Source organism: Carassius auratus, chromosome 7 (assembly GCF_003368295.1).
Source record: "Carassius auratus strain Wakin chromosome 7, ASM336829v1, whole genome shotgun sequence".
Lineage (NCBI taxonomy): Eukaryota > Metazoa > Chordata > Actinopteri > Cypriniformes > Cyprinidae > Carassius > Carassius auratus.
The window spans coordinates 19,489,179-19,633,357 of NC_039249.1; positions in this window are offsets into that span (position 1 = coordinate 19,489,179).

Sequence of the window (144,179 nt, forward strand, 5' to 3'; positions counted from 1 at the left end):
CAGAACATGTTAATTTAGGATTCTAACCTGAATATACACAGTCAGAAAAAAAAAAAAAAAAAAATTATATATATATATATATATATATATATATATATATATATATATATATATATATATATATATATATATATATATATATATATATATATTATTTTTTTATTATTATTATTTTTTTTTTTTTTTTTTTTAAGTACAAATGTTGTCACTGTTTTCCCTGCACTGCACTGTTTTTTTTTTTTTATTTTATTTTTTTTTTATGAATAATAATTTGTTTTTCCTTGATATGTTTTCCTCTTAAATGAACTTTCAAAATGTTGACTCACTATGGTATTTTTGTTTTTGACTTTGGCAGCTATATAATACATATTACAAAGTCAATGACTGTAAATTAAATATCTAGTTTTTTAAATCTAGTCTAAATTCATTCATTAACGGTGAACAGAAATATTAAAACATTTGTGTGAGATATTCTAGTCATGTCAGCAAAGATCATTTCAAAATAATCTGCAAAATTACCAACAAAAGAGCAATGTCTCACAAATGTGTCTTAAAGTTATAATAAACTGAATTAATTAATTAATTAATTAATTAATTTAGTCAGTTAGTTAGTATATGGGTGAATTCAGATAATGTTGGTTATTTGCCATTAAGATGACTGGGTAATGTCCCAGTTAACTTGAATTCACCCTACATGACAAGTGAACAAAATAACATTACTAAAACATTATTGTTATTATTATTAGTAGTATTATTATTAATATTATTTATTTATTTAATGACTCAGAACTCTCTTTATTCGTCCATGTAAGTGTTCAAGGGTCAACTGTTCTAAGATTAAGACAATAAATTTTTATTTGTGTCAAACTGAATACGGCGCTAATCTCATCTAAATCCTTATAAAGCAAATATGCCACAAGCAAGTCTCTGGAATATCTACACACTCTTCAAACAGACATTACACGCAAATATACATCGGAATGAAAAATGGCTGTTGTAATTGATTTAACGGCGCACATGCATGTTTCATTAAAGGTCAGAAAGGGAGGAATAATATGCTGTAGGTGCAGTATCATGTCTCTGATTGCTTCGGAGTGCAGAACGATGAGGAAAAGATGGGGATGGGGTTGAAAGGAGGGAGCGAGTGAGTGCTGCTAGAAACATGAATGGATTTGACCTCATAAAACCCTTGGAGCAGTCTCAGGTTTCTCATTAAGACTGAGTGAAGGGAATCATCAACGCAATGGGACAGCAAAATCATCTTATTATTGAATGATCTATGCCAGTACACAGTTTAAGCATCTATATTAGAAGTAAATTTGGTGATTTATATGTCATGATTACACAATGAGCTTATAATTGACCTTGGAGGAAACAAATTATTATTGAAGCAGCGCTGTATCAAAATCACTGAGAAGCCAATGATGGGTATTCACAAGGTTAGCATAAAGCCAGAGCAGGGATCTCTTGGCATTAATTATTTGCACTCAGGTTTACTGTGCCACTCTAAACACACAGAGCGGTTTGGTGACTCTGGCACATTGTGTTGTGATGGCTGGGGGGGTGATACTACCCAACAACAGACTCATTATTCCCAATTATGCCTCCCCTAACATCCATCATAAAGTCCTGTTGTAAAGCATGTGGAAGGCCCATTAAAGGGTGCTATTAAAGTAGTCCACACAGGGTTGATGGAGACGGAGTGTAGGCTGGGTAGTGGGTCTAAGGAACGCTAGCTAACGGTACCCTCTGGGCTCCTCTGGAAATTTTACTGCTCCTGTGTGGAGGATTGAGCTAGTAAAGGCTGACTTGAAGATCCACGGCACACCAGAGGCACAGTGGGCTGGATTTATGTCTCGATCGAGTTTAGTTTCATAATTAGGAACTCAGTCCTGGGAGAACTGAGATACTGTGCACATTCTAATATGTTCTGAATTATTCAGTGAGTCATCAGTTATTTTAGCTTTAAGGTGACGCTGTTCCATACCTTTGTGAAGAGGGCATGAAGTTTGTCTTCTGGCATAAGAAACGTTATGTTTATGCAAGGTGCGGCGGATCCAGAATATTACATATTGTGTCTGTTACCGTATCAGTGTTTACATATTAGTAGATTTAAGTTACTTTCTTTTGTAAGTTTGCCATCTGAATAGATTTTTAAATGTTCATTCTTATTTATTTGATAGTCTAAAATGGTATTATTGTAAAATGTAATTACACTATTATAATTTTTAATAGCTTAAAAATATGGAATACATGTAATTCATTTCTATACTGACAAAACTTTAGTCTTCAGTCTCACATGATTTTTCAGAAATGTTGTTGTTGTATTACTGTATATGTGTTATCAAACAGCTGTGCTGCTTAATATTTTTGTGGAAACTGTGATACTGTAACTATCTTCCTTACAAACTTTTGAACAGTAGTGTGTGTGTAATGACATATTATTTATCTAATTATTCTCTTCTGCCTGCCCCTCCTCTTCTTCTTATAAAAAATATTTAACAAAAATATAATATATACACACTATTAAAATATTCCAACAATATATTTTATATTTGTGGCATTGGCAAAATATAGCTGCAGTAATAGTATTTCCAGACATATGCAGCCACTCCAGCCTCTCTGTCTTTGTGTTTGTTATTTTGGCTCTGTATTTTTGCTTCCAAAACCGCTTAGTCGGCTACCTGCTGTCCTCTTGCTGGGAATGTTTTGCTGTAACAGCCAAAGGTAGCACTCACCTGGCCTTATCTTCCTGTGCACTGTCGCTTATGGTCTGATTAGACGTGAGACCTGTGATCTCACGCTAAGGTGCCCTTAATGCAAAATGCTCTTTGAACAGGCAGGAATGAAATCAGATTACTCCCCTAAAACTGGGGGGCATTGAAGTCGCTAGTGACAGACAGTCCAGCAGAGCATCCCCTATAAAGGTCAGTCTCAGCTGGCCCATGCATCACTATATTCATGTTACTGTTGCCTTCTAGCACAATCCCAATTACTAGTGTCTGCTTTGGCAGCCAGCTCCTGATACGCATAGCATGGTTACATGCATTTTAATCATTTTAGGCAACAGATGATCATGATTAACAAAACTGGGAGAGAAAATAGTTAAAGTAAAAACATAATTAAATAATGCGTAGCATCCCCGCGAAACTGTTGGGACACTTCTGCCATGCTCAATTTAGTAATGGTTGTGCATTATAGAAATGTATCAAGCCAAGTGACATTTATTAAACTTAACCTATTTGTTAGGTTTAAAAATATATAAAAATAACCATACTGTATTCAAAATCAGGACAGAATGTATTGAACAAATAATGAACAAATACGACATCTGTGTAAACTTGAGACTGACTTCATGCAGTACATCCACTATAAACCACCTTGTCAGTGATAAAATACGTTAAAGTATATATATATATATATATATATATATATATATATATATATATATATATATATATATATGTATATATATAATTTTTTTTTTTTTTTTTTTTTTTTTTTTTACCTAATTTAATGACATTCAAACATTTAAGTGCAACTTTGACAGAAAAAAAAAAAAAAAAAAAAAAAGAGAGACTGCAAAGTCAAATTTACACTTAGGTCTCAGAGAAATAACAGACTCCAAGTCTGCTATCATTAATAAAGAAATGGGGCTATACTCATTTAATTCCGATTTATTTTTCTTTAAAATTGATGGGTGCAGAACTACATTGGGTTTGTGTCTGCCAGATATTTGGAGAGAGAGAGGGGGGTGGGGAACAGTGTGTTCCTTTCATGAGGAGGCACACAATGCAGCATCCCTGGCACTTGAGGGAACAAACAAGGCTTGAGGGAGTGAACCATCTGAAAGTAAATATTATCAGTGAATCATGCTCTGTATGCTGTTGAATGGGTTCTGGAAGAGCCTACATTCAAAGCTATGCAAAGACTATATGCTATATAGCTGAGAGGGTTTTGAAAGTCTTATTAATATGTATGAGTTTATGTGGAAAATTATGTTAGAGTATGATTGGAGTGAGTAACATTGCTTTTTCTAGTATAAGCATTATAGCATTAGAGATTATCGAAATCAATCTTCCCCAAACATTTTGAACAAATTACATAATTAATAGAAGATGGAAGCTACTGATGATGGACAGAATACATATATTACCTTTATGTGAGAATGTGGCCATACACATTTGATATGCAACTCTACCCAGATACATTCTGAGATTATCTGTTGTTAGAACCACAGCTATTCTGCTCTTCATCAAACTTATGAGAAGTTACCAAACGCATTTAAAGCCTTTTTTTTTTTTTTTTTTTTTTTGCCGTATAGGCTCATTCTTCCATCCTTATGTGCCCTCTACAGACAGACAGAGGAACTATCAGCACTGCTGTGGCTGCATTCTCTCTGTCCCCAGATGAAATAAGACAAGGACATGTACATTTAATGCAGGCTCATAAAACATTTTAGAAGAGGGAGGGGTTGACCTAGAAACATGGGTTTGTCGACAGTGGGAAAAGAGCCCTAAAGCGCTTTACTGGGGCTGTGCAGAAATCCTAAATCTAAACAGTGGAGGGCAGTGAGCTCTGAGGCTTTTATACACCAAGCAAAGAACGGGTGAATTTCTTTCTTCTTGCACCCTCTCTGTCTCTCTCTCTCTCGCGCTCTCTCTCCATTTTTTCCCTCTCAACCGTGACAGAAAGTTTCTGACTGGGTTTTTGTGAAATCTGGTGAAGCTCTGTCTTCCCACTCAGTATCCTTTCTCACACTTGCCCTCTTTTGACATATAGAAATAGAATGTTATATATAACAAATATATAAATAAATTAACAGTAAGACAGTAATTGACTCAATCAGCCCACATCATTTCACAGTGCGATTGAGAGTGCTGCCTAACACATTCGTTTCAGGCGAGAGAGGATGCTTGAAGAGCCTTCTTAGATTTATAATTCTCCACAGAGAATAGATCTTAGATTTATATAGAAAAGCTTAATTGAAGGGAAATGAATGCACAGAACATCATGCTGCCTCAAATATACCACACCAGACTGTCGGCTGAGGATAAAAACACTTCATTTCACTTTACTGTGTCGATCACAGCCAATTATATTATACTATAGTACATAGTATATTATTGACATTATTATTATATTATAGGCTAAACATAACATTTCAGTATGTTAAATAAAAAAAAAAAAAACTGTAATTATTAGTTCTGGAAGCTTTAAATATCTTTTTCAATAAAGTGGATCATGAAACTATTGCTTTATCCTGTTGTGTGACACTCCGTCGAGTTTTAATTTTGTGCTTACAATTTCAATACACAGAAGAAGTTGTGGTGGGAATTGAGGTAAAATATGGACATGATTGTATGTAGAGTCCATTGCAAAAAAAAAATAAAAATACAACAACAACATTTACTTATCCCTCGGTCTGCATTCACGTTCTGTGGTGAGGACATTTCATACCATCAGAGCAATTTAAGCATTCCAAGCTCCTGTGTTTTTTTTTTTTTTTTTTTTTTTGCACCTTGTCTAACTTACTAAAAGCAGGCAGCACAGAATGAGAAAGGTCATATCTATATAAGACATGGTCTTGTGTTTAAAAGCAGCTGAACAGAACACAGTGGAATGGGATGGAACAACACACAGAAATATGTAGTAAAAATAAAAGAAAAAAGGAAACCGCACAGATGGCAAAGGAACGCAGGTTTCGAGACTTGCTAAACCACTTTAAAGAGATGGAATCTGAATGAATGAATGAATGAATGAATAATACATCCATTATACATACAGACATACATACAAATAAATAATTAGCCAAGCAGATCAAATAATTATCTTGGTAATAACAAAGTTGCTGACAAATGATCTGTATGCTTGTGATGTTTGCCCCGTTTTGCTTTTTTCTGACTGGTCTGCTGTTTTTAACATCGATACGCTGTGCTACAATTGCAGCAGGCATGTGTGAGACACTTGAAAAACAGTGAGGTCAAAAATGTCTGTCTAGTTCTATGTTTACATAGAAAAACATTTAGAAAACACAGCAGTGGCGTGCTAAGACATGCTGTGTCACCTTGACATGGCTTCTTAAAAGATAGCATTCATAGAACTATCCCAGAAAATATACATCTATGTACAGATGCAGATGGATACTTAACTGACTAATAATTACTAAACTTGACTGAATACATAATTTTGTATTATTTCAAATGCTATTGGTTACCCAACATGTCTTGTGATAAATAGATAAGTGACCAAAATGTATTTATTTATTTAGCTTTGTTTTTTGTTTTTATTTTTTTACCACTGCCCATAAAAGGTTTGGTTTCTGACATATATACATTAGTTTGGAGTCTTTGCTCATTTAATATCTATATATTATCCTCTTAGCAACATATCATCTTAATAATTCAGACAAAATGTGTAACTGATTGACACCCCCCGATTCAACATACTTGACTAGCCTACATTCAGTATAAACCGATGAGATATTTTAATATAAATGTCCTGCTGCTTTCAGCTATACATAAATCATGAGACATGAAACGGCATATGCATATCCACTGCCACCCTTCACTTGGTTACTCTTAGCTTCAAAAGATTCACAGGATGCAGCACAACAGATGAATGAGAATATTGCAAGCAGATGACCGCCATCTGGGAAAAGTCTGACCACTTGGCACAGACCTGTTGTGCATCCAATGAGATATAGTGGAAAAGATGGTTTCAAAGACACGGGACACAAAACAACAATTAATGCATTACGTGTGATTGAAGAAGGCAGATTATACCAGTGCTGCCTTTGAGGAAATAAATCTAAACTTTAGTTTATACAAAGGTTTTTATTTTTAATTTTTGTTAAAAACCCTGTGATCATTTGCTCAACATTCCCTGGTAAAAAAAAATAAAAATAATAATAATAATAATAATATAAAAATAAATAAATAAATAAAATAAAATAATAATAATACTAAATAAGTACTTTTAAATTCATTTCCTACTGAGCATAGTTGAAATCTATTAATATATTTACTGATTATAATTGGACTTCAGCACTACTTCTGCACAATTAAAGTGCTTTAAGTAAAAAAAAAAATTGTTTAGCAGACATTAAGAATACCAGTTTAGTATACCATCATTGCAGGGTACTGTAGATACAATTGCAGGGCATTGCATTGTATTGCATACTTAACATAGAATACATTTACATATACAATACATTTTAGTATTTATTTTTCACTAGGGTTGTCTGCCATGATTTGCTATTGTACTGTAAGTTTTTTTTTTCTTCTTTTCTTCTTCTATCTTTTCTGCCTGTGGAATGTATTTTGAGATCCAAACAACACTGAACCCAATTGACTGTCATTGTATGAAAAAAATTATAAATTATACAGATTTAGAATGACATGAGCATGAATAGATAATGACATAATTTTTATTTGTGGGTGAACTGCCCCTTTAACTACCTAAATGCTAGCGGCATAAAAACATTTCAAGAAACTGTAACAGAATGTATGAAAATGAGTCAAGCTCTGGTTGCTTGAGGGAAAAACAATGGAGATTAGGTGTGCAACTAAAAAGCTGTTCCAGCTGGTACACCGGCAATCCATGAAACAGCCCATACATGTGGCAGCCAGAGCATTGAGGGCAAAACACTCCAAATGGAAGCAGCATCAGCTTTCCTGGCAGCAGGACTGCAGGATGGATAACGAGTCAGGAAATGCAATGCGTATCTGCAGCAGCTACACAATAGCCTTTGTCCTTCAACGCTCGTGAAGCGACAAGGAGACTTTGATAAAATAATGAGTATTTACGAAGTGGCTTCTGAGTTCAGCTGGTCAGATAGAGGAAGGCTGCTGATTCCTCTCCCAGCGGGTTCTCTGTGCTCCCGAAGCATTGTGCGAAAGGAAATGATGGTGAGCACAGGGCCATCTGTTGTGCCACTTGGCACGGCTGCCCTTGCCAGGGTCTTTTCAGGTGGGAACTGGAGAGACTCCCTCTAGTGTGGTGTAAACAAGGTGCACACAAGATAAAAATCTGCTCAGTATTCACACATTTCACACCACTTACATCTCCAGATGTGCAGAAGGATTTGTTTATCAACCTGTACATTCTTTCACCTTCCATAATTAGGAAGGAGTTGTCATCGGTTGGCGAAGAATACAGAAGATCAGTCGGAAATGAAAGTTACATAAACTTTTCTCAAATTCATCCAAAACTTCCCTTTTAGTTCCAGAGCAAAGCACAGCATGCGGCAGCCATTTCACAATCCATCGTCAAACAACACACACACAAACGCACCCACACAAAAACACATTGCATGCCTTATAATGCAGAGGCACCACATGTGTTCCATTAGCCCAATGTTAATTATACAAATATTCTTAAAAATGCCATCTCAAAGACTCCTGACTGATGAGGATGTTGGGCAGAGAGAGGGAGACTTAATCAGTGATTTGAGAGCTTCACTGTTTTATCTCTGTCTGACTGCAGTCAAGTGAGCCCTCCTGTCCTTGACGGAGGGATATGGCAGCAGTGTCACAGCGGATGAGAGAGCTCCAGCCTTGGTCAGGGGAAAGTCATTTATTTCCGTTGACCTGCTCGGTCAAGTGGATTGAAGCTGAGCCTCTCGTTTCACTCTCTTTCTTCACAACCCCTGCCCCCGTCCCTCCCCTCGCAGTCTCCCTCCCTTTTCTTTTCCCTTGCTGAGTGCTGACACCATTCCTGCAATTACAGCACACAGCGAGGATGATGGGACTAAGATTTTGCTCTGTTACAAGAGTCGAGACCTCTTCCCTCACGCTGACACCATTAAGCCGTCCTTTTGGGGGGAGGAGTTTAAAGTGTTGGGGTGGAAAAGTTGCTACCCTACAGCTCTTCTACAGCTGTATGAAAGCGCTTCGGATGAGCCCAGATTACAACCCAATTTTGAAGGGTTAAGGCATTACAAAGGACACCAGGAGATGTGACCCAGCTCAAATTTAACAAGTTTCCTGCTTCTGGAATCTGCTGCATGGAGGCCATTATTAAAATTCCATTTCATCTCGAGAGGAAGGTCCTGTTAGCGGCCTGTTAGAGATCTTTTTTCAGCTTCAGCAGCACCTGGTGTCAGAAGATTTGTCGGTACCGCCAGCACAAAGTGGGGAAATGCTACGCAAAGAGCTCTGACAAAAGAAGGCCTCAACCGATGAGTAGAATTTAGCTCAGTGAGAGTAGTTATCTTCTTCCGAGGCCTGAAAGCAGAAGGCGCACAAAAGGTGGAAAACACAGAATTTGAATTAGCGCTGAAGTCGCACAAGAGGTTGTTTAACGCAGATTTAATCCAGCCTTTCGTCTCTGCCTAGAGCTCTTAATCTCTTTACAGCCAAACTTATCACGCGATAACCGACTCTTCACTGATTCATTTCCAACAGCATAAATGAAAGAGCTGCTGAATTACTGCTGGTTGTGTAGCCTGCTTTCCTCTATTGAAAGTAATACCTTACATTATTTGATTTACTGCATACATTTATTAGCTTTTAGAAAATGTGCTATAAAATCTCTCAAAGAGAGCTCTCAAACGTTATTCTTACATATATTGCCTGTTCCCTTACTGTAAGGAATCAATCTTCCAAGAACGTATATTTACAGTGTTAAATAATGTTTTATGAATAGGTTTAAAGTGTTGTTTAAAAAAAAAAAAATGCTGAAATGTAAGTGCTTTTACTTTCTGTTGATAGGCCATTTTACAGATGCGCTAATCAGATCTGTGGCTTAATGGACCCTAGGCAGATCTCATCTGAAGAATCAATCATAACCTCATTTTTATGCTACTGAACACACATGCTGATGTCATTTACATCACTCCATTGCGATCAATCAACGTATTTTCCCAGCATCTCGGTATCAGCACGCTCTCCAAATTGTGACTCCAACTGCATGTAAAATAATCTCAAATAGATATAGTACGGGATAATTTACACCACACACAGCAATAAAACTTGTTGAGCACAAACACCACCGAATGGAAGTCATGTAGTACTGTAGATCCAAAACAGTGAAAGAATAACTTGCGCACAAGAAGTGAGGGAAACTGGGTAAGAGAGAACAGTTAGCATGGACCGTCGGCCGTGATAATGGCAGCTGAGTCAATGTCATAGAGGACGAATCCTCTTCATCCCTCTCTAATAGAGAATGACTCCACTGAATTGAACCAAGCAACAGCATCTGAGTGTAAGCACATTGCTATTCACCCAGCATCACACATCAGGTTTAACAAGTTGAGACCTAGAGTATGTGTGGTTAGACTACAGACGAGAGGGGAGGGAGGTGAGCCGTTTCCTTCTTTCTCCTGCTTTTTCATTTGCCGCCTTTAATGTGACAGTGCCATCCAGTCGTTTACAGTGACACCAGAGCCTTTATTGTTTAAAACACATTGCCCTTGAACAATGTGAAAATGCATACTCCATGAGGTTTGTTCAAGATCACTTTGGATAAAACCGTTGTTATTGTCGATTTGTTTCCAAGGGAATTCCTGGGAGATTGCACATTTTGCTTTTAAATTGCAAGGATAAAGCTACTCAAAAGGGAGCTGTTTTGTGCCCAAATACGGTTCCGCTTTTGCAAGATGGTTGCAACATTAATTCAATGCAATACTCACCTAGTGTTACGTATGTCACGCGCTGGATTTAACATTTGCGTAATTGCAGTGGACACATTATTTTCAGCTTTATTGTGTTTTTATTGAGTTTTAATTGTGCGACTATTTAACCTGGAGGGACTAGCTGTGATTTGCCAATGATTTTTGATCACCATTATTTTATTGCTAATTAATTCCATCACCATTTGCATAGACTATTTTCTCCAGTCCATACACATTTTGTGATTCCTCTGACAAAAGGACATTGCTCTAGATGCCTGGCCGAGAAAAAATGTTCCTATAAAGTTTTATGAGAATACTTCATTTATTATCACCTACAAGGATGTGAAAGTAGCTGTCTCTAAAGGCCAGCACTTGTTGGCTGGTCAAAAGACAGGGAATAAGCACTTGGTCTCAAGAGGTTTTTCTCTCTTTTATCATTTACTTTATACAAAGTAAATACTTTGTAACCATGAAGAACTTTGCACTTCAGTATTCAGTAAAACGTACAAATGTATGACATCTAAACACAAGGTAACATGCACAAGGCTCATCTAAATTATTATAACTATAATGCACTCGACTTTTTCTTCAATACAGTGTATTGCATTTTTGGCCAGAGAGGATTTGCAAGTCCTCAGGAAGTATTACATCATTTTCAATATCCCACTCCTATTGCAAAATTGTATGTGTGCTCAACTGCACAGTCATATCCTTGTTATGAATGAATAAACGGTCTGGCATTAGACTGTAAAACATTGAAAAACATGCATGAAAACACAACCGATAGTAGCAGTGCTAGGTAAAGATGCTTGTTTTTTTTTTTTTTTTTTTTTTTTTTTTTGTTTTTTTTTTTTTATGGGGGAAAAACATTAGTTTCAGGGTTGAGTCCTCTGTTCACCCTGCTTTGCTAGCAAGGTTAAATCATGAATAGTCTGCTGTCTAAAGCATTGAAGTGATCAAATTTGACTGTACTAACATTTATATAGTATTTATTTACTCAGTTTTTTTTTTTTTTTTTTTTTTTTTTCTAACAGTTGTATGGCCAGAAACCCGTTTTTCCTATTCACAAGGGTAGAATTAGCTTCTTTTTTTTTTTTTTTTTGCCTAAAAATACCTTAAATGCTTTATAATACCCTTAAACTGTCTTGACTTTTTGTCTCTAAACATAGTTTATGCAGACCTCTTCCCTTGGCAGTTAAAAGGTAACAAAAATAATAAAGCCACATATTCTCCCTGGATGTCTCTCATAATTGGCCATATGGACTTGTTCAGATGAAAGATTTCTCTCTTGGAGGCAGATGCGCGGGGTTATGGACTTAGCTTAGTGACTGTCATGCCATAGTATCCACTAGTCCCTGGCAATGACACCCTACATTATGTCTCTGAAGCTACTTTAGAACTTGAGCCATATGTTCCTCAGTGTTTGAGAGGGGTGGGGGGGGGGTGCTTAATTATTTTATTTGGCTTTCATAGTAGCTTTCCGGAGCTGTGAAATGTGTGTTGTTTTTCTGGATATGTGTGGGTATGTATCAAACATTAAATTGTGTATCATAAGGTTGTTGTTATTTTTATTTATTTTTCCCCCTCTTGTTATTGTCCGTTTTTTTAACACATACATACGAAGGAGTCAGCTAAGGAGTATATTGCACTATCAGTTGCAAATAGTGCAATTACTGACATTCAGGATGTCTAAGAGATGCTTTATTCTCTGTTATTTTAAGCATAAAGCTTTAATGTTTACTCAGTATTATGAATTAAAGTGAATTCCCAGCATCCCTGCTGTGCCACAGTAATTCAGCTTGGAGAGTTTGTATTCATTTGGCAGATGCCAGACATGGGGTCCCTTTAAGGTCTGCCCAGGTTGTGGGCTTCCAACCCTTGGTGCTATTTGCATAATGGAATTATGGGAACTATGCTGTGTCTTTAGTGGACCATTAGGCAGAACTTTGCTGGATTGTAATTAGTGGCTTCTGCCCTTAACCTTCATTAACATGCAAATGCAAATCCTACTCTGGAAGAAATGCACGGCACATTGGAGCAAAAATGCCAAAACGATTAACAGGCAATCCATGGCTAAACTGCCTATTTTTATTTATCACTTTTGAAATCACTTGATGGAAGGCTGACGAGGGGGATGATTACAGTGTGTAGTTTATGTGGCTGCTGTGTTGCTGCGTGCTGTGGCATTGATCATCTAGTCAGCATTGTTATAACGTTACATTAAAACATTGTTTAATCACACATTGGTTGTGTGATAGAGGGAAAGGGAGTAAAATGCTCCTCTTATAAATGCGCAGATATATTTATTGATAAATTGTAACATGCTCAGATATGTGCTACATGATGATGATCCATCACTTGATATACTGGGGGGATTAATAGGAAAACTTTCTAATGTAGCGGTTACTACATATACGTGGCTATTTTTTGGCAAAACATTTTCCGGATGACATTATTATGTTAGTAGGTGGCATCAACACATTTTATATATATATATCAATTCATTTAGGAACAAAATAAATTACTGTTTTTAAATGTGAATAATTATTTTAAAGACCCATTCACAAACAATGATTGATTTAGTAATTAAATGAGTAAATGTTATTTTGAGCTCGCTTTGATTCATTTAGTCAATTGTTAATGAATTAAACAAAACATACATACATTTACAATGTTACCATCTGTCTTTTTGAGTAACTATGTGAAGAGTTGATCTTCACCGGTGGGAACGGCAGTACTGGCACACACATTTAAATACATATACATACACACATACCTCATTCCTACCCCAGCTGTTTCGCCATCGGAGAGCGGGTGCACACGTAATCGGAATGGCACATGGACATTTCACACTCTCTTCATCTCCTTTACAGTATACATACCCCGAATCAATGACACAGACGCTCTGTTGTTAGTTTAAAGTTTTAGTTTTAGTTCATCTTGTCTTGTGTATGTGTTGGGAGTAGTCGGACTTCCGCGTTACACCGGCCAAACCAAATGATCAAGCGGTGTCCGCTTTTGACATCACTGCCTGCGCCGCGCCAGCGCAATGCGATTGCAGCCCGATGAGACCATTGTTTTTTCTGTGTGGGGAACTGTGTTGTCCTTTCTGCAGAAAAAGGGAAATTATATTGAATGTTAATTGTGTTATTAGTATACATTTTAATAATGGGTTAATGGTTTTTGTGTTATCATACGATTGATGTTTTATGTGAAGTTTATAGTTTAAAATGGGAGTGTAAGATAAAATACTTACCTGCTAATGGTACCCTCCAGGTAGGGGGGTGGAACCTGGCTTATCAGAAGGGAAGCCAGGCTCAGAACAGTGTTGCCAGACGTACGATAATTATCGTATTTGTACGATAATGTTTACCTCTGTACGATGTACGATCAATAATTAAAAAAAATCCCGTAATGTACGATAATTTCAAATATTAATGAATATTTAAATGATGGTAGTTGCAGTCACAGGACTTATTTAATCATACACGAAATCACCTCATTACAGACACTCTCTAAATGCATTCGTGTGAACCTCAGATTGTGTTAGGAATGCAGAAGGGTGCTCTGCTTTAAAGCCAACGAGCACTATGTCGCGGTCCATGACAGCAATAACCCCATCAACATCTGGAAGCACGCAGTCTTCCGATGACAGCGGCTCAGATGTGGATTTAACTGCACCACGCCGCAGCAGCTAAATTCCTTTTTCACTGGACGCGACAAAGCAAGTGTTAAAAATCATTTTAATATGTTTTAACATGTGCTGCGATGCAGACAGACACTGAAATAATGGATATTTTGTCTCACTGCTTCCGTCCATCAATACACCTTATCTATTGTGGTAATTTGCAGGTCGTGTCAAAATGTTGTTGTTTAGAATAGATAAATAACTTTTGACTCGTGTTCGATAATTTTCTTCCAAATGCGGTAATTTTGAACTTCCGGTACAACACTTGGACATTTCCAATCTAGGAACACTGGCTCAGAACAGACAGGGTATTTAAACAAAAGGAAAGTAATCGGGACTGGAGAACAGGTGGGGATCAAGCAATTAACAGAATGGGACATTACCAAAATAGGGAAACACAAAAGGAACAGAAAGTCCATGATGACGACGGTTCGCCCCCTCTCGGAACAGTGCATCCTCATACCGAAAGAGATATTCCAGCGGAGGGAGGGTGGGGGTTCTGGAGGTGGGCATGGGGTAGGCAATGGAGAAGAAGTGTGGAACCAGGGTGGAGTGGATGGAGGGAGGAGCCCAAAGCAAGAGAAGACAGATGGTCATCTAGAGACCAGCCAGGATGCTGACCCATGGTGGAGACGACGGCGGGAGGAGCCATGGTGGAAGAGGAGCAGTCAACACCAGGGGGTCGACTGATGGAGACTGCGCCGGTGGATGAGGAGCCCAGGTAAATCATCACGCCTAGATGGCGCTGACTGAGGGTGAGCTGCAAGACTCACCGGCACCAGCAGAGATGAGGTTGATGAACCGGCTGGTCTATGAGGAGGCGAGAGAGGGAGGCAGGGAGGGAACACAGGCGGATCAGGGCTGGACAGAACCAGCAGAAATGGAGCAGAGGAGCTGACTGTGCTAGGAGGTGGTGGGAGAGGGAGGCTAGGAGGAAACACAGGACTTGGGCTGGACAGAACCACTGGAGACATGGGAGATTCAGGGCTGTGCGGTACCAGCCGAGACACTGGGGACTTGGGTAATACCTCAATGAGCCAGTCTATAAGGTCCATTCGAAAAAATGTCCATTAATTCCTCTACATAATTTTCAGAAACCAGTTTCAGCTCACCTTCTGTTGCAGAAGTGTGGGCAGGACTCTCCTCCATGCCCTTGATGCTCACCAGCAATACCCCGACGCACGGTGTTGACCGCTCACACACCTGATCAGACACTACTAGAGGCTCAGGCTCCATGTTGATGATTGGCTCCATTGTGGTGGGCTCAGGTTCTCTATCGGTGGTGAGCTCAGGCAGCTTCTCCGTGCAGTGGGATTACAGCTGGCTGGTCTCTGGTTCGGGAGTGGGGCTGGAGATATCCTCCTCAGCGGATCCGATGGTGAACGGGGATCCGTTATTCACCAGCACCCACTCCACGAAGGCGGCAAAATCCTCTCTGGGACATTTCGCTGGCAGGCGTGCCTTACACTACTCACTCAAGCCGGTGTAATAAAAAGTACAGAGCGAATGGTCTGGGAAGTTGGTAAGGCACGCCAGGTGTGGTCCCTGGTGTGGTCCTCCAGCGAATGCTCTAGTTGCTCCAGGCACAGGAGTGGGACTTTCGGGATAGCCAATCCGGGAGAGGGAGAAAACAGAACAAAAAAGAAAGAAAATCACCACTAAACTCACGGTTTGGTCCTCAATTCTGTCACACGTTTATGCTGGAGTGTACATACAATGCACAAGGAGGATATAAATCAAAAGAGTATTTTAATTATCACAGGAGAAAAGGGTTCATTAACACAAATCTTCAACCATCAGAACTTCAGGACATAACATCAGGATACATAACATATTCAATTGCAGACCAGGAGGAACTAAACAGACAGGATATTTAAACACAACGAAAGTAATCAGGGGAATGGAGAATAGGTGGGGATCAATCAATTAACAGAACAAGGAACGGGACATGACCAAAATAGGGAAACACAAAAGGAACAGAAAGTTCATGATCGTGACTCAGTGTTGTGTTTGCTTGACGATGTTACCATTTTCCTCTGTATTGCGACTAGTTTACATGCTTGTTTTGATCTGGAAGATTTATTTTTAGAGCATTTGCTGATCCGCAATAAGTTAAGCATTTCCTGTCAAATGTTTTTTTTTTTAATATGTTTGTGATTTTTCTTAAGTTGCATATCAAACATTTGTTGCTTTCCAGATGAAGTGCTATTTAACAGATCTCTTGACGATATGCAAGTGTTATATTGATTCTGCTGTGACTTTGCATTCTGTTGCATCTTCCTCTGTCACGTAGAAATCAAAACATGCATCTGTAATTGCATGTGTAGAGCATTTCACTGAATAAAGACTACATCATTTCTATCATTAGTATGTTGTTGTGCTTGCACTGTTCATTTTGTTCACTCTGCCACAGTCAGCCTATAAATGTTTGTCCATCCAAACAATCACAAAATATCATTGCTCAATCCATCCGAATTCTTCACTATTAATTGATTTTTATTAGCATACCAGTGAGCTGCCAGCTCTCATTTTGGAATCATTATCTGCTTCAGGCATCATATAATGGTGTTTTAATGGCAGTCTGAGATGGCATTGACACTTTAGGGGATCAGTAAATATTAGATTTTATTGGCAAGGTGCAATTTCAAATGCACTCCAGTACAATTTCAGCTGTACAGTGGAGGACTGACAGAAGAGGGCCGAGGAGTGCAATACACATCATAAGATAACGATGCGGTGCAATTTACATTTTGATTAGAACAGAACTTATCACAGTGTCTCTCTAAAAGGAGCAGGTAAAATAATAACACACACACACACACACACACACACACACACACAAAAAAAAAAAAAACATGTCAGAGGGCAACACTGCAATATATGTCAAGTATGCTGCAAAGTAATGCTTAGAAAATGTCCTGAGACTTCATTCATAGCTACAAAGTGAAGTATAGCTCTCTCTGCATTTCATCTTGCAACATACGCATGACACACAGAGTGATGCTTGTACATACACACCCCAATCACACAAAGCGTGTGCACAAACTACACGTACACTCTGACACACATGCTCACAGACCTTAGCCCTTTTAAACTTGCTTTATTTGCAATTCAGATCAGCTCATTTGAATTAAGTGCTTCTTTGCTATGAATACAGCTGGACTTTCCAGACATGTCAGACAAGAACCTTGCCAGAATTACCCCATGGACATGGACACATTAATCAAATGAGGAATTGGCCATTCGACAGCCCACTGAATTCACCCTTTAGTTGGGGTCACAGTAGAGATAGGTGCAGTCTATGGGTCGTTCTCCTTTTGTTAACCCTGTCTAATTAAAGTCTAAAACCAATCCTCTATGACAGGGCTTTATGGTGTTATTTTAATACATGCCGTTTTTACACGTAATTGATTTACTAAAGCTATGTGCGGTGAAGTGTTTTGTAAAGGATTGTAAAATACAACAATATGTGCTGCATGCTTTAAAATTGCTGAACCATAATTTGAGTCATAATCAGTCATAATTCTTGGCATATTTACCACCATCTTTATCTCTTTTTTTAGCGTATACTTGACAACTTTGTGAATATCATAGATACCAGAAAAACACTACTTTTACACTACACTGCTTCTGCTGGGGTAGTGAAGAAATGTGAGAATAAGACTTGATGAAAGAGCATATGACAGTAGTTAAAAAAAAAAAAGTATGTTAGTCATATTAAGGCCCTTTTACATGTTTCTCACCTTTACTCAGAGAACTCTTAGAACATCTTACTGTACCTCCAAACTACAGTATTTATGGCTAAAATACCTGTTCAATGACATCGTAAGTTCAGACTTATTTTGCATGTTTTATGAGGTCTTAATGTAAAAAATATATAAATAAATAAAACAAAAAAAGAAGAAAAAATAAGTTATAAACATTTTGTCATAATATTTGCACTTAAATAATTACAGGGCTAAAATGTTGTTAAATATTGTTGAATAGTTTTCTTAAGTGAAACGGTATACAAGGTGAATTGTAATCTGATACATGCCACTGTAATACAAGGCATTTGTACAAAGTAAGTGACTTACAGTGCATTAGGGCAATATTTATATATATATATATATATATATATATATATATATATATATATATATATATATATATATATATATATATATATATATATATATATATATACCGCAGGGGCGGACTGGGACCAAAAAGTTGCCATGGGCTTTCTGGCCCACAGCAGTCCACCACATCATAACGGATCCAGCCCTGTTTTAATGAAATTTATTAATTTAATGTTTAAGTAAACAGTTTGGGAATTTTAACAGTTTGCATTCAGTTGACAGATCCATACGGATCATGCATGAAATATAAGTTTATAAAGTCAAACTATAGCTTTATGTGCTTTACAGATGGACTCAAAGTCTTTATTCATTCGAGATGTTCAGTAATAAATCATCTTTGGCTCGGTAATACAAGTTCATGTTCCGATTCGTGAACAGATGATTCTTTTGAGTCAATCTTTTAAAAAAATCATTTATTTTGTTGAAAGAAACCAGTGTGGAAACCAATGGTTCAGAAACTGGATAGATTAAAGGTGCAGGGCTCGTAAAATAGCGAGCTAGATGTCCCGGGGTTATTGTGTTTTCCACTCTGGCTCCAAAATGTATCACCGCCCTGGCCGATGGGCTATCTTGAATAGTGATGTAAAATTCCTAACTTGATTCACATTGTTCACTCGCTTGAACTGGTAAAACGGATCTCAGTTGATCGTTTGGACTTGTTTCTAAATCATGCTGATTCAAGCGTTTTAAACAATCTGCGTGTATTCGGAGCATGCACATACTCATTCAAAGCACGCGCCGAGAGCAGCATTTCAGACAATGTGCGTACACAGAATTAATTCATCTTTTGTATATCGGAACTTCTGAATGAACACATACACACAAAATTATCTCAAAATAATTGTCTCTGCAAGTATTCTCGTAAACACAGTCGGTTATGTTTTAAGTGAACGCATACAGTGGCCTGCTTCTCCGAGAAATTCGCTGTACCGGATAAATCTGTCTGTCTCTCTCTGTAAATTAGATGACATGAAAGGGGGCGTGTTTCAAGATAAGCAATGGAGTAAACCAAACTAAACAGGGAGGGAGGGCAAAACACTCATGCAAACAAAACACACTCCTTAACAGCCGCGCGATCGACTCACTCATCAATTCGCGTAGAAAAGATATATAATATTATGATTTCCGTGATACATATATCGGGGTATCAGCCAGATAACGAACGTACACGACCACTGCCGGAACGTTTCTCGTTCTCGAGTCAAGAACCGGTTGCACCGGTTTTCGGATCACCAGTACACTGAACCAAGAACCGTTTAAAAGAAATGGTCACAGTGACCCCATTAGATTCAACGGAGACAAGTGAGGTCAATTAGAAGCACACACTTCCTGGGGGTCGAGCGTACTGCGCAGACTCAAATTGAGCTTGATGACATAAATGTCATGTGAGCAACCTGTCTGACAATTGTACATTTTCTAATAGATGTGCCAAGAGAAATCTGAATCACCCACCGAATCTTGCAGAGAAGGCGTGCGTGAACAGGAGCAAATTTTGGTAAGTATTCTGATTAATTATCTCCCTTGACTTTATGCCTCCATGTCCCCTCGATTGCCTCATGGACAATAAAAGATTGTCTACGAGTTTCTCCTCCTGTCCATATGGTAATTTCTCTAATGTGTGACAGAAGCCCCTTTCAAACTGCACGTCGGACCCGCAATATTCCCGTAACATTGCCTGGTCGCCTTCTGTGTGAAAGCAACCACGTCCCGGAATTGATTACCGAATCGAACCCGGGTCGGGGACCTAGTAACATTGCGGTAATCGATCCGGAACGAGCGCTGTGTGAACAAAAGCCAGATCTAATTCCGTATCGAAGTGATGACGCGCGTTATCGCGCGACTCTTTTACCGGCTGTTTTGAAGGAAGATCAACATTCGCCAGGAAAACATATGTGCAAATTGTAATGAAGCAGAGATCAGTTAGTTCCTCACTTTCCGCGCTGACGCCGAGATCGTTTGCTTGCTTCAGTTAAAGTATAACGTGCCAAGCGTTGTCGACTCGTACAATACACGTCACGCGCTGATGTCACGTGTCGTTACGGGATCTTCAAGGGTTGTGTGTGAAAGCACGCACATATACCGGGTCATCACTGGCAGTGTGAAAGTGCCAAATCTAGCGACCAGGGAACAATTACAGGAACACTTTACCCCTGTATTTGCCGTAATGGCAGTGTGAAAGGGGCTAGAGAGTCGCAGGTTATGATGCAATCAATAGCCTATTTTTTGACAAAAACTGCTTTGACGGGACCATAATGTAAGATACAAGGTAATGGTGCCTTTTATACATTTTCGTGCTTCTTTAGAAATAATGAATGGACGAATGGAGTCTTTAAACACCTCAAATGTAAAGTTATTCACCGTCAAAGTGACGGCAAAATGAATGGGAGACAATGGAATGCTAACAGCAGGTGGGGGTCCGCTAGCCAATATTTGTGTACCGGGTGGGCCGGCCCACATTGGCCAGCAGCTCACCGGGAAAAGCCCTGGTGCTCCAGATGGCCAGTCCACCCCTGGGCTCCTGACAGGAGTGGGTGTGTGAGAGAAGAGGGGCGCTGGATAAGCACACCTGATGTGAATGGAGCCTCATCACGGCCACTGTCGAAAAGCCCAAACGCGCCTCTCCTCGAGACACCGGTCTCTTACCCGTGCATGCACACTGGTGTCCTCGTGGGTCCAGGAAGGGTGCGTTGAGGGATTCCAACGCCAAAAGAGATGTGAGCAGCCAGACCTGCGGCCCAGATGAGAACAGCACTTCCACACTGAAACTGTGCTCATTTCATTGGCAGCCAATAGACAGTCAGAGTCCCTTAAACCACAGGAGGGCTCTGAAACATATGCAAGAGTTGGTAAATCACTGACACTAGTGACTTATTAGGTTAAGCTCTGGGCGCCCAACCATTTTTAGCTGCTAGCAAGCTGTAATGCCATGCTGCTTCCTGTAGAGATGGTAGAACACAGATGGTATTTAGCATGGCTAACATTTCACCTGATTGATTAAGTGATTCAAAATTGTCATAAATATCTATGACCTGGGTATAAATGTGCTGCATTTAAGAAACAGTGGTAGGTAAACAATTAGCATAGCAGCCAGTTCGGTGATGAAAAACACATTCCTGCTCATTAAGAAGCTGTGTCTTTTAACAGTTTATCCCTGCTGTTTTATGAATTCTGAATTACACCTCATTAATGTGTCATTTACATAATTACAAGGAATAGGGACAGCGCGCACAGCGGGATGAGTGCCGATCGGAGGAGGACGTAAAGAAATAAAGATGAACTCACATGAAATTCACTCATAGTCACATAAAACATGCCAGTCTTCCCCGACCTGTTACGTTAAGTCTGCAGATTCTCATCCCAGTGTGACGCCGCCTGCTTGATGGCAGCCAGACCTCTGATTTAGCCACTTCCTTGATCACTGTGAAGATCGTCTTGATGAAGACTGCAGAAAGAGAGGTGCAGCTGCTGATGGACCCTCAGCACAGGATGTTAGATTGTTTTGTATCTGTAATTAATCTACCTCCAATAAGGAGTCTCACGCTGCTTCTGAAACTACCGCATACATTAAAAATGCATAATTGTCAAGTCTAGCACAGAAATCCGGGGAGACTTTGTGAAGGCATCCATCCGTTCTTTACTTTAAAAATACGTTTGAAACATGAGGCACATTTTAACAAGAACACTTTGTCACTAATGTAATACATAGGGAATAAGTAAAAGAAAATTGGGGCAAACACTCTCCAAATTTACGGAATACAAAAAGTCTCTCATTTAGCATAGAGAGGTGGTGCAGCACACCTTCTGTAGGTTATTTGTAAGATAAATGGGACCACAGAAACAGATGACAGGTCTTTAGCTCAAGTATAGAATGCAATTAACCGGCAAATGAGGCCAGGCAAACCCAAATGACCAATGAGAATGGCAAATACTTCAGAGGGAATGAACATTTGGACTCATATCCAATCTTCAGACAGCTCAGTCAGCCCCACTGAAGTGTTAAATGGCATGTGACATTTTAACCGGTAACCACTGATTTGTTTATTCAAATTTATTTATCATTGTTTAAGAGAAAGGCTTGTTCTTGTTTCCTAGACAAGAGGTCATGAGGCATAAAACAGCCTGGAAAAATTCCTCCCTGGATGAATATTTTAAGCTAAAAACTAAAAACAAAAAAACAAAAACAAATGCATTGCCATAGCTCAAAGAGTAGAGTACATAGTATTAGTAATGCCAAGGTCATGGCTTTGATCACCAGGAATTGATCAAATTGAGTTGATCACATGTACACTTTGAATGCAGTGTAAGTTACTTTGGATAAAAGTGTCTGCCGAATGCAAAATGTTCACGCAGCTCTACCTGATCCAAACATAAAAAAAAAACACAGCCTTTGGAGGTCCTGCAGAGGCCCTAAAGCTCACCGCTCTGAAATATCCTCCGCCGTTATTGTGTGGGTGAAACAAGCTTAGCATAATGGAGACTGGAGTGGGTGCTTTTATCTGCTGTTCGTTGCTCAATCCCAAACATTGCTTGTTTTCTTTGTACATCAGCCAAATAATATCCATGTAAGCTTGTCACCGATATTAGTATGGGATTCGCTAAAGTTACATGACAGTAATTTCTAGGTGTTTGAAATAACAGATGGGGCTTGTTCTGCCGAGAGGAGCTACTCTCATACAGCACAGAACCAAAAATGCTGAACTTCATTATCATATGCACAGATTTGATTGACAAGAGGCAATGAGAGCCTGCAGTGAGAGATTGCTCCTGCCCACCTCTCCCATGGGCCGCAACTGTGTGACACATTGCCAAGGCGCGTTACTCCAGCTCCTAATGCATCTTTATTACACCGATCCCATTGCTCCCGAGCATAGAACAAACTTCATTTGTCTTTATCCAAATCATGTTGGCGCCTACTTTAAATGGAAAACTCCAATGCAGAACGAATGAACAGCATCAGCAGCCCAATTAAAGCCTTGCCTGAAGAACAGCTTGGTCAGGAGACAAGAGCTCTCATGTGAAGATGAGCTCCTAAATGTTCTACAAAACACCCCAAAGAGACAACACATCCATATATTTCCCCTTAAATGAGCCAATTTTATCATCCACCGTTACGGAAAGAGAGTAGCAGCAGGAGGAAGTTCCTCTGTGCCACCTCATCTCTCTCTTTATCTCACCATCTTTCTCTCTCTCCTTCACACATTTCTCGTCTCGGCCCCAACTGAGAGTTTTTGAGATTTATGGTGGGGTCTGATGAATCGCTGGCGCAGCAATTCTTAAGGGGTTTTCGCATCCCCCCATTTATTTTTCACATTACTGATGTTTCACTTAATGTTCTCCGAGCATCCTCATGAGATGGCAAGGTAGGATTGTTCTCAAGTCGAGCCTTCATTTGGCTTGCTCGTCTCCTCTGGAGATAAATTCTGATGTACAGGCCCTCTCCTGAGGAGCTATTAATGCAGGGAGAAGCTTTGGGTGTTCGCAGGGAGAGCGTGCATTACTTGGGAATTCTACCTGTTTGTTTGAGGAACCGATGGAAATAAAAGTGGATCGTCTAAGAACTTCTGAAACTGGAAATTACAGCAGTCATGACAGTAATCAGTGCTAATTGCATCTTTGTGCAAGAACTCTAGAGATAGAAACCACAAACAAATCATGAATTAAAAAAAAAGGAATAAAGGAAATCTTACATTAAGGAGTTAAGGAATCTGAGCACTCCATGAAATGGCTCTTTTCAACTCTAATAAAAGTATATGTGATTGTGAGTGTGAAAAAGAGAGAGCATAGCACTCCTACCCACTTACTAATTTGATGTTTATCCTCATCTAGATGTGAAACACAATTTAGTTCAAGTGTCTTGCATTGCACTCATATTGTGTTTTGTTGTCTAGTGTACATAGGCTATATTATATACATATAAGAATGTTTTCTGAAGGATCACGCGACCCTGGAGGCTGGAATAATGCCTGCCGAAAAGTCAGATTAATTTACATTTTATACTATTTTAAATCAAAATAATATTTCATAATGTTGTTTTTGCTCTATTTTTTAATATTAATGAATATAATGATATATATAGATCTTTGTTCCTACAGTGATGCTCAGTGGGGTTTAAGTAAATGCAATTAATTTCAACAGACATACATCAGTGAGATACATCCTTGGAGGTTTGTGAAATCCATTGCAGGTCAAATATAGTGCATTATGTAGGCAGCACAATAAACTTTCAATTATCACTAATATGCTAATTTCTCATGTGAATCCCAGCCTTTCCAGCAAACAAGCTCAATGTTCAATGCGGTGTATAAGCTTGATAGCTGGAAAATGCATGCCATTATAAGTCACATGCTAGTGCTGTCATTGCCATAGTTTGACGTGCAGATCAGCTCATCCCATTTAAACACCCAGAGAGTCCAGCTCTAATTAAATTCTTCCACAATAAGAGCTGAATGACAGGTCGGACATTGTGCTTGTGATGAGGATTTATGACCCTTTGCCAGTTCCTCTAAATGGCAGTTTTGGAGCAAAAGCTTGTGCTGGTTTCCCCTACCACCACCACCTCCAAGCCCATTGTGGGCATTTTAATAAATTACACTGCTGATCCTTTCATACGAACCTGACATAGTTCCATCAGCCGGTGAAATCTCTCCAGACTCAAGACACACACGCAGAGCTCGGATCTAGTGGCTCCCTAGGCCAGGTTATATAACCTTCATTGTAGCTGCATGCTGGATGAGTCCCAGGCCACATGCCTGAGGAGAAAGACATGGCTTTCCCATCAGGCTAAAACAAGGCTTTGCATATCATATTCCAACACCTCAACAACCCCCTAACACATGCAGGGCTAAAATGAAAGATGTTTGATATATCTTTGCCGTGGGGACCTTGTCTGAAATAATGAAACAGTTATTCCCATCAAGTCCTTTTCATGTTCCTACATCTGTGTCAACACTCTGAGGGCTTCAAAATAGAGCTTTTTGACAGCTTCCCGTTATAGCTTTCTGGCCACCTTAAGATGTGTGTGTTTGTGACCTGGAGTGAGAAAGTTTGTTTCCTTGTTCCCAGTAATATTTTTAGTCAGAACATCTCTTTTGGAGTGGATTATTTTTGTTTAAAAGCTGTTTGTATGTTTTTTTATTTTTTTTATTTTGTTTTATTTATTTTTTTTATTATTTGTTTGATTGTTCATTCATTCATTAATTAATTTATTCATTCATCCATTATTGTACTTGTGCAATGAGTAGTATGTGGTAACATCCTTGTTTTGTGTAATGTATTATTCACACTGTTAAGAAGAATCCTCCATCCAAAAATGAAATCATGTGATCGGTATTCAAACCAGCAAATATTAATGAAAACAAATGCTCAATTGTGCTTGTGTGACAGAACCTTGGTTCCCTATCTGTCGGTCACTACGAGTTATGTCGACCGACAAATGGGGTCTCACTTGGGAGGCCAATCATCTCTGATTTTAAGAGAAAACGCCAATGAAATTGGCAAGTGGATTAACACACCTGAGCCACTCCCCGTGCCAGCGGGTATAAATAGGGCGACAGGTGCATCCACTCATTAGATTTTTTGCTTCGGAGCCGAGTAGTGGATGAAGAAACCTCTACAAAGCCATCATCTTTGTTTTGTTCTACTGTTCCTGGTCGGTGTGACGGCGCATTACAGCGGTGTCCCTGCGAGTCGGCGATTCCCCTGGGCGCTTCGGCTAAAAGAGACAGTTCTAAAAGAGCAAATCACGGACGATTCGCGTCTTTTTCAAGATGCCGTTTCGTCCGTGTCCTTCTGGATGCGGTCGTTTCCTGTCTTCGGTTGACGGTCACGAGCGTTGTCTGCAGTGTCTGGGCGTCCAACACGCTGAGGCTGCGCTCGTGGATGATTCATGCGTCTACTGTGGGCGTATGAACATGGCAGCGCTGCGATCGCGTCTCTCACTCCTCAAGGGGAGTGCAGCAGACCCCTCTGTCGCCACCCGTCCCGGTCTCTCTGGCTCGAGCAGAGGGCCGCCGGCTGGCGCTCTGGGAGATCTGAGGATCACAGTGAGAGCTTCTCCGCCGGGCCACGCCCCACGGACCTCTCACTCCTCACGCAGCGACTGTCTCGTGCAGCTGCCGATTGATTCTGCTGGGCCGTCTCACAGCGGTCCCGGCGTGTCTTTCGGTGCGCCGCCCGAGGACCAGATGTCGATTGCTGCATCGGGGGATGGGTTATCGACCTCTGAGGATGAAGGTTCGGCGGGGCTGCCCCCCTCGGGTGTTGTCGCTACTGCCGAATCGGACTTGGAGTTGTCGGCCATGCTTGCCCGGGCAGCCGTGAGTATCGGACTGGAGGTGACTACACCGCCCAGTCCCGAGCCCTCACGGCTGGATGATTGGTTTCTCGGCGCGGGACGCGGCTCACAACCTCGTTCTGCTCCGGTGCCTTTCTTCCCGGAGGTGCATGAAGAGGTGACGAAGTCGTGGACGGCCCCTTTCACGGCCAGAAGCCGCTCTTCTCCCTCTTCCATCCTCACCACCCTCGATGGCGGGGCAGCCAGGGGGTACGTAGAGGTTCCCCAGGTGGAGAGGGCGGTTGCGGTGCACTTGTGCCCACAAAACGCCGCCACTTGGAGGAATCATCCGCGCCTCCCGTCCAAGGCCTGTAAGCTGACGGCCGCACTCGCTGCCAAGGCTTACAGTGCTGCGGGCCAAGCTGCCTCTGCCCTGCATGCCATGGCTATCCTGCAGGTACACCAAGCCAAGGCACTCAAAACCATGCACGAGGGTGGTACCGACCCGGGGTTGATGCAGGAGCTGCGCACGGCGACCGACTTCGCCTTACGGGCAACGAAGGTCACGGCGCGGTCCCTCGGGAAGGCGATGTCCACGCTGGTGGTCCAGGAGCGGCATCTCTGGCTGAACCTGGCTGAGATGAGGGACATGGACAAAGCGCGCTTTCTCGACGCCCCCATCTCCCAGGCAGGCCTGTTCGGCGACACTGTCGAGGACTTTGCCCAGCAGTTCTCGGCGGTACAGAAGCAGACTGAGGCCATCCAGCACATCCTGCCCCGACGTGTCTCTCCGGCTGCCACCGTTCCGTCGCGGGTAGCGCCTCAGCCTGCTCGTCGCCGTGGGCGCCCCCCTGCATCCTCTACGCCAGCTCCGCCCCGTGCTGAGAGTTCTTCGAGGCCGGCGCGTCGAGCCCCGCGCAGGAGAGCGGCGCCCCCCGTGTCACTCCCAGCTGCGAAGTCCTCCAAGAAGTCGACCAAGCGGCCCTGACACGGGCAACTCGGAGATGCGGAGAACTGCTCTTCAGGAGATGGCGAAGACAGCGCCACTCCTTCCCCCGGAGGAGGGCCGGGCGGAGAATCTTCAGTTTCTGTTTTGTTTTGTTCCGCCACTGGCCGGACGGCCAGTGGTACCCACATTTTCAATAAAAGAGCAAATTCTCCTTCCTCCGAGTTGCAAGGCTCGTGGCTTGACAATGAGCGACGCACAGCTTCCTCACTCTCACCCACGATGCCTCCTTTCGCCAGCGGCCAAGAGGCCTCTCCACGCGTCTCTGGCCAGTTCCTCCAGGAACACGAGGAGTGTGGTTGCGATGACCCAGGACGCTGTGCCTTCTGGGCCTTCCGGCACGACTCCCCATCGCTACACCACTGCGGGTATGTCGACTGTCCCTTTGGTGCCACTTGTACGGTATCTGGGAGCGTGGCTTGCGCTGCCCAACCCGTCACGCTGGCTCATCCGGACGGTTCGACTCGGCTATGCGATTCAATTCGCCCGGCGACCCCCCAAGTTCAATGGCGTGCTCGAGACTTCGGTGGCAGTCCAGGACGCCCCTGTCTTGCGCGAGGAGATTGCTGTCCTCCTGGCGAAGGATGCAATCGAGCCGGTCCCTCCAGCCGAGATGAGGACGGGGTTTTACAGCCCTTACTTCATCGTGCCCAAGAAGAGCGGTGGCCTTCGACCTATCCTGGATCTGCGAGTCTTGAATCGGGCCCTACACAAGCTCCCGTTCAGGATGTTGACGCAGAAACGCATTATCAAATGCGTTCAGCCCCAGGACTGGTTTGCAGCGATCGACCTGAAAGACGCGTACTTTCATGTCTCTATCCTCCCTCGTCACAGACCGTTCCTGCGCTTTGCTTTCGAGGGTCAGGCATGGCAGTACAAGGTCCTCCCCTTCGGGCTCTCCCTGTCCCCCCGTGTCTTCACGAAGGTCGCGGAGGGCGCCCTTGCCCCACTTTGGGAAGTGGGCATCAGGATCCTCAACTATCTCGACGACTGGCTCATTATGGCCCGGTCCCGAGAAGAGTTGTGCGATCACAGGGACTTCGTGCTTCGGCACCTCAGTCAGTTGGGGCTTCAGGTCAACCGAGAGAAGAGCAAGCTCTCCCCTGTGCAGAGAATCTCTTATCTCGGTATGGAGTTAGACTCGGTGAGTATGACGGCACGTCTCACCAGCGAGCGTGCCCACTCAGTGCTGAACTGCCTGAGTTCCTTCAGAGGCAGGACAGTGGTACCGCTGAAACACTTTCAGAGGCTCCTGGGGCATATGGCATCCGCAGCCGCAGTCACGCCGCTCGGGTTGCTTCATATGAGACCACTTCAGCACTGGTTACACTCCCGAGTCCCGAGATGGGCATGGCGCCGCGGTACACATCGTGTCACCATCACACTGATGTGTCGCCGCCTATTCAGTCCTTGGTCGGACCTTGCCTTTCTACGGGCCGGCGTGCCCTTAGAACAAGTGTCCCGGCACGTTGTTGTCACAACAGATGTCTCCAACTCGGGCTGGGGCGCGACATGCAACGGGCAGGCAGTCTCAGGGTCCTGGACAGGACCTCGACTGCTTTGGCACATCAACTGCCTGGAGTTGCTGGCAGTGCATCTAGCTTTGCGACGGTTTCGTCCGCTAGTGCTGGACAAGCACGTGTTGGTCCGCACGGACAACACTGCGGCTGTTTCGTACATCAACCGACAAGGCGGGTTACGATCACGTCGCATGTCTCAACTCGCCCGTCATCTCCTCCTCTGGAGTCAGACGTGGCTCAAGTCGCTGCGCGCTGTCCACATCCCGGGGGAGCTCAATCGTGCAGCCGACGCGCTCTCACGACAGCTCACTTTCCCCGGGGAATGGCGACTCCATCCCCAGACGGTCCAGCTGATTTGGAGTCGATTCGGGGAAGCCCAGGTAGACCTGTTTGCTTCCCACGAGTCCTCCCACTGCCAGCTGTACTATTCCCTGTCCCAGGCCCCCCTGGGCACAGATGCACTGGCACACAGCTGGCCTCGGGCTTTACGCAAGTATGCGTTTCCCCCAGTGAGCCTGCTCGCACAGACACTGTGCAAGGTCAGGGAGGACGAGGAACAGGTCCTGTTGGTTGCGCCTTACTGGCCCACCCGGACCTGGTTTTCGGAACTCATGCTCCTCGTGACAGCCCCTCCCTGGCGCATCCCCCTGAGGAGAGACCTTCTCTCTCAGGGGCTTGGCACCATTTGGCACCCGCGTCCAGATCTCTGGAACCTCCACGTGTGGCTTCTAGACGGGACGCGGCAGACCTAAGTGATCTGCCCCCAGCAGTGGTAGACACTATCACTCAGGCTAGAGCCCCTTCTACGAGGCAGGCCTATGCTCTGAAGTGGAGTCTGTTCACGAATTGGTGTTCTTCTCACCGAGAAGACCCCCGGAGATGCCCGGTCAGAGTCGTGCTTTCTTTCCTGCAAGGTAGGCTGGAGCGTGGGCTGTCACCCTCCACCCTGAAGGTGTATGTGGCTGCCATTGCAGCACATCACGATGCAGTGGACGGCCGGTCCCTGGGGAGGCATGACCTGATCGTTAGGTTCCTGAGGGGTGCCAGAAGGTTACATCCTCCTAGGACACCCCTGATTCCCTCCTGGGACCTCTCTATTGTCCTGGCGGGACTTCAGAGGGGTCCCTTTGAGCCGCTGGATTCGGTTGAGCTGAAGTTCCTGTCTCTCAAGACAGCGCTCCTGATCGCGCTCACTTCCATCAAGAGGGTCGGGGACCTCCAAGCATTTTCGGTAAGTGAAGAGTGCCTTGTGTTCGGGCCGGCCTACTCTCACGTTGTCCTGAGACCCCGGCCTGGATACGTGCCCAAGGTTCCCACCACTCCCTTCCGAGACCAGGTGGTGAACCTGCAAGCGCTGCCCCTGGAGGAGGCAGATCCAGCCTTGTCGTTGCTGTGTCCCGTAAGAGCGCTTCGCATATACGTGGACCGCACCCAGAGCTTCAGAAGCTCTGAGCAGCTCCTGGTCTGCTTTGGAGGTCAGCAGAAGGGGAAGGCTGTCTCTAAGCAGAGGTTGGCCCACTGGATAGTGGACGCCATCGCCTTGGCTTACCATTCCCAAGGCGAGCCGTGCCCCCTGGGGGTGAGGGCCCACTCCACACGGAGTGTGGCCTCCTCCTATGCGTTGGCGCACGGCGCCTCTCTGGCAGACGTTTGTCGAGCTGCGGGCTGGGCGACACCTAACACCTTTGCGAGGTTTTACAACCTCCGTGTAGAGCCAGTTTCCTCCCGTGTGTTGGGTAACAGGTAATTGGCGGGAAGGGCTGGCTGGGTGTCTCGCTTGCTGCGCCATTCCCCCTAACACGGGGATGTGAGCGCCTTCTTCTCCCAGTAGAGTTCCCCGGTTGGCGTACCCTGGTCGAGCATCCTCCAGCACCCTCGGCGTCAGACTTGGCGGAGCAGTCTGTCGCCAGGCCCAGTACTGGCGTTAGCATGCCCGGAGCCGGTCAGCCCCTGTACTGGGCTAGGTGTCCATATGGCTGGGTTCCCTGCGGGTAATCCCATATGTGTATTCTTCCACGGTAAGGTTTCCCTCTTGGCAAACCCGTGTCTTCCCTTGACAGATCGCTCTGTCGGTCTCTTCTGGCAGCCGTTCCATCCCTACTCCAAGGTAGGACCTGCCTCAGAGACCCTTTCCATATGTAGTACTGCCCCCTGGGTCAGTCCATATCGGTATATCCACATGTCACCTCCCTACGGGTAGGATGTGGTCTCCGTAGCGACCTTTCCTAAAGGCTCGCTTCCCCATTGTCTTGCCAGCTGAAAGAACAAATAGGGAAGATTTAAAGCAATCTTTCACTGAAGGTTGAAATCCCTTCCATTTACTTTATGTGGGCGGAACAGCAGCATGGCCTTCTCCAGCAGCGATGTACTCACCCTTTGGCCCCTTCGGTACCAAGGTCAGTGAATTTGCGCTGGGGCTTTGGGAAGGTTACGACCTTAAGCGTAGCTTTTGTGGCACGCCAAGGCTTGTCAACAATTGCAGCGCCTCAGGGTTGTGACGAGGTTCAGGTTATGGCGTTTTCCATAGGACCCCATTTGTCGGTCGACATAACTCGTAGTGACCGACAGATAGGGAACGTCTCGGTTACGTACGTAACCCTCATTCCCTGATGGAGGGAACGGAGACGTTATGTCCCCATGCCACAACCTTGAACCATTCGCTGTTGCCGGGACACGTTCTCGGCTCCTCAGCGTAAAACCTAATGAGTGGATGCACCTGTCGCCCTATTTATACCCGCTGGCACGGGGAGTGGCTCAGGTGTGTTAATCCACTTGCCAATTTCATTGGCGTTTCCTCTTAAAATCAGAGATGATTGGCCTCCCAAGTGAGACCCCATTTGTCGGTCGACATAACGTCTCCGTTCCCTCCATCAGGGAACGAGGGTTACGTACGTAACCGAGACGTTCTTGCATGTGATGCCATATTTAACCATATTTTATGTGCTCTCTATGCATTTGGACTGATCTGTATTTTGAACTGACTAAACTAAATATATCCATCATATAAAGGGATCATCAAAGTTTTGGTTGTGTGGACATAGTGGATTTTTTTTATTTTTTTGTTATCCATGAAAATGGAGGGACAAAACGATGAAGTATATATATATATATACTCGTTTTGTATAAGTAAATTAGTTAAACATGTGTTTTTAAAAATAGCTAGTTCTTTTAAAAAATAAAAATAATACAAAACATTTTATAATAATACTAATACTACTACTACTACTACTACTACTACTAATAATAATAATAATAATATATTGTCCTTGTTACATAAGAAATGTGTGTAATCATGTGAAACCAAAAGAGCTGTGTCTGGGAAATAAAGTGTCTTGTCGCCTTAACAAGTGCTCTTCTGTCAGTTTAAGACTGGTGAGTAGGAGACAAATTGATAAACATAATGCAATATGTGCATCATAATCTATGGCCAAGAAAATTTTTAAATACAGCTATACTGGTAATGACTCGTGTCCACTTGGAAGGTTCTGCTTTTATTTATTTTTTTCTGACAGTCTTTATTTTAATTTAATTTATATTTATGGAAATTTATGAAAATGAAATTTTTCATGGAAATTTATGAAAGTAGAAAATGTTAAACTAGAAAATAGTCCTTGGGTGTATGGGATGAGGGGACCTTCTGCAAAAGCCAACAGCTTTTAACCTGTAGCTTTAAATTGCAAACCTAGTGAAGCTTAGCAGGGTTAAACCTTGTCAGTACCTGGATGGAGATCTCTTGGGAAAGCAATGGTTCCTTCTGGAAGAGATGTTATTAGGGCCAGCAGGGGGGTGCATAGTAAAGTAAAGCATAGTTGCACAGAAATTCCATTCAACTTCAGTTGCATGGATCTGGTTAATATTAAAATAATTTCTCTTCAAATTGGGAGATGCTCTGAACCTTAATGACATTTCTAACTGATTGGTAACAATTAAAAGTCTCATACTTAACCCATACAATCTGTGATTGAATACTAACTAAACTAAAGCCAACATACTGGACAAGCAGTGTCCTTATTGGCAGAGATAAGCTTCATAATTCTAACGGCAACTTCTATGAAAATGAATTTTAATGGATCTGAAAAGATCTATAATATCACATTGTCATTTAATATATACTCATGGTTTAACCCCGTGCTCACCTGCTTATGGCATTTCGTTCTGCCTCTCAAAGAGACAAGATTTAATTAAATTTTCAGAACAAAATCTAAGCACTCATCATTCAGCGCAGGAATAAATCGACTATCAAAGGGAAGGCAATTCGCTTTCCTCTTCCCTCAGTGGACAAGGTCAATTAGAGGAGGACATGGATTGGCAATCAAAACTGACACCAAAGATTGACTATGGTGATTACAGGCATGCAGATGGGACGCTTTAAAGGTTATTAATAATGATTTATAGAATTAATTAAAAGTAAGATAGGAGAGTGTACTTGAAATACGTTAAATAAGTTGAGCATGTGAACGGGCCGAAGGTGCTTGAGAACCTCAAATTACTGTGGTGTTACAGATTGATTGTAGGGTTTTACTGCTTTTTTACATGGCATAACAAACAATACAGGATTACAGTTTGGTGCAAATGCCGTTCATTTTTCATCTTATTTTCTCTTCTTGTTATGCTTTATTCTCTTGCATGCACACTGAAGCACTGTGGACTGACAAACTCTCTTTGACATGTTTACGATTTTCAACATATGCTGGATCCTGGCTTTCACCCCAGGCAGAGCGTTTCAACTTTTTAACCCAAATTGCATTGACTGATTTTGACTAAGAAGCATATGAATGAACGCAATGATGGATAATTGAAGGAATTTCAATGCATGTCAAAAAAAAAAAGGCGTTTTATATACAAAACAGGATAAATGGTCTGACTGAGAATATGTATTATTCATTTAGGCAACATTTTTTTTTTTTCTATTTCAACTTAATTCAGAAATCACACTGTTAACCAGTGACATGAAAATATATATGCATAAAATAATCCACTTTTTTTTCAGACTCTATTGGAATCTGCTTTTAAGATCTTTAAATCCAAACAATCAATAAAGCAGGTAGAAATAGTCAACGCTTAACCACAGCGTCTGGTACAGAAAGCAGGAGGCTAATTATACACCTCTGATACCACTGGGATTGCTGAGGGTTTGCAGATTAAAAGTGTCCACGGGCTACAGAGAGACTTTGTTCCACTGTATCATGGACAGACCTGTGTTTTCATGCATGCAGTATTACCCAACAGACGAGCAGTAGAACCGGATCAGTCACCTGCACCTGCGAGGTCCGTCTCTCACTGGGTTCAGATCTGGAAATGATACATTTTGCCTAGAGCTAATCTGTTCGAGGGGTTCAAACAAAATGTGTGCTTCAGCAGCATGGGAGAGCCTTTCTGACCTCCATCAAACAATCCTCTGGTTGCTGTCTTATGCTAAGACCTCATAATGCCTCTCTTCAATTTTGCAGGTCTGTCTCTAATGGGATCAGGGTTATATATTGAGCATGACGACCAGTTCTTTCCATCCACCCGCAAGCCTCACTAGTCCAGTGAGGAATTTGAATTTAGAGAGCATTATGATACCTCTGGACTGTCCAGCCGGTGCGCTGCTGTCTCTAGTCGGGGTTAGTGGAGCCTTCACTGATGACAGGAAATGACAGGGAAGGTGATTTGTATTGTGCATGTGGGGTGCAATTCAGATGCCTTTCACAAGCTGAGAACTTTGAAGCAAGATCACCTTTTGTCTCTGTTGCACTGACGTGTTCAAAGGCTAGCGCAGACTGTTTCATTCTGACGTTCAATTGGCAATAAGTTTTGCTGGAAAAGGGCATGCTGTGCTGCCATTAATGATGAGGTCAAATAGGTGGTTCATACATTGTGTGTTTGCTCAGGGGGGGACACAGCTGATTGACAAACTGTAAACCGTAATCGCTAATGTAAGTGACAGATGAATTCCCAATAGCCAGAGACTATAATTAAGCTACGTTTTTGACCGGCAACCTTTCATCAGTTCTGAAAGCACAGTAGGTGCCCTTCTATATTGGAGATTTGATATGTGGTTACTTTACCCTAGAGTTCAAAGCAATTGGGAGTTGTAATGTTGCAGTTGTTATGTCAAACAATGGAGTATCTTTGCTAAGGCTCTAAAATGTGTAGTTAAATGGTAATTAGCGTTGTTCCTTGAGGTGATTCAGTAATTCAGATGTACTTGATCACAATGTGATGTAATAATATTGCTTCTGTTGCATTGAACTGTACATGCTTATAGAGATATTGTTTACTTAATAAGTTTTAATGCATTCTTCAAGGAAAAAAAAAATATTTGTTATATTTTCGTATAAGTATTATAGATGGAAATGACACAAACAGACACACATTTTTTTATTTTTTTATTTTTGCTTCATTTCAATAATAATAAACTGTACGAATTTAATGTGTGATATATTTTTTTTTGTGGGGGGGGGAGTGGGGCGTTTCGGTCCACCACTGACAGTGTATTGCAGAGAAACCCTGAGGTGTTTTAATCAGATTATGTCTTGAAGCTTTGCTACTCTGCCCATTTGAATGTGAATCAAGCAATATTGTCAGTATACACAAAAAATAATAATAATAAATACATAAATAACAAATCTTGCTGTGTCATCTGCTATAATGACTGTAGAACTGTAATTTGCACAATTCTGCTTTGTTTTGTCTCTAGAATGTATTTATATCAGCTCATGTATCCCAAGTGAAAGGTATGAGATTTAGCTTGTGCCAGCGATAAAATGCCTTTCCATGGGTAAGTGGCATCTATTTATCAGAATGTAGTGTTTGTCATACATTTAATCTTGATCCAGATGACATGTTCAGTGTCACAGCTAATTAGGAGAGTAATACATACCCTCATTAATAACTGCCATGACAGGGTAGGAGTGATTTGGCACATAATCATGCTGGACAGCTGAGAGCGTGTGAGGGCACATGGAGAAAGAGTGTGTGGGTATGGGGGAAATAGCCAAGAGCAGTTTCCAAATCAAGTAACTCCTTGCCCTAGATCTTTCCAGAAACACACAAACCTGAAATGTTCTTTATTTCCATGGACATTTATGTATTTGTCTCTAATCTGTTGTGACTTTGAGGGTTGCACTAGAAATCTGCACAAGTAATTCCACTGCTATGGGTGTTCCCCCATAACCTGCCATGCCTGGTTAAGGCTAAGCGATGAAATTAAAGATTTTTAACATAGTTCAGTAAGCAGCTACATGACTCAGAGAGATGTTATGGGCCTTTGTATTAACAAAATGCCACCACAGATATACACATAAATCTAATAATATCACACTTACAATCTTGCATGTATTTATGTGAGTGTGATATTGCTTTTATACATAAGTTTGATTAACAAAAGTTCTATACTGAGTTGCATTATAGACACAATATTGAAAGTTACATTTTCTGTATTTGCTCCACCAATGGAAAAAGTTCCAAATGAAATCACAGAGAGAATGTTGCAATTTGCATTCTCCCAGCAAAATACAGATCCAACATGAATCAAAATTTTTGATTAAATCACTGAGCGAATGATTCATTGACTCATAAAGACTGTCCTTGTCACCCCTCAAAAATTTGCACCACTAATGCGCTTGCAGACTGACAGTCTGTCTGTTATCTGCAATTACAGACAAGCTGTGAAAAATTAAGCCCCAGTGGTGTTTGGAACTCTTGGAACTCTGCTCAACCAATCAGATTCAAGAAACGCACACACAAAAATGTTAATAGATAAAGCTATTTATTTATAGATATTTGGTGCGCACATGTACATTAATAATTGTCCTCTCGTCCACTTGGAATTATAAGGTTCTATCTGACATTTTTGTCAAAATTGAGTTATTCACATATTCTTATTCAGTGACAACATATTTATATTATGTGATAGATTTTGTAATGTTCAGTACATTTTGGGACTTTTTATTTAAATAAACAACAAAGTTGTATCCATAAAGTCGAATGGAATGAAAAAACTTTGAAGCTCAAAATCTCAAAACTACTCGGAATGCAGATAGGAGAACCTTATAATTCCAAGGGGACGCTCTTTCATTTAATGCAATAGTTATGGGAAAAACCTGTTTGAGCTTGTAAATAATGACGAATGTGAGGAAAGGCAATTTAAACAATGAAAACATGTTCATAAATCATGTTTGTTTAACCTTCAAAGCTTGATGCTCTGTGCTTTGTTATTTCAGGCAGCCATTCTTGGTGCTTAACTTCCACAAATTCTCAATCTTGGTTGAAGCTCCAGGGAGAATGGGCAGGGCTTGTACACCTTGTGAAATGGGTCTAGCCATTTCGTGGATTAACACTTGCTAAAGAGGTCAGAAAACAAGGATACTCAATGGCATCCCCATAGCCCAGACGCATGCATATTTATGAGGAAAGAGAAACACAGGAAAAAGAGAGTCCTTCAGTTTCCCCTTGACCTCAAAGAAATGAGAAGTGCGTTTATGTTACCGTTTTTCTGACTGTGTGCTGTTTGTGACAGATCACATTCTGGTTGATTTGGTGGTTCTTCAATATGTCCTATTAAAGTCCGTTTATTGGTGTTCTTTAGTTGCCTTTATGGTTTAGGAGAAGACAACATATTTGGAGTTACAGGTTCTTTAAGCAGAATATTCATTCTACAGAGTGAAGAAAAAAAATCTTAAGCAGTTCTTGGTTCTTTGAATCACAAGTAGGCTCTAGTTTTCTAAAGACCCATGAAACTTAAAACAGATCCCTTATGAAATCACAGGAATGTAGAATGTTATCCTATGGGATCATGCTGTAAAGCCTTATTTTTAATTTTATGCTGGTTTGTAAATCCCTTGGTGCCACATTAACTTAAAAAATATAAAATAAAAAAATACATAAAAAATTGTGGTTATCTTTGTTCTGAGTTAATTATACAGAATACAGACTGCAAAATAATCACATTTGTCCATGTCTTTATTTAAGACATCAATTCAACACGTCTAGTTCTTATAGGAAAAGAATGTGAACTATAGGTTACTCCGCTCTATGAAGACAGTAATTTGCATCAGATGCTCCAATCAATGTGAGATGGCAGTCTTTTGTAAGTAAAAGAGCCCTTATAAAATTAGCATAGGCTTGAGTATGCTATAGATGACACAAGCTCATGAAATAAATCGTGCCCTATTCAAAAGCGATTACTTCATGAATATTAACAGTTCAGAAGATGGAACCGTTAATACTGATGAAGCACTATAAGTCATCGCTACATAGTTAAACAAATGAAGTAAATTGACTGTACAGTATAACAAAAGGACACATCTAACCCCTTTCACAACGGATCTGCAGATGTCTGTTTCTTTGGCCGATGTCAGCATTAACAAATCATCTGTTTCACTAGGGCACCTTTGCTAGAAGGACAGCTATAAAGTTGGCACCACGTATAACTTTTACAACAAAAAATAAATTCTGGGAACACAGTGGGTATGTCATAGCTTCAGTTTCAGGAGTTTTATATGGCTTGCATTTAGAAAGTAAACAATAAATTATGAATTATACAAATAATGTTTACTTGAAAAAATGATGGTGGAAACCATTGCATTGTATTTACATAAAATATGTAAACAGGTATTGGCTGTCTTGGGTGTGGCCCCTTTTAAAATTCAGGTGACATAATCATATATAAAACATACTAATGTTTCATATTCAGATACTGAGAGTTGTAGTTCTCAGATCTGAAAGAGAATGTGGTTGAACTTGCAGACATACACTAGTGTTCAAAAGTTTAGGTAACTGATCAAACAGTACAAACAGTAATATTGTTAAATATTATTACAAATTGAAATAATATTCCTGAATTTTCATGAGTCATTATTCTAATTTTCAGTGTCACATGATCCTTTAGAATTCCTTCTGATGAACTGATATGGTGCTCACCAAATGATTTTGTGGAAATGATTTAGTGAAAAGTGAACAGTTTTTATTTGAAATATAAATTGCCATTCCATTTTGTAAATTAAATATCTTTATTTTCACTTCTGATCAATTCAATGCATCGTTGCTTATTTAAATGAACAAAATCTTAATGACCTCAACCTCTATATATTGCAAATATTATAATATGATATTGCATATCATATATAATTTGGTCACACTTTATTTTAAGGTCCAAGTCTCTATTAGCAAAAAATGCAACTATGACTTTCGCCTCAATAATCTACTAATTTGCTGTGTATTAACACATAGTAAGGTAGTTGTTAAATTTATTTATTAGGATTAGAGATGAATAATATGGCCATCAAGCAGAATATGTGCTTTATATGTACTAATAAACAGCCAATATTTTAATAAAAGGCATGCTTAATAAGCAACTGTATTGGTCCCACTTATATTTTTTTCTGTGTAAATTTGTTAATGATCACATTCCACATTCAAATGTTTATGCATTCAGTAAAAGTTGACTCAATAATAATAATAAATAAATAAAACCTGCGGGAAACACGTTAGTATATAGATTCTCACTAGTTGCCTATCATCATGCCTATTAACATATTGGTTGTTTATTAGTACTTGTAAAGCACACATTCTGCATGACCATATTCTGCATCCCTAATCCTGCACAATACCTAAACTTAACAACTACATAGCTAACCAATAATAAGCAGCAAATTAGGAGTTTGAGGCAAAAGTCACAGTTAATAGTTTGTCAATGGCTAGAATTTGACCTTAAAATAAAGTGTGAACAAAATCACATACAGGATGTTATTAATGCTTGTGTCTTATATTTCTGTTTTTGCAGGTCAAACCCCTCTTATATAAGCTACAATTAGTGTATCTGGGTCCTGTAAAGTCACACACACATTCCCAGCAATGAAACGTCTAGAGTGCCAGGACAGGGCAGCCTGAGTAGACCTGACAAATGAAACCTGTCAACTTTCCCCCCACAAAGATCAGCAGCCCTTCCTCTTCCTCTCGATGCCTGGCTGGGCAGCTGGACGGCCCATTGTGTTTTTGATCTTACCTTTCATGACGACCCCACCCCTGAGACCATCCATCTTTTGAACTGCATTGGGGGATGGCCTTTGATAGCGGGAAGAGGCCACTGCCCAGGATCATCAGAGGTGTTTCTGGGTAGAGTAGAATAAATAAATACAAGTGTGGCTCACTAAGACATGCTGGCAGGCTATTTCTGCCAAAATGCCACAAAGCGCACAATTTGCGTGCTCAATTCACTGTTTAATAACACCGGGTAACTGATTCCATTTAGATAAAGGACCAGCCTGTCTGGCTGAAGTTTATCCCTGCTTCCTTTTTTCTTTGTGTTTTTTTTTTTTTTTAAGACTTCAAGCCAAGGAAAAAAAGGAGGTTTTTACAATCAGAATGAAAATGAATGATTAACGTGCCACCGAAATTCAGATTTAAGACATGTTGATACAATCCATTTGGACCCAAATTTAAAAGCTGCCATCATTCAACAGTTGGCATTCCTGGTGGATATAAGGTGTTGTTCTGCAGTTCCAGATTTAACATCACAGCAAGCATGTTGTGGGGTTTGATGGAGCAGGATGAGAAGCTTTTTGAAGTGCCAGGGCCTAATGGCGATGGTAAATTAATTGTAACGGGCCTGGTGTGGGTTCCGGCGACAGCACTGGGTTAGAAAGCTCCACCTGACGTCTGGTCTCCTTTACTCTGCGCTCTCACCCAGAGTCAAAGCGTGAGAAGCAGCGGCGTGCTGCAGACACCAGCAAACTCCAGGGACTCTCCGTCGGCACTTACCTAGATCCGCATCTGTTCTGATTAACGCCAGTCTTGACCTCCCTTCGTACATTTTAAATAGGTGAAAAACAACTGGAGATTGGTTTTCCGACAGCCCTACATATTCCATTAACAAAGAGTGAATCATAGAAGGTACAAGGTCATTGAGGAAGGAATACAAGATGAAAATGTAGAATCTGAGTTCATCTGTTGATTTGAATAAGATGGAGCGAAACATACTCTTTACCAATTACATCTACATGCGTGAGATTCTTTTTTCATGCACGGATGATTTTCTTTTTTCAATAACGTGGTGAAAATGGGTCAGTTGCCCAGAGTGCGTCACAAAAAGGGGACTTTGTTTACTCCAGGCGTTATACCAGAAACCTGGCTCAGTGCCTTAAGAAGTAGGACAAAAAGAGGAGTGTTAGAAAGGAATGGGCTGTGGGGTGAAAAATAGAAATAATAATATGAAATAATAACAGTTTAAATTAATAATAAATACAAAAAAAAAAAGGAAATGCATGGGTAGGTCTACACTGTTAGCCTGTATATTACAGCAACAGCAATACTTTAAAACCCCTTTCTGAGATGAGCTCAGAATTGATCAAATTATTTTATATTAGATTACGCTTTAGTATGGCTGCTACCAGGGCAGATTTTTCAACAAATGTACCTTTTATCTGTTGATGGCGTGTCTGAACACTCTAAAGGAAAAGCGAGCTGAGATGTTATGGCTTGAAGGCAAAGGATTTAAGGCTGTTAGTCAAAATAGATCAAGACTGCCATCTGCTGGTGGCTAAAGGACCTTACAATTGTTTTTCTGACCGCTAGATCGGTGCTCTAGGGACACCTGATTGCTATGATCAGGCACCAGCTCTGTGTCACACAGAAATTAATGCCTGCAAACATGAGGTGAAGTGGTCAAGGAGACTGAGGTCTCAGTGGAAATGCTGGTACAGCCAGAATAGGACTTTCAACTGTAAGGGTTGGGTGGGGGGTGGGGGCAACCACTGGTACAATCTGCCTCAGATGATGCATGAAGAAGGAGAAGAGTTTTGTTGTTGTTACTGTGGTTAGGGGAATGCATATATAATACCATAAAACTATGCCGATATAGGACACAACAATCATAGAAGAGATTTTTATTTATTTTATGCCCCTCCCTCCCAGACTGCAGTGTGTTTCCTTTAGTTCTTAACAATGGAATCTTGGCATATCTGAATGTTGCATGCTGAAGAAAGAAAGGTCTTTATTCTGTGTTCCACTGTGATATTCTGACAAATATGATCATTTAAGAGAGTAGGCAGGCGTATGTAATTGATTAGATCTGGTTGCTATATCCAGTAGCCTATAGATATTAATTATTGTAATTTGAGGATGACACCTATAATTAGACATATGAGAATAGCAATTCATTTACCAACTTTTAACTGTAAGGCACGCTGGCAATGGATCATAAATCAAACTCCCATGATTCCAATTTGTGCCTTTTAATTTACAAAATGCAAATACTGAGTATGACTTTGTTAAAACCTTTGTAAATGTTGCGAGAGTCATTACTCGCTGTTTGTTTTCTCAAGCTTGCCGGCATATTTAGCATTTGTGTAAAATGTGTGTGAGATTTGATTAACCTGGAGCGTAGGCCTAATGGAAAGTGTCACAGAGCAATGAATTATTACAATTTAGGATGGAATTTTATATCATTTATTTCAGGTTAGCTAATTTATTTCAGTTTTTAATGAGCCGAAGAGGTTTTTGTGATATCCCATAATTGGGACCTGCTAAATGTTGTCTTCCAATTTTCAAAAGAGATGAATTATCACAAAGGCCCAGTGTTGTAAAATGTCTCTCTTTTTAATTTATTTATTGAAAAATGTTTGCTGTTACTTATTTGATTTGTCTAATAAACATGCTCTACGGTTGTGTCGGCTGACTTATAGTTTCTAGAACTCGCAGGTGACAAAACTCATGACAAACTACTGTGCAGCAGTTCTTAGCCTGCAATAATGGCACATTTCTTCAGTTTCATCCAACCCCTCTGGCTGATTGTGTTCAAGATACATGCGTTTTAATACTGTCAAGCACAATTTGGGAGCTACTGCAATGGATTCTTTCATTCCTCATCCTAAAAGTCTGGTCCCGAGTTCAGCATTTGAGCTCAATAAGCTCTTATCTTTTTCATTCAGTGCAGACACTGAACATAAGTATCAATGAGAAAAAAAGTTGGAAAAATTGACAGAGTAAACAAGAAATATAGGGGATGAAAGGTTAAACCCAATATTAACAAATGACTGCAGAAATCTTCGGGATAAAATACCTCTTTGAAGTGCTAAAATCCACTTTACTTTTTCATGCGATTGTAGATTAGGCAGTCGCCGTATGAAGCTCAAAATGAGATCTATCCATTGCTGCCTCAGGCCTTGGAGCACTATGGGGGAACAGTTCCCAGGACTGAGAGATTTCAAGAGTGACGAAGAAAATATAGCATAATGCTCTCTTCTTTAGTCAATACATATTCTCTCAAAAAAAAAAAAAAAAAAAAAAATAATGCATTTATAAGCCACTTTCCTAATTTCATATAGACAATTGTCTTTTTTTATATATAATTATTGTGAGAAAAAAATAATAATAAAAGTAATTAGCAATTACCCAGTAACCATTAAATGTCGGTTGATTTTGAAACATAGTATACTTACAAAATGCTACATCTGTACTTATACATAAATACTATATATGAAATGGAGCCATATAGACTCTGTAATATTGCGTTTATACAACAGTTAGAAGGCACAAGTGTCTAAATAATAATAATAATAATAATAATTATATATATATATATATATATATATATATATATATATATATATATATATATATATATATATATACAGTGTGTCTTAAATGGCTTAAATGGGACGCCTACATTTATTTCACTATATTACACTTAAATCTAATCTAATCTTGACAAACTATATATCGTTGGAAAGGTATATATATACATATACTTTACCAATGTTTTTTGTTACAGATAATGTAGGAAAAGTAATAGATTAATTTATGACAAGAGTGCACCCTCAAACATCTACATTATAACAGGAGTTCTGACCTTTGTCAAAAAAAAAAAGAAAAAAAAAAATGTCCTTCTTCATTGCCTTTTCCTCAATCACATGAGTATACTGTCATCTGTTAAGAAGTTTCCCTTGTCCAAAGCGTTTGCCCGTTGCATCTTCCAAGGTGTTGCTGAAAGTAGAAATAATTACAAATCATTGTTATAACCTTGTTTTAGTATTGTTCAATATAAAATATTTTGCTACTGGCTTGCCCATAAAGACAGTCTCTTGTGACCATCTAATGGTGTAGAAGTAGTTGTATGTTTCTATCCAGGTTTATGAAAATTTGGGATACTACATTTAAACAACAACAACAACAACAACAACAATATATATATATATATATATATATATATATATATATATATATATATATATATATATATATGTATATATGTATGCATGCATGTATGTATGCATGTATATAATACAGAGGCAAATATGAAGATACACACACTTATGAAACAGTGCCTTATTTGCAGATGTTTGATGCACATACGTTAAATTTACTATTTTGGATGAACACAGCTAAAATAAAGTATACGGTCTCACTTTATATTGTCTCTAATACATCTGTACTTACATATTAACTAGATGTGTACATATTATGTAACCACAGTGTAAGTAAACACTGATCAAATCTACAGCTGTAATATTCTGTAACTACACACGTGTAACAACTCTCAGGATGGTTTGTTTAAGTATAAATGTCACTTTGTTCCCCTCACTAAGTACTTGTGTAACAGGAGTTATGTAACTACATTTCATAAGAATATTTATAAGAGTAATTAGTAATTGATCCAGGGGGTGGTGATGGGTAGGTTTAGGGATATGTAAAGTGGGAGGAGTTGGTGCACCACTGTAATACCAGTGTTCTTACGTGGTAACTCCTCAGGGACTCTCCATTTAAAATAAAGTGCACTACTCTGGACACCAACCACACTTATATGCAAAGATAACTTACCGAGTAAAACCATGATAAATCTACTATAAAGTGTAATGCTTTCTTTACCAAAAAGTGCTGTTAGTCATTTTTCAAATTTGTATTTTCATTACCAAAAAGTGTTGTTATCAATGTCCGTTTACACATTTGTACTTACACATACTATTCAGTGACTTGTTACATATGTGTATAGTTACACAAACAATAGAGCTGTAGATACTATGTACTGATGTGTACTTAAACTGTGGTTACATACACATCTAGTTACTATGTAAGTACACAGGTATAAGGGACACAACATAAAGTGGGACCAAATGTTCTTTATTGAATAAAACTATTTAAATTATACAGTTTTACTATTATAAAAGTTACTAAGCAGTTCAGTTAAATGAGGCAGCACTCTCATACAGCTTTAAAGTAAAAATGTCAAATTATGAAACCTTGACCTCAGCCCGAACTATTTGCTCTTGAACAAATAATAAATTAATGAGACCAAATATTGAACGTTAGATATACTACAAGTTTAAGTATATATCATTTTCCAGGATTCAGGTATATCAATACCACGACTTAGGTGCCCTTGAGCAAGGCATCGAACCCCCAACTGCTCCCCGGGCGCCGCAGCATAAATGGCTGCCCACTGCTCCGGGTGTGTGTTCACAGTGTGTGTGTGTGTACACTGCTCTGTGTGTGTGCACTTCGGATGGGTTAAATGCAGAGCACAAATTCTGAGTATGGGTCACCATACTTGGCTAAATGTCACGTCACTTTCACTTTCACTTTCACTATCATGTTCCATGATCAAAATGAACTGTTGTATAAATATATATGATATATAAAGATCATTTTGGAGTTCAGAGCAAGAAGAGCATATTTAAACATATATTTGAATAAAAGTTTGCGTCATATAGGCACAGTGGACGTATTGAGATTGCCCTACAATAAAGCTAGAACATAAGTACTGTTTATCTAGAGACAGCGAGCACTGGGAATAGGAGGGTGCTTCAGTGGTAAAATATATTCACATCAGAGATAGAATACATACCAGCTGGATCCAACCCATCAGCCAGTAAAGCCTTCAGGTAACATGTCTGAAGTGTGCATATACTGAGGGCAAGAGCTTGTATCAGGACTGACATGCAACAGCATGAGTTCATGTGTAATCGCTTCCCATGAGATTCACCATGAGGTGCACAAGACACACTGCAGTTGAGACAGTAACAGTATGAGGATATAAAAAATAGATCTAGATTCCTGCTTATTACTCTGCTTTCAATGATACTTGATTCTAATTGGTCAATTGTAGCATGCAGTGGTCCGAGTTTTCCTGTGGTAGTATTCACAGTCATCTACAGGAATGCTCAGACTGCTCATATAACAGTAACTTAAACCAAAGTTAATTGGTGGACTGAAAGCTATAGGCTATAGGGCAAATCTCCTAAACCCTTACTCTGCTCATTTATCTTGATAATGGAAAACGGAAAGCATGATTGAACACCCCAGTGCCAAACACTTTTGACCGATATGCTTTAGACACGTCATACAAAGAGTTTATGATTAGTTATAGTGTTGCTGGCTCATTTGTAATCATTAAATGTTGGTGTGTGTAATATTTCAATAGAAAACAGCCTAATAGTTTTACTCTAAAAGCAGGGTCTTAATATATATGTATAGTTGTAAAAATTATTTATGAATATTTTATTTATTTTTTTCAAGTGAATTATAGTATATTTACTGGAATAAATAGTTCTAATAGTATAGTTATTTCAGTTGTGTAGTAGTAGAGGTTGTGTTTGGAGTAATCTTGTTTATTTATGTTATATTAATTCATTAACACAAGCACAGAAGCCTTGTATGTGATTAGCAGCTGATCAACTTCTTGTCTAAGTGTTTCTATGGTTACAGTCTCAGAAGATGCCCGTTCTATTGGCTAACACTAGATGTCAGTATGAGAATTAGGATTTCATTAGGTTTGGCATGAAACATTTACTAATATCATAAGAGGAGGCCCTGGATTTCTGGAATCTCACTGAATAAGACAAACTGCCTCAGGCAGAAATCTATTAAAATGTTTTTTTCTTAAAGAAGATGGGCCAGTACAACAAAGAATCAGTGGACTGAACAGTGAATAGTTCATATTTCGTTTCAAAACAGCTTCCACACATTTAATCATGCTCTTTCAGCTTGGAGGACCTCTTAAATGAAATATTTGAAGGCAGAAATCTGTTCAGGTACTCAAGAGGGTTGATATCTGACACCGAAACTCAAGGACTCCAGGAAAATAAAAATGTTCAAATATAGACTCTCTCCCGTCGCACACATTTATCTGGGGGTAAGGTTTTCAACATTAAAGAGAAAGATGCATTAAGCTCTTCTGTGCATGGGACATTTCTGGTTTCAGTTTTATTTGCCCTAATGGATTTCATACTCTGTTTCACTGACAACTTGCTACAAATTTTAAAAAGTGATATAACAGAATCATCACAGTTTTGACAGCACTGGCACGGAAGCTCCGTGATTGCTATGATGAGACTTTATGACATTTCGTTCTGATTGACATGTAGAATACATGCAAAAGCATTTTCATTCATGTATAACTTGGACTTGGATTGGATAATGAAACCGGAATTGTGCCTCCACAAAACTCATCGAGTTCATGACAGACACGACACATTTTCCACGTTAGACTGAGACCAATGCAATTAGTTTTAGAGACATTTGACAAGGTCACACTGCTGTCATTACACAGTCAAACTGGTTTTTCTCTTCCTGTTTCTGTGCTTTCGCTTTTTTTCTTTCTTTTTTTTAATATCCTGAGATTCACATATAGCATGCTTTTACTACTTTTTAAGATTTAACAAAACATAGCATCCACAAAGTATATGGGAACAAAGTTCTAATTCATATTTAATTAGATATCTGATGAACTGTTGCTCTTTTTTATTTAAAAAATAATAATAATTACTGCGTTTTATGAACTGTATCTGAATAAAAAAACACATTAAGTCCAAATTATGCACTCAGATAGAACTGCGTATATTAAAGTGCCTAGGATAAATAAACACTTATATGAAGAAAAGAGTTCTAAAAGCAGTTTGCAGATTTGCAGCCGTAAACCTTTTTAGCCTATTATATATAATATTAGCTATTTACAAGCAGGCAATCACTTTGAATAAATAAGCACCAACTTCCCCTATCTGTGTAATAATGGACTTTCCTGCTGATTCTGGGATGATAGTAATATTCTACAAATTCTGAGAACTGTAATCACATGGATGATTGCAGGACTTGATTTGATTACATTTTGTTGCATCTCCTCCTCTTCTGCTTGTGTTGGCATGCAGTTTCAATACAACTGCTTTCATTCCAAAACCAGAGGCTTTTAGTAAAGCTATGCAGATACAGAAACAAATCGACAGAAACATTAGATACATCACTCATTTAGAATTACTAATGCAAATCTAATTAATTCACTAATGCAAATCATTTGACCATCTTAGGGAAGTTCAAGTACAGTACCTTACAAAGCAAAGAAGGGAGAGGGTCAATCAAATACATCCACATTTGTATTTTGAACTTTTACTTGAGGTGTCGGTATGAAAATCCTGCCGATTAGCTGCCAATTAGTTGCCAATAGCTACACGTTTTAAACTCTGCAGGGAGTTGTAAATGTACAAAATAACAAAGAGTAACCATTGATTTAAAAAGAAACATTTATTTGCATGCAACAGATGCCCAATTTGTGCTCACTTAAAATCAGTTTTCTTCAGACTGTGCGCTGGCATGTTTGCCATTAACATCTCTCAATGTGACAAATGGCCTAAGATCCATCTAGTCCTACCAGCTATTTCTCCACAAAATAGCGGTAAAAAATGTGTTGCACGTCATGTTGGGTCATTCCACCAGACTGTAAACATCACCATACTCTTTCACCAGCACGGAGTTCTGTGCTATTTCTCACATGCAGATGCTTTGCTTCGGTCTCCATCAGCGAGATACAAATGACACAAAGATGTTTTCATATACACATGCATACATTTCACCCTTACACATCCACTCTGCATTAATTGTTAAAAATGCCTTTTATTTTATAGAATTATCATTGTGAAGTTGCTTATAAGCATGCCTTTTATTTAAAATAAAGTGTGACCAAATATTTTTCCTTGCACTGTATAGCGTTAGTTTTAAGTTCTCCATATAGCATAGGTAAGAAAAAAAATCTGTCAGTTTATTATGTTTAGGTCTTGAAATAGTTATATTTGTTCATCAAAATCAAAAGAATAGGCCTAGTTCACAAAGAACCATTTACTCATCCTCTTGTCATTCCAAACTTGTTTGACAGTCTCATACAATGTCAAGTCAATGATATCCGATGTTTAGGCCCCTCTGACTTTCAAAACATGCTCTTTTTGTGTCCCACAGAAGAAAGAAAGTCATACAGATTTGGAGCGACATGACGTTGAGTGAATGATGACAGAATATTCAGCTGGTCATGTGATGTCAACGTATAGTATCCCCTTGAGTGAGTGACCCAGTCCAATTACTTTTTTTTTTCTAGGCCGCAGATCTCATGTGAATGTTTATAATTTTAAACCAATTACATTGTGCACCTTTAATTGTGTCCTGTTCCACTAAATTACATCTGGCAAATGAGATACATCCCACTTTACCCTCAACATTAATTCAAATGCACAGTGCAAAACAAGTCTTTTTATCAGATGACAAGGAGGAAAATGAGGTCTGAACCACAGCGATAGGAGAACGCAAAATGCACTTCAGACGAGTAAAGATTATGCGTGACTGACAGCTGCCATCAACTCGCCCCTGAACTTGGCACCAGCCTATTGCTTCAAAGGGCTTTATCAAACCACTAAAATGGCCATCCATTATTTAAACTCCATTATTGTGTGACGGGAATTTACCTTATTGTTGTTGTGCTGTCAAAAGTGTGATTCATTAGAAACACCTTAAGACTTGGCCAGTACAAGAGCAGTGATGTATTTATATGTGCAGTTTTATGCCACATTTGAAGGACATCCAAAACATAAACATTTGCGTGCTGACTGAGGAAATGGACAATTTGGCAAACTAGTCAATCAATCGTTGATTGTTCTGCGACAATAAGTGGCTTGATAGACTGTGTATTTCATATATAACCTGCACTTTTTCTTTTTTTTTTTTTTTTTTTTTTTTTTTTATCAGTTATCGATCCTTTAAAACCTTGAGCAAAGCAAATCAAACTTTTCTCACCGCTCATCTGTGATGGTGATAATTTACATGCACATGTTGCTCAGGAAATCCAGCATGTGCACCTCACCATGAGGTTTGGTAGACAGAGGTGAAACATCTGCTCAGGCTCCAGTGACGGTTTGCCAAAAGCAATCAGGCACCTTTTTAGGGCAGTGTGAGAGAGGTCTGTCGATTTGCATAATCGCCCGCTTACTTTACTCTGTGGGGTCGGCTTCATGTTGTGCTTGCCGGGCAGCTGCCATTCTAAGCCTTGCAGGATTACTGCAAAATAGGACTATCTCAGGCTGGCTGCTGCTTCCATCCCTTCACCTACAGACCTGCCCATATATATATATATATATATATATATATATATATATATATATATATATATATATATATATATATATATATATATATATATATATATATATATATATATATATATATATATATATATATATATATATATATATATATATATATATCTGAGCTCATTAGCTGAGTAATGGTGCCTCCACATCTACCTGTCTGGATTTCAGCAGCCGGAATATCAACAGTCTGTCTTATCCCCTTTGATGTTTAACAAAAGATACTGATTAGCTGCTTTTGCCATCCACATGCATCATAATTATTTCTGAGGGATAAACAACTTATAGACTTTCAGCTGTAAGCATTCATCTGAATTACTTCATGACCGCACAGTCTATAGATATAGGGAAGAATAGTAGAATGAACTGCCGCAGCACTGCTGGTACGATGACATCAATGGCCACATGAGAGTGGAGAAATGGCTACAGAAATATAAATTATTATGAGTCAAATAAAGGAAAAATATTATTTTATATTACATTTACATTTATTAATTTAGCTGACACTTTTATCCAAAGCGACTTACAATTGCTGTATATGTCAGAGGTCGCACGCCTCTGGAGCAACTAAGGGTTAAGTGTCTTGCTCAGGAACACATTGGTATCTCACATTGGATTCGAACCCGGGTCTCTCACACCAAAGACATGTGTCTTATCCACTTATTTTGTTACGTAAATGACTTTTATAAAACTCGATGTGAATGTAGTGAATGCAGAGCATTCTATTTAATAATTTATATTAAAGTAAATTGTTAAGGTCTCTCTCTCTCTCTCTCTCTCTCTCTCTCTCTCTCTCTCTCTCTCTCTCTCTCTCTCTCTCTCACTCTCACTCTCACTCTGGTACTATTTTGTGTGTGTGTGTGTGTGTGTGTGTGAGAGAGAGAGAGAGAGAGAGTATTTGGTTTAATCACTAAAACACAATATTGTGATCTTTTTTTCAATATAGTACTTTTAACAATCAGTTCATTCAAGAGCATACATATCAAATCACCATTGTGAAACAATTAGAGTAATAGCAGTCATTGTCATGTTAGAAAATACACTAACATTACCTAACTTGAATAACATAAAATCGATAATGTTTGTAAAAGTATTTAAAGTGTGTTACTGTATCAAAAGGTGCGATGAAGATATGTCATGGCCAAAAGGTGTCGTGCTAGAACAGAGATTACTGTCCATGCAGTATGACATATGACTGAATGTATGCTGTAATTGAACTTATCAGAAGAAAGGTGAGTTACTGTAACGTGCATTCTCTACCATGGTAAAGACTATAAAGTATCAAATGGCATGATGTAATGTAAAATGCTGTATTTGATGCCATCTGTTCCATCTGACACATTTCTGATTAATTTCTATCCCCTGTATCGTGCTGTATGTTCATAAATTGCAAAACACACAGTTTTACAAATGAGGATGTAACATTTTTGGTGATCTTGTCAGGTTTTGCTGACTTCTGGGTACCAATTTGTCATGCCAAAATATGGTTAGGTCAACACATGCAAGCACACGCGTGCGCAGACACGCACACCCCCCCCCCCCCACACACACACACACACACACATCATTATGGCGACATTCCATAAGAGTAATAGTTTCTATATTGTACAAATACTATTTCCCTAACCTTAACCTACACTACACTCAAAGAAACTAAAATATAATATATAAATAAAAAATAAAATAAATTATGGGTTAAAAACAACCCAACTTTTTTGGCAACCCAGCACTGGGTAAATATTGGACAGAACACATACTGGGTTATTTTGACCCAGTTGGATGGGTTAAATGTTTTTTACCCACCATGCTGTTTTTTTTTTTCATCTATTGTTTAAAAATAATTATATTGCAGGCTTAAAATGGGTCGGAAATTAAAAATCACAGAAAATTACTATAGGGAACAGAAATAATCAAAAGAACGAGCAAGAAATACAAGACAAAATGAACATATTTGGATGAATACAGCATAATTTAGATAGGACTTGGCACTGTTTGAGCTGCCTGGAGGCTCTGGGCCTGCAATGTAACTCAGCAGCTGGGTTCTTCTTCTTCTTACATTTTATGGCTGTTGGCATCCAGCTTAGTGGTGCATTACTGCCACCTTCTGTTCCAGAGTGTGGACCAGTGAATAGGTTTATAGTCTGAGGCCCACTACCATTTTTACCCTTAGCCCTTAACCTTTCTTCTTGATTCTCTTTTGGTTGGAGGGGTGGGGGTAAGGGCAGGGCCACTGCTGGCCAAATGGGTGACCTAAGCAGACCAGTATTGTTGTGCCCCCTCCAAAAAATAAAATAAAATAAATAAAACTACTTTATGGAGTCAAATTGAACTTTAATAAATTATAAAAGTAAATAAATAAATTGCAAATGTAAATATATTATTTATAAATTACAACTCTAGCTGTAGACAGTTACCTATTGCTATGCTTTTAATAATATCATTGCATGATTGATTTTATTGTCTCAAGCATTCAGAAATCACACACAATAAAAGATTTTGCAGATTTACTACTATACAACCATGGTTAATTTTGTAAAAAAAAAAGTGACGTGACATACAGCCACATATGACCCACACTCAGAATTCATGCTCTGCAGTTAACCCATAGACGTAGACGCACACATACACACACGCACAGACACGCACACACACACACACACACGTTTGTTTTTGTGAAAAGTGGGGACATCCCATAGGAGTAATGGTTTTTATACTGTACAAACTGTATATTCTATCGCCATTCACCAACCCTACCCCTAAACCTAACCCTCACAGGAAACTTTGTGCACTTTTACTTTCTCAAAAAAAAAAAAAAAACTCAGTCTGTATGATTTATAAGCGTTTTGAAAAATGGGGACATCATAAGTCACCCTCTCCTTGTAATACCTGTGTCATACCCATGTCATTATACAGAGTTGGGTCCTGATATGTCACAAAAACATGCCCCCCCCCCCCCCCACACACACACAGGCAAAACTCTCTAACCACTAGACCACGACTTCTCATGACTTTAGTAAGGGTTGTGATGTCCACATGTTTTTGTTGAAGAAATTAAAGAGCTTGTAACATTTCTATCGTAAAAAGGTGGAAAAATGTTAAAATTAAGTGGATGTTTGAATTAAATGTTTGGCCAATATTAAAAAAGGATTTGATTATCCTGTAAGTGTAACACTCGCTGTTACCAGGACTTTGGTGCCCTTTGCCGGGATTTGTAATAATGCAAATTGTTTATTTTGTATTATATTATGTATTTTAACAGTGTTATTTAATGAAACCATATTATTATTATTAATTAACCAATGATTATTAACTCACTGTTTTTATATAATACATGTTTTAGTCATGAAAACTAAAATATAAAGTCAGATGGTGGTGTGGAAATTACCAACATTTAAACTTCAACAGTCAAAAAGGTTTCACAGGATTATGAAGCCAAACAATACCAAGTCCTATCTGAATGAATAGAATACAACTTTCATTTTTTGAGCTACTGGAATAGTGATATTACATTTAGTTATCCATGTTGCAAACAAATTCTTTAGAAACTACAGTCCAGACCAAGAGTTTGGACACACCTTCTCATTCAAAGAGTTTTCTTTATTTTTAAGACTATGGAAATTGTACAGTCACACTGAAGGCATCAAAACTATGAAAGAACACATGTGGAATTATATATGGAATTATATACATAACAAAAACGTGTGAAACAACTGAAAATATGTCATATTGTAGGTTCTCCAAAGTAGCCACCTTTTGCTTTGATTACTGCTTTGCACACTCTTTGCATTCTCTTGATGAGCTTCAAGAGGTAGTCACCTGAAATGGTCTTCCAACAGTCTTGAAGGAGTTCCCCAAGAGATGCTTAGCACTTGTTGGCCCTTTTGCCTTCTGTTTGCGGTCCAGCTCACCCCTAAACCATCTCGGTTGGGTTCAGGTCCGGTGACTGTGGAGGCCAGGTCATCTGTCGCAGCACCCCATCACTCTCCTTCTTGGTCAAATAGCCCTTGATGCCTTCAGTGTGACTCTACAATTTTCGTAGTCATGAAAATAAAGAAAACTCTTTGAATGAGAAGGTGTGTTAAAACCTTTGGTCTGTACTGTATACCTATTGAATCTGTGTCTATAGATATCTATAGATGCACCACATGAATTACTGATTAACCATTAAGATGAGTTAGTTAAATAATAGATACATGTATTAAGCTGAATGAGAAGACATACAGAAGAAAAGTTTAATACCACGCAACCCAACCCAATGGAAGATATGGCTTTTCATGCTGCTAAGTTTCCCCTTCTGCTTCTGATAGGAGGCAGTTATGATCTAACTGCAGGTTAAATCCAGTGGGGCAAAGACACATTTGTCTTTAAATGAATTAGAATGTGGACTTCAGTTTAGTCTTTGTCTCCCACATTATGGCACAATACAACAGCTGTAGTGTCGTCCTCTCTTACTCGACGTATATACACTATATCGAAGCAGCAGCCTGACTGCTGTCTGTTAGAAGAAAAGGGAAAGCTCAAATTAATGAGTTTTGGACTATTCCATTTAGCATCAACTGATCCTGTTCACATTTAATGCATTTTTAATGAACAGATCTTTCATGGTAAATCTAAAGTTAATTTCATAAGTTATAAATCCTGCATAGTGGTTAGCCAGTTCACAATTTCCCTTGATTACTCTCCACAGATGGTCATGTTCTGCTGGTTGAGCTAAAAGGATCGCACAAACCCTTGTCTCTGAATGAAACCAAATGATTGTTTACCATTTCACAGGCCAAAACAATCTGCGCTCATTCCATGTCCAGCAGATTATGATTAATGGTGATGTTATAAGATTTGATTTGCCACTGCAGGATATTACTCCATAATAGGAATCGCTTTTTTGACAATGTTGGACATTCGCTGAGATAACAGGCTAAGTAATCAGCAATTTGAAAAATGTTTCTGTCACATTACAAAAACACAAACATTCACCTTTGACATTCAATCGGAGTAAAACAACATAAAAATATCAGCATAGGTCATGTACACAATTCTGCATTACCTTTGCCCCCTAAGGCTTGTTTTGTCTGATATCTTTGCAATTGATTTATACTATTTAAAAACAGTAAGGCGTGGGACCATTTGCACATAGTCACACGTCACTCCAAGTGTCGCTAAAAAGCCACATCCAGAACATGTCTTAGAACAACTACATACAGCCAGTTGATCTACAGTATGCTAAATATCATTGTGTAAGCCAGGTAAATGCATGTGGAAAGTTCACAGTAATATACGTTCAACCATATCTGGACATATTCACAATTTTTTTTTTTTTTTTTTTTTTTGCAAACTTTTGTTTGTCACACAGTGTCCAGGAACATGGACTGTCTTACTGACAGGCGGTGTTTATGAAGTCTCCATGGTGGAGATGATGCTAAATAGCACTAGGGTACCCCAGGGATCTGTCCTGGCTTACTTCATTTTTACCGTCCACATGATAGATTTCCAGTACAACCCCACTGAAGTTCTCAGATGACTTAGAGAGTCTCACAGAAAGAATGTGGACCACCGGCGATGTGCCAGACTCACACTTGCTCACCGGACTAAGTGCAATATACCACAAGCATCCAAAGAGGTTAAAGCACAGCATACAGAGGCAACAACAAGCTGATAGATAGATACGATTAAACAAACCATACACTAAGAAAAACAAATTAATACATCTACAAGGCAAGTCAAATGATTAAAGTAATTGAACTAAAGCAACATTTGTGGTTTAGAAATTGTCTTTTTAGTGTTCATGATGCTCATTAGATTAGTGTTATTATTTTCTAATTTCTAAATCTTCACTTTTTGACTATCCTTGTGTAAAGCTACATTTGTACAATTTCCTTTCGTTATGTGCACATCATGGAGACACCTAGACAAAACAAGAACTAGACCTTGGACACATTGGAACACCTGTACGAAAGCTAAAATAAATAAATAAATAAATAAACACACACACTCACACACAAATACTCTCATAAACATCTTCCTTTTTAAAGTAATGTAGAATCCTCAGAACAAATGGTTCTTAGTTTCCTAGATACAATACTATTATACTATTATCATGGTACATTTTGGATACCTTTAGGGAACTAATATGTACTCTTTAAGGGGTAAATAAGTATGGTGCCCTGGGAGATGACATGGTTGGTTCACTTAGTTTTGTTGTGTCCACGACATAATAACTCTTGGGAACGTGATATGTCCTGGCCACTAGATATTAATTAGATTATTAGATTATTCATGAGATTATTTTGTCGAGGTAGTAGCATCCTTATATCATGGCCTCAAGATGCTATGATGAGGGAACAACATCCATTTCTCGTGGCCATGACTTTTTATGTTGAGGTAACAACCTTTAGTTATTTATTTATTTATTTATTATTATTATTATTATTTTTTATTTTTATTTTTTATTTTTTTTTGTGGCCATACGTTTAATGCTTAAACAAACCTGCATGAATATAGCAACCCGGGATTATCAGAGATTATTCATTAATATTTTATTTTGAATTTGTATTATTATATATTTTTTTTTATTATAGAAAATATTCCATTGTTAAATTATTATTTTAACCACATGCCTTGGCTACTAGACTTTATTATGTGTCATAGCATTACAGCCTTCAAATTAAGTTCATCATGAATAAATGTCACATAAAGTTCATAATGTAAAATAGGCCTACAAGAAAAAATATATATATATCCATCCTACATTCTACAGTAAGTCCATTATCTGATCATCTATTCCCCGTAATATTTGTATATTATTATAATGATCTCATGGCCACGACATAATGATGTTCCCATGAGTTAATACAAATTTCCCACAAATTAATATCTCGTGGCCACAATTTATTATCTCAATCCCACGAGTTATGATGTCGTGGCCATGACAAAACTAAGTGAACCGACTATGTCATCTCCCGTAATTAAGTAAATACTAAAAATACTAAAGTGTATAATATAATATAATATAATATAATATAATATAATATAATATAATATAATATAATATAATATAATATAATATAATATAATATAATATATTTTGAAATGTTACTATTTCAGCGACAGCATTTGTAATTATTATTATTATTATTATTATTATTTATTTATTTTTCAGAAAATGTTGTCATATAAATTAAAAAGCACCTTTTTTACCTTACAAAAACCCTGCAATTAATACATTAGAGCTTGATAAAAAAATACAAATAATAATAATAATAATAATAATAATAATAATAATAATAATAATAATAATACATAAAAAAAATTATGTAACTGAAATTAATGAATTTGAAATAATTATCTATGGCTGAACAAGTCTATGAAGGAGCACATAACATTCTGAGGCTATGGCTGCCACAAGGGCTCCCTCCATAGTATCATAGATTGTTTTGATTTTGTTTGGGGTGGGGGTGTGGAGGTTTCCATTTAATTTATAGCACAGCTGAGAGAGACACAGAGATGTATAAAGTACTAGAGAACCATACTTGAGTAAAAGTACAAGTGCTCTATCAAAAAAGTGACTTGAGTAGAAGTAGAAGTGCTCTTTAAGCACCACACTTAAGTAGAAGTACTAAAGTATTCAATATTTTTTGTACTTAAGTATTGCAAGTAGTCTATTTTAAAATTTACTACTCAAGTACTGAAAGTAAAAGTAGAAGTATTGTGTTATGTAGCTATTTTTGTAGCTATGTAGCTATTATAGCCCAATTTGCAAAATGATGTCATTAATAACTTACCCTCATGTTGTTTCAAACCCGTAAGACATCAGAGGGTCATTTAGAATTTTTTGAAGCATCGAAAATACATTTTGGTCCAAAAATAGCAAAAACTAGACTTTATTCAGCATTTTCTTCTCTTCCGTGTCTGTTGTAAGACAGTTTAAAACAAAGCAGTTTGTGATATCTGGTTCGCGAACGAATCATTCGATGTAACCGGATCTTTTTTAAACAGTCCACCAGATCGAACTGAATCGTTTTAAACAGTTCGCGTCTCCAATACGCATTAATCCACAGATGAATTAAGCTGTTAACTTGTTTAATGTGTCTGACACTCCCTCTGAGTTAAAACAAACCAATATCCCGGAGTAATTCATTGACTCAAACAGTACACTGACTGAACTGATGTGAAGAGAGAACTGAAGATGAACACCGAGCCGAGCCAGATAATGACTCGTTCACGAGTCAAGAACCGTTTCTGTCCGATTCGTGAACCGAGGAGCTGATGATACTGCGCATGTGTGATTTAGCGTGAAGCAAACCGACACACAGAGCGTCTGGAACCGAACTGATTCTTTTGGTGATTGATTCTGAACTGATTCTGTGTTAATGTTATGAGCCCATGTGCAGTCAACGCCAATGACGCCATTGCATCGAGCGCAAAAGAATCGGTGAACTGTTTTCTTCAACTGGTTTATTGAATCGAACTGTCAGAAAGAACTAACGTTACTGGTCATCCGAAAACCGATGCAACCGGTTCTTGACTCGTGAACGAGTCATTATCTGGCTCGGCTCGGTGTTCATCTCTCTCTTCACAGCAGTTCAGTCAGCACGCGCAGTCTCGCTTGATTCGCTCAATGATGTGCCAGCTTCATCAAACCTGCCATCTACAGTTCTGGCAGTGGTTTGTAATGGAATGATTCGTAACATTATTATAATTGTAACGAGTAACGATGCAGTACATAAAAAAAATATCGGAGTAAAAGTATTAAACTCAGCGAAAATATGTACCGGAGTAAAAGTGGAAGTAGGAAAAAAAAATAATACTCTAGTAAAGTACAGATACCGCCTTTTAGTACTTAAGTACAGTAGTGAAGTAGTTCTACTTCGTTACTATACATCTCTGGAGAGACAGGAAAGAGTACCAGGATGTGCTGCAAGCTGAAGTGCATATATGCAACCACTGTGGCTCTTTATGTGTCATGAACACATGCACTACCCACTGTTCAGCAGAATTTTTTATTTTTTTGGTTCACAAATGAGCTTTTTGCCAGAAGTCTCATGCTTATTCGAACTGAAGAGGGATGTGTGAGACCCATCAATCACAGAAGACCCTGCTTCTCTCCATCTCTACATATAATGTATGTGTGTGTGAACATGCATGTATCTGTCTGTCTTTGTGCTCCCTCACAAAAAATAAATTTGTGACAAGCCTGATTTTTGGCACAACAGCAATATATGTACACTGTATAAAAAAAAAAAAAAAAAAAAAAAGATAGTCTTTAGAGGTTGGAAATATAACGTACTCTGTTACCTCAGTTCACTGGGATAGGAAGGGGCCCTGCGTCTGCTAAGACACTATGGGAAAAGAAACTGAAGCCTTTTCTTCAATCACACAGTGAATCTGCACGACAATTGGTTTGTGCAGTGTATTAAAAATACGAACCAATAGCTTGGCAGCTGAGCTGAAAGAGCCTATGGCGACAAAGCCCGCCAGAATGGGCGGGGCATCTATATAAGCGGACGTTCGCCACAGAAATCTTATAAAATACATAAAAATACATATCATGTCTAGCAACACAGTACTCATTCCCTTTCAATACTACACTCGTACTGCATCTACTAAGATGCTATGGGAACGCATTACAATCACGCCATGCTAATGTAGTGGAATGACTAAAAGTATTAATTTTACATTTACATTTAATCATTTATCAGATTCTTTTATCCAAAGCGACTTACCAATGAGAACAATAGAAGCAGTCAGGTCAACAAGAGAACAACAACAGTATACAAGTGCCATGACAAGTCTCAGTTAGTCTAGTATAGAACGCATAGCCAGGTTTTTTTTTTTTTTTTTTTTATAAATGAAAAGACAATAATATATGTGTAACTTCGACAACAAGGGGTCAAGAGCTAACAGGTGAACTAATGGCAGTGAGTTTGAATGTGATACAGCCAAGGGCTCTCTGCCAGATCTGTTTATGCAGGGCACTTCACTTCAATCAGAAAGAATCCTGGCCTGTAAGGCCGGGACTTCCAGGTTCTAAAGCCTTGCAAATGTGGATGACAGCTGAACCATTGCCGCCTCACACACCAATGGACCATACCAAAGATGAGGCGATGCCTCTAGTTGAATGGGCCCATATTCCAATGGCGCATTGAAGGCCCAAATAAGTGTATGCTACCGAGCATACCATCCATCTAGAGAGTCTTTGCTTCGTGACTGGAAGCCCTTTGGCGGAAAGCGTAATGACCTGTGCTCTGAGCAGAGTGGAGTGCACCTCAGGTTCGCAAACGTGCCATGGTTTCAGGATGACTTTAGAGTCGTTAGGCCCAAATTCCATGCAGGTAGGGCTAATGGAGAGTGCCTGCAGGTCCCCTATTCACGTTTCTGATGCCAATGCCAGAAGCAGAGCAGTCTTCATTGATAGTGACCGAATGTTGGCAGACTGTAGTGGATCGAAAGCAGGCCCATTGCTCGTTAGAAGAGGAGTTTTGATGATCTTCATGTGTAAACACTCTGACAGGTCAAAAATGCTGCACACATTCTCTTAAATTCACTGGTTGTGGACAACGGGAGGGGCGGGGCAATTTTCATTGAAGAAGGCAAGCCACTAGCAAAGCAGAGCAAGACATGGACTCTCTTAGTGAGAGCGGTCTGTCTCAGCAGTGCAGCCTCAGTGTTTGGCGTGGGCCCAGGCAAGAGGCACGTTCAAATACAAAGCTGTCAGCGATATTGAATCATTGGTGACAAAGTTCTGCTCCAAACCGCCCAGGAGGATAAATTACTCAAGCCTTTTCGTTCATACCCGCAAGTTCGCCATTTGTACCTCTGAGTAACTGAGAGGAGAGAAACACAAGAGTGGAGGAGACGGAGCTCAGCATTGCACACACACAAGAGAAGGTGCCATCATTGCTTTGATCTGCCTAGGAGGATCAAGCTGCTCATGTAACGAGGGACACTGATCCTCACGTGTAACACACACTGGCAGATTGAGCATGCATGATGTGTGTCGGCATGAAATTGATCAAGCCTGATAACTCAACCTACAAGCTCACCGTGAGACTCATGCTCTCAAGTGAGTCTCAGTAAGCGCACTGCTCACTGCCCTTCTGCGGCAGATCTGAGTGCAATGGGGAGAGAGAGCATGTAGGCACAGTGCCGGCATGAGATCGGTCATACCCAGTTCCTTATTCCCTGACGACACTGTTTTCCTGTCCAAGAGAAAGGAGAAATGGGAGAGTAGACCTGCCTTCAGTGATGCGATGTGTGAGTGTAGAAAAGCAAAACTCATGCTTTCAAAGAGAGCATTCCATCTCAGTGAGCGAGCAGTCTCTGTGTGTGGGCTTCCCAGACAGATTCCCTGCACAAGCTACACTCGCAGCACAACATTTGCAACAATGTCGCTAGAATTTGGTCTTTTTTAGGGCTTACCTGCTAGAAATAAGTTCTTTCAGAATCGCGAAATGGCGGTGGAGAAAAGGACCAGAACTGTTATGAGCCTAGAGTTGGCTCTATCTGAGAATCCTGTGGCAAACACCCGCTTATATAGCCAGATTCACCGCCCATTCTGGCGTGCTTTTGTTGGATTTGTCACCATAGGTGCATGCAGCTCCGCTGCTGAGCCATTAGTTAATTTTTAATACACTGCACAAACCAATGACTGTGCAGTTTCAATGTGTGATTGAAAAATGGCTTGAGTTCAAGAGAAAGAAAGTCTTTTTCCAATAGCATCTTAGCAGACACAGTAGGAGTGTGGTATCGAAAGGGAACAAAAAATGTTGTAGGATGTTTTACAAGAAAATAAAATTCTGGGTTACACTTAAGACTACTGTTCCTTCATTCATTAATAACTACACAGAAACATATGAGTAGTGCAATATTAACATTCTAGTAACAACCAATAAGTAACAAGAAACTCTGAATAAGGAATTATAAAGTAGCATTTAGTTGAATGCAGTACTTCACTATTAGCTGATCAGTTTCATGCCTCCCAGAAACCCCCCAGAAAGAAACTTCATACAGTTACATAATTAATGTGAAACTAATCAGTGACTATTGTATGATAAATAATAATATTTATTTATTCATTTGTTTATTTATTTAAATTTAGATTCTATCCACTACTTTAACATTTACCTCTTATATAATTAATATATAATAATATATTAATTATTAACACATACTAGGGCCATTACTCTTCATGCTTTACATGTTACCCTTTGGAGATATCATCAGGAACCACAGTGTTAGCTTTCAATGTTATGCTGATGACACTCAGCTATAATTCTTTGCGTCCCGGCGAAACATACCAATTTGAAAAACAAAAAACAGAGGTGTTGATTATAGGACCTAAAAACTCTGTATGTAATAACCTAGAATGCTGTCTAAGACTTGATGGCTGCTCTGTCAAGTCTTCATCATCAGTTAGGAAACTAGGTGTGCTATTTCAAAGCAATCTCTCCTTAGAAAGCCACATTTCTAGCATTTGTAAAACTGCATTTTTCCATCTCAAAAATACATCTAAACTACGGCCTATGCTCTCAATGTCAAATGCAGAAATGTTAATCGTTGACTTGATTGCAAATGATTGCACAGATATTATTTAAACTGAACTGAGATGAGGACATCAGTGAATTCATTGATGAACTGCCTTTAACTGTCATTTTGCATTATTGACACTCTTTTCCTAATTAATGTTCTTCAGTTGCTTTGCAACAATCCTTTTTTGTTTAAAGCGCTATATATATATATATATATATATATATATATATATATATATATATATATATATATATATATATATATATATATATATATAAAGGTGACTTGACTTGACTTACAAGTATGCAAAAATAGTAATGATTGTACTGATTGGCTAAAATGTAACTTTTTGTTAGTATAGCTATATAATGTTAGTTAGTTAATCATAGTGAGGGTGTATTACTCATTTGTTTATGTGGTGTCAGACTTTTTGCCCAGTGTTCATATTTGAAGTTCAAGTCTTTAAAGTCTGTGAAGTCCACAGCTATAACAATGTAGGTATCATTTGTGTAGGGTGGCTCAATTACCGATTGCTATAGAGGACTGATTTTTAATCAAAGACAGTCTAGAAAAGTATAACACCCACTGAGGCACTGATAGCAGACAATCAAAATTACATTTATTTATTTTTATTATTATTATTATTATTATTATTTTATTTTTTTAAATAAATACCTCAAAACTGGAGGAATGTCAGAAACTTTTATTAACCAAACTTTTTTCTTTGGACCTTCAGTTAAGAATCAGTCGATTTCTCCAATCATCTATTTGTAACATGTTAAAGAGAGAATAACAATGTATAAACTAATCAACTCATCACTTGTCAGTGATGGTCCTAAATGAATTCAGCTCAAGACAATGTAGCCAGCTGTGGGCACCCCCGCATGTTTGGACCCCGGGGCTTCAGCCCCTCCTAGCCCATATATTAATCTTATAATTATATTATATTTATATTAAGCCCTGCAGAGGAAATATCCTGTCTTTAGACTAGGTTATTTCCCTTGTGATTCTCAGATAATTATTACAGGTTGTAGACAGAAGATGAGACACTTCAGTGTATTACCTGCCTGTGAGCGCTGTCCCCCTCTCCTGCATACAGCAATGAAAGCTCATTACTGAAATATGCAGTCTGAATCTGAAACCTGATGACCAGGTGAAAATGAAGGGGACTGAAAATTGAAGATCTATATTATTGCAAATTCACAAAGCATTCTATACAGCTACAGGAGGGTTATTTTCAATGTGCAGAGCAAGGTTTGTTGACTACAATATTGCAGTATTATGATTGTAAACCATTCAATTGGTATTAATAACCTAGCTTATATTCCTAGGTTTCACAGCTAATTGTGAATAAAACCTCTTTGTTTTAAGTAAACGTGTTGATACCAGACACCCTTTTCTTTAAAGAAATTGTGAACTTTCTTAATTTAAATTGACATTTTTAATTTGCCTTTGCAGTCAGTTTCATTTAAATGATGGATTGCTTTGTATGTGTATAATTGAACTTTTGAGAAGGAAATAGCCGACAAGGAATCAAAATAATAAGAATAAGAATATGATGATGAAAAAAAAAAAAAAAAAAAAAAAAAAAAAAAAGCTTGTGTTGCTACTTCATTAATCAGAGTGGAAAGGTTTTGCACCCAGATGGGAAAAGAGGACTGGCAATCAGACGAAAGGCCCAAAAGAAAGGGCCTACTATACCACTCTAATGAACACTGAGGGAACATTTCTGTACTTTTTGCTTGTGTCCAGCCAACCTGTTGTCTGTCAACCAAAATAAATAAGCTAAAAAAACACACACACACACACACACACACAAAAAAAACTATTAAATAGCTAAATTTTTAACCCAGAAATTAAAATACTAATCCAGTACCAGTTAAATATTTGAGCACATTTACTCTTTTTATTATTATTATTATTATTATTATTATTATTATTATTATTATTATTATTATTATTATTATTTAGTATTACAAATTTCCACACTCAACTAACATAGCACAAATTGAATTATCAGAATTATTAAATCCTGTTAAACAAATTACAACGTTTTGCCTTAATAGCAGCTTTCACAACAAACAAATTATTACCTGGAGCTTTTATAGGTTTTGAAGGAGTCCTTCACATGGCACAAAACATAAATAAATAGTTGTTGTTTAAGACATTAATATAGCCACAACTTGACATCAGAAAGTTATTATGATAATGTGAAACATAGCTCAGTGAGGTATGTCCAATCTGGTTATTGGGTATTAATACATTTGTTATACATTTATCTCAGCTAGTTCTACAATATAAGAAAGATTACTAAAATACAGCCCAGTGTATCTTATTAATATAAAGCAATTTTTGTTCATTCTTCCATGTAAACCATTACATAATTTGAATTATATATTCTGTTTTGCATTAGAGTTGAATGAAATGTAGATAAGTAGGTGCTGGTCATTTTCTGTTAGGACGTCATCTGATTCTCTCTCTCTCTCTCTCTCTCTCTTTCTTACATTATATCCTTCTTCCTTTCAGATGACGATGAAAGATTATTAAAACACAATGAGGCACAAAATCACTTTCACTAACTTTTAGATTAAATGTTGTTGATTTTGATTGCTTCCTAATCTGTAAGTCACTTTGGATAAAAGTATCTGCTAAATGACTAAATGAAAATATAAATGTAAAACTATAGTAGCTACTTGATGTACTGTAGGCTGTCTCTTTTCTTATTTAAAACATGTATTAATTAGTTTTAAAGCATTTGCAGTACTAAATTCCTTAATGAGTATATACCATTAATATTGATTATTGTTTTCAGCAGGGCATCAATATAGCAGTTTATTTGTTTATTTTTATTCAGAGACAATTAGGAAATGGGATCAATCATCCCTTAATTCTCGACAACTGACAGAAGAAAAAGAAAGAAATCTGCACATTCAGTGCAGCTCCTTACAGCTTGAGAAAGCAATTAAATAAGCTGTGGACTCATTCATTGACATGTGCTCTATTGTCTGTCACTCGATTAAAGGGTTTTGTTATAGCAGTAGCAGAAGACTCTTTTCCGCAAAATAATGGTTAACTCTCTTGCAAAGTACACTGGCATTGCTCTCTCGACAATACTCAGCCTTTATGTTTTCAAGGATCTTAACAAGTTGAGCACCGCATCGAGCAAGATTTCTCAGTGTCGAACCCAAATTAACATTTCTCTGACAAGTAGTGCATTTTCTTGTCTTCATGCTTTATGACTAGTAAATCAGAGCATGATTAGATCTGACATAAAAACCCAACCATAACCCAAAGGGTTTACTATGTTTATAATGAAATAATCCTTGTTGTTGTGTCTTCACGGAAGATAAAAAAATAATGACATAACCAAATCTACTTAATGCGACTTGAGGTAAAACAAATGACAGCCTCCCACTCATGTCAGGTTATCATCACATGTCTGCTCTAGGTCTTCTGGGTTCATTTGAGCCCACTTGAAGTTGATTGTGTCTCAGCACTAGAGCTTAGGGAAGCACTCAAACACTGTGTGAACTAAAAGATCCTGAGGAAAATTACTTGAATTTGGAACAATTTTAGGGTACTCAGAAGAGAACTGTTGCTAACAAATCACAACCTATCCTAAAGGTTATTATTATTATTATTTTTTTTACCCATTTAACCATGAAAAAAGGGGGGATTTATGTAAACCTTTAAGATATTTTTATATGCCACCAATCACATCCAGTTGTTTTTTGTTTTTTGTTTTCCTTTGGTGTGTGTGTGACCCACTTCTTGTGTGTATTTGTATATAGATGGGCACAAGTATCCACATGTTCATGTAAAATGTTTATCAGATGCATATAAGAGCTGTATAGAAAATGCACTTAAAATTCTGCCGTGTGTGTTGAACTTTTTAATATGCTTTTCTCACATGGATAACATATATATGGGCATGTTTTGGTGCAGCATTCAAAATTGAGATTTGCTGCATCCCAGGGTTTGGCTAGAGGGAGATAAACATATGTGCAAAAATAAATAAATTAATAACACCTCTTGAGTATCTTAGATGTTTAAGTGCCTTTGAGCTAAATTACCATTCCCCAATAAAACTGTTTTGAGCAGAACATGCTGCACATTTTGACATTTATATAATAAAGCACAGAAAAGAAAGAAAATGTGCATACAGTGGTCATTTTATATCATTCCATCTGTGTGCACTAGCTAAAGGGATAGTTGACCCAATAATTTAAAGTATTTCTTAATTTACTCACCTCAAGGTGTGTATGACCTGTATAAGTTCATTTCTTCCATTGATCACAAAATAAGATATTCTGAAGAATGCTGCTTACCAAACAGTAACCTGACAGCAGCCATTAAAAAAATAAAATAAATACAAACCCAATTCCAAAAAAGTTGGGACACTGTACAAATTGTGAGTAAAAAAAATAATGGAATAATTTACAAATCTCATAAACGTATATATTTTATTCACAATGGAAAATAGATAACATATCAAACGTTGAAAGTGATACATTTTTAATTGGCATGCCAAATATTGGCTCATTTTGGAATTCATGAGAGCTACACATTCCAAAAAAGTTGGGGCAGGTTGCTACCAAAAGAGGCTGGAAAAGTTAAATATGCATATAAGGAATAGCTGGAGGACCAATTTACCACTTATTAGGTCAACTGGCAACATGACTGGGTATAAAAAGAGCCTCTCAGAGTGGCAGTGTCTCTCAGAAGTCAAGATGGGTAGAGGATCACCAATTCCCCCAATGCTGCGGCGAAAAATAGTGGAGCAATATCAGAAAGGAGTTTCTCAGAGAAACATTGCAAATAGTTTGAAGTTATCATCATCTACAGTGCATAATATCATCCAAAGATTCAGAGAATCTGGAACAATCTCTGTGTGTAAGGGTCAAGGCTGGAAAACCATACTGGATGTCCATGATCTTCGGGCCCTTAGACGGCACTGCATCACATACAGGAATGATACTGTAATGGAAATCACAACATGGGCTCAGGAATACTTGCAGAAAACATGGTCTGTGAACACAATCCACCGTGCCATTTGTCGATGCCGGCTAAAACTCTATAGGTCAAAAAAGAAGCCATATCTAAACATGATCCAGAAGCACAGGTGTTTTTTTTTCTGGGGCAAGGTTCATTTATAATGGACTGTTGCAAAGTGGAAATCTGTTCTGTGGTCAGACAAATCAAATTTTGGAGTTCTTTTGGAAAACTGGGATGCCATGTCATCCGGACTAAAGAGGACAAGGACAACCCAAGTTGTTATCAGCGCTCAGTTCAGAAGCCTGCATCTCTGATGGTATGGGGTTGCATGAGTGCGTGTGGCATGGGCAGCTTACACATCTGGAAAGGCACCACCAATACTGAAAGGTATATCCAAGTTCTAGAACAACATATGCTCCCATTCAGACATCGTCTCTTTCAGGGAAGACCTTGCATTTCCCAACATGACAATGCCAGATCACATACTGCATCAATTACAACATCATGGCCTGCGTAGAAGAAAGATCCGGGTACTGAAATGGCCAACCTGCAGTCGAGATCTTTCACCCATAGAAAACACTTGGCGCATCATAAAGAGAAAGATGTGACAAAGAAGACCTAAGACAGTTGAGCAACTAGAAGCCTGTATTAGACAAGAATGGGACAACATTCCTATTCTTAGACTCAAGCAACTTGTCTCCTCATTCCCCAGACATTTGCAGACTGTTATAAAAAGAAGAGCGGATGCCACGTGATAAACATGGCCTTGTCCCAACTCTTTTCAAATGTGTTGATGACATGCAATTTAAAATCAACTTATTTTTTCCCTTAAAATGATACATTTTCTCAGTTTAAACATTTGATATGTCATATATGTTGTATTCTGAATAACATATTGCAATTTGAAACTTCCACATAATTGCATTCTGTTTTTTTTTGTTTTTTTTCAAAATGTGTACAGTGTCCCAACTTTTTTTGGAATCGGGTTTTTAAATAAATAAATACAATAGAAGTCAGTGGCTACCATTAATGTTTTGGTTAGCAATATTCTTCAAAAACATCTTCTTTTGTCTTCAACAGAAGGAATATATTCCTTGGAACAACTGTAGGGTGAGGTTTTTTTTTTTTGTTGTTTTTTTTTTCCAACTCGACAAATAAGTCATGTTAATAGAATAGAACAAGAAGGCCGGAAATGATCACCAGAGACTGTTCAGGGATGTGACCCCAAATGTCAAATGTGAACGCTTAGTACACACAATGCAATGTCAGTGTACCAATAATTGGGTGCAAACAACAGCAAATGGTGAAGAAGCCACAACAAACTGTAACCAGCATCCTTGGGGCAGACTCAAGGCATTTCCTAGAAATATAAATATTAAAAAATCAACCACAGTGACAAAAACCACAAAACAACATTACATTTATAAATATTTCAGCATCACAATAGCGAGGCACTGCTCCATGGGGATCATAGGACGTCCAGTCAGAGCTGGTGTACAATCTTAAACATATGCAGTCTGAAATGTGACAACAACGACAAAACCACAACAATTAAAATAGTTTTTTCCTTTCTTTATTTTTCTTTCTTCCTTTATTTATTTCTTGTTTTTCAAGTCTTGTATTTTATTTATTTAATTCCCATGCCCTCAAGATTTCTTTCTTACTTTTCACCAGCCTTTTATGTACTGAATTGATTTTGTTTTGTTTTATATTCATTCAAATATAAAGAGCAACAACAAAAATATGGATTATTACTATTTAAGAACTAAATTCTACATAAAAAGTAAATGAATCATGCCACATTTTTAAATTAACCAATTTTTTTTTTTTTTTTTTTTTTTTTTTTTGCAAACTATGAAATCAAAATACATCAAGACATTTTATTTTTACTGGTAGTTTCCATTTATGGCATCATTTGCATAACTGACTTGTGCCATGGCATGTGGAATACAAATGTAGCAAAAATTGAGTCGAGACAGTAAATAAATGAAAACTGACTAGTTAGAACATGAAGAGACTCCATATTTAGTAAGGTGTGTTATAAAGGGATAAAGAGCCCAACATTTAGAAAGTCATTATCCTCAAATCGTTGAGACAGTAATGGTGCTGTCAGAAAGAGAAGGTATGATATACATGCTGAGAGCAGACACCGGCGTTCCTCTTCGCTCTTATGAATTCTACTACTGTGAGTTCTATCAAGGTTTTTCCCATAGACCACACTCATAGAAAATGACCCTCAACAACTACTATTCAACATCCTTTTACCTGGAGAGTTTTTAGTTCAATGATTTATTTAGTTGTAGTGATTATTTTTCTTGGTTATAATATATATATACTGTACATCTTAAACACCCTTCAGTTTACAATACTCCTATTCAGTCCACAATAGTTACTTGTGTGTGTGTGTGTGTGTGTGTGTGTGTGTGTGTGTGTGTGTGTGCGTATGTGTGTGTGTGTGTTAGAATACCATATTAGAATCCTTTATGACATGAACAAGCCAGATTAAGTAAGGACGGGTGAGTTTCCATTCACGGCAAATAAAAAAAAAACGTGTAAATCAAAAAGTGTAAAGAAGTACTCTCTGCGCTTTATATATAGTTTCAAATCTTTTCCCAGACTGTTAGATCATTTCCATAGCCAAGTGTCCCTGAGGTGCCACAGAAATTGAAGCAAATATGAGAAAACACTGCCTTGCCATTTACACTAAAGGCTTTATCAAAGACCCAAAGTGCAAGTGCAAGTGCAAAGTCCAACCAAACTCTTCATTTGAAAAGCCGCAGCACAACTGATAGAGTACAATAATGATCTGTGTGTAGCCGAACCCATTAAACAGGACATTTGAAAGATACATATTTAAGTTATCAGATTAATAGTGAAAATGCTTTTTTTTTAATTGTGCATTATCAAAGTTTTAACAAATACTCTTCAAAACTTCATGATAAGAAGAGTCCCATATAAAACCATTCAAATTGTGGAAGGTCGTGCATGATGGATGGTAGATAGATAATCTTCAGAGTATGCACAAATAAAATACATGTGTGTGAACCACACTTTACAAACACAAACCTATGATTACTAATGAGATCACACTGGTTATTGAGCACGTCTGAGGACAGAAGTAAAACTGTGTTAACCTCCTATGGTGCGACTGTTTTGTTCTGTGACCTCAATCTGTCAGTGCGTGATCATGTACGTTGGACTAATCTAGTGCTACGCCACTCTACAAATAAAGAGACATTACATTCCACACACATAAACTAGAAAGTTTTAAACTCAATAAATTCGCTCAATACCCTGAGTCCTAAACCTGACTCGTGCACTGCTGAGACTTGATAACACAAACTGCTTTTAGTTTTTAGCTATGGGCAAATCAAGGTTACTGAAGGCTAATGCGGGAGGTAAAAATACAAATAAATAAAAAAAAATACATTTATTTGTCTCAGAAAATAATCTCAGTTTCCTGAAAAGCAAAACCTTTTCTGAGACAGATAACATCTTTGAATCGTCTACAGAGATTTCACTGCCACCATTGCGTATTCAAGCATGCTTTCAATCATAATCTATTTCCAAGTTCTGTCATTCTTTACCACATCATCAGAGTAGAGCACAGTCCTCTTTTGTTACAAGGTAATTTCCCTTCTGAAATTGCTGTCATCACAAACTGAAGCTTCATATACATCAGGATGTAAATGGGGTTTTGGTGACAATCCGTCTCAATAGGAAGGTAAGAGGCCATAACTAATACTTATGGTATGTTGTCTGATGGTGGAGAGATCACTCTTGGAAAGCCATAAGGTGGAAAGTCTCCTTAGACAGAAATACTACGTCTAAAGTATTAAACTCAATCATGTTCTCATATCTCTGTACCAAACAAAAACACATTCAGTCGAAATCAGAGTAAAAATAAGATATGCCTTTTGTTTGACTGTGATATTATGTAAATTACAAGAATTCACCAAGGCAAACAGGATTCTTACCACTGTCATCAAGAAGTCATCTTTCTAACCAGCCTGTGTCTGCTTTCATTTCCACTCTCCCCCTTCCCATCGATTTCCCTCATCTACCTCCCGGTCTGACTCACACCTTAATTAGATTAAGACATATAGTACTTTTCCGACAATTCTCCCAAGACCTAAATGGAACATAAATGATTGAATCCCTATTATCTAAAGCAATTATGAATTGATACCTGAGGGAAGAGACTTCTGACATATAACATTCAATATTCTCCTCTCCCCTGTGATCTCCTTTTAAAATGTTTGAATTCCATCATGCTGATCTTGTTTGTTTTATTTTTTTTATTTATTTATTTTTTTCATCATTAAATTTGTAGCATTCTCGTCAAGGGCAAGTTTTTACAAAGAGGGATTCATTGAGTAAAATGACATGGTAACACAGATAATACAAAGAAGAACGGGATTAACTGGAACTTATTCCACTCTTTGTTGAATATCTCTGGTGAAACAAACATTACATGAAAGTTGAAAAAAACAGATGCATTGCATTTCAAAAAATTGGTTATTGTGCATTTCTACTATGTTTGGTTGTCAGTGGTTGGCGCAGTATTAGAGAGAGAGAGACAGAGAGAGAGAGAGAGAGAGAGATAGAACAGAAATTGCAGGTTTTAATTTGACATCAAACTCACACCACTTAACAATTTTATGATTCATTTTAATGAATCATTCATATGTGATGTATTACTAATTTTAACCAATTTCACAATACTTTATAATGGTTTCAGGCCTAAAAAAAGAAAAAGAAAAATTTAATCACTTTACATCGGTCTATCTCCCTCATAATATTATAACATTTCAGTTATGATTAATTTGCAGTTTATTTTCAGCATATCAAAACCAAAAAATGTTTTTCCAAAAAATTTCAAAATATAACTGATTCCTTTCTATTAAAGGCATAGGTCATTCCCCCAAAATTAACATTTATATGACGTTCTTTCCTTGGTGGTATACAATATTAGGGAAAATGTTGGAAACCAAACAATTTTGGTGAACGTTGGGGGGGAAATAAATAAATAAAACAAAATAAAATCTCAAAATATCTTCATGTTCCACAGAATAAAGTCAGTCATTTGTTTAAATTTACATGAGGATATATAAAAGTAAAAATAATATAACAGTTTTGGTCATTTTAATGAGCAATACTTTATCTTGCACATTTAATTATATATCTCTAATTGCTTTGTTTTAAGCCTAAAAAAGAAATACATTTAACATACATTTATTTCATATTACGTATAGTTTATTTACTGACATGTCACTCTAGACTTATTAAACTTAATTTGGACTACTACCTTTGTGCAATGCACATTTCTTAATATTAAATCTAAAATGTGTTTTATAGTCACTATATTGATGAATTCTCATGTATGATCTTTGTAAAATAGCAGTCTTTAAATGCACAGTATTTACCGTGTACCTAAAATATACTTTGCAAAAGTAAAATTTTAGCTCAATAAAATATACCTCAGTATACCTTTAGTTGCGCTACTTCTGCACAATTAAAGTGCATTAAGCACAAAATAAGTTGTTCCAATTTAGCAGATTTTAAGTATACCAATTCGGTCTACCAAATGTACAATTATAGTGCATTTTTATTGAGTAACTACATATGTACATTTATTAGTAGTATACTATTAAATGTATTTCAAATGCGTTTTAGTATATTTATAGTTCACTATGAAAAAAAATAAAGAAATGTGTAATATGAATATTAACTATGAAGCTGCAGACATAATTTACGTATCCTTAACAAACTATTTCAATGTCTCTATGAAACAGCAAATGTCAACATACAACTCAGAAGTCGATTGAAAATCCAACAAAACAATAACACAAATGGCCAATAATGATTGTGTATTAACCATCTGTGTCCTCAAACAATATGGAAGGAACCTTTAAGGAAAAGCACATCAGGAGAACCTGGCAGATGGAAAGTCAAGGCCTTCAGTAATGGGGTCATCTAGCAGAACTCTAGAGTGGACCTGTCATGTCGCATACATTTAATAACAAATGGCAGGCGGGGTTGTGGTCAAGGCTGAGTGACCCAGAACAGCCCTCCCTTTGAACAACACCTTTGAACTCTGGACAATATTGCCAGGCATAGCAGGATGTTGTTTTTCTTGGGAATGCGGTTACTGGTCACAAACAGAAGCAGATGAGCGGTCCATGGCGTACCTCTCTGGGGTTGGAGGTTGGACAGGTTGGAGGAAGGAAACAGATTTTTGATCCAGATGTCTCTGTGACCTTTTTAGCCCCCTCACCACCCGATATCACTGCGGGTGAGAGAACCACAGGCCTTATGTACTCCCACTGCTGATCAATCTCCAGAATTGTATGCTGCCTATTATGCTGCTTTTGGACATAATGCTGGCCGTTGTCCATAGTTCTCATTTCATGCACATGCACTTGCTGGCCCAGTTTTATTGTTTTCCACATCAGTCTGTCTTCCATGTATTCACTGTGGATATGAATGTGACTCTGGCTCACCCCACTGAGAGCATATTCTTAATATTTCCAAGGCCAGTTGAAATCCCTGGATTAGTTTGACACATCTCCTAATCCACCAAACATCCCGTTCTCATATCAGACTCCTCTTTTGAATAAAGCATGTTGACTTATAGATATAAGATCCTTTGTCATCCTCAGACAAAATGAAGGGATGTGCTGCCCACGACACATGTTGCAGATGACATTCATATCATGTAATGAAAGACCAAGCTTTGTGTTTAGGATGCCATGAAATAAGGGCTTTTGAGGATAAGAATAGTCTTAATGCAAAATTAAAATGTCACTGCAGTTGGCCATCTGTTTGACATATCTTATTTTGACATAACAACAATAATCCTCTTCTAACACCATCGACCGCTGAGGCTAAACACTACTTCATTGAGCACAATGGATTAAATCATTCTACTGTTCTTGTTTGGATCAGAAACAAAGCTTGTGCTCGGGCACTGGAGGCATTTTGAGGGCATGCCACATTTGCTAAGCTAATGTTACTTCAACAAAAGCTCCATTCTTGTAGCTCTGTTCCTTGAAATATAGCAGCTATGTGTCAAAAGCAGTTTTACGTAAATATACTGAACAAAATTATAAATGCAACACTAAGGCACACCAGTACAATAATCATGCTGTTTAATCAGCATCTTAATAAGGCACACCTGTGAGCTGGATGAATTATCTCATCAAAAGAGAAGTGCTCACTAACACAGATTTAGACAGATTGGTTGAACCATATTTGAAAGAAAAAGGCCTTTTATGAACATTAAGTTCAGCTCATGAAAAATGGGGGGAAAAACAAAAGTGCATGCATTTATGATTTTGTTCAATGTAGATTCTACTCCATGTTATTCTTGAAGAACAAAGAATTAAGGACATATTTTCATATGAACAAATATGTCAACAAACAAAAAAATATATATATATTGGCAAAAAAAAAAAAAAAAAACGTAATAAAAATAATAATAATAACACAAATAATAATAAAATTAATAGCTTAACACTTTAGTATAGGAAACAAATCTATTCATTGCTTATTAGCATGTTTATTATTAAAATAATGTCTGTTTATTAGTACTTATGAAGCAAATTTTCTGCATGACCATAATATACAGTACATACCCAATACCTAAACTTCTCAACTTCTTACTAACTATTAGTAAACAATCTTACTAACTATTAATAAGCAGCAAATGAGTGATTTATTTAGCCAAAAGTCCCAGTTAATGGTTTATTAATAGTGAGAATTGGACCTTTAAACTAAAGCATGGCCAATAATACTTTTCCTAATTTACATGTTTGAATGGCCATAAAAAAAAAGAAGAAGGAAAAATAATAATGCCAGAAGATGATACAGTCACAGCATCTTCCAGCAGGGACAAATTCGACCATGCTAACTAGTCGAACATTGACCTCTTGGTGCACGTGTGTCTCTTTTCTCCAGTACTTTATAAAAGATGGTCCTGGTAGTTTTAATTATTTCTTTACAAGCATTGTGCTAAATGTCTGCAAATCTATTGTTAAAATGCTTTGGTTGGGTGATTGTCTCTCTAAAGTCAGCCATTGTCACCACCTCAAAGGCTCTGTTATGCACAATGCAAGTCCATTGACCTTGAAGAGGCCTTTATGGCAGGCCTGAAAGAAGCACTTTAGGATGCTGTGGGTGCTGAGAGGGATGCAAGACTGAGCGCTTCTCATGTTTGATCCTGAACAGCGCTGACATTTCCGACAGCAGATGGTAGCTTTACAAATTTCTTTAATCCTGCAAGCGAAACATTCACTGTCAAAAGGGGCAACACCTTGGTGATTCTCTAAATATTGACTTTCAAACTATAAGGTCAAATTCAAGAGGAGAACATTCTAAAGGCCCCATTAGCAGATGCAATGTATATGGGCTTGTTTACTTGCTTTATTTATTCATTTTTAGCAAAAATAAATGGACTTGGGTTGTTTATTATAAAGTCATTATTGGCATTCTCAGCGCCCTTAATGACTTTGTAACAAATCTGTATTAAAAATGTTAATTATTCAATAAATAATATTACAGTGTCTTATGATGTTTTGAATGAGGTGACCTTCTGGATGAGTTTAGCAGCAACATAGTTGGCTAGCTTTATAAATGTTGTAGCTGCAGTATAAATGCATGTGACATTTCTCTTTCATTTCTGTTAAGTGAGGGTAATTTGCTATGGAACAATGGAGTTTTACTTATTTATATAACATAACATTTTTGTATTATTATTATTATTTTTTTTAGTTATACAGTCTTCCTGAAACCTGCAGAATCAAACATACCATTTTCATGCAAACTTACTATTAAAGTCATTTGGCAGTACATTCTCAATCTCAACACGGGAGGCACTTTTATTTTCCTCATTACAAAGCTAAATGAAATTAACAGCATGTCTTTAAATAAATAAATGCTGTAAATAAAGGGAGTAATTGAAATATAATTATGTGTTTTATTCCTAGTCAGGTGCTGTCAATGAGAAATGTTAAATAATTGTAAATTGTACAAATGATCAAACAATTAAATAATGTAATACTGGGGTATTATATTGTAACAATAATTTGAAATTGAAAACTACTTTTTCAATTTATTACAACTTATAGTTCAATTTGCCAAATCTAACCCACTGGTTACAGATTTTAAACGTACAATACATAATAAATAATTTACTTATATACAGTATACATGTACTGTGATCGTGTGCATATATTGTGACCCTAATTTATGGAGTAATATTGGTAGATTCTTCAGATATTGTAGTTGTATCTGTATCATCATGCCTTTTTCCCGACACAACCAGTAACACTATGCTGGGAGAATAATAATCAAAAGTGCGATACAAGATGCAACCAAATGGTGACCACAAACAAAACATTTATGTACATACAATGCATAACTGCAATCAATTCTTTTAAACAACAATTAATTACAAAATGAAATGACAGTCTAAAGTTATTCATAGTAAAATACTGAGCACAGTGTTTTATGGTTACTCTTTAGTAAATATTTTCTTATACTCTAACTGAATGGCTAGACATATCAGTCCTACAGCAGACATTTTAGGGTCCTTGCATTTTTCCAAAATAGAGATTTAAATAATTTCCTCCACTTGCGTCACACAGTGTAACACTTGAATTAAATTAGCAGCATTTCCAGGTATAAATTCTATCTGCAGACCTCTAACTAATTATTGTTTCTTTGTGGACATATTTACATGGCTAGGTAAAGTGATGTTTGTCCTTGGCCAGATATTGTATCCCAGCAGGGAACATGTCAGACTTACACCCAAGGAAGTAGTACATTATGGAACAATGAACTTGGTTTTATTGGTCATGGCTGGAATGACATCTGAAGGCTGCTCCAGTAATGCTACCTATCATTATATGAAATGTGTTCAAGAGACAGTATCACACAATATTCTAGGTTTGAAGGCTAGTGAAAACGTCAGGGTGACAGTTAGTGCCCCCCCCCCCTCCCCCTCCCAACACACACACACACACACACACACACACACACACACACTGGTCATTTTAACAGTAAACTCATAAAAAAAACCCTGAAGTGCTTCTCACACAGCACTTAACCTTGGGTTAACGTTTTTGTTAACCCCCTGGTAAAGGCCTGTTTTAATGCTGGGTTATGTTACAGTTGTAAAAATCAGAACTTATGTCCTCTAATTAAGCCAGCATGAGAAAAAAAAAGGTAAATTCAGACTTCATTAACAGATACCAAAAAACAGCAACAGACACCTTTGTTGAGTTTTGTCAGATCATTGCGTTGTCGTCTGTCGCCATTGGTCTGGATTGGTTTTCACAGATTAAATGTTGAATCTGTGTTTATCAGGTCTTGAAATGTCTGAGAAACAATGGACTGTACTTTGCTGTCATCGCTGATCTGCATCTGTTGGTGGCCTTTTGTAAACAAGTTGTTTAGCAACATACAACCAATGAAACTTCCTCAATGCCTACCTCATTAAAAATTAATGGGCTTTTTCAGTCAGTGAAACTTTCATGCTGTTTTTAGCACCAGTGTCTGAGGAAAACAAATGAGTTAACTGAAGTGATGAAGAGAAAGAATTATTGTTGCTGTATTTTCTTAAGATGTCTAAGATTTAAGAATCTATGTGTGGCAACATTTCTATATATACTCAAGCAATTATTAAGCTAAATAGCATACTGTACCAATAAGCTAAATTTAATAGATTTTTTTTTTTTTTTTTAATCCATTGTAGGCGTCAAAACCTATTTCTATTTTACAAATGTGTTAATGTGTTAGCAAAACACTTCCAACCCAAAATTGTTGAGAATAACAGGGGGTTTTGGTAACAGGAATGTATGCACCATGTGAGTGTGACACCATATGCTAGAATGTTGTGCTGAGTGGGAGAGAAATACATGAGTGAAAAATCTATTTTATTCAGAACAGGAGATTTTATAATCACTGCATGAATATAAAGTACATGTCAACAGCCTATGCCATTTAATGTTGGAGAAAAGTGAGGCCAATGATTTCAATCTTGAACCATTTGACTCCCACATGTACAGGAGCAGCAAGAGGATCTGTTTATCGAAGCCCCAGGTGCCAGTGTTTTTCAAAAGTAGAGATCTTGAGCTCCTAGAAACACACAAAAAGGGTCATTAGCTCACTCTACAATTGAAGTAACTCGCCTTTGCAGATGGGCAGTCACTTTTAAAAAGAGAAACCAAGATTAAAGTGGAAAGAACCCCACTGGTAACCAATCTGCATGCCGATAGCGAACTCTCTCTGTATTTTGTTCACGGTGGCACTTAATCCTCTGGTTTTGTGTTTCTTCCTTTTTTTTTTTTTTTTGTTCTGACGTGATGAAATACTCCCTTTTATAACCCCACTCTCTTCTCTCTCATTCTCACTTGTTTTGAAGATTAGATATTACATCAGGTGGTGTGGTCAAAGTTACAGCATTGGCCCTTTTACTAGACAAATCGTCGACAAATGCACATACATGCATAATCCCAAACCATACAACCAACCAAAGCACATTAATGATTAAACTCTAACTCTAAAGGCTATTCAGTTATGCTGCTTTGTGAATCAATTTGTTCTTTATGCTTCAGTCTAGCAATTTCTCACTTTCTGACCTCACTTTATGTGCCTTAATGGTTATATAGTATTATTTCCTTGCAAATAACCCCCCGCGAAAAAAATGTAATATGCAATAAATGTGTTTTTTAAAAGCCTCTTATGGTGAGAGATTATCCTGTAAATGTTTATCTTGCTCCCTTGTGTTCTCTTGATTATGACAGATTTTTGAATATGCAGTTACGGTCAGTGGGAGGATTTAAAACTTTGAATAATGGCACTCATGCTCGTTGCCTTGGCTGCTTTCCTGCAATTCTCCATTTTCAGTAATGGCTGGCAAAGTGAGATCTCCCATGATACCGTCACACTGTTGCTGAGCAGACAGTGCAAGATGACGTGATGAAATACTCCCTTTTTGCGCAGACAGTGATGACCGGTGTACTTAGTAACACTAAACAAAATCACACTTAAGTTCGAGTTTTTATGTTTATGATAAAATGCTATATTGTTATAGGCCTCACAAAATTACAGATTTTATCAAACATTTGGATTTATTTGTTTATTTATTTACTTTTTATAACTATTTTTAAAAGAAGTTTCCTATGATAACCAAAAATCCATTCAGAAAATACAGTAATAATAATAATAATAATAATAATAATAATAATAATAATAATAATAATAATAATAATAATAATAATAATAATAATAGTATTGTGAAACAGTATTTCAATTTAAAATAATTGTTTTCTATTTAATGCTCTGGTGTCTAAGGGTGTTTCAGGGTCCTGGAGAAGTTTTGAAATGACCTTTCAGTCTCTTAAAAAACATATTAATGGCTAAAGCCTGACAATACTGTAATCAGCACAAACTGGGCTACAATAATGCAAATAAATATAGAGATTCAACTCATGTATAACTCCGATGTGTACGATAAAAAATGACAGAGCATTTTGAGTTATTTTTGCTCTCATCCGAGAGGCATCGGCGTCTCTACCGTCGACCCCAGGAGGTTAATATAGTAATAATGTCATTTATTCTTGTGATGTCACAGCTGAATTTTCAACAGCCATAATTCTAGTGTTCCGTGTCACATGATCCTTCAGAAATCATCCTAAAATGCTGATTTGCTGCTTCATTTTATTTTTTAATTATTGTTATGAATGTTGAAAACTGCTTTTATGGCTTAATTTGTATGGGGAAACAGATATTTGGGATTCTTTGATTTATATATATATATATATATATATATATATATATAAAAAATTATTTGATGTATAATTCTTTGTAATTACAGATGTCTTTATTTTCCCTTTAGAATAATTTCATGCACTTTTGCTGAAATAAAATATGTATTATTATTATGATTATTATTATGATTATTATTATTATTAAGAAGCATTCAACAATGAGAATTTAATAAGCATATTAGAATGATTTCTAAAATTCATGTGACACTGACGACTGAATTCATATCTGCTGGAAATCTTTTATATATATATATATATATATATATATATATATATATATATATATATATATATATAATTTCACAATAAGTTGTACTGAAATTTGCATCAAATAAATGCAACCTTGGTACTCATAAGGCACTTCATAAAAAACACAATAAAATAACAATAACAATACATTTTGGGTGGTAGTTTATATACATATATACACATGAAAAATATGTCTGACTGTCTAAAATGTTTTATGTGTCTACAACAGAATTGGTCTTAGTTTGTTATATTGTATTTTTGTTGACAATATCTCACTACTGCCATCGGCAGTCCCATGGGTTCTCCTCTAAATGACAGCAGGCTGAAGTTGAAAGCTGTGTGCAGCTGACAGAAAACACAGACTTAGAACATGTTTACCATTGCAATTCACAAATGGCAGCATAGCACAGAGACAACTGCTATAAATAATAGTTATGTGCAGATGTTAATAAGAAATCCTAAGCATATTGTGTGGTGAAATGTTTCGTGAAAATAACTATAACAGTATTATATTGTAGCATTTACTATATTCATTACATTTTCATTATAAACATGTCAAGTCATGCACTAGCCATATCACAAATATCCTGTCAATTTCCCTCACACACACACACACACACACTACACAATCGCAATAATACTGATGACCTTAACAAACTGCATCTTCTCCTACTCATGTGTCAAGAAAAAAAGAAAGAAAGAAAAAAAAAAGAAAAGAAAAGATGAAGTAATTCCAGGGAGACATGATCTCAATGGCCAGCAGTTATTTAAATTAGCACCCCAAAGCTCAAGCCTTTATAATATTTGTCCTCATTGCACATTTAATTGGCTGGTCTATAATTTTGCGACGAGAATTAAAATTCATTGACTGAGATAACATAGGCATCCACTTAACCTTCACCCTTTTTTTGAACATTTTAATGACTGCCTTGCTTCAGTGACACCATCAGTGTTTATAGCGCTAACGGCAAGAGCAGTATCTGGAGACTAAAGAGAGAGATCTCATTTATACACACAGCCTGTTCTTGCATTTATTTTCACTCTAAATTACCAGCCCTTCTGTTTGTTAAAGCACCTCGACTGCTTTGAGAAAAGTGAGCGAGGCTTTTGTGGACACAGCCATGTGTGCGTGTGTGTGTGTGAGAGAGAGTTCCTCTCTGTTTCACAGCCAGACTGGAGCCCTGGAGTCACACAGGAGGAGGAAATCAGCCCTAACACACAACTGTAATCCATCTTAAAAGCACACTAGATAAGCTGTTTAAAGCGTTCAGAAAACAGGGCCCTCTTGAAACACTCACTCACACACACACACACACACACACACACGATGACATTCTGATGTGCTCCAAGTACAGAATAATTACTGCTCATAAATGCTATGAGAATTATATTTATGTGCTTTTATTGTTTTTGTAAGAGTCTATTCTATTTTTTATGTTTCTATTTTGTTTCATATGTGCCTGTGGGATTAGCAAACTTAACACAGTATTCTTACTATCTATTTTTACATAATAATTGCACTTTGAAAACGTTTAAGCAGAAAATAATAATAATACACACACACACACACGTGTGTGTACGTGTGTGTGTGCTATTTATTTTTTTCTGCCTAGACGTTTTCAAACTGCAACAATTATTATGTAAAAATGGATAGTAAGAATATATATATATATATATATATATATATATATATATTTTTTTTTTTTTTTTTTTTTTTTTTTACAAATATGTATATATAACAAATTGGACCAGCAGCCACTTTTCCAAGTAATACATTCATTTGGTTATTACGCTCCTAATTACTTTTCCAGATTTCCCCTGGTAACACACGGGTATATCTGAACTTCTGAACTTCACTGGCTACTGCCAATTTAGCTGTCATTCAGTTGAAACATCAGGGCCGAGAGTGTCATTCGTTTCCTGTGAAGAATAATCATTACAGGTAGGGTCCCGCTAGCAATTATCTGCTAGGAATTACAAGGTGTCATTGCTACTAAGAAGGAGAGCGAGAGAGAAATGAAGTGGCTTAGAAGTTTCAGTGAAAATGTTGAGCTTGGATCTCTATCTCAGTCTATTCCCTCTGTTATCATTCAGTAGCACCAAAGGAAAGTGTATGTTTGTGAGTAAGAGACTTGGTTATTTCATTTTTTGTTGACTGGTAGTAATTTATTCCACCTACTGAGCACTGACAAGGAATGGAAGCAGAGATAAGACAAATTGATGAGCAGTTGGCTAGGATCTCAGTGACTGTAAAGCTGTAGATGAAGAAGCCTCAGGTCATTAGAATACCGAGGAAATGAAATTGTTCGCAACTTTGAGAAGTCACACTGTGGGTGCCTCCCCACCGAAAAAGCTGTTAAAGTTGAGCGGGAATCACAATATGTTTAGATTGTGACATATACAAATCTATATCCAATCTATTCACACAGCAGAACATGTATGTAATATGTAATGCATTTAAATTAAAAAGAATACAAAAACTTTTCATATCAGCAGATTTTTTGGTGGAGTAAACAATTTATTCTGAACCAATATTTTCTTCAGTGTTCTATCAGCTTTTACCTTATTAAATCTGCATATATATATATATATATATATATATATATATATATATATATATATATATATACGACTTTATTCAGCATTGTCTTCTCTTCCGTGTCTGTTGTGAGAGAGTTCAAAACAAAGCAGTTTGTGATTATCCGGTTCGCAAACGAATCATTCGATGTAACCGGATCTTCTTGAACCAGTTCACCAAATCGAACTGAATAGTTTTAAATGGTTCGCGTCTCCAATACGCATTAATCCACAAATGACTTAAGCTGTTAACTTTTTTAATGTGGCTGACACTCCCTCTGAGTTCAAACAAACCAATATCCTGGAGTAATGCATGCACTCAAACAGTACACAGACTGAACTGCTGTGAAGATAAACACCGAGTCGAGCCAGATAATGAACAAAAGACTGACTTGTTCATATATATATATATATATATATATATATATATATATATATATATATATATATATATATTATTATTATTATTATCATTTTTTTTTTTTTTTGCTATTTTTTTTGCTATTTTTGGACAAAAATGTGTTTTCGATGCTTCAAAAAATTCTAAGTGGCACTCTGATGTCACATGGACTACTTTGATGATGTTTTTCTTACCTTTCTGGACATGGGCAGTATACTGTACACACAGCTTCAATGGAGGGTCAGAAAGCTCTCAGACTAAATCTAAAATATCTTAAACTGTGTTTCAAAGATAAACGGAGGTCTCATGGGTTTGGAACGACTTGAGGGTGAGTTATTAATTACATAATTTAGATTATTGGGTGAACTAACCCTTTAAACCAATTGAGATTGAGAAGCTGTCCTCAGCAAAATGTGCTGCACATAGCTTTACATGTGGATTATAATTTTCAGGAACTGAGTTAAACATAAATTGTAACTATTGATTTCCAAGTACAGTGTGCCAGGGAAGGCCAAACAAAGGTGATTGGAGTCCGAGATGAAAATAACAGTGTTTCGACGACATGGCGACAAACACAAATGCAACTCTTCTTCTTCTCTGTCGGAGCGCAACAAGGCCACGCCCCCTTTGTTGTGTATTCCTGTGGGCGGAGGTTAAAAAAACTTAAAAAGTCAAAAAACTGTTCTAGTGATGTCATTACTGCAGGAAGTAGAAGGATGTAGTCCAAAGGGGTTGTTCGTTGTAGGCAAATTATCTTAATTAAAATATCCCACTTGGCATTGAACTTTGAGCTTTAGAATTTTACAGATATCATTTATACTCTAACAACAACATTACACACTAACTAAAGTTTGAAACATCACAAAGAACAGGACCTTTAAATGTATTTTCTAATAAAAGTACAATGTTTTCTGACTTCAGATGCATTTAAACCTGTTGTAGTGGACTCCAACACAATATTAGGACACTCTAAAATACCATATGACCTTTTTTACTTTTTCCTAAAAGTGTGAATTATCTTTTGAGTCAAATTCGTACATTTAATCATTGAATTGGAATAATGAGACATTTGGGCTGTTAACAAGCAAATTAAATAATTATCAATAAAACGAATCTTTGGCCATACAGACATAAGCTGCTCATGAAATGGCATTTAAACGTATTTACACACTGTTTAATGCAGAACATGAATGCAGTTAACCTGCTGTTACAAATGCATAAATAATGTTTTGATGTATTAAACATAAAACATTGAATACTGATCATTTGAAATGATAAAAAAAAAAAGTTACTTTAAATATGAAATTAAAACTGCCTGTAGGTGGCAGCAAGTCACTGTTAATAAGTAAGTCATTGCGATTCAACCAAATAATTATAAACAGTTGATTCATTCAGGAACAAAACCCTGTCATGTTGATCAAAGACGCAAAACAGTGCCGTGGCTGTTTTTGAAATTATTTTTGTTGGGGAATTCAGTGCTGGTGTCCTGACATTTTATCCTATCCTGTCAGATTTTCCTACCAGGATTTACTGCATGCACACATAAATATTGTGTCCTTTTTCTCATGCTAAACAACAATATTTAATGTATCTGCATTACTGTAAGGGTAGGTTTAGGGTTGGGGCAGGTGTAGACTTTAATAAAAATGTAATCTAATTGGTAGAAAATAATATTTATTGTTGGTTTCCTATAGCTGTATCCCTTCTAGCTACAACCGCGACACATAAGACATAATTATTGTATTTGCAGTGCTGTAAGGGTAGGTTTAGGGTTGTGGTAGGTGTAGATGTAAAAAAACCTTAACTTTACAGTAAAAATTTTCGTTGTCGAATTGTACTACCAACTGTTTTAGTGGGAAGTTGGAAAATATGACAGGGTAGGACAAATCGACAGAACACCGGAAGTGGAAAAAAAAAACAGAAGTGCCGTTACTCCACCTGCCCCAACCTCCCATTTATTTATTTATTTATTTATTTGTTTATTTATCTGTTTGCGTGTATGTTTAAAATAAATACTTTATAAAATGGGCGGAGTTTGGCGGGGGGTTGGGGGTTGGGGGTTGGCTAAGGGGGGCACTGCCCCCCCAGTGCTTTGAAAAATAAAAATAAATACAGAATTCATATTTTCTAATTTTATTTTTCCTATCTTATCATTTTTGTGGATTTAATGAGTAAGTTTAGAATTAATTATTTTTGATTACTATATTGAAAAAGAAGCTTATTTCGGTGGACTTCAAAGAATCGCCGGTAAGTTACGTGAGTGGACTCTCTTCTCGTTCTGTTCCCACTTTAGTCTACATGCTAAATAAACAAAATGGACATTCGTCGTTTTTTTTTAATAAACCCACTAGTAAAAGTGTGGAGTTTTCTAACTCTGGCACTTCAACCATCAATTCCACTGCTGCTACTGACACAGCAACCGAGGCCAGTGTAGCAGTCGATTCTGTTCCCATCTGAATGTCTGTTTCCCCTCGGGTTGCCAGGTCCGTGTAATAAACCCAACAAAATAGTTAATCAAACATTTTCCCAAAGTAGCCTAAATTCCACGGATTTGGCAACATACCCGCATGCAAATGCACCAAACACACCTGGATGTAAGGAAACAAAAAGGGACAAATTTCTTGCTACACTGCAGCATAGTAAAATGATTCTCACACTCCCGTTTATGTTTTAAATATTCATCTTGCAGTTGTTCCGTTATTTTTGTCTTATGTTTTTACATTTCAAGTTGAAAAACCTCTCGTCTTAAATTTATTTTCAAGTTTAAGATTTAGGACGGTATTTTGAACTATTTGACTTGCCGTACATCCAGTCACGCTTCTTGTGCACGCTAGTTCTGATTGTACGTATGGTAACTCGGCAACTACGCAAGAATTGTAGTATGTTTGCGTAAAGGGAAACAGACATTCCGAGGGGAACAGAATCGACTGCTACACCGCATCTGCTGGTAGGTGCACCCCCCCCCCCCCCCCCCCCATGCACAAAAGTTAAACTCCGCCTATGCTTTATAATAATTTGCAATGTGTAGCACCATAATCAATCAATCGATAAACAAAAACTGTCAATACAAAGTCAAGCTTTATAACTATACAGATCCATTAAGAATCGCAAAATCTCTGACCACTGCATAAGCATTAATTCATTATAAAACAATTTTGCTTTTAAGCCAAAAACACACGGAAAAAATCGCTGATGAAATGGTCACATTTTTCTGCATTTGCACTGTTTTAAACTTAGTGTTTGAATTTGTTTACTGAATCCTTAGACTTTCCAGGGTTTAAAATGATGTGATCACAAAAGCCTGCTTCTTTTCATATTAATATATTATTTTCATAATAAAGTGCTGATTCAAATTAGTAATCAATTATTAATTATTATTATTCTACTCTGCGTGTCTTCCCTGACATGCTCTCGTGCATCACACTCTAAGCTTGGATTCATTCACATGATCGGTCGAGATGAGAGGTGATCCTGCTTGGGTAGTGTGATTTATATATTGTCCTTTCTGATCATATTTGAGATCATATGATCACCCAGACCCAGACACTTTTACTCTGAGTACTGACAACATGTCAGGAGCTCTAAAGGCTAAAATACAGAAGTGCTGTGTACTGGCCCACTTCAAGCGCTGGGTGAAATATTGCAAAAACAGCCAATAAATTTTCTAAAACTTAATTATCTTAATAAAACTGGTAGTTTATTAAACTGTTATTAAAGAAATAATAATAATAATATCACATTTATATGTGGTCATTTTTGGAGAAAATAAGGCAGTGTTCTTGAATTGGTATAAATATACACATTTTCTGCCCCCCATGTATTTTGTGATAATTGTGAACGTATTTTAAAAGACTGAATCATGTAGTGAAAGTGCACACTCTAAATGTGCACACGTACTAGAACTGACATAATGCGCACTCTGGGTGTTTTTAATGTTGTTGCTATTTTTGTTTAGTTTTTGCGTTGAGAGAATAGTGAGCAAAATAGCTCACATTTCATGGTATGTTACTTAACTATAGCAACATTTCGGTGAAAGACCTTTGTCAGGCAAACACACATACAAGCAAAAGCAATAGCTCAATAAGTAGTCAGATTCAAACAGAGTTCCAGATGATGACACTTGTAGCAATCAAAGTCAATCATGTGAACAGCTATAGTACATTACATTTAAAACAAGACAACCACATTTAAATACAACCACAATATCAAAAAAAAAAATACCCATTTTCTATTACTTGATGTACCTTTTGATCTTGCACCTGACCAATACTTTTTTTGGATGTGCGTACTTTGACCCTTTCTTTATATGTTACTTAACTATATCATTTAGAATTTTACCTCAGTGTGTTGTTACGCTCATTTGCGTCAAGTCCCTTACAACGAGATAAGTGAGCATCAAAAGCATGACCTCGATACCAGAAATACATCATCCATTATCAATCGCTGTCTACGTTGAATGTAGGCTAATAAAATAAGAAGAATCATGCTCACATTTTGATACTTCACTGATTTAATTTTTAATTTTTATTTATTTATTTTACTTTTTTATTTTTATTTTTTTATTTCACTTCAGTTTTAATCAGGCTATTTGTTTGTTCAGATAAGAAAAAAAAAAAAAAAAAACTTTTTAAACTAGCTAGAAGGCTGATCCGCTGTATTGTTGTCATTATTATTATTGACAGCATTAAGAAGGTAATTCAACCTGTATTCTGCTACTACATCATGATGAAGTAACTACCACGGGGATAAAAAATTAATAAATCTACGGTCAGTCCGATGATTGTAAACAGTCCGTCAGACTGAAGACATTTTAGCAGTAATGTGACCAAAACTATTTAAGACCCATCAAATCCGAATTTAAGACAACTTTAAAACTTCTTAAGGCCTTATTAGGAAAATGTTATTTTAAACATTTTAAGACTTTTTAAGGCCCCGCGGACAACCTGATATACAGCATGTCATATGTTTAACTGCTCAGTGCCCAGAAAGCTTTGTTTCTAGGAGTCAGTAAACCTGAACCTTAAAAAAAAAAAAAAAAAAAAAGAACAAACTCAAGAACGGGTGTAAACTATGGTGATTTAAAAATATTGGTAAATGACATCATTAGTTTAAACTGCATGTCAGTGTTGATTATAATAGTCAGTGCAGCAGCATTCCATCAACAATAATATTTAAACAGTTTGAAAATATATATTTAACCAGAATCTAACATACGGCACATATTCATGTGTGATCCATCAATGAAAAGTCAATGAAAAAAAAAAAAAGTCAACATAAACATAAACATTTTGAGAAAAAAAAAAAGACAATAAAAAGTACACATAGTTTAAAAATGCTATTTAGAAAGACAGTTTACTTTTTTTCTTTTATTAACAGGAGGCCGTCAATAAAGCTTTTTGTGAAGCAGGTTAAAGAGATACCAGAAAGAGAAAGTCTCCCTCTAGTCCTGAAGCTAATGAAGTCCACACTGCATTATCTTTCTGATGTAAACTTATCAGTTACAGAAGCCCAGTGCTAATGAGTTTCCTCGTCACTTTTAGGGCTTTCGTTTTAACACTAGAGGACTGGTGCGTCTGTGTCTCATCTGATTAGGAACTACCAATGTGGCAAAAGACATGGAACACAAATACATTTTCACCTCCTAAAAATATGGCTTAAAGCTATAAAAAAAAAAAAAAAAAAAAATATAAAAAATAAAGCAGCAGATCAACTCAAAACTGTGATATGAAAATATTAACAGTTTGGTTTTGCTGATTTGTGGCCTTTAGAGATTTCAAACTAGACACTACAAGATATCGCCTGAAGAGACACAAACAATATAACATGTAACCTGGACATGAAAGACAAGAATAATGATCTTAGTAGCTCAATAGCTCTGATGCTACAGCCAGAGCATTAAAACGAATTGATCATTAAATGATTAGCGTCATATGCTTAAAAAGCTAAGAAAATATTTTTGTGCTCGTGATATCTATCTATCTATCTATCTATCTATCTATCTATCTATCTATCTATCTATCTATCTATCTATCTATCTATCTATCTATCTATCTATCTATCTATCTATCTATCTATCTATCTATCACCTAACCAGGGCAGGTTAAGTGCATACTAGCCCACCTCCTTTTTTTTATGGACAGAAGACTGCTAAATATTCTGCTTTGCCATCACATAAATAAATTATGATTTAAAATGTATTAAAATCTAAAACTGTAATTGTAATAAATATTTAACAATATTACTATTTTATTGTATTTTCAATTCACGAGTTCACACTTACATACAATTGGGAGGGTAAAGTTTAATGCATATTTGGCGTGCTGTCCGGAGGGAGGGCTCTGAGCTCGGAGTTCGGCCCGGACCCAGAGTACTCCCCCCTACCTTATGTAAGTGGTTTAGGACTAGAAGTGTGGATAGGGGTGGTGGCGGGATGCTGCGAGACTGTCAAATTAATTGAGTTGAGACTGCTGTATATATACCTCTTACCATTGATTGCTGAGTGCTCTCCACCTGTGTTAATTATCTGATCGTGCTTCTCCCGATCTTTGTTAATAAAACATCATTTAATGAGGCTTTATTAAGAGGCATAGGAGGCAATATCTAAAAAAAAGATATAAAATAAATAAATGAATGAAAATAATTAAATAATAATAAAAATTGTGTGGAACCTAAACTTTTTAATGGTGGTGAAAATGCTCAAAAGTGTTCAACAATTCTGTTTAAAATTGAGTCAGTACTACAGGTATTAATAGGGCGCACCGTAGAAAAATGCTGCTCATGATTCAAAAACAATCTGGCATTGCATACAGGTTTGATTCCGTTTCGGGAGCACAGGGATTTCTATTCCCAGCAGTTGCCTTTCAGCACCATTTATAATGCTCTTCTCCTTCATACGCTCCAAATTCAACCAAAGTAAATGAGCAGACAGAGATGCTTTGATCTGGTTCTGATTTCTGTCGAAATTTTCATCCCACAACAAAGGAGAGAGGGGGAGAAACAGGTAAACCCTGGCCTTTTGATCTCCACCCTATAGCGGGCCGTGCGGCCTCTGAAGTGGCATGGGTCATTAAAACTCTTCTGCCATGGAGGCTCGCTTGAGTGCAGATGAGAGAACAAGGTTACAGGAGAGGACTGTGCTGTCAAGAACATCCAGCTAAGAGGCTTCCAGGTCTCTGGGGCCACTATCCATCTTTACATGAATCCACATTTGCTCAAAGACATTGAATCCATAGACTGACCTCTAACCAGCAACTCAGACTTTACCTGCAAGCTGATGTGGTATATTTCTCTGGCTCAGAATAATACTTCCATCCTGGAATAAATAGATTTTCAATGTTTTAAATGAGTAAACATTAATATTAATCCATATGCTGAAGTGTTTCATGTCTTGTTTGAAATCCTTTGTGCTGGCTGCCATTATTCAAGACAGACGATCCAAGATTCTTTGTGGATTGATTTGGCATTTTGATGTTGCCCAGAATCGGCCATTGTGTGTCCCACAATGAGGCTGATTCATCCAACAACTCAATTTCACTTTTCAGCCCAAATGAGATTGGGTGTGAGCAAAGGCAATGAGGTCAGTGTGAAAAATAATCTCGTAAGCCATAATGTTCCTCATACATATTTGAAATATGTGAATGTAATTTGAGAGGGAAGTATGCTTAATCTATTCTTTGATGTTAGATGGCAAATCCATCCCCACCTGTCAAGATACTAATCAATTTCATTCTTTTTTTCTTTCTTTTTTTCAATGCGGGAGAAACCAAGTAAAGCAAGATTGAATCGTTTTTTTTTTATTTATTTTTTTCTACATTGTCTTCGGGGCCCTTAAAAGCATATTAAACACTGAATATAACACACATTTCAAATGATTTTGGCTATGCAAAGTCATTGGTGAATGTGGGATTACAGATGTATTTGCACAGACACGATAGAAAAAAAAAACAAAAAAAAAACACTGGCAATCAGAGAACACAGAGCAGCAGGAAAGCATAGATGTGCAGTTGGCAACATGCTGAACAGGGCTCTAAATAAATCGCGTAAAGAGCCATTGGATCCCATGAGAAAAAAATGTGCCAAATATTGTATAGGTGCCACAGAATAAACGTGTTTTAATTATTATTATTATTATTATTATTATTATTATTATTATTATTATTATTACTACATTTAAATCTGTCATGCGTTTATTTCTCATATTTTCTTGTAGATGACCTGGGAACTAAGGTTCACTTAAAATGGGAAATAAATGTCTTTTCCAACTTGAAATATACAGTCACAAAGAAATGTTCATGATCTGTACCAGTATCATGGACCTTAAGCATCACTTGGCCACTGAGTGTAGTTCCTCAGTTAACCCAAATACACTCTAAAAATATTATTGCTTTATAGAATAACCTTTTTTTTTTTTTTTTTGTCAAAATGGTTTCATAAAGAACATTTAACATCTGAATAACCTTTACATTTAACAAAAGGTTTTTTGTTGGCGAAATAAGGTTCTTCAGATTATAAAAGGTTGAGAAAGAGATAGTTTTTCAAAGAACCTTTGACTGAATGGTTCTTTGTGGAACCAAAAATGGTTTTGGTGAAGAACCTTGTAAGCGCCTTTATTTTTAAGAGGTTATGTCTTTCACACTTTTAGTGTTAATTAATAAAAATACTTGAAACACTAAATGCTTTTAAACGAGACATTTACTGAAGTTGTACTGTAGGCTCTCTTATAAAATAGCCTACCTTTTGATATGTATTCATGTTCATTATGTACTATAGTAGTAAAGAGAAAGATTAAATGGGTTATTTGTTGCTTGAACTGAGGCGCTAAAGCGGTTGCGCCTGCCGCATTAAATAGAAACAAAAAACTGTCTCTATTGTTTCTATTTCATTATGAATTTTGAATAATTTTAAAGCTGATACTTTGTTTATTAAAACGTAACAAAACACAAAGCTTTTTCGAGATTACTGGATGGCAAGTGCGCTTCAAATAATGAAGTTCACGCATTAAAAGAACACAGCATAGACCTAAAATCTTGTTAAGAAGAAGCCGTTTTATTAATGATTATAAACGAGAATTGTTAACAATATTGCCAATATCCACACAGCTGACAGCTTTACCTGTTGTAGTGTGTTCAAGTTGTGCACAAAATAGATGCTGCTTTTTCTCACTTTCACGGCTTACGTCTCCTCTATCTCAAACTGCTCAACTGAGCTGTGTTTCTCAGGTGTGTGTGAGATGAGGACAGTTTGAAACTCTTTTTTCAACTATAACGTTGATGCGCATCATCTCAGTTTAATACGCGAACATAACAAAAGACGTGATCGCAAAAATCGAAAAAATACATTACATGCAAAAATTTGTTATAACCTAGTTATAACTTGTAAACTTGTAAATACGTAGGCCTAGTTGCCTAGTTGCCAGTGTCAACCTCAGCAAAAACTTAACTCAAAATCTAAATGATTTTGGTTGCAAATGCAACCGTTTTAATCGCAGTTTGGAGCTCTGCTGAATGTGTTTCAGTGATCATCTGGACATCCATTGGTGATCATCTGGACATCCATCTGGTATTTCCAGATTTGCAAGCCATTATCAAACTAACTTTGATTTCCAGATGATTATATCAACTAGATCCACAGCTTCCCAGAAACATATTAGTCCTTTTATTCTGTAATATGAGAGATTGTATGTCATAAAAAAAAAAAACCTTACCAGACTTGTGCAAAACCAATTGGTAGACATTACGGTGGCAGATGAGAAATGGGTTCTTCAAAACCTTGCACCACTCAGATCCAACTCCATTTTCTGGATTGCATATTGTCTAGATACTAAACAGTCTATGAGGGTTTTACTTTGAGTGGCATTTAGAGACTGTTCTTAGCACCAAAACAATGAAGTGCTTGTAATATTTATTCATTTGTCAAAATTATGCATTTTAGAGTTATCTTTGAGCATCACAGATGCTCACGCCACTGCCAGTATCACACAAATGTGTTTCTAAAGAAAAACACCAAAACACAGTCTGGTTGTTCATGATCAGAACGATGGTACAAAACACCAGATATCCGTGATGGTTTAGCAGCAGGTGCGAAAACAGACCTGAAACAGACTGCTAGTAATCTGGTAATCTGGTCTAGTGTTTCAAGCTTTTCCAAGAGGAATATACGGTCTCATTCATCAAGGCTGACAGACTATATCTAAGCACCTGAGAGCTGCCATCCAATATCATATACTCAAATCCATTCTCATCCAGACACGCCGAGGGTCACATCATAGCCCCTTTCGCAGGAAGACTCCCTCACACACAATCTTAACGGCCACTATATCACTAGTCTTTTCACATTTTTCTCACTCATATCTCTATTCTGGCCATATGACATAAAAAAAAAAATACATCAAGATAATGAAGATGATATTAGCACTGAAGACAGATGACAGAAATGATGTCCATAATAATGATATGTCACTTAATAATAAACCAAGAGTTTTGCGTTCTTACCTCATCAGTGTATTCTAGATTAATTGCTTATTTATTGTTGTTTCAAAAACAAAGACTGGAAAATAACAAAACTAATAACTTCACTGCTATTCAAGACTATCAATTTTCAGTTTTTAATCGATCATGACTTGGTTTTTTACAATCAATGCTCTTTTATCTAATAAATGCAAATGCATTTAAATAAAGAGTAAGCAAAATAAAATGCACGACTGGTTTTTGTTGCACCAACTATGCAGAAACAAAAGCAGAATATGCACAGCATGGAAATCATTATTATTTTTTTTAGGATGGTGCAAGTCTAGCTGGACTGGAGATTTGCCAAGTTGATGGGGAGACCTCCACGAGGATGTAACTGCTTTACTTACCAGCTCCATCTTTTAGTATCGGGAACTTGGACCAGTTTCTCTTAAATCCAACAAGCACGCTTCATCTACTTTAAAACATCTCTTGCTAAATAAATAAGTAATAAAAAAGAAGCATTTGTTGCATTCTTTTCCAGGGCTAATGCTCAGCCACTATAAGCAACAAAGAAAGTCTCTTGCATGTCTCACTCAAGTTAGAGGAGAGTGCATGGGGGACTAATTATGCTGGCACAACCTCAACACTCAGTGGGAGAAATTTCTCTCTTGTGGAGAGTTCTGGGTACAGTTAGGCGCCCACTGGTCTGAAACACTGGAATGGGGCATAAAGAGAAATCATTTGTGGCTCTACCGATCATTTGACTAATGGCTTCCATAGTATTGTAATCAAAGCATATAAAAAGTTTTGAATCAAAAAGTTCAAAAGAAAGAAAACAATTGAGATGAGATACCATATAACACACTGAAATGCTTCTGAAATGTCGTAACGTGTGTTGAAAATGCATCCTACTAAATATTACCTCATATAGTGCAAAAGAACAAACAATTAAAATGCAAAACAGGCCCTAGCATGAGGTTTCACATCACGACAGCAACCATCTCCTCATTTTTTACACTCTGTTTTGTTTGTTTCACCTCTTGGGCAGCTTTCAGATGAGAAATTTTTTTGCATCATGACCCTGATCAAAATGCAGCTGACATTGTGGAGAACAATGCCAGTGCATTTAAATGGACGACGCGTGCGGTGGCTGAAGAATGGCACTAAATGAAACAGGCTTCAAAGCAGGGTGGCTCAGCCTGCCTTTGTTACCCAGACTTTGTATGAGGATGGATAAAAACCTTGAGTTGATTCTGTGAATATGCAATGGCTTACAACAAATCCCTGGGCTGTGTCAAGAGCTCTCGTTTGAGCCGCTGTGCTCTACAACAACGCCGCTCCACTGGGAGCAACAGTTTCAGCATATACGCCAAAGGGTTACATGAATTATCAATAACAGCGTATTCTGCTCACTATATGCTCTGTTCAGTCATTCTAAATGGACAGTGTGCTCTTATCACTCTCTGTTGCTGGGTAACAGCTGAAGAGAACCGTTATGTGCTTCTAGTGCCTTTAGAGGGGCCATTTTGACTCATAATTCCTGAAAAGGGTCTCTGAAAGCAGCTGTGTCTTTGTGAGGTAAAAATGGCACCTCTGTACACACAATACAATGTGACCCAATAAGCCCAAATCATTTAGAATTATTCCTCCTTGAAAAGAAAGACTAATGACGTAAACTACTGTGATACACTATAGCTCAGGAACAGCATGTATGCTATGAGCTTTTAAATGAATGTCCTTGTTTTTGGTTTAATTATCCCTGAAAAATAAACACGCAATGTTTGCAATGGCTAAAGTGATAATTCAACCAAAATTTTTTAAATAAAAATAACCTGTTTTCATTTACGCATCATCCTAAACCCGCATGACTGTTCTGCAGAACACAAAGGAAGATAATCGAAAGAATGTTTTTGTCCATAAAAGGAAAGGAAATGGGTTTTTTTTTTGTTTTACGGCTTTAGAACAACATGAGGGTAAGTAATTGGGATGTGCCCAAAGCCGAATACCTTATTTGAAAAGGCATGGATAATGGCTTAAAAATGCAAAAAAAAAAAAAAATGCAAAAATAAATAAAATAAATAATATATATATATATATATATATATATATATATATATATATATATATATATATATATATATATATATATATATATATATTAATGTTATATTTTATTTGGTACTGTCCTGAGTAAGATATTGTACATAAAAGATATTAACATTTAGTTCACAAGACAAAAAAAATTGCTGAAATTATTAAAATAACCCCACTCAAAAGTTTGGGAACCCTTGGTTCTTAATACTGTGTGCTGTTACCTGATGATTCTCGACTGTCTTTCTGTTTTGTGATGGTTGTGCATGAGTCCCTTGTTTGTTCTGAACAGTTAAACTGAGCAGCGTTCTTCAGAAAAACCTTTAAGGTCCTGCAGATTCTTCAGTTTTCCAGCACCTTTGCATATTTGAACCCTTTCCAGCAGTGACTTTATGATTTTGAGATGCATCTTTTCAGACTGAGGACATTTGAGGGACTCAAACACAACTATTTAAAAAGATTCAAACATTCACTGATGCTCCAGAAGGAAACAAGATGCATTAAGAGCTGGGGGTGAAAACTTTTGAACACAATGAAGATGGCCAAATTTGTCTTATTTTGTTGAAATATATATTTTTTTCTATTTAGTTCTGCCCTTCGTAAGCAACAGAAGATACTTGTATGTTTCCCGGTACACAAATTAAGTACAATTTACCTTGATCTTCAAATTCCAAAAGTTTTCACCCCCCAGCTCTTAATGAAAGACATCATCACAAAACAGAAAGACAGTCGAGGATCATCAGGTAACAGAACACAGTATTAAGAACCAAGGGTTCCCAAACTTTTGAGTGGGGTTATTTTAATAATTTTAGCATTTGTTTTGTCTTGTGGACTAAATGTTAATATCTTTTATGTACAATATCTTACTCAGGACAGTACTAAATAAAAAAATAACATGCATTTAGTATGATCTCTCTTATTTTTTGAAAATTACTCGCATTTTCACAGATTCTGCAAAGGGTGCCCAAACTTTCGCCCCACTGTATATATATTAAATTTATGCATTTAGCTGACGCTTTTATCCAAGGGCTTCCCATATAATCTGGTGTTTTTATGGTATAACCCCGTCGGATTCCAGATTTAATGCAAACAGATACAGCTTTGATACTGAGATTGCCACAGATATTGGCTTTGCCTATTGGTGAATAACTTACAGAATGCTAATTTTTTGTGCAAACTATGCATTTAAGAGTGTTAATTGTATCTCAGCAAATTACAAATGTTGATCCCACTTTAGGTGGCCTAACTACTATATACGTACATCAAAAAGTACTTGCAATGTACTTGCTGTATTGTGTTCATACTATATTGTAAAACATTTTCACTGCTATTGAGGTGGGATGCGGGTACGGTTAGGTACATTTTGTAGTATGGGTAGGTTTAAGGGTGGGTTAAGGAGAAAGGGATGGGTCAACAGTGTAATTATAAATGTAATTGTAAGTATATAGTAATTAAGGCCACCGAATATAAAGTGTCACAATAGTATTATGTCCTTTTAGTTACAAGATGTGCATAGGTAATTTCTAACAAAGTTGAGCACAAACCCTGTTTTTTTTTTTTTAATAGCTTGTCTTTGACATTCACAGTGAGACACCATTTTTTTTTTACAACAGGTCCCTGCTAAACTCACTCTCACTACTGACAGGCTGCCTGTGAAAGTCTGCCTGTGAAAAGCAAACTAAGTCTATGCACCTAGCTTTGTGTCTGCCATCGATTGTTCTCTCTCCTCTCATCTGCCATCCATAGGCCTGTTGCTATGATGCCGTTGGTTTTCTGAAGCAAGCTGAATAGGCTCTACAAAGAAACGCATTTACTGAAGAGAGATGGTGTGTTCTGAAGACACAGTGGCATTCATCTAGCCTTGTTATTCCGTCCCTGAAATGAACGTGTCCTTCCTCTCATGCCCTTTACTCTGTTATGCTCAAAGGGCATGGTGAGGAAAATCCACTCTGGCATCCATTCGCTCCACAGACGTAAACAAAACAGCACTCTGTCAGATGTACAGCTTCAGCTAGGTTCAACACTATAATTTGAAGATAAGAACAAACTACATATCATGAAAGATTTTGCCCTCTCCTTCCCACCCACTCACTCATGAAAGCTGTTTTACATATCACCATTTTATACCCTAAAAGACAGACATGCACATGAAGTATGTAGACTACAGATAAGAACAAAAGAAAAGAAGGCGATATGACTCGAACACTCCAATGGGATCATATGCATCACCATGACGATGTGGGAGAAGCTAACATTTCATAAGCTCTGCATTCCTGGGTCATTTGCATATGCATCAGTGCTTGTTATTCTATCATGCTCCTCTGTCCAAGTCTTTGGAGTATGTTGAAGATGTTTACACATTGGAGGACGACCGAGATCACAATAAATAAGTCAACTAACTATCTCACAATCTCTGTTTAACTAATTAAACCAGGAAATCAGGATTTATATATATAAATCCTGATTTCCTGGTTTAATTAGTTAAACAGAACAGAATAAATTGTGTAAAAGGAATTACCGGTACATCACTTTCTCAACCAATTGATTCTCTGCGGTTATTTAGTCAGAGTCCAAACAGCTGATAATAGCATCCAGTAAGCAACAAGCATAAACAAGCGTAAATTTTTAATTAAAAAAAATTCATAAAAATGGAGTCATAAAACCTTTCAAATGCGTCCTCTATCCATAATATTGCTGTCTCCAATAAAGCTGATTGTCTAAATCAGATGAAAGAATATACACAGATCAAACACCAAGTGAAAACAGTTTTAAACAAATACTGTATATGTCAGTGGATTTTGATGTGAGAGCACAACAAGGGATGGACCTTTTTACTAGATGGAATCCATGGTTGATTATGGACTTGTATTTTGGCCAGAAGTAACCATTTAAATTTGAAAATGACTTAATGATGGATTTGTTTCTTACTAAGGCACTGATTTTTGCTTTACAAGGCATTAATTGATTGACTGGAGTCGTCTTGATTACTTGTAGATTACTGTGATGTTTCTATCAGCTGTTTGGACTCTCATTGACGGCACCCATTCGCTGCAGAGGATCTGTTGGTGAGCAAGTGATGTGATCAATATGTGCATTGCACAATATCTTGATTTTCATTTGGTTATCCCTTTAGCTAGATCTAGACAAATGTTATTGATATTAATTAATTACCGTATTGGAAATTAATCTAGGCTTTTCTTCTGATCTAATAAAATTGCGGAAACAAATTAAACAGAGCTCTAGGATAAATTTGCAAGAGAAACAGCAACACAGTGAACAGTGAAGTGTGAATCTGGCAAGCGATTAACAAAAGCTGTTAAAGTGTTTATGTGCAGAGGAGAGCTCTTGTGTTTTAAACACGAGTGCAGAGGTCACACTCACACCTGTCCACACTCAAAACTGTGAGTTTGCATGAGAATTATTTTCAGAGAGCCATAAAAACAGCTCGCATTTATGTTCATTTTCATGTCCCTGCTACCCTCACAGGCATTGAAAGCATAGCTTAGTATGTTTTCGAACTGCTACGTAGGTTGTGCTTCTGAACTCTATGTCTTGCTATGATCCATTATTTGCCAGTGCGGGTCAGATTTTGAAATGTAATTGTTACTGACAGGGTCATAGGGGCATAACCACCATTGGTTTAGTATCGATCAGCGAAAATCTGCATCATTCACGTCAGTGGCTAAAACACCTGTGGGCCTCACGATGCTCACGGTCATTTATCTTCCTGCTGCTAAAAGCTGACCTAGCAATCAATACAACCCAAACACACAGGTATCAAAACAAGCCAGGATCGAGCTGCTGCCCCTGATTTACTCACCACAAAAGTTTTACAGTGTGCATGCAATTAACACCAGGCTGTAAACAAATCTGAGTGCCATTCTGTGAACAGAAGCGAGAGGTTTCACAGAACACCGTCTCATGTTTACACATTCAGACCGGCCTCACCGCAAATGGAATAAATAAACTGCGGGACCGCTAATGCAAGAATTATTGCCAGCCAATGCAGTAACTGAAATGCAGTGGGAATAAATAACATTTGTTTAATCCCTTAAAAGAGGGGCAGAAAAGAGAAGGGAATAAACGTTACGTGCTTGGGATTACAGCAGTTCCCTGAGTAGCATTCAAACCTCCTCGGCTGCATCATCTTATCAATCACTAGCTAAGCACTCAGGACATCTCTGAATGCATTAATTTTCACTGATGTCAGCCACAAAGGGAGACAACATGAAATACGAGCAAAGCCCTGGTGAAGGGCTTTCTTCTTTGACTCAACTGAATCCAATCGCGACTGCATTAATTCTGCGCAGCTGCAGAGCAGAATTGTAATCTTCTCTCAGTCTCCTTTCTCTTTCCCTTTCCTTTTTTCTCCCGCAAGCAGACTTAGCATAATGCTGCTGTGTCTCAATGAGAAGCCTTCAGGCAGTTAGCATTGCTCACTGATGGCAGGCTTTTGTCCACCTAAAGGAGCGCTCCCTATCAAGGACTTCTAAAACTCAGCACTCAGAATAATGTGCATCAGTTTACGGCTTACAATGTCTCCATGCTGATGAATGGTATTTGAGCAGTAAAGTCCATGAAGCGTAAAATAAATCTATCATTTATTGTTTTAACACACCAAATGTCACCCTTAACTTTCAGATGTCAGACTAAACAAATGAACTAAACAGGCCATTTGGAGAACACAATTATTATGTGTTGACCTTCTTTTGGGTGAAGATAGGCAGAGAATCCTCTGGAGTGTTTGACGATGGTGGGGATGATAGGCACTTACTCATTTGTGCCGCTTGTTGCATTCGGTCGGAAAGTGGTTCTGAAGCAATTTTTCATGGCAGCAAATATGAATAATAACAATCCCTGGTGATACATAATTACAGCAACCTTGTAGACCACAGAAAGGGCACAGCAGCAAGAGCCATCTCTTCTGAAAACTATTTACCATACGAAAGATAAAACTATGGAGCATATTTACATCAGGGTTTGGCCCATTATAAGCCTACAGCATAATACCAGATACGTCTGATTCCACTCCAGGAGGACCACCTTCCTCCGAAAGTTAGATGTAACCTGTTCCAACATACATGCCTGGAAGTTTCAACTGATCCTGAAGACATAGATAGCTCGAGTTAGTTTAATTAGGGTCGGAGCTGGAGTGGGGGATATGGAAAAAAAAAAGATTATATAAAAATTATATTTATTAAATATCACAATTCATGATTTTATCATGATTCTCTGTCATGTTGGTTTTACTATTTTACTATTTTGTTACTAAGTTGTTTTTGCAGTAGAGGAAAATTAAATCCCCTATTCTAAAGACAAAGCCTTTCAAGGTAAAAATCTTTGAGATTGTTTTATCATTGTTATAAAAAATATGAACAGAGACACACATTACAACTACACATAATATATACGAATAAAACAAACAGTTCTTCATTTTCAAGTACAGTAGGTGTATTTAGCAGGAGCATTCAAGAAACTGAATGAACAAATATAAAAATTAAACACTATATAGACTGATTCCTATTAAATCGGCTGTATTAAAGTTATTCAGTCAAGAGTGGTGAGTGATTTTTCTCTTTGTGTGTTGTTGTTTTAGTAACGTTAAAGGGGGGGTGAAATGCTATTTCATGCATACTGAGTTTTTTACACTGTTAAAGAGTTGAATTCCCATGCTAAACATGGACAAAGTTTAAAAAATTAAGTTGTACGTTTGAAGGAGTATTTCTGTTCCAAAAATACTCCTTCCGGTTTGTCACAAATTTCGGAAAGTTTTTTTCGAGTATGGCTCTGTGTGACGTTAGATGGAGCGGAATTTCCTTATATGGGTCCTAGGCCACGTCTGCCGGAAGAGCGCGCGCTCCCGTATAGCAGAGCAGAGAGAGCACAACAGACTTCACTGATCAGAGCGAGAGCGTCGCGAAATGTCACAAAAGGAGTGTGTTTTTGGTTGCCAGGGCAAGACAACCCTGCACAGATTACCAAAAAAACAGCATTAAGGGACCAGTGGATGGAGTTTATTTTTACAGAGCATCAACGGAGTTGTGCAAGTGTTTTTGTTTGTTCCCTGCATTTCGAAGATGCTTGTTCACAAGGCCCAGTTTGAATACGGATTTGCGTATCGTTTATTTCTTAAGGATGATGCAATCCCAACGAAAAAGGGTCACGATCGTGTGTTGGAACCGCAGGCGGTGAGTAAAACTGCTTAAAATATCTCTGCCTTCTTGTTAGTGCGTCCGCCTCCCATGCCGAGACCCAGGTTCGAGCCCCGCTCGGAGCGAGTCGTTGCTGCTGCTGCTCTCGTTCAGTTTCAGCCTCGGGATCTGATTCTGGATCATAAATAAATGGCTGAATCTGACTGTTAGCCATGGTTTGTTTTGGATGTTTTTTCCCTCACGGTAATGTCACAGCTTCCAAACGCTTTCAACGCAAAAGCCTACTGGCCCTCATGATTCTTTAGCTCCGCCCACATGTCACGCCTCCAGCCGGTCATGTTTTTCCGGGACAAATCGGTACAGACTATCTTTCTCTTATGAATATAATAAAACTAAAAACTTTTTGGAGTTATGAAGGATGCAGTGCTACTCTATAGGTACTCAAGATTAACAGGATATTGAGTGAAAACGAGTATTTCACCCCCCCCCCCTTTAAAGGAATAGTTCAAGCAAAAAAAAAAAAAAAAAATCTGTCATCTGTCTTTCTGTCTTAGTATTACTCCCTCAAAAGTTGTTTTAAACCTGAATGATTTTCTATCTTCTGCTGCAGACAAAGGCTATTTTTGAGAATGTGAAAAACAAACAGTTGCTAGTCCCCATTGGCTTCCATAGTATTTTAAATGTGGACCAGCAACTGTTTGGTTACCCACATTCTTCAGAATATCTTCTTTTGTGTTCAGCACAAGACAGAAATTAACACATGTTTGGGATGACATGTTAGTGAGTAAATAATGACAGAAATTACATTTTAGGATTTAATGACAATCAGCAGCATGTTTAATACTGTCCTGTTAAGACCTGCACGCATCTAATATACAGGCATGCATCCGTTTTTCTCTTAACTGTTTACTTTTATTTTAGACATAAGTAACTTAATCTATATGTAAACCAGGTATGACAGTCTCCTGGAGGGCCGTAGCCCTGCAGAGTTTAGATGCAACCCTAATTAAACACACATAATTCAACTAATCAGGTCCCTCAGGCTTATTTGAAAACTGCATGCTTTGTTGGAGCAGGGTTGGAACAAAACTCTGCAGGGCTGCAGCCCTCCAGGAACTGAGTTTGACACCTCTGATGTAAACCTTGTGTGTTTTGACAGTGTAAGTGCAAAAGATAACTTAGTTCAGTAATCAAGCGCCTGTTTGACAGGTTTTTTAGTGTGTGCGCGCCTGGTGCATGCGCTCAGAAAAGGCTCACGTCAGACCAACGTCTGAATAAAACATTTCACTGGCAAGGCTTTAAAGCACATGCAAATAATATACTTTTGTGACTGTGAAAAAGTGCAGTGTCCCTTGAGAGTAACTCTACCACAGAGTTAACACTGATGTGAATGCATGTGGTGTTGTACGTTAATGTTATATTGAGATGGAGGTGCCAGAACTCCTGCTGATAGAATGTGCTCTGTGACACAACACTACGATATTTCTTTAAAAGCAGATCGTGGAGACATTTTTATCGTTGTTGGAGCTAAACTTTGGATAAACGTATCTGCAAAATTTATAAAGGTAGGACTGGACCCTTCTAATAGCTTACAGTTCTTGAACAAACAGAACAATACAGTTTTGAGAATCACCAGCAGTGTTAAAATCGCAAGATGCATTCTAATATAACTCAAGTTTTTGAGGTGCCAGATTGCCCAATGCCATTTTAAAAGCTCCTTTTTAAAATGTATTTTTAAGGCATTTATTTGCAAAAATACATTTGTAAATTTTCAGGAATTTTCATAATCAGTAATACTTACATTTAACAATGAATGAAAAAATCGATAGCAAAAAAATAAATAAAAATAATAATAAATAAATAAATAATCCCACCTAGACTGTATATTCCAATAATAGCTGTAATTATGTATAATCTATACATACTAAAGAAATTAGAGTATTGATATTTTCTCTAAATACATCTTCAGTTTGCTGTATTTTAACATATTTTATTTATCATGTACATATTATTATTATTATTATTATTATTTATTATTAATAATACTAGAAAAACCTTGTAATTTCTGCTCATATCATTTCTATATTTTAAATATTCTGTATCAATTAGTAGCATAGTAGCATTATTTCTGACTTGAAATTTAAGTCAAACAATATCACAGTGTGAAAACAGCTTACAACATACAGTTAGGGTAGATGGTGTTGTGAGCAAACCTGCATGTTCCCCGCGAACACATGAACAGCGCTCGTTGTCATGTTAACACACGATCAGGGTTCTGCAAAGAACATAATCTGTGCGCATCTGTGTCGGAAGTGACATACAGCACACACAGCACGCGAGCTGCAGCGCGCTCTCTAGCTTTGGATGAATGTACAGCTCAAAAAAAAAAAAAAAAACCTTAGTTGAAGGCAGAGTGATTCCAGCGGATGGCACCTGGTGGTAATGGTCACAGCATTGAGCAATGTAGAGGAGAATCTTTGTCCTTGAGAATTTAATTAATCAGTTTTGATCATTTTGATTTATTGCAGTTGCCAAAAGCACTCTCAGAATGTGTCTTTGCTTTTAAAATGATAGACGCATTACCGATGAGTGAGTTTAACAGTTTAACTTGATTTAATTTGACACAGCATCTTAAAAACTTGGTCACGGCACAAACGACTGATCTAGAATCGCGTTTAGCACCTTGTGGAACACAACAACATTCTGTGTGAACCAATCCTTATAGGAGAGAAAGTGCTTTTTTTTTTTTTTTTTGAAAAAATAATATAAATTCCTGTTTGCGCACAGCTTCCCTGTCAAACAAATATATTTATTGAAGAATAGTATATCTAAATATCAGGTCAGAAGTAGGGCTGGGACAACGCGTCGAGGTCATCGATGACGTGGACGTAAAATATGCGCATAGATTTGTCGACCTGTTTTTATTTCTCTAAAAAAACGTCTGAAAAACGTTTACCTTATGTACGCTGAATATACTTGATGGCCGGATCAACATTCTGTCCAACGTTATATAACCAATCCAAGGGTTTTTCTGCATTGATCTTTTTTTTTTTTTTTTTTTTTTGGCGGCTGTCAAAGCCTTATTTGATCGGTGAGTGATGTAGAATAGAATGACTGCTGACAGGGCGCGTACGAGAGAGAGAGCCCCGGCTGCGCGCGCACTCACAGTCTTCAAACAACACGAGGCTTCTTGCTCTCTCTCTCCCTTGTGCATATTATTTAAAATCATTAAACACCATAGAAAAAGGGCGGAACGCCAAAGTTTCATGTGGAGCATTCAGAGATTTTTTTTTTTTTTTCTCCATGACAGGCTGCTGGCTCCCACTGTTAATTTTTTATTTTTATTTTTTATTTTATTTTTTGGGGGGGGGGGGGGGGGGCACTCTCTGTATTAGCTTAAAGCCCTCAAGTTTACATTGGTTACTGTATTCTTTCAATTGCTCTAAACAAGTATTTTGGGTGACCTTTTTTATTGAATGCTAGACATCAAGTTGTTATTTTCATCTGAAAGAAGAACTTTTTTTCAGTAAGCTAGGCCCTATGTGTTCAGTAAGCTTGTTTCAGTAAGCTATGTGTTTTCAAGGCTTCAAGGTTTTATTGAATGCTATCTCTATACAAGTGCAAAGTAATGCATTCTTATTCAGTCTTTTATTTTATAATTTTAAGAGCAATAAACATATATTGCAATGTTAAGGAATTCATGTTTTTTTTTTTTTTCATTCAGATATGTAAATCAACATGTATAAATTGTTAGTAGTCAATTAATGGGGAGATAATCGAAATCAAATCGGTCGGAAAAAATTAATCGTTAGATTAATCGATGCATCGAAAAAATAATCGCTATATTAATCGTTTAAAAAATAATCGTTTATCCCAGCAGGATTTCTGAAGCGCTCATTGACCCCCAAACCCCCCTATCAAGAAATAACAGACCGCATTCTACATTGGAGATCAACCAAGCCATGTAATAAAATAAGTTAATAAAATAAGAATGTCCCCAGTTAGTTAATGACTTACATCAAGTGTCTTTCCCCCTGAAATTTAGAAATCTAAATCTACAGATGCAAACAGATGGGGGGTAGGCTACACTCTAAAAAATGTAGTAAATCTGAGTAACTGCATCTGTACATTAATAAATAAAATTGAGTAGAAATAAGTTAACATTGAACATTAAAAATAACAATATTTATAAATTAACTTTTTATGTATGAACTTTTTTTTATTTCCTCTAAACCTTTATAAAATAGTATTCCATACAACCACAAATACATACATGACATTGGCTTTTATTTAATTTTATTTAATTTTTACTCAATTGTTTTGGTAAGTTTAATTCAAACAATCAAGTAAGATTTTCAGAGATCTCATTAAGTTAATTAAGTTAAATATTTACTAAGCCACAGAATATTTTTTTTTTTTTTTAAGTGTAGTAGCCTAGGTTTAAAACAAACTCCATCTAAATGTGGATTTTGAAGGTTTTATTTGATGATGGTGATGATACAGTCCTCCCTCAAATGTGAAACTATCCTTGTCAGTCACCATCAGTTATTGTGTATGTGTACATGGTTTCTGTCTGAACTGATTATTTTGTAGACATCTTTTGAAAATTAGAGTTTGAGGAAGATAAAATTAATTAACTTTTTTTATTATTTTTTTTTAAAAAGGAAGTCAGTGTTGCGTTAATATATATATATATATATATATATATATATATATATATATATATATATATATATATATATATACTTTTTTTGTTTTAAAATAAGAAAAAAAATATGTAATTATGAGAAGTGTCCTTTATTTCACTTGAGCCCCTGCCCCTCAAAATGTCTGTGCACGTCCCTGATACCAATAAATTGCTGACAAAAAAAAAAAAAAAAAAAAACTATAGGTGCTGTTTGTCCAGTTGGCTATTACAGAGCAGGGTGAGCAGCAGTCTTTTACAGTGATGTGAAGCTTTGAACTATGTAGCCTTATCTCCAGGGTGTTTTCTTGAGATTTGTTTTCAATAACACACTGGACTACGGGGAAATAACTGTTTGAGGACCTCCGAGATTGACAATGAAATAGGTCAATTCAATTCCAAGAATCAATATTCAAAACTGCTCAATAATTGTCAAAACCGGAGTGAACATTTGAAAAAGTAGTTCCTGTAGGGAGGGATTCAGAATAAATCGTGCCCTCACTGATAGCGTCGTTTATTTTCACGTGCTGTCTGCATTGTTTTAGTAACCGATTCACTAAAGGAATTATGCAAATCAGTTAATGAAACAAACATGCCCCCAAAAACTGTGCTGAATGCAATTCGCAGGGGTTTGCACTGAATACAAGTGTACAGTGAATTCTCCTCACGATACGTAATGAAAGCCATGGGTTTCTTTTGCACATCCTCATCAACACTTCATGTAATTAACAGTATTAAGTTAATATATATATATATATATATATATATATATATATATATATATATATATATATATATATATATATATATATATATATATATATATAATGTGTGTGTGTGTGTGTGTGTACAACAGCTCAGTAATTCTCTTGAGATTAGTTACAATAATTACACTTTAGAATGACTTGAGAGTACAGTGTAGTCATTATAATGTTCTTGTTTTTGAACAAATTTTTTTCCTGAAGTTTGCCATCTTCTGTTCCCCTATACTTTTAATTAGTTACTTAAAGCTGACATTTTCATTACATATATATACACACTTTTTTTTTCCCCCAGCACATGACCACAAAACTTCATTACACTCTTGGCTGTAGACCATTTGTTATAACTTTGAAGGGCTTTATTGCGAGTAATAACTTTCCAATGAATTAATTATGCCTTCATTTTTGTACTTTGCAATTGGAAAAGTTTTCACAGAGGGACATTTTCTCTGAGGATGAAGTTAAAAAGCCACCAAAAAAAAAGCACCGTGATTGGCTGACCCTGTCAATGAGACAATGCACGCTTATCGTGTTTGCGATCGGTCTTCAAACAAGCCCATGGAAATGGATGCGACTATGTGCAGAGATAATACTCACTCAGACATTACCACTTTGCCAAATCTAAGAACTCAAAATGAATGGCTAGAAACATCAACTTATCAGAAAGTAAGACTATTATTTAATGACACAATTGTTAAACCTAAACATATTACACAAAAATGCATGAGCTCACAGGAGACCTGAATATTGACATACATTTAGAGGTAAAGTCTCTGTACATTTTTTCCACCACGCTTAGAAGTTCAACAAACTCATACTTTTCACCTGCACCATTTACTTTCCACTTTGATACACATCATTTTATTTTACCCTCAAGAGACATGTCTTACTTTCAACGAAGCCTTGAGGGGCAAACCTTAAGGATCCCTTCCACTGATTTCCCAAACCTCCCACTATTGTTATCAACCTGACCCAACCCTCTTCCCCTGACAGAGAAATACTTACTGTAAGATGTGTTGCTCCATTACGTGGCTATTTACGTCCTGAGGAACTTACACTCTGATCATTCAGATGTGAGGTGGAGAAATATTATTTATTCATCAGAAGAGTGTGGGTGTGGAGCACAACTCTGTCATCTTTATGGCCTGGAGGGAGCTGCGTCCTTGTAATGCAAATGAGGCATTGTGCCGCCTGAGTTTCCGATAGATCTGCAGGGCCATATCTGTGTCCTCTGGGCAAATGCTTCATTTGCACACATTTAACACAAATGTTGTGTCAAGCTAGACACGTTCAACACCGGTCACCTTTCCCACTTGAATGTTTTGACCTATATAAAAACTTCTGACAGCATGATTCTTCTAATTAAAATTCTGTCAGCTATTACTCTTACCCTCATGTAGAAAAAAGTTTGAACTGGTTTCATCAACAGAATGAACATCAGAGGTCCCGAACAATGCTGGACCCTGTTGACTGTCCTTTTCAGGCCTTTTAATTTCATAAATAAATGATCAGATCTAGTAAATTAAACCATGCATTGATTTCCAGGTCAAACCTGTCATGAGTTCATGAAGAAAAACTCAGAGAAACCCAGAGCAATTCAGTATCTTAACCTTAACATCAAGTGATTTCATACAAATATGCAGAAGGTCCTAAGTGAAGACATCCAGTGAGATGGACTGCTCATTTCAATTAATTAGGTCAGGATGGCAATTATGAGTGAACAGGGGAATCCTGAATGTTTCGACAATGCTCTTTTAGTGGGGGATGGGATGAAATTTGTGGACTTCAGCATGATTTTCAATGCATGGTGGCTCCAGCAAGAAACCACAGCCACTTATTTCCCCAGAGTGAGAGATGCCCTATCGATCAGACTCTTTCTGCCTCACTCCTGAGATAAAGGCTGGCATATGGCTGGTGCCTTGGGCCGCTGGAACATGGTGCATGCATTATGCTGCCATTATTGCACCAGAGTCCCTCCACACCAAACACGTCGATTAAAAAGTGGCTAGACACTTTCACTGTGCAGTGTTGAGAGACAGATTAAACTCGTGTGTGGAAGGGTGTTGATGCACCGTGATTTTTCCTAAAAGTTGTTTCATTTCAAATTATTAGTAAATAAATATGATGCCACAACACAGAGAAAAGTTTTATTTTGCAGTTATGATCCTGTCTGGAATTGAGGATCACATATAAGGGAATGCTATCTTTCTATAAGAAGGTGTGATTGTGAATTGCTGTGTTCAGTGAATCTGTTCACATTATTCATCTCCACAAATCAGCACTGAAAAGAATCGAAAGGCTCTGCAGTTAGACAATTTCTTCTCTAAAGGCCACAGCGACAAAGAATTTCAGTTTCATTGCGTGATAAAATAGGGTTTATCAGCTTATAATATGCATAGCCTACCTTTCAAAACCAGAGGAATATGATGACGTGTTCACGAGACAGGATTTATAATTATGATGACCTCTACAATACTCTCCTTTAATGTATGGTTTTGTGTAATATACCCAGAGTCTGGCTCTGATAGTTGGAGGAAGACTGTACTCTCGGGTTACCTGTCCAAATCTAGCCAACCACCCCACTCACGACTGTAGTCTTTTGCATGACCTGAAATGACCCGTGTTTAAGCACTCTCTTTTGAATTCATTATCCTGCATTTCTGCCAAATACTGTACAATATGATTGTATTGGCCATGGAGACTCACTTGTTTGAAGAATTTTATGGAAATTGATAAATGGGACAGTGTAGTCTATTCCTACTGAATAATGCATATGTGCTGAAGTTGCATACAGGTAGAAATAAAAAGAGCAGCATTGTGTGTACTAAGTACAGGCTGTGCATGAATACTCAGATTGCTATTGCAGATCCCTTTCTTTTGCTATATGTACCGTATATTTAATAAATTAATGCAATGCCCTTAACCTGGATCCATTGGTCCTCAGAGGCGTATGGTCAATGATTTATTTCAGGTATCAAATTAGCCCTGCTGTCACCACAGACACCAGAGATCACAGATTCATAGTTGATCTATTGCTAAATTCACCATTCATCTTTTGCCCTGAGAAAATATTGACAGCAAACCTTGCCATCCATCAGAGCTGACAGATCACCATATTGCGATCCACACCCATCCCATTATCATATTTAAACAAGAAGCCACTAGTGATTACCCAAATGATCTATTACCACTGCAATAAGAGGCAATTCTTTATTGATGAACAGAATGCAGTGATCACCTTGTCGACAGAATTTGTCATACTGTAAATCTGACCACCTGTTCAGGGATGGTTTGATATTCACAAAAGTGGACAGGGAAAATATTTAACAGTTAGACGGTACATAAAGTGTATGGAATGAGGGACAACTGGAGTAAGTTATTGCTGCGTTTGAAGTCAAATCATGGCAAGAATAAAGACAGTCGGTTAAGTTAATGTGGGAGTTGGAGAGGAGCCAAGGAGGTACATCCAGGTGACAAATAACAAGTATCTCTGCAGGAGAGGCTGCGGGCAGCCATTATTCCTCCTGACAGGTCACTTCCTAAGGGCATAGACTTGTTTTAATGCTCTGTATGAAGCTACAGCTGTAACGTGGTGGGTCTTAAAACTACATGGACAAATTTCAATAGCAATTTATCTTTGTCAGTGGCATATCTTAACATATATGTCAGTCTGAATGGGGGTTATCTTACAATTATTATTATTGTTTTTATTTTTTATTATACATTTCTATATGAATTTTTTCATAAACACTATTATTAAATGAAATATATATATTTGTATAAACAACGTTTTGTTATACATTAATTTGGTATACATATTTAATATTGATTCTTTTTTTTTTTCTTTTTTCTTTTTTAATGAGCCATATTAGGTCACATCCAAGACTTAGATTTAAAAGAAATTCTGTGGCCAGGGGTTTTCGGCTTTGGTGTAATTTGTCAAAATTACTTGTAAAGAAATCTATTTTTGAACTGAAAAACCAGGGCACAAGACCTCCCATGTGTTAAGGCCAAGCTTTTGTGAGTAAGAACATTAAGACATTTCCGGAGCTGAAGCGTGTGTTCAAAATATCCACCCATTCTCTGCCAGCATCCAGAGGCATATCCTAGAAGCTAATGGAATGGCACAAAGACTCACAGTTAAAAAGTTCACTTTCCCTTTTTTCCTAAGCGAGCCGAACACCATGGATCGCTACTCTGGAAAAGTCTGTGTGTAAACTGGACACCTGGAAGGGATTAGTTAATGATCACTGGAGTCAGATCAAACACATAGCGACTGGTTCAAGATGGGCCGTCTGCTATCGATCAGTCTTCTTTTACTTTACAGCGAAAACCATTTCAGTTGTTTGTGTGTAGTGTCAGAATAAAGTCATTCGTCTTTCATGTCAACATATTAAATAGTGTGACCATGTGTGCTCATGCAGGGGTTCTTTAAACCAAAGCATCAGAAATCAAAGCAAAGCAGAAGACAAAGAAGACAAAAACAGGCCCCCTATCCAATCTCCGCCCCCCATCGCCCCACCAACCACAACACACAGCATCTCGTACAGTGTCACACAAATCTGGGAAGCTGTCAAAGCTCCGAGAAGATAAATGTCCTTTATTGTCTGCAGGCAAAGCAGAGGATACAATCAGTCATGATTAAATGTTTAGAAAGCTTAAGGAAATGGCCCGTTAAAAATATTTTCCAGACCATTTTACACATGCACTTGGTGTCCAGAGCTGAGGGTCTTTACTTGACCTTACTCAGGGTTCACACTTTGATATACATTTTTGAAGCTATAGTATACAAAAAAAAAAAAAAAAAAAAAAAATTCCTTGACACAATTTAATATAACAACAAATCTGCTCTTTTTTCTCTTCAGTTGAAAAGTAAAACACTGAAAACTTAATATTGAAATATGTGATTATAAATACATTTTGCACTACATCATATAAATTCTGCAATGCTGCATTTATTGAGGCATCTTATGATACCCTATTGAAGTCTAACTCTTAAAAATGCATCTTTAGACCCCTCTGCTTTTAAACACAGGAAAATGTTTTTTTTTGGAACAGACTTCATGCAAGTTATTGAAATGAAAATGTGATGGAGTCTTCATAGCAGGTGTAGAGTTTAAATTCAAGAGAATAACCTTTGAATTAATTATTTGCTTCTAGTGCCACTATAGGTCAGTTCTGAATCATGAGCAATCGGAACATAAAGTGTTCTCTTTTTCTTTTCTTTTTTTTTGTTCTATTCTTCTCTCTGGGAAAGGGTAGGGGGTAAATCCCATCCCATGCTCACTTCGGTTTGAAACCTTTTCTCTCCAATTATCCCATTAGCTTTTGAATAGAATCATTGCCAGTAAAGGACAACGTATTTTGGACAATTTCTGTAAACATTCACAGCTTTTTCTAGTTTTTACCAACCTAGCAATCAAGCGCAACATTTTTGATAGTTTAATGACAATTTAAGAACAAATGCCTAATTTTAAGAGCGAATCAATAGATTAGAATTGTCTTTAACATAGCCTGTATGTTAACACTTGTTTATTGTAATATTATATCATAATCTACAACTTTAGGACAGAAAGATCCTCTGAATTCCAATTAAATGCTGGATAAGTAGCCTTCCGCTGCTCTGAGTGAAAGTACAAATTGTTTTAACCTCAGTAAGAAAGAAGGGTGAATGACATCGTGAATACAGAAATGAGCTCATGGCCCTCTGCTAATGGGAGACACTGGTGATATATTCGTCTCCAGTGGAATGGAAGTGAGAAAAGGAATGTCACAATGGCTACCCTGTCACATTGCTATCAGCAGATTAGTGTGAAGGCTTATGGTCACTTTGTCTGATCCCAGCCAGCTGATGTCTAATGACCTGTATCTAAAGCTCTCTGAAGTTCCATTGAATAAGGGTGGTCATTTTATCACACATTTCAATTGGACTTCGTAATGCCTTTACTATTTGAAATTGGAGTAGACGTCTATAGAAATAAAAAGTGTTTAGAGTGCAAATGTTCTTAAGTAAAAACCTGTCTCATAGAATTAGGCGACTTCAACCCAAACCCCCATCGTAATCCCAAGATCATCTGTAACCCTTCTGAAAGCAACATCAAATATGAATTACTTTGTTGGAGGAGATGACATTTCTCTTTTTAGGTTGCTGATAATCCGATAGCAAAGGAAAAGCCAAAGAAGAGATATTGAGAAAATGAAGATTCATAAGAGATTAAATATATCAGCACTGCAGACATTTCCTGGACTGACAAATATAAGTTACAGTTGTAGAGCCACTGTAAGTATGGATTGGTTTATTTTGGGGGAGGGGCACCAATCTCAAATTAGGGGTGGCATGGTTCGCTGAAAAAAAAATATGCACACACGGTTCGGCACGCGCTGGGACCACGGTTGAACTTAAATCTGACAAAGCATCTGTAATAGCATGTAAAACAAACAGGGTTCAGTTAATTTACGTTTCTGTTAATGGATGCGCATTCTTGATTCCCAGACATAACACCAACAGCGATAAAAAAAAATAAAAATAAAAAACCTGGACAAATCATTCACTCTTGTTCAATGTGAATGCCTTATGCTGGAATATGAGCAGTCATTTATTCCATCATCATCTGTGTGCTGACAGTGCACGTGCACAGATGAGACCTGAACAGCACGCTAATATGTATTTAAACTAAATTAATTTAAGCTTTCTCAGTTTAAACATTTAAGAGCCAGAGGTTGCGAGCTTGCGAGAGATTTGTGCATACGCTCATCCTTAGCGCGCAAAACCGCACCTCAGAACGCACGCAAATAAAAGCTCTCTCTGAAGTATTGCGTTTAAATGGACAAATTGACATGTCAAAATGCCCGTCTTGGTAAGTATCCTACAGCAGACATAGCTGGCTGAACGTAGGCCTACTGTATCAGTGCACTGGATCAGTGCATTCTCTTAAAGTGACAATCTTTATATTAATCGAACAGCAAAAACAAAGAAATCACTCACTGCTCTTGATTAAAAAGCTTTTATAACTTTTATAAAGATTAATCTTTAATTTATACAGTCCAATATGCAATTTGATTACTTTATTCAATTTCTGTACCTAAAAACTAACTTATGCTAGACCTGAAAAAAAAAAAAAAAAAAAAAAAAAAATCTGAAAATCACTGTTTATTGTTTGTATCTTTACTCTATTTTATTTATTTGTGCTGTTGATTGTAGTTGGATAGAATATTCTTCTTCTTTTTTATTTATTAGAAAGTATAGTTTTTCCATAAACATAGCACATTTACTGTACCGAAACCGTGAATCTAAAACCATGAAACAAACCGAACCATGGAAAAGTTGAACCGTGCCACCCCTAACTCAAATACATTTAAACTGTATGTATTTCAGTTCTTTTTTGAAGAACATTTCCCCATATATTCTTTAACTTCAGATTCAGTTATTAAATCACTGAATAAAGCCATTTAGAGCTAATTAGTTATTAGTTGTTCAGTGCATTTGCAGACATCTCATACAGTTTGATGTGCCTGAATAAAAACCCTTTTTAATTATGAATCAGAGCTTTTTATTTAATTTTTAAAGGTACAGTTCAGTTCTAATTTATCTTTCCTTTCATGCAGTTTTCTTTCCTCTGCAACTCTTCTGCACAAGTGAATATAAATCATGATTTCCAAATGATAAACGTAAAATTTGACAAAGGAGTTCCAGATCCAGTTGTAATACTTGTGTGATAAATCAGTTGCTGTCTCAATTGCCCCTACTGTACACAATCTTTGGAAAATATACAATAGCCAGTGAGAGCTCAGTTTTTCTCTGAGGGCAGATCAAATAGATTTTAAAAATTCATGTGGATTTTTTAGATTGTCAGATTGTTTTTTTAATAAATCATGAAACTTCAGTGCACACTGCAATTTTTATATGAATCCCTTTAATTCAATTAAAGAACATGAAACTTTTGAATCATGAAACTCGTTGTGTTTTCAATTGCTTGACACTTGAGCATTCCATCAACATGAAAGCTTGAATTTAAACTAAACTATGCTTTGAAGTTCTTTCATCATACCAGAAAAAAAAAGAAAAAGAAAAAAAAGAAAAAGAAATCAAATAAAATAAAATAATACTACCTTCTAAACAAATCATGATAGTTCTAAATAAATATTTTTGCTTTTCTTTAAATAAATATGTAAAAGTAGTATAACTCTGGTTTAAAAGTAACCAATTAATATATTAATTGTCAGCCATATACATTTATTCAGTGTTTATGATGATCTCTTTGGTATTTTCTTGTTTTTTTTTTTCTTTTCTTTTTTTTTTTTTTTAGGAACAGTTGTTCCTTAAAAGATATTTCAAAGGTGTCAGAGACTGATTCTTGCTTGTAAAGTCTTCTCTCTCATCAAGCCAAGGGTTAAATCCATGCACCCCTCAAGGCTGGATATATCTGCATGCCTCGTGTGAATAGCTTCAGCTCTAAATTGGTTAGGGTATTAAAACTGAGACGTACCTTTACAAATGTATAAATTATTGATAGTCTTGGGAGGGGACACAGCCACTTTGTTCTGACCTTCACTGAGCTAAAATTGGGTTTTAAGGGCCCACTTCTCTCCTTTTAATTCTTTTCTTTGACAAAAGAAGGTCACTAGAACCAGTATATAGTAATTAGCAAAATTCTCTGCCCTTGTGAAGGTCATTTAGGCAGAAAATGATTTCAGTATGTCCCAACTGCTGAAATCTCTTGTCAGATATCCTGTATCCTATTATAAGTTTCGACTCCAAATATTTTCAGCAGGCAGGTAAGCAGAGTTTTACTGTACTGATTTATTTGAAATACTGTGGAAATGTTTGTCTTCTAAGTGCCCTCAAAGCTCGTAACAAAGGACTGAAGACTGAACTCATCTTCTTGGTAACTTTCCACCTATAAATTTAAGCCATATCACATGGCTCACATTCTTGCCCTATTTCGTTATTTCTGAAGCTGTCAATCATTCTCTCCACCCCACAATCTCACATCGATTGAGTGTCCACAGATGGCAGTCCCCTCTGGGTTTGAGCCCACATCTCTACAGGCTGTGCCTTCACTGCACCAAGAAATCAATTTGCCACTAATGCAGAACTCAAGCAGGTGACAGATTCGGAGAGAAACCCACCCTTCCGTAAGAGGTACACTTACTTAATCCTGTATGTGATCCACACTATTGGCTGCATATCTGGTGGAAGTATCTCAGGAAAGAGGACAAGGTTGCCAACTTTTCCAGATCCCATTTAGACATTTAAAATGCATTCAGACATTTGACAAGCATATCAAATTGTTGGGAAGCAACTGAGCGGGAACTGTTTTCTTTTACAATGACTGAAGTAGATGCCTAAAATCCATTGCACACTAACAATAAATGCTGCCACTTCATACATTTTGCTTGGAGTCTTTTTAGTCTCTGTTTGGAATGATTTCTTGAAATCCAATATAGACCATGCAGCACATAGGTGCATGGTTCGGTCTTTGTTGCTTGGGGAAACTCATCTCTAAAACTTCGAACAAGCTCTAATTCAGTGTGCCAGTACTTTAGATGTCTCTTTGAAGGTTCCACGCTTTCCATTTTATTCACCACAGAGAAGAAAAAATATATAAAAATTGGTAAATGACCAGAATCTTGAGAAGGCTCTGGATTGAAGTGCTTCTCTACTCACAGAATTTCACAAGTCCGACTCAGAATTCAAAAAACCCTTTGAGCCATATGTAACAGAAACCCTTTTATTTGCTTTTAATCTTGATTTTCTTAGTGTCAGTGGTATAACGCTATGCTAGCAAGCCAATTTAGTGTGAAGACGTCATTACAGCATGAAATAAAGTAAAATAAATCCCTCTTGTAAGATAATATGCATGTAGTCTGGGTTGTCAATACAATACCGTACCTAATGATACAATATGTAATTCTATGTACAGGGTTTGATAAGATTATATCATGTGGTTTGACAGGAATGACCATTTAAACAGTAATGCTATCAGAAAACACACAATGCCAGAGGAAGTCATATATTTATTACAAGCAATCCATACACAGTTGATGTAAAGAGATGCAGTATAAGGATACTAGTAGAAACTGATTACATGTAATCTGGATTATGTAATAATTATGTCATAAAAAAAAAATACAAATAATAATAAGTACTCATACTTCTTAAATACAGGGGCATCTCAATAAATTAGAATTCTATGGAAAAGTTCATTTATTTCAGTTATTCAACTCAAATTGTGAAACTTGTGTATTAAATAAATTCAATGCACTGAAGTAGTTTAGTTGATAGAAAGGAAAAAGTGAGGAAGAAAAAGAGACAACCAACCGAGAGAACTGCAGCCTTATAAAGACTGTCAAACAAAATTGATTCAAGAATTTGAGTGAACTACACAAGGAATGGACTGAGGCTGGGGTCAAGGCATCAAGAGCCACCACACACAGACGTGTCAAGGAATTTGCTGGACCACAGCCTCTTACCTGGGCTAAGGAGAAGAAGAACTAGACTGCTGCCCAGTGGTCCAAAGTCCTCTTTTCAGATGAGAGCAAGTTGTGTATTTCATTTGGAAACCAATGTCCTAGAGTCTGTAGGAAGGTTGGAGAAGCTCATAGCCAAATTTACTTGAAGTCCAGTGTTAAGTTTCCACAGTCTGTGATGATTTGGGGTGTAATGTCATCTGCTGGTTTTGGTCCATTGTGTTTTTTGAAAACCAAAGTCACTGCACCCATTTACCAAGACATTTTGGAACACTTTTTGAAGATGCTGATTTCTTTTTTCAAGCAGGATTTGGCACCTGCCCACACTGGAAAAAAACACCAAAAGTAAATGACCATGATGTTTGGTGTTCTTGACTGGCCAGCAAACTCACCAGACCTGAACCCCAGAGAGAATCAATGGGGTATTATCAAGAGGAAAATGAAAAACAAGAGACCAAAAAATGCAGATGAACTGAAAGCCACTGTCAAAGAAACCTGGGCTTCCATACCACCTCAGCAGTGCCACAAACTGATCCATCCACATCCATGCCACGCCAAGTTGAGGCAGTAATTAAAGCAAAAGGTACATTTACCAAGTAATGAGTACATGTACAGTAAATTAACATACTTTCCAGAAGGCCAACAATTAATATGTTTTTTTTTTTGTTTTTGTTTTTTCTTATAAAGTATTCTAATTTGTTGACATTTTTTTTTTACTGTGAGCCAAAATCATCACAATTAAAAGAACCAAAGACTTAAACTATTTCATTCTTTGTGCGTTGAATTGATTTAATACACAAGTTTCACATTTTGAGTTAAATTACTGAAATAAATGTACTTTTCCACGACATTCTAATTTATTGAGATGCATCTGTATGTTACACTTTAAAATGCTCATAATCAGATTACAGTTATTTTTTCTTCTTCCAAACCCCTTTGAGATAAAATATGTATTTGAAATATTCATGAAGTTAACATTTCAATAATTCAAACAATAATAATTCAGCAATACATTTATGCATTTGCATTTCTCTGATGTCAGCTAATGGTCACATAGACATGCAGGTAAACAAAATAAATATTTTATTTTTTTTAGTGTGCAAGTGTTGTATTTTTATTTTATTTTACGATGTATTGTCTCTCTCCTCTCTCTCTCTCTCTCTCTCTCTCTCTCTCTCTCTCTCTCTCTCTCTTCCCATATATCAATGTGGTATGTTTAATAATAAGTTTTAAAAAGTTAGGTAAAAAGTAATCAAAACATATTCTACTCAGAAAACTGTACATTACCTAAAATGAGTAACTACTATGTAATATCTACAATTTGTATCGCTTAATCTGTAATTAGAAATTGACTGCAATTTGTAAGTAAGCTACCCAGCACTGCCTGTACGATTGCACCTGATACTGGAAGGCAGCTTTGTGACGTTGTTGATGGGATGAAGGTCTAAAAGACAATAAATTAAGCAACAAGAGCATATTTTCCTCAGGATCAGCCCTGCATTTGCATTTTATAAGATGGGAGATTTAAGTGCACCTCATTCGAAAGAAAGAAGATTTGTACGGACCTCTTTTTCTTAGTTTTTTTTTTTGTTGTTGTTGTTGTTTTGGAACTTTATTAGGCCATAGAGTCATCATCAGTGTGATGCAGTGGAATGAAGAGCATCAGATGCAGAGCTAGTTGAAAAAGAAGGTTGCATCTCTGTTATTTTAATGTACCACACTGCATCTTTGATTCATTGGTTGGATCGGCTGAGTTAAGCCAAAATCAATCACTCTTCTCTTTTATCCTGAATATGCTGTCTATGATGGATTGACTTTGTCCTGCAAATGCTAATAAATATATTACTAGCTCTAATCAGCCAGAAACTCTTGCTTCCTCTACTAGATGTTATTAGTCAGAATGAAAAGGGCAGCCACTATATTCTACTTCATTTAGAACCAAGAGAAATTAACTCTAGATGCTGTGCAACCAAACAAAGTAATTTGTGAGTATCTCATATAATCATTTTACGTAGCTAGACCTATTGTGGGCCCTTGTGAGCTGGATTATATTACAACTCCGCTGTACTTTGTGAGGGTTATTTTGAAGCACTAGGCCATTTACCGATCTGTCCTGATATTTAATTTCATATAACCCTCTCTGATAAGATTTAATCTCTCTAAATATTAGATGCATGCACAGTTTTTGGTCCTCACTGTAAATCATTTCTGAATCTCATTTTTGGTTTGCACATGTAATTCCACCTAAGCTTATTGTGGGACCTTCAGTTAAATTTTTTCATCAAAGAGTAAACAAGAATAATAATGGATTGACTGTGGCTGATTAATCGCTGGGGCTTTGGCTGACAGTGGATTAACCTGCCGCTTCTGAGCAGGCATGAGGTATTTACTCATATGGCAGAGATGGAAATTCATACGAGGACATCTCATCTGAATTGTGGTGGACTTCAGGTCATTTGCAGGGTTGTAGCGGTCTCACTTGTATATGTGCGTGTATGTTTGTGTGTGTCTGTGCCTGTTAAAACTGTTAAAACATGGAAAAGTGTATTGCAACATGCATTTCAGTGGAGGATCTTTGTGCTTTGTTTTGTACATTGGATGTACCTGCAAAATATTAAACCAGCAAAAAAATATTATTATGCATGTGATAATGGTCTTTTAATTAACTATTTTTTTTTTTTTAAGTTGTAAAAAGTATACATAACAATTCTTCATACATAAATACATTTGTATTGATGATTTTATCTTTGGTAGATGTAGAATGTATCATCTTTGTAATCGTCAAACAGTGCACAAAAAAAAAAAAAAAAAAAAAAAAAAAATATATATATATATATATATATATATATATATATATATATATATATATATATATATATATATATATATATATATATATTATGATACAGACATGTACATACATACAATAACAGTCATAGAGTTTATTGTTTAGACAGGATGAAAATGCAAAAGAATAAAAAATAAATAATAATAATAATAATAATAATAATAATAATAATAATAATAATAATAATAGTTCATGCATGTTCAGGTTATGTTTTTATTTTTTTTGTATATTATTATAAATTATATTTATATTTATATTATTATTAATATATATATTTTTTTTCATTGCAGAAAAAGAATGCAGTGCTGTGTGTCAAGGCATCAGTCACATCCGCAGTTGTTGGAGTGTACACGTCTGTAAGCAGATGCAATCTTTGTCTCACTCCCCCACATCTGTCTCATTGTTGTTCCCACCCTGCTGTCTTACAGCTCTCACCACACCATTCTCTATCTGCTGACAGAGCCCCACAGCAGCTAGTGCTTTTTTGTCATTTATTTTGCCTTCATGGTCTTTATTTCTGATTTGGATTGTTCAAACACATCTCTCACAGCTAAAATGACATTCTGAAAAACAAAGATGCAATCCACCACATTTTACTTGAACAAATTCATGCCAAATGGGCACAATGGAATCAGTACTGCAGGGCAGAGTACCTCAATATCTCATTAATGATTGTTTATTGTTGTTTTTTTTTTTTTTTTTTTTTTGGTAGGTGTGTCTAACTCTCATATCTAAAAGCACGTGCCTTGAATGCAAATTAATCTATCAATTAAGAATGACATATGTAGTTGAGTGTAAAATGGCCAAGAAGACAAAATAATATGTAGAAAAAAAAAAAAAAAAAAAAAAAAAAATATATATATATATATATATATATATATATATATATATATATATATATATATATATATATATATATATATATATACATTTGAAATAATAGTATGACCACATCAAATCTCAAAATCATCAGTTAAATAAAAAAAAAAGCAAATTATTTGATAAATAAGATGTAAAGGGATGGATAAATTATATAGGCATTGTGCCTTGTGTTGATTTTGATGTGTTGCATTTCAATGCAATCGTGCCTTTCTTTTGTTGTTCTCATTTTGCCACTAACATCCGTTGCACTTGTCAAACAGCTCAAGGGGCTCAAAGTGCTTGAGAAAAGAATAATAATAATAATAAATAAAAATAAAATTAATAAATAAATCAAATCCCTAATGAGAAGAGGGAATCAGGCAGTGGGGAGACAGAATAATAATGTGTCATTTACAAATGATGAAACAGCTAAGACGGTAGTGTGGGGGTAGAAAGTGTCTCGTTTCGCCCCAGGAATCTGTCAAGCAAGAGTCCCCACGTAACTTCAGCAATGCAGAAGAACTTCTGATCAAAACAAGCTGGCATCACACGGCAGTTAACCTGCTGCCTCTTGTTTGTGTTGCACTAATTTGGTCATCACTAGGCTTAGTGTGGTGCCACGGTGCTAATTACATCAGTTGTGTTGAGAGAAAGAATGATGGGACGAGTACCTGAGGCAGGCTTCAGGCTCCCTTTTCTGTGCCTCCATGATTGAGGGTGTGTCACATGAGCTCTCTTCCCCTCTCGCAACTCAAAACCAAATTTCATGAGATCATTTTGAGTATTGTGAAAAATAATCAAGACAAATGTGCCAGATCGATAGATAGATAGATAGATAGATAGATAGATAGATAGATAGATAGATAGATAGATAGATAGATAGATAGATAGATAGATAGATAGATAGATAGATAGATAGATAGATAGATAGATAGATAGATAGATAGATAGATCAAAATTAATGCAGTCATCTTGAGATCACATCTGTTCCTGCTAATAAGAGTATTCACGTTTCCGCAACAAACATCTTAATGACTTTGCAGCAGAAGTTGTTTATATTCTCAGTTAAGCAAAGAAATGGCATTGGAAAGAAGATATGTTTTAAATCGTTCTGAAAGCATTGCATTTTCATTGTCATGTTGTAATTCTTCTTTTCAGCGGTTGTAAGATGATGGAGATTTTTGATGAGGGTTTTACGAGAGGACTTGATAGAATTCCTCATTCTTTAGAAATGTATCTGGTAATCCTATCACATAAAGGTTGAGTGGAATGTTTTTCCTTAATTGAACTTTTGGAGCATGACCATTCAGTCTATAAATGTGATGCTTTTTCATCTGTAGAGTGCCGGAGCAATGAAGAATGATGAAGCAGAATTAAGAGCGCAGGTTTAAAGACGCAGGGGCGAATTCAGTTGTGCCACATTAGTTTGTGGTATTTCATCAGCCTTCCCATTCCATCTGGAATATATATGCACTACCATTCAAAAGTCTGGCTCGGTAAGATGTTTAAACGTGTTTTTGAAGGTCTCTTATGCTCACCAACGTCTGCATTTATAAAAAAGAAATAAATAAATATATAAATATATATATATATATATATATATATATATATATATATATATATATATATATATATATAAATATATATATATATATATATATATATATATATATATATATATATATATATATATATATATATATATATATTAGAATTACATTGTACTGCTAAGTTATTTATTCCTTTCATGGCAAGAATGAATTTTCAGCATCCAATAAAAATTCTAATATGCTGATTTGGAAGAAACATTTGTTATTGTTATCAACATCAAAAGCAGTTTTGCTCCTTTATACTTTTGTGGAAACCGTTATGTTTTTCTTTCAGAAACTTTGATGAACAGAAAGTTTAAAAAGAGCATTTATTTAAAAATACACAACTATTACATTCTACTTTTACTTATAATTTAAAGTACTTGTATAATGCTGAAAAAAAAAGTATTAAAATAACTATTTTGTTCAAGAAATTCCAAAAAAGAAAAAGAAAGCCTACTGACCCCAAACTTTGAACGGTAGCGTATACACTTACCTGAAGTTGAAGTTGTAGTAATTTAGTCAATTTGGAAACAGTCAGTCAGAATCCTTCTCCATAATAATAAATCTGTTATTTTATGACTGGATCTGCTGCTATTACTGATGCTGCTCTTTATGTGAGTTAGTATGCAATCATGTCTGACAAAAGTAGCCTGCTTTTAATTTATTTGTGTCTAAACATAAAAAAAAAAAAAAAAAAAAAAAAAAAAAGATTTCTGATTGACCTTTAAAAGTAACCTGACAAAAGGAGAGTGCAAATAAATTATTATACTGATTCTCTTAACTGGAGTGTTAAACTTGATATTTCTCATTTAAACTTTCCTTTGAACTTTGACATTATGATAATAATAACAAATCAAATAGTCATTTGCAAATTACAACCTTCAGAGTATGATGCCACAGCATTTCCAGGAGCTTATTTAGCCAGCGAATTGACAGGAAATACTAAAGATCAGCTTTCTTTGACTGATATGGTTAGAAATTGTATACAAAAGTCAGCTATACACTGAGTATCAAAGGGGTGGTATACATAACATCATTATTCTCAATTTTCTCCCGTTAGACTCTCCATTAATCAAAATAATCCTGTTTTTTTTCATGTCTTGATTATCCTCAAACTACATATATACGGTGCATACGACTGTTGTTCTGTAATCGCTGTTGTCATGATGAATCTGTTGTGGGATACGGTGAAATTCTCAGACTAATAGCATACATTTTCTCTCATAAGGATTGTTATGACTGGACGACCAATTATATATAGCAAACACTTATAGGCTTCATCCGTCATCACCGGGATTGTTTGTAACGTATATTCTGTGCTAATTCTCATGTAGCAGATGAGCCGTGGAAAGAGAAGTCCATAAAATATCCTCATTATTGTTGTAGTAGTCATTAAATGCTGCAGGAAGACGAATGACAGTGACACTCACCCTCCAGCTCTTCAGAAGAGAAATTGCTTCATCTCTGTCATGCCTTTCAGATCAACCATAAAAAACTGTACAATCTGGAGGTGTTTGCAAAACTCACTTAGCTGTATTCTCCCCGGGTCCTATAGGTTTAAGACATAATCATATAGTGAATAAAAGAGCAGCATATGAGTAATTTAATTTGTTGTAGTTTTTTTTTTTTTTTTTTTTTTTTTTCAGATGAAAAATGAATTGAAGTAATGGGAATATTTGCTATGAGCCGTGACAGTATAGAAAGCTTGGCACATGAATGAGTGGCCTACATTTGAAATAGTGAAGCCTGGGTCATTTGAAACCCTGCGTAAACTAAATCTTGGCTTATCTTGTATCGTGCTCATAATTTACTTGGGGTTAACAATTAGTTCTAGGCATTCATAAGCTGGCGTTTCACACTGTACAAATATACCCAGTTAAGATCCCTATTAACATATTTATGTCATCAGTGTCATTCATTGGACAAAAACATGACCTGTTTACATAGGCTAACGAGGTACTGTAATAATGACCCCATGATTTACTTACCCTCAAGCAATCCTAGGTGTATACGACTTTCTTCTTTCAGGTGAATATAATCAGAGTTAAATTAAAAATTGTCCTGGCTCTTCCAATCTTTATAATGGCAATAAATGGTGGTCAAGTGCTATTTATGATGGATGAATGCACTTTTTTTTTGGCTTCAAAATATTTACCACCTTGGAAGAGACTATTCACTGCCTTGGAAGAGCCAGTACATTAAAAAAAAAAAAAAAATATGTAACTGGATTACTGGTAAGAGATCTTTTTTTTATCTAATTAATTACATGATGTGGTGATTAATTAATCAAATAAATCGCACATCAGATTTGGAAATTACTCCCAGAAGATAATTTAAAGTCATTGTTGTGTAAAGCATCAGGCGTTACAAGAAGTAGGTTCGGCAAGAAATATTTTGTTTGATAAAATTGATTTTAGTCTACTCTTTTGGACCATGTGAGTAAATGATGACAGAATTTTCAGTTTTGGTTGGGTGAACTATAACTTATATAATTTATTTTCTTAATTGTATTATTATTACTATGAAAATATGAAATGATTTCTTTAATGAAAGTATTCTCTAAATAATAAACTGTAACTGCCAGTAGGTGGTGGTAAATGTCTTAATGATAAAGTCATCGAGTCATTTATACATTCATTTGATTTGTTCAAATGGCTGATTCATTCAGGAGGGAAGTAAATGGTTCTTTATGAATGGTTCATTGAATCATTAGGCTTGTTCAACTTGAAGCGGGTCATCACCATCAGACCGACTGGTGTGTGACATCAGTGTACCGCAACAGCTGTAGATCGCAGATGACTCCTTGTGCTTCTGAATCACTGTAACGGTACTTTGATGTCATACACCAATCGGTCTGAGCAGCGCCACTTCAAAGCCAGCGCGACTATGGCCAGTGGTTCCCCGAGCCAAATGCTTCACCAAATTGGTTCGAAACATGGATTAAGTAATGAATGCAGCTGTGGGTTGCTTGGAAATGAACAGTTCTGCTTTGTCTATCTTCTGGATATTTTGTTTCTAAAATAACAAAATATTAAGTTCTTAATGTTGTATAAGATGAGAATCACATTTGCACTCCTGTAAAATTGCACTTAGCCTACTTCTCGTGTGACATTTCTTAACTATGTGATGTAAATATGAGACAAAATCTCATATTTCATGCCCCATATCTTGAATTTTAGGGATATTCTCTAGACTCAATCACGCAGTAAGTTGCTGTTCTGCCTCATATAAGTCATCAATCGACTGTATGAAATGGCAGATGATTCACATAGGTCTAGGGTGGGGCTGTCACGGTTCATGAATTCACTCTCTCTCTCTCGTCTATCGTGTTGTTATGTGTGTGTCTATGGGCGTGGTCACTGATCAGCGATGATCAGCATCGCCAGCTGGTTTCATTTGTTTGTGGCCTATATAAGTGCAGTAACTGGTGTTTCATGTTGTCAGATCGTTGTTTCTCCCTGGTGTCCTCCCGTACCTGTTTCCTGTGTCCTAGTCCCTGCCTGAGTCTTCCTGTTGTCGTCGTCGTCTTGGATCTTCACGCTTCTCTGGATTATTACTTTCACCTTCACAAGGATTGCGCAATCACCGGGATTCGAGGGATCATCACCGAAGCAGCACCATCATCATTGCCCACCGAGGTCCCTGTGTCACCGTGCCATCTGCCTTGTGTCAGTCCCTGTGTTGCCCTGTATTTTCTGTGACTTCCTGACTTTTGAGCTTGGTTAATAAACACACCTGGCGATTACATCCTGTCTCTGTGTTACGTAACAGAACGATCTGACCACCATTATAGATGTAGCAGGCGCTTCCACATGGAACGAGTTTGCAGCCCGAAGTATCGCAAGGATGGATACTCAGGAGGAGAACATGTCTATCACAGGGAGGGCGGTCCAAGCACTTGTGACGCAGGTGTCCGAGCTCACCCAGCAGATCCAACAGCTACGAGTCTCCACTGCGCCACCCACACCGCCGAGTCCACCCTCCCCTCCAGAGCCGCAGCCGTGGCAAGAACCGAAACTACCTACACCAGAGCGTTATGCAGGTGAACCAGAATTTTGTAGAACATTTCTTACTCGATGTTCGATGCACTTTGCCCTGCAGCCTCAGACGTTCAACCAAGAGCTATCCAAGGTGGTGTTCATACTAACGCTATTATCCGGGAGGGCGGCTCTCTGGGGAACGGCGGTGTGGGAGAACCAAGACCCATGCTGCGCCTCGTTCCAGGCACTCTCCGAGGAGATGAGGAAGGCTTTCGATCGGGTGGCGGCGGGTAGGGAGGCGGCCAGACTACTCGCCGATCTCCGCCAAGGTCACAGTTCGGTGTCGGAATATTCCATCCAGTTCCGCACCCTGGCTGCAGAATGCCGATGGAACGAGGAGGCGCAGTGGGACAGATTCCTGCATGGGTTGGCTGACCGTATCCAGAGGGAGATATACAGGCTGGACCTTCCCTCTACTCTCGATGGACTTATCGAATTAGCACTTCGAGTGGATGCTCGCCTTAGCAAGATGGGCCGTTTCCAACAAGACCCTCCAGTTCGCGGCATGGAGACCAGACGTCCTGAAGTCCTGTATACGGTCAGTTCCTCTCACGACCCGGAGCCCATGCAGGTGGAGAGAGCTCGGCTTTCCCGGGAGGAGAGGGAATGGCGGAGGTCCCAAAGACGGGCCACTTCGTTCACTCGTGCCCGTTAAAATACCAAGCCCGATAGTAACAATGAGGCTACTATCGGGTGGGATCTCCACCGGGAAGACCTCATCCTCACCATCATCAGCTACTCTCCTTCCGGTAAGACTAAGGTGGGCAACCAACACTCATGACATCCGGGCTTTACTGGATTCATGAGCGGAAGGTAATTTTATTGATGTTGAACTGGCTCACCACCTACACGTTCCTATCACCCCCCTCACACATCAGATTTCTGTCAGTGCTCTCAATGGACAACAACTTCCTAACATTACTCATACCACTGAACCCATCACCCTCATCACCTCTGGTAACCACACTGAGACTATAACATTCCTCCTCATGCATTCACCCCTGGCACCCATTGTTCTAGGACATCCTTGGTTCACACGTCATAATCCCAGAGTTGATTGGGGGCACAGTTCCATTTCCATGTGGAGTAACGATTGTTATAAGTCTTGTCTAGTGTCTGCGTGTTCGTCTGTACCTGTGTCTGTGTTCCAGGAGGAGATGGTGAATTTGTCTAACGTGCCTAGGGAGTACCAGGACCTGAGAGAAGTGTTCAGTAAGTCTCGTGCTGCTTCTCTTCCTCCTCATCGTCCCTATGACTGTGCCATAGATTTAGTTCCAGATGAGTCTTTGCCTAAGGGCAAGTTATGTTCACTTTCTGTTCCAGAGAGGGAGGCTATGGAAAAATATATTTCTGATTCTCTAGCATCCAAATTCATTAGACCTTCCTCATCTCCAGCGGGGGCGGCGTTCTTTTTTGTGGGGAAGAAGGATGGGTCTCTGCGACCGTGCATTGATTATCGAGGGTTGAACAACATCACGGTAAAGAATACTTACCCGTTACCGTTGATGTCTTCAGCTTTCGAACGGTTGCAGGGAGCATCCATCTATACAAAATTGGATTTACGTAACGCTTATCATTTGGTTCGCATAAGGAAGGGAGATGAATGGAAGACCGCATTTAATACCCCCAGAGGGCACTTTGAATACTTGGTTATGCCCTTCGGGCTTTCCAACTCGCCCGCGGTCTTCCAAGCACTCGTCAATGACATGCTGAGAGATATGGTTGATCAATTCATATATGTTTACCTGGAAGACATATTGATCTTTTCCTCGTCTCTCCAGGAACACGTTCAGCACGTCAGACGAGTGCTTCAGAGGTTGCTAGAGAATGGGCTTTTTGTCAAGGCGGAAAAATGCGTTTTTCATGCAAAGTCTGTCCCCTTTTTGGGGTACATCGTCTCGTCTGAGGGAGTGCGTATGGATCCTGACAAGGTTAAGGCTGTGATAGATTGGCCAAGTCCAGATTCCCATAAGGCCCTACAGAGGTTTCTGGGATTCGCCAATTTTTATCGACGTTTTATTCGTAACTTCAGCCAACTAGTCGCTCCTCTGACCACCTTGACCTCCCCCAGAACGACGTTCAGGTGGGCTGATACAGCAGAGGCTGTATTTGCCAAACTTAAGAATCGCTTTGTTTCGGCTCCCATCCTCGTTGCCCCTGATCCATCACGTCAATTCGTGGTGGAGGTCGATGCGTCAGAGGTGGGGGTAGGAGCAATTCTTTCCCAACGTTCTTCCACAGACGATAAGATTCACCCTTGCGCATTCTTTTCTCATCATTTATTTCCTGCCAAACGCAATTATGACATTGGTAACAGAGAGTTGTTGGCAGTCAAGTTAGCACTGGAGGAATGGCGGCACTGGCTAGAAGGGTCAGGGGTACCTTTTATCGTTAAACCGATCATAAGAACCTAGAATATATTAGAACTGCTAAAAGACTCTAGGCAGGCTCGGTGGGCACTTTTTTTCCAGCCGTTTTGACTTTTCTCTTTTGTACCGCCCGGGTTCCAAAAACATCAAACCCGATTCTTTATCTCGCATTTTTGACCATTCCGAACGCCCGTGCACTCCCGAGTGTATTTTACCCGAGACATTAGTGGTCTCCACTATCAGATGGGAGGTCGAAGGTCATGAAGGCCTTAGAAGGCGTAACGCCTCAGCCCGATTTCCCACCGAACCGGTTATTTGTGCCCGAGGAGTATCGGTCTGAAGTCATTCAGTGGGGTCATTGCTCCAGTATAGCCTGTCATCCAGGAGTTAATCGTACCAATTTTTTGGTTAAGCAATGATTCTGGTGGCCGTTAATAGCTCGTGATATCCGTAGTTTTGTTTTGGCTTGCTCTGTTTGTGCCACTGGTAAGACGTCCAACCGACCCCCTGATGGGTTACTACAACCGCTTTCAGTCCTTTCAAGACCCTGGTCCCACATCGCTCTAGATTTTGTTACCGCTCTCCCGCCCTCCCAGGGCAAGACTGACGTTTTGACGGTCGTGGACCGGTTCTCGAAGGCGGCTCATTTTATCGCCTTGCCCAAATTACTGTCAGCCAAGGAGACAGCGGTTACTGTCTTAGATCACCTCTTTCGTTTACATGGCCTCCCGATGGACGTGGTCTCCGACAGGGGTCCCCAATTTGTGTCCAAATTTTGGCAAGAGTTTTGTAGATTATTAGGGGCGACGGTTAGTCTCTCTTCAGGATTTCATCCCCAAAGCAATGGTCAATCAGAGAGGGCCAACCAAGATCTGGAGAGAGTATTGCGATGTTAGGTTTCCAAGAATCCTTCCTCTTGGAGTCAATAACTCCCCATCTACGACACGGGCCTTACTCCGTTTGAGTGTAGTTTAGGTTACCAGCCACCAGTTTTTCCCTGTACGGAATCCGGTCTAAGCCTCCCTTATACGTCGTTGGTCAAAAAGTGTGGCTTTCTACTAAGAACATTCCTCTCCGTTCCGTCTCTAATAAGCTTGCTCCCAAATTTATTGTCCCGTTTCCTGTCACCAAGATCATTAGTCCAGTGGCAGTCCGCCTCAAACTTCTTCCAACGTACAGGAGAATTCACCCCGCCTTCCATGTCTCTAAAATCAAGCCCGTGTTTTGGGCACCTATTAATCCGCCTGTCCCGGTTCCTCCCCCGCCGCGTCCCGTAGATGGGGAACCCACTTATTTGGTTAACCGTATTCTGGGTTCGAGAAGGAGGGGACGCGGATTTCAGTACCTGGTGGACTGGGAGGGTTACAGTCCGGAGGAGAGAAGTTGGGTTCCTGCTAGAGACATTCTGGATCACTCTCTGATTGATGATTACAATCGTCAGGTAAGACCGTCAGGGAACGCCAAGAGGCGTTCGTAGGGGAGGGGGTACTGTCACGGTTCATGAATTCACTCTCTCTCTCTCGTCTATCGTGTTGTTATGTGTGTGTCTATGGGCGTGGTCACTGATAAGTGATGATCAGCAGCGCCAGCTGGTTTCATTTGTTTGTGGCCTATATAAGTGCAGTAACTGGTGTTTCATGTTGTCAGATCGTTGTTTCTCCCTGGTGTGCTCCCTTACCTGTTTCCTGTGTCCTAGTCCCTGCCTGAGTCTTCCTGTTGTCGTCGTCGTCTTGGATCTTCACACTTCTCTGGATTATTACTTTCACCTTCACGAGGATTGCGCACTCACCGGGATTCGAGGGATCATCACCGAAGCAGCACCATCATCGTTGCTCACCGAGGTCCCTGTGTCACCGTGCCATCTGCCTTGTGTCCGCCCCTGTGTTGCCCTGTATTTTCTGTGACTTCCTGACTTTTGAGCTTGGTTAATAAACCTGCCTGGCGATTGCATCCTGTCTCTGTGTTACGTAACGGGCAAGTGCGTCAAATGTTTAATTAATCTAATTAACACGTTAAATTACCAGCCACCAATCAGAATCGAGGTATAACTTTTCTGCAAATACTGTATCTATTTTAGGCTTGCAATCAGGGTTAGGTGCTTCTACACTCTTGTTAATCAGCTAGCATTTCCCACTGATTTTAGGAATGAAGTATTGGTAAGGATAGGTTTAGGGGTAAGGGGTTTGTGGGGTTTGCGGGTATGCTATCCTTTCAAGGGCAGTGTGAATATCCTTAAAAACTACCAAGTTCTTTGACCAGTAGAGGCAGGCTCCATGGCAAATAGAAACTAATGTACCTTGAGTATTCTTAGATTTTGTGTCATGTGCCTCTTACATCAGTGTTTGATGTGGGCAAACAGTGGGGGTGTCGAGAATTCAGCAAAGCCCTACACCTATGTCCCCGGTGATCGTCACATCTCCAAAGTCCCTCTGAATCTAAACGCTTTAGTATTATCTGTAAGGGAAAGCTTAGCAAAATGATTAGATGGACTGGAACAAAGGAAACATTTGACAGAAAGAAATGTAGCACAAAGGGTATCCCAAATCCCAGATAAGATATATCTTCATCTTGGCTTTAAGATACGTACGCAGCTGCTTCAGGTTACAAGTCTTTGAGAGGGGGAAAAAGTGGCCATTTGCTTATCTTATATGTTCATGAAGGCTGTGGACTAATCTTGAGTTTACATGGGAAACACATCTGATTAAACAGGGAATTCCTGGATTTGATAAGAAGGACAGAACTTCTAAAAAAGGAACTGTAAAGATTCCTCAAATGTATTCAATCTTTGATGTGGCTTTCAAGCATCTCTTTGCTGTACAAAAAAAATGCAAAAAAAAGAAAGAAAGAAAAAAAGAAGAAGAAGCCTTTTATACTGTTAGAAAGAGGAACAAATAATTTATTATTTTGAATATTCTTTTCAATGAAGAATCCTGAAAAAAAAAAAAAACTGCTGCAAATTGAGGAAAAGGTAAAGGTATGCTACTGCAGCTACTGTATGCTACTTGAAAATGAAAACTAAATATTATTGCTCATTCTTTCACAATCTTGTAAATAGTGTATCACAACAGAAACCTTTAATATATATTTGAGATATAAATGAGATTTTAGTTCGGCTTTAAATAAAGCATTCCACTTTTCATTCTAAACCTGTGAGCAAGAAAGCCTTATTGGAAAGACAAAGATGGCAGTCATCACATGAAAAGATTGTAATTTGGTGAGCAGTGTAATCCAGTTACACATTTAGGCTTCGCTGGATAAACATCTGAGGTGGATCGTTGTTGGTGCCCAGGGAGTCGATTGTGAAGCCAGTTTAGTAATGACTTGTTTCATTGCCATGACAGCCTGGCACAACTAAAGACAGTTTATCCCCTACCTTGGCTGTCTGAAGTGATTCTCAGACCCAAACGCACACTCATCACGCTGAGACCAATCATCTCCCCTGAGCCCACATGCAGACTTTGCTTAAACAAATAGAGAATAATTGAATAAATCCTAAGAGTTTATTGCAATACGCTTATGGCTAGACACTGATCTGATGTAGATTACACCACATTCAAAACGAGTCTTTTTGTGTATCAAATAAAAATCAGTGTTTGTGCTATCGTGATGAAAACTTTGATTGGGAACTATCCAGTATCTGACGCTCTTAGATTCTCAGAATAACATCAGTATCACATGCAAAGACATAAAAACACCTCACCACTGCATGATTATTGAAGCAGAAGCGGTCATTTGCCACAGTGAACATTCTGAGGGGCAAGCCAGGGACTCAAGTGGAAAAAAGGGCCCTTCTCATATTTATTTATTCATTTTCTTTTTCAGTTATTATAAAAAGATAAGCTTAAATATGTTAGGGGTGTGTGATATTGAAAAAAAAAAATATATATATGCATGTTTTCTGCGATTTTATTGATAACGATAATAATATTATATTTTGCTGAGTGTTATTGTGCTGATATCTTAAAGGTCCCTTTCTTCGTGATCCCATGTTTCAAACTTCAGTTAGTGTGCAATGTTGTTATTAGAGTATAAATAATATCTGTAAAATTATAAAGTTCAAAGTTCAGTGCCAAGCGATATATTTTATTTAACAGAATTCGCCTCCATCGAACAACCAGTTTGGACTACATCCCTCTAGTTCCTGCAGTAATGACATCACTAAAACCGTTTTTTTTGACTAACATTTAGCCACATGAATACACAAAAGGGGGTGTGGTCTTGTTGCGCTCCGACGGAGAAGAGGAAGAGTTGCACTTGTGTTTGTCGCCATGTCGTTGAAACGCTGTTATTTTCATCTCGGAGTCCAATCACCTTTGTTTGGCCTTCTCAGGGACGTACTTAGAGATCAATGGTTACAAACTCGGTTCCCGAAAATTATAATCCACATGTAAAACTATGTGCAGCTCATTTTGCTGAGGACAGCTTCCTCAATCTCAATCAGTTTAATACCGGATTCAAACAAATATTATTCTTGAAAGAAGGAGCAGTTCCCTCTTTGTCTGGAGAAGTCATTGTTTATGTACCACCACCAGTAAGTGTATTTTATTATTATTAAGTTGGTGCGTTTAACAGTTTCTATAACTTATTACACTAAGGGCAATGCTGTTTAGCTTTGTTAACTAGATGTTAGGGCTGTGTCAATAAAAACACTCCTGTGATTATAAGTACATCTCCAGCACGTGCGTTCAGATCAGGATTGCCAGGTTTTCAAAACAAATCCTGCCCACTTGCTTCTCAAAACTAGCCCAATCGCATTTCCAAGAGGGCAGCGAGTGCTCAGCTGCAGTCAAATCACAACACAGTAACCGCTAGTTAAAACAGAACTCGTTACGTATTTCTGAAGGAGGGACTTCATAGAACAAGGAAGACATCAGCCCGTTTTTATGACAGTTAAAACAGTGGTATACAGATTGTGAATTGTGTGAAAAATAATGTTTTTTTTAATTATATTTTTGTTATATTGCACACTGTAAACACAATCAAAAGCTTCAAAAAGGCACGAAAAATGAGACCTTTAAGGACTACCGTGGATAGCTGAAGCCTAACGTTTTTGATATTATTTTATTTCATATAAAATTGTTCTACACAGTACCAGAAAAGGGTTCTTCAGCTTGTAACAATAGCAAAACCGTTTTTAGTGCTAAACAGAACCCTTTTTATAGGGTTCTATAAAGAACCATGCTTTGAAAATGCTATATAGGAAATCAATGGTTTTATAAATAACATTTTTAATGATAGTTTATTTTTATTTATATTAGTTTATTAACATATTTGTATCATTATTAATATGATCTGTACAGTATGTAATATTAATTAATATTGTTTTTTACCTCTCTATCTGCCAGGTATTACAATATCCTGCAATGTCTGTTAGGGTTTTACATAAAAACAACAACAACAATATGTCAGCTAGGTACTTTTATTTATTTTTTTAATGATGTACATTTATAGCAAAAATGACAGTGCTGTGACAACAGTTAGCAGAATGTATTAGCAGAATACATGAATAAATGACAAATCAAATTGAACATAAATAAATGCATAATGAAGTAAAACAAAATAGAAACTGGAAATAGAGAAATGAAGACCAAGTTCGAGTGAAATACTGTCATTTCATAATCCTCTATGATGCCTGTAAGTCCATCATTATGTGTGATTTGGGTGTGATTGAGAGGAAGTTTCTCTCTGCAGATGGTGAGGTTGTAGGATGTGACAGCATCTGAAATACACAACTGAGTTCAGAGTTACAATGTGTCTCCTTCCATTTGTTTTTGTAAAAAAATAAAATAAAATAAATTACCATAATTTAAATATTTTTGATACTTACTTAGGGGTGAAGAGGAGAGATGTATCCTTAACTGAACAGGGCTGGACACACTTACATGTTCACTTAAACTGAAAAGAGAAAAATACATGATTTGCAAGAAACCAGTTACAATTAAAAAAAAAAAAAAAAATATATATATATATATATATATATATATATATATATATATATATATATATATATATATATATATATATATATATAGACATTTTAAGAAAGAAATCATGTACCTGCTACTTGTTTTGCAGTCTGGGTAGTTGGATATCTTAACTCCAGAAAATCAGTCGGCCTAATGAGCCATCTTTGTGTTAACTAATAAGTAATTATTATTTTTTTTTGTTTGTTTACAAAATCTAACAATATGGATTATAAATTCAATGTTTCTCTTACTTACTTAGTGAAGAAGAGGAGTATCCTCAGCCAGAGCTGCTCACTCTTACATGTGATCAAAAAAGAAGAGAAAATAATTTTTGTTTGAAAACCAGATATAAATTTAATGTTACATTTGTATTTAAATTTAAGAATTCAAAAATAATTAACCTGTTGAAAGTGTATTGACAGCCTGTATCTGGATCACTGAACTCCAGAAACTAAGTAATGATGTGCTTTGACAGTTACAGATTGAAAAACAAAAGGACATGAAAAAAGAACCCTAAAGTGTGCATCGTCTTTTAATTTATTCAGTCAATTAGAGTAATAAGACATTTGGGCTTTTACCAAGCCAATGAAATCTGTACTGACAAAATTAATCTCTGCAATGCAGAGAAAACACAGAATCCGCATTAGAAGGGGCATTTAGATGTATTTACACACTGTTTAAAGCAGGATGTATTTAACCTGCAGTTACAAATGCATTAATACTGTTTTGGCATATAACTTGAATACTGATATCTAAAATATATTAATTAAAATATATAAATAAAATATACATTCAGTTTTGAATTAAAATCACCAGTAGATGGTGCAAGTCACTGTTAATAAGTGAGTCATTGAGTATGAACCAAATCATATAAACGATTGATTGCTCTTTTGTTGTTTTTGATTGCTTCCATTGTCCTCTTTTGTAAGTCGCTTTGGATAAAAAAAAAAAAAAAAAAAACAACAACAAAAACAATATCAGCCTTCGCATGAAACTAAATATAAATACATACATTTCTGCACCCATGTCTTGAATTTTGTGATCATTCTAAAAGCATTTCAACAAACTGAATCATGCAGTCAAATAAGTGCACTGGTCAAACCTAGACTTCCTATTGCCTTAAATAAACTTTAGCTAACATATATGGTAGCTAGGTAGCAAGACAAAGTAACTATATTTGCCTTCTGTCTTTTGCATATCACCACTCACCTCCACAGCAAGACAAACACAACAGGAAAGGGAGGGAGGGCTTCACTTCCGCTGCTCTGTCTGTCTGTGACTGTTATGTTCTGATCAATGTGTGCTACACTGCTGTGCTGCAGAGATGCAGAGGGGAGAAAGGCATCGGAACATTTCCCAGTCCGTTTCCCAGAACGTTAGACTTTTTATTTGTTTGACAGGGAAAGCTGTGTGCGAACAGAAGCATAGACATATATTAATTTATAAAAAAAAAAAAAATAAATCACCTCAGACAACAAACACTTTCTCTCGAGGTAGAAACGGGCAGGTGCTCAAACCCCTTTGATGTTTATGTGTGCATGTGCCTGGTGAAGTGGAATGAAAGTGGTTTTGACCTCATCAGTCGTAGGGGTGTGATTTGTTGCCACTGTGTGTAAGAAGAATAAGAATTTGCTGGTTCGCTGGGTATTTTGGGTCTGATCTTTCTTGGTTTCTTTTGCTTACCACCAATATATCTCCGTGGTGACTCACAGGAGACGTTCACTGGTTCTGTCCGGCTCATTTTCCTTTCAATTCTCTCCTCACCTTCTCCTCCTCCACACTCACTGGGAGCTCATACTAAGGTGTGGATTCTACTACAGAGTTTGTTTGTTTGTTTGTTTGCCTGTGTTTGAATTCTTGTGTTCCACCTGTTTTTATTTACCCCAGAAGGCATACAGTAGAAAACTTTCCTCTTTGGAATGCATGAGTCAAAAAACATCTATTTTGTGACGCATATGATAATAGGGCCTTTTTTATATAGCTTGTGTTGGCTACTTGATATACATACTTGATTATCACATCTTTTCACTGATCATTTTACTCCCCAATACATGGTATATTGGGCCTTTTTTGGAGGCTATAGCCCACCTAAACATTTTGCAGTTAGCTCAATAAACTGTACACAAATTTGTGATTGCCTCAGTCCCCTTTAAACTCCATATGAAAATGGCAGCTCCTTCCCGTCTTTCAGCGTGTTCTTCAATCCACATTCTGCAGAGCGAGGAACAGAGGAAAAGGTGTGTGTTTATCGATAGATTTTTAAGATATCTACATCTGTGCAGTTCTTTGTTCTACATGCAGTTTATAAAATATCATGTGGGAGCAATCGGTTTTCCATTTGATGTAAAGTTTTCGCTGCATTCACCCCTAATCACACCTCATCACAGCTGTTATCTCAAGCGAAAATTAAGTCTTTAACACATATAAACACATACTATATAAAATGATCATGTTGCCCTTTTAAATGCAATTTTTCACTTTTAATATGAAACATTATTTACAGTGCATTGGGCAAACATTTGAATAGTCAAGCTAGAAAATGGGTTGTTCTAGAAATGCTGAAAGGTGTGTGTGTGTGTGTGTGTGTGTGTGTGTGTGTGTGTGTGTGTGTGTGTGTGTGTGTGTGTGTGTGTGCGTGTGTGCGTATGTGCGTGTGTGTGTGTGCTCTTGTTTTTGTGACATATCAGGACACAACTCTGTATAATGACATGAGTATGATACAGGTATTACAAGGAGAGGGTGACTTATAAGGACATAACCCATGTCCCTATTTTTCAAAACACTTATAAATCATACTGAATTAGTTTTTTGAGAAAGTAAAAATGCACAAAGTTTCCTGTGAGGGTTAGGTGTAGGGTTGGTGTAGGGCCATAGAATATACAGTTTCTACATATATAAAAACCATTACACCAATGGGACAAATGTGTGTGTGTGTGTCTGTGTGTGTGTGTTTGCATATGATGCTCATTTTATACGTTTAAATAGCTTCTGCTAATTATATATATATTTTTCTCAATAAATATAAATCTCAACATTAACATGATATTCAGCATTGCCTACATGTAATTCTGTTCATATTTCTGTCCAGCGTATCTACAACTATGTGGACACCCACACTGTGGCTATTTAAGTAATTTCAGTGATGACAAACATTGTTCCTTTTAATAAACAAATGTGAAACGACACCTAAATTGAGACATTCCTACTCTGTGAGCTGAACAGGTCTCAAAGAAAATGATGAGATGAGTGTGCTTTTTGAAGCACATATTTGTAGTGTGTATATATCACTCCATACATTATATGTAACTACTGTATTATACATTAAACAAATACATTCTTAAAATAAATGTTTTTTTTATCAAATATTATTGTTTTGTAATAAGAAAGAAAGAAAGAAAGAAAGAAAGAAAGAAAGAAAGAAAGAAAGAAAGAAAGAAAGAAAGAAAGAATGAATAATTAGTAATGGCAATGTCTGGCCAAATGTGCTACAATGATAGTTTCAAGAGATGCTGCTACAGTATATTCTTTAAGGTATATGTGCTAAAACCAATAATAATAATAATAATAATAATAATAATAATAATAATAATAATAATAATAATAATAATAATAATAATAATAATAATATTTCTATACAGCGTATTTTATTTAAAAAAAAAAATTGTATATAAAAATAAAGAAATAAGTAACACACCTTTTCAGATTAACTAAAAAAGGTCTGATTCAAGATCATTTTGCGAATTTGTGAGCATGTCCAGTTTTAAATGACTACACTTTTGAGAAATGATTTAATTGACCTAGTTTTTGATAATACATTTGAAATGCCCAAACTAGAATTAGGTTAATAATTAGCATAATTAGATACAAATGAGATTCCAGCTTGTATTGGCTACTTGATATACATACTTGATTATCACATCTTTTCACTGATCATTTTACTCCCCAATACATGGTATATTGGGTCATGTCTTGTGTAGGGGTTGACAAGGGACCTTAAAAAACCATTTGACAAGTCGGAACATTTCCAGAAGTGCTGATTGTGGAACAGACAAGCCAGAATACATCTATCACATCAGTATGCATAGTGTGCCCACTTATTAAGAGTTTGAAGGATATATGTTTTAATTAGCCATACCTCTAGCGAATAAGACCTAAGAGACAATTATATTAACTAAAATGTTAATTAAAGTCACAAAAAAAGTCTTAATTGTTTTCACACCGCTGGTCCTCTGTGAGTCCAGAAATAATTCTCAGAAGCTTTTCCCCAATCCGGCATATGCTGGCCTAAATATGCTAACTCCCATGTCACACCGGCTGCTGTCACATGCAGCACTACCTGTTCTGATATGTGAACACAAAGAATGTCAGGACATTTCATACTGAAGAACTGGAACAAAGTGGAAAGCCACAGAAAAGTCACCATTAAGCAGTTATGAGGGATCATTTGGTTTATACGGCAATGTAAAACGGAGATTGTTAATATTCTAAACACAATCTTAATATGCAGCACCACATTACAGTACAGGTATAAGATAGCAATACTGTGGTAATTAGGAATATATGGTATATTCCTAAGTACAATGGTATTGCTACTGATACCTATACTGCACAAAAAAAACAAAAACATATTCAAGCACATTCGAGTCACATACTAAATATCACCATGGTAGTACCAATAAATAAATACATATAATGAATTAATTAATATTAAAATTAAAAACGTTATTATTAAAGAATGCGTTTATGCATTTAGCAGGCGCTTTTATCCAAAGCGATTTACAATGTCTTCGGGCTATATATAGTTTTTTTTTTTTTTTTTTTTTTTTTAATAGGGAAAAATGGGAAAATGAACCCACAACCTTTTGCGCTGCTAACGCAATGCTCTTTTGTACTTTTTTGTTATTATTTCTAATTCCTATTTGACAATAAAAAATTATTTGTTACATAATAATAATGAATGATATTACGGAATATTATGATTAAAATAATTAATACATTTGAGGCATTAAAGTGTATAAAGTTAGTGAAAAGGAGCTTGTGCCAGTATGAATTCCAGACATGAGTCTGAGAGGTCAGATGCATTTAACTTACTATATATATATATATATATATATATATATATATATATATATATATATATATATATATATATATATATATATATATATATATATATATAAGGATAATCTACTATCCTTACCGAGCTTTGAGGTAAATGTTGGTCCTGTGTCACTGTCCCAGGTGTTCTGTATGTATTTCGTGAAGAAGAGCAAAAACTGTGCAATATTGTTGAATCACAAAGATAAATTTATCCCTGCATCCCTGTGGGTGAGGGACACAGAGCAGAAAAGCAATACGGCCCTGAAGCTTTGCAATGATCCTGCTGTGAGTTATGGAAGCTAAGCTATTGCTAGTTTCCTAGGACACACCATAAATCATGGAACAGGTTTGAACTTTTTTATTTATTTTCTCCACCTTCGTATTTTGCCCTCCTGCAGCTACAACCAAGAAGGAGCTACTCCTGTGGAAGACACGTTATCTGCGCAAAAGTCATCATGGACAATTCCAGAAGCCTTTAGTTCTAATTCCCCCCCCAAGGACAAACATGAGATGTTCTCCCATCATCCTTTCCTCTCTCTTGACAAACTCTCTTGCCTTTGCTTTTATAGTAGCTCAGTATTTCAGGTTTACAAGCTCAACAATCAGCTTGTAACAATCAAACAACAGTAAATCTTCTTGCATTTCCCCTTGAAAGCAATCCTATAAAGCAAACAAGACAAAATCAGTCAGAGCTGTTACATTTCCTAATTAAGGGCTTAGTGCTGAATGACAACACAAAGGGAATAATGGCTTATGCCACTTATCGAAGAAAAAAAAGTGAGCAGGATTTATTTAGTTACACAAAGCAGAGTACATTAACATCACAAAGAATTATTAGCAAAATGCACAAAGCTGCTCATTTATTTAAAAAATAGCTCATATTTCTATAATGTCATGCATATTTAGCAATTATAGGTAGTACAAATAACATAACAGTTATAATAATAAAACAATTGGCAATTACTAGAAAGTAATTGCAAAGAGTTGCAATTACTAGTAATGACTTTCTATTACTAATATAATAATTATTGATTGTAATAAATAATAAAAACAATGTCCAATTGTAATAAAATAACTGTACATATTATTTTATTAAAATATGCATGTAATAAAATATAATTAATAAGATATGTATAAATTGTAATTATAATCAAATTATATGTGATAATATTACTGCTAATAGGCTTATATTTGCTCAAATGTTCATAAAGCACTGTTAAGCAATATAAAGGAGATAAAGTGGAGGTGTGATATGCTTCACACACAAACACCCTCATGCACAAACCGTCAGAGATCTGGCTATGGAATACAGATACAAAGCTGCTATGAGACAATGTGACCCTCTAAGAAAATCATTTCGATCTTGAACCCTCATTGACACTGGAATTGATTTCGGTAAGTATGCATTGTTGTTTTCTCTGATTAGTTGTAGTGTTTCTGACTTTTACACAGAGAGTCCACCCCTATTCTGAGTGTGAATCTGCCCTGTGCACTTCCGAGCATTTTGTGTAGGTTTGAATCAGCCTCCTCCACCCTTCCTTTATCTCAGGTACGTAGCAGTGCACCCAACCACACTTAATGCTTGCAGCACCGGTGTCAGGAAGGAACTATTGATTCATAGTTCCCAGGGAAGTATCTGACACTTTTTGTATAGATCCTTGAGACACGAGTCAGAGCTGCAGTCTGCCCCTACCCATCTGCCCCCTAGACACTGAGGAGAGACTGAGGTTATAGAAATCACCCAGGCCCTGTTAGTGGGACCTAGAGGACCCAGAGAGAGACAAGATACAAGAACACCAGGGCAGCATTTCCCAAAAGCACCGTACACCTAAGTTGATCATTGCTCTACGATCAACTTAGGCTCACGATGCTTTTGGGAAACACTGCCCAGAACAGTCAGACTAATGGCAAGAGGGTTTGCTTGAGAGAAATGGTTAAAAAAAGGCCTATTTATACTGATCGAAATAGATTTAAAAATAAATTAATACATAAATAAAACCTACTCACAGTCATTTGTGTGTATATGCGAAAGTTATCTTTATCCGTCTTGTGCTTTCTGAGTTAATCAACAGACTGTAACTCTCCTTTCTCAATGTTGCTGGTTTCAGAAGTATTTTATCCATTCATTTCCCCCATAAGGATGTTTAAACAGTCTCTAAGACATTAACCAAGCAAACAGCTACAAGGTAAATAACAACAATGCAAACTTGGATTCAAAGCAAAATATCACTGAAAATCTGAAAAAAAAGACAAAGGTACAAGACTGTGTTCTTAATGAGGGAAAGAACTACAATCCCATGAACCACTGTGAATGACAAATTTAGTAATGAAGAATAAATAAAAAACTATCCGTTTAAAGTTGTAGATCGTATACAGTATATCAACCTTATTCTTGAACACAGAAGTAAGCCTAAGGGCGAAACTTCCGGTTCATTAGACACTATAGGGAAATGATAACAACATGCAATAAACTGTAAAACTGTTTATACTACATACAGCTGTGTTCACAATTAAGGTAATACATTACAATAATAATGTAAGCCAATTTGCAATATCATCAGCAAACTAGCTGGACATGGATGAGCCCAGAAGTTAAACCGATACAAAATACAAAAG